Source organism: Meriones unguiculatus, chromosome 15 (assembly GCF_030254825.1).
Source record: "Meriones unguiculatus strain TT.TT164.6M chromosome 15, Bangor_MerUng_6.1, whole genome shotgun sequence".
NCBI lineage: Eukaryota > Metazoa > Chordata > Mammalia > Rodentia > Muridae > Meriones > Meriones unguiculatus.
Genome location: NC_083362.1, coordinates 5841798 through 5963693, shown reverse-complemented (window position 1 = coordinate 5963693; position 121896 = coordinate 5841798). Strand labels below are relative to the sequence as shown.

The 121896-nt window shown below is 53.3% G+C and overlaps 1 protein-coding gene and 1 long non-coding RNA gene across 4 annotated transcripts; one reads left to right on the top strand and one right to left on the bottom strand.

Annotated features, from left to right (window-relative positions):
- Nucleotides 1–272: 272 nt before the first annotated feature.
- On the bottom strand, nt 273–65689 carry Foxk1 (forkhead box K1). The gene is made up of 9 exons (XM_021662248.2): nt 65136–65689; nt 27129–27314; nt 13879–14035; nt 12375–12521; nt 11017–11210; nt 9269–9435; nt 8902–9186; nt 7237–7461; nt 273–6492 (listed from the first exon to the last, which is right to left on the bottom strand). The coding sequence occupies exons 1-9, from the start codon at nt 65666–65668 to the stop codon at nt 6212–6214; spliced, it is 2175 nt and encodes a 724-aa protein (XP_021517923.1). The 5' UTR covers nt 65669–65689; the 3' UTR covers nt 273–6211.
- Nucleotides 65690–103990: 38301 nt separating this feature from the next.
- LOC132648026 (uncharacterized) lies at nt 103991–110383 on the top strand. 3 transcript variants are annotated; one of them, XR_009586383.1, is made up of 4 exons: nt 103991–105631; nt 105805–105956; nt 106050–106116; nt 107232–110383. It is a non-coding gene; the product is annotated as an uncharacterized LOC132648026 (long non-coding RNA). The 3 variants fall into 3 exon arrangements; XR_009586384.1 differs by having other exon boundaries at nt 105805–106116; nt 107232–107411; nt 110166–110383; XR_009586382.1 differs by having other exon boundaries at nt 105805–106116.
- The last annotated feature ends 11513 nt before the right edge of the window (nt 110384–121896 follow it).

The window sequence follows — 121896 nt, the reverse complement described above, 5'->3', positions numbered from 1 at the left end:
ATTTCCTCAGAACTCGGATGACACACAGGGGACCCTGGAGTCCTCAGATCACGGGCACCCGCAGGACTCTTTCTGACGCCATGTCTTCCTGGACTGGACAACCAGGAAGTGTGGGAGGAGGCAGAGTGTCCAGCCATTTCCCTTCCACATCGGAAGCACCTGGGGTCAGGTCTCCCCCTCCCAGGAGCAGGGGTGTGTGTCCAGGCCATCTGTAGGTCTGTCTGTCCTCCACAGTCGCTCACTCTCAGGGACCACTCTCACCCGTGGGTGTATCTCTTTAATATATAATTTTTATTTCTTTGTTATAGAAACAAACGCTAAGAGGAGAAAACAGAGCTTCCCCACCCACATACAACAATCGAATAGATAAAAGAACAGTTCAAATGAATGAAAAAGAAAGTAGAATTTTTCCACTTTGTTATAGCTTTAAAACATGAACATCTAATAATAGTTAGAAATCACATTCAGGTGTCAAAACATTTTTTAAAAAAAGGATGGTTCTGTTATAAAAAAATACTGTATCCCATCTGAAATGAGCGCCCGGGGGTGCTGCTTGGGACGAGGTCCGCAGGCCTTTCTCACCCCGCCTCCTGGGTGGGACCTTTTCACATCCCATCTCTGGAAGTAGGATTCCCAGCATAGGATACCACTGCTTTTAAAGCACTACGTGTTAAACATGTCATGAAAATACTTTAGACAGCCACTGTAAAAAACAAAAACAAAACCACACATGCGCGCACACACATACTCCCTGAACACCCTCCCCCCATTACTTTTACAGAATTACCATTCAGTTAAGAAAAGGAACCACCTCACTATTGGCTTTAGCCCCTCCCTCACACGTGCACAGCTGCTGTCCCCCAGGACACAGCAGAATCCAAGGAGAGACCTGGAAGACAGCCTGCCCTCTCCTTCCCGCCCTCACCCAGGGATCACGCTAAGGAATATCAGGGATCTCGGATGCCCGTCCGCCCAGGAAGGGCGTTAAGAAGGGAAGATGGGAGGGAAGGGCCCAATTAAAAATATTAGGTTTTTGAATTCCCAATTGTACCAATTATAAAAAAAATTCTTGGACCAGCTAATTCAGACTGAGAAGCCAAGGCGCCATTTGGATACATACAGGACAGAGAAGATGAACCTGGTGGATCGTGGGGCTGGCTCTAGCGGGCATGCCAGCCCCAGGAACTCAGGAGATGGGGCCGCAGTTGCTCCAATGGCAGCAAGAGCTTCAGATGCAGGGGCTATGGACCATGCCTGGTCGCTGTTCACACTCCCGACTCTTCAGATGCAGGGGCTGTTCACACTCCTGACTCTTCCTGGCTCCTGGGGCCCAGGTTCCTCCACACCAGTCACCCTGTGAGCAGTCCAAGGAGCAAGGGCTCCGGAGGTAGACGAGGGCCGGGGAAAAGGGTCCTGGGGGCTCTAGGTAGCCTTAGCCCCAGTACAGAAACACACATGCTGCTTTTCATGCTGCCTGAAGCCCTCTGAATGACCGCTAAGGGATCTGCTTTCCTTACCACTGCCTGCACCAGCTCCGGCGGCCCTCGGCCTTCAGTCCCGCCAGCTCACCTCCCCCTCATGCTGCCCTCTGGTTGGGCACTTCCTCCCATCAGGGACTTCAGGGACCCTCTGTCCTGCCTCGAGCCCAGGTGGTGCCTCTGGTAGGACACGTGGCTGGCCTCATCTGTGGGACACGCCTAGGCAGGCTGCTGTGCCTGACCCCCTGAAGGGTGGCTCTGAAACATTCCTTGCAGCAGCAGTGCCGGGGCCTGCTGGGGGTAAGCCTGGGGCGGGGGGGTGGGAAAGAGGAACAGAGGAGCAGGTAGGACCAGCAGCCAGAAACACTCCAACAGCTTTTGTGTTTTAAACCATACGTAGAAAACTATTTCCCCTAAACAAAGTCAGTGAAACGGGTCTGTGCTTTACTTCAAAGGAAACGCCTGTGGTGGGTCAGAAAAGTCCACCAGCAAAGCGGCGGTCACTGAGGGGGTTAGCGACAGGGGGCGACCAGAGAAAGGGAAGCAGCAACTCCAAGCACGACAGTTTCTTGGACAGTCCCAAATTGTTCAAACCACAAGCCGTAGGACGCGGGTGCCACATGCCAGTCTGTGGGGGCAGCCAGGTCACACCCTGCTCTGTGTCACCGATGTAGCAGCTTTTGGTACAAAAAACAAACTATGAGCAGCACCAGGCCGTGGTGGTACACAGGCCTGTCACCCCAGCAATTCATGCAATTCAAGCACGAGTTCGAGGCCAGCCGGGGCAGCTTTGTACGGCTCCATCTCAAGCTTAAAAAAAAAAAAAAATCAAAAGGGCTGGGAGTGCAGCTCAGCAAGCATGTGAGAGGCCCTGAGTTTAACCTCTGGCACAGGAAGAAACAAGACCAAAAAACAAAAAACAAAAACAAACAAAAAACAAAAAAAAAAAAAACCAAAGCAAACAAAACAAAATAACAACAAGAAAACAGAGCCCAACAAGTAGGTGGGACAAGAGCCACCCTGAACCAAGGCCTGGAGCAGGGAAGCCACAAGATGAAAGGTGGAAGAGGACTGTGGCAGGTGGAGAGCCTTGGCTACTGTCTGTTCTGTGTGGGGGTTCTTCACCCCACCCTCATTCCCAAGCCACAGTGCAGTGAGAGGCCCCTCTGGGGGGAAGCTGGTATCTGAGGTGGCGGTCTTTGGAACTCACCCTTAAGGTATTGCTTCTAAACATAGGTATTCTGAGACTGGAGGCCAGGACACAGGTGACTGCTCTGTCACCCTGAGCCAAAGCAAGGGGCTACCCTGTGGCCATCTGTGACTTCCCCGATAGCGATCTGGGCATGGTGCTCCCCACACATGAGGGATCTTTCACTAGAACAAAGACTCATGTTCCTTTCTGAATTATTCTAAGCAGGCACTGAGCTGTTCATGTGGGGAGAGACGGGCTGGGTGAGCAGGGTGGGGCGAGCAATGCAGACCGTGAGGTTCTTGAGGAATAGTAACCCACAGTCCACCCCACCACCTGCTCGTCTCTACGGTTTCCTTCTCGAGTTGACCTAGCCCCACCTTGCTCTGTCTAATCCCTGTGCAGCGGGGTCCCCTCACCTCTACAAAGGAAGACACTGCCCCTGTCACCTGCGTACCACTTTCAGCTCTCCCACAGTGTTGCAGAAGGCCACTCCCCCTTTCAGAGGGAAGATGAGTGGTTGCCTGTTACCTCAATCCCTGGCAGCCTGGCGAGGGGCAGGGAGAGCCATGGGACAGGGGTGGGGGCCTACAGTGCAGGGGAAGGATCTGCAGAACTTCCTCATGGACAGTGAGCAGGACACCCCATCTTACACAGAGGCAAGGCACCAAGAGCTAAGGACAGACATGCTTATGAGCCCTGGATGCTGGACTGAAAGCTGAGGGAGTGTGTGTGGGAGATAGAAGAGGTGGGGGAGGGGGCAGGAATAGAAAAAGGAAGGGAGAAATAGAGGAAGGAAGGGAGAGAGAGGAAGGAGATGGGTAGGGAGAAGGAGCAGCATGAGAAGGCAGGCAGGGGTCTCTCCACCTCCAGTTGCCATGGTGACTTCTTACACGCTTGCAGTCTCTGAGTCTAGGAAGTGCCAGATAAGAAAAGTCAGAGAGAGTAGATGTGTGGACAGCAGACACCTGGTCTACCAGGGAACACTTAACAAAGCAAGACAAGCTCCGATGAAGCCCTGCCAGAGACGGGGGCCCTTGAGGGCTCTGAGCCACAGGCTCCCAGCTTCTCATCTGTGCCTGAACCCAGGGCTCCCAGCCACAGTCCTCACAATGATGACTCTCCTGGCTCCTGATCCAAGCTCTGGCTTCCACAGACAGCTTAGCTGATCTCCACTTGGTGGCTCGGAGCTCACGGGGGCACGTTCCGGCTAGCTGTGCATTCCTGCTCTGAGCACGGGCTACTTTGGGTCTGAGCCGGGGCTGCTGTCCACTAGATGGCCAACCTACTTCCTGGGGCAGCGGCACCAGGCTAACCTCCCCTGTTCTAGCTCAGGCTGTCCAACCAGGGGCTCAGGATCCTCTGCCTTAAGGCCACGCTGGACACTGGGACAGTGTGTGTCCCACTCTTCCTTCCACATCCTTCCGCACACATGCTGAGGTAAGAGGGTCTGCAACAGAGGGTGGATGTTTCGGGACCCAGGAGAGCAAACTGTTCCGGGCCGGACTGAGGGGACCTGATGACAGATGTGACGGCACGGTGACCCACAGTTTTATGCAGGGGCCACACATGGCGCCTCCCATGACAATCCCCAAACAATCCTAATCTGCCTTGGAGGGTGAGCATGCACAGCCCTGGGGTAAATGATGGGGAACGCGATGGAGCGGAAGATCAGCAGGTGGCACCAACATCCCTTGTCACTTCAGACCCCAAAGCAACTCAGAGACCCACCTCATTTGTACTCTTCTAAACCCATGCTCACACCAGGCACACAGAGAGAACACGCTCATGCCAGGTACAAAGAGGAGATGTGGGAGACAGCCCTTTGCCCACTCCAAGGGGCAGCTCCACCCACAAACCCTCCCCCACCCACTATCACCCACTATCCCCAGCCCCACTTCTCTGTCCCAGGCAACCGGCAGGAGGCCTTCAGAGCACAGCTTCCTTCCAGCTTGAGGTTTGGGACTACGGAAATGACTGACTGGCTGGGGAGCTTGGAAGCGAGCTCCAGAGAGGCGGGCTCCGCGCTTATCCCTGGTGTGTGGGGACTGGCGGCCTCCCAGGACCACAGCCTCCAGGTCGCAGCCTGCCATCCCTCCCAGCAGGCTGTACAGCTGAGGCCCCACTGGGAATGTGGCCGCTGGGATCCGCTGCTCTTCGTTCACAGGCTCTGTCGGCTGTTGGAGTCGGAGGCCCGCCCTCCAGGAGGACCAGCGCTGAGTTCCCGGAGTCTCCTGTTGCACGGCTGCCTCCACTGCTTCTGCGAAACCAACTCTCATGCCCAGGCCAAGGGAAACGCTCACTGTCTCCGGCTCAAGTGGCCTGGCACCTGTTAAAGTGCTGCTGGCGGCTTGTCTGGGCATACGAAGGGGCCGTCCCTGGGAGTCCGAGTCCTCGCATGACCCTCATACTTTGGTTCTTGCCGCACTGTGATCAAACCTGGCACCAACAGCTGTCCGGAGAGGTAGTTTCCCCTCCGTGGGTAACGGTCATGGACCCCGGCTTCGGCAGAAGAGGGGTCTCCATGTTCACACTGGGCAGGTCTTCCGGCGCTCAGGAAACTGGAATGTGTGTGTGTGTGTGTGGGGGTGAGCAGCACACCTCACAGTCCCTCGCTGCCTGCCAGGGACACAGGGCGCGCCTGCTGCTGTCGTCCGAGGGCACACGCCCACATCCTCCCTGCTGAGCAAGGGGCTGGCCAACGCCCCCTGGAGCTGCCCGGTTTCCGGAACATCCATTGCAGCTTGCGGCTTTGGGCTCGGCCAGGGCTTCGGGAGGGGACGCCACAGGCACTGACCCTGGGCTGGTTCTCCACCGGAAGCACTTTGCAACATCAGCGTGGGAGCCGTGCCAGTCCTCGGAGTTATCCGGGAGTGTGCCCGGGCCTGTCGTCGCTCAGCTGGCTTCCACCGGGGATCCAAAGACACGCGGCCCCTTCCGCGGGTCTCGGGGCTGAGATGAGGCCAAATTCCACGTTTAACTGAAAGAAATATTTAGGGTCCAAAACCAAAGCAGACCTCCGGGAGCCCAATCAATGCCGCAGCTCTGTCACTTTTGGGGAGTGGGCTCTGTGGCCCAGCCTGTGGCTGGGACGGTCTCGTCGTCCTCTGGTCTCTTCCCCACAGAGAGAAACAGGAAGTCTGCGGACCGGCTCCCGGGACAGCAGCCTCGGTCTGCGCTGCGCTTCTGCCCAGTCCTGGGGGCGGGCTCTTCTTGTGGGTGCTGGCTGGGATGGGTTCCTGAGGAGCTGGGCTAGGCCTTCTCCCACAACTGGGGAGAGGCGATGGCATGAGGGAGGGGCAAAAAACACACACAGAACCCCCAGATTCGTACAATCAAGTTGTCTGAACGTGTTTATGTGTTTGTTTCAAACCTTGGGAGGACAGGAGATAAAAAGGAAATTGTCCGAGTATGGCGGCCACCCTCGTCGCATACACACGTGCGTGTGGCAGGTCGCTGTGAGCCTCTCTCCCGGTCGGTCCGTGGGTGCAGCCGCCGGTGCGCTCCTGTGGCGTGAGTCCTGCTCCACCTTCCCTCGGTCAGTTCACTCGCCGGTCCCCGGGCCCTGAGGGCCGGCGGCTGCCAGGGCCGTGGGCTGCGGGGCGGCTGTCCCACTGGGCTCCTCTACCCGGGACCTCTTGACCTCGGGCTCCCCGCTGGAAGAGGCAGATGTGGTCGTGGAGGCGGCTGGGGTCGGCGTGGCAGCGGCTGCCACCGAGACGGCTGCTGCTGGCTCCTCGGGCCCTACCTCGCATACCCGGGTGATGACCACTGGCGTGGACGAACTCGCCTGGGCCGCCAGGAGCTGCAGGGGGCTGGTGAGGGCTGGGGGTAGGAAGAAGAGGTTACCTGAGGGTCCCCACCAACTCACCCGAGCAGTCAGGGCAGAGCCACACTGCCATCTGTCAACGCCTCACACACAGGCTTCCTCCCCCGCCTGCGCTGAGTCTGTGTCAGACACTCAGGGACCCTCTCAGCTGCTGCTTCTGTCCCTCTGAGGTCACCCCCTCACCTCTCCGTGGTGCCTAATCTTTACTGTCCCCTCAGTGGAAACAACCCCTCCCCCCAGGCATGTCTGTGAGGGGCTTTCGAGATCGGGGTCTTGAAGAGGGAAGACCTTTCCCAGCTGCGGTGACGCCATCCTGGGATCCATGACTGCTGGCTGAGGACCAACTTCCTCTCCCTGCTTCCTGGCCACTACCATGCCTTCCCGGGCATGGTGGACTGTACCTTCAAAGCGAGCCAAAAGCTACCTTCCCTTCCTTCCTTCCTCCCCTTTTTCCTTCTTCCCTCCTTCCTTCCTTAAACTGCATTTGGAACTGAGTATTTTATTAGAGCAACAAGAAAAAGCACCACCATCCTAAGGTCCACTGGCCTCTAGCACCCCACCCTGAAGGCTGCCTAACCCCCACTGTCACGCTGGTCCACATCTGGTGTCCCTGCCCGGCACACAGCAGGCTTGGGACACTGAGCTGATGATGAGGAAAGCGAGAGATCCCCTGAGCTGCGCTGTCGGTGGGCAGATCCCTGGCACCAGGTTCAGGCTGAGGGCAGGCCGGGGGGCCTCACCGTAAGCGTTGCCAGTCAAGTTATTCGTGGGCACGGTATGCTTTCCGTTCTGAGTGACAGCCCGGACCGGAAGGTGGTGCTGCCCGATGGTCACTGGGGTAGCTGGCTGTAGGATGGTGACTGTGTGTCCAGGGACCCCGGGGGCCATCTGGCTGGCGACCGTCTGGATAACTCGGCTGGCTGCGGGGATTGTGGCAAACGCTATGGTGGGCTTCTCTTCCAAACCTGTGGGGCAGGCAGCCAGTGAGAACCACACACGGCCCCGGACACCGAGACCCTCCAAAGCCTAGGGTCGGCTGAGGGGCTAGGGAGTGGGGTGGCACTGGGAGAGAGGGCTCCCCAAGGAAAACCCTGGAATTTATGTTTAAATTAACAGGACTTCAGAACATGCTGGGAGTGGAGGTAGAAGAAGCCGAGGTTCGAAAGTCACCTTTGGTTACATAGTGAGTTCAAGCTCAAGGTCAGTATGGGCTTCACAAGACCCATCACACACACCAAAAACAAAATGGAAAAAGTATACACGCGAATGTGTGTGCATACACAGACACACACACGCACACACACACACGACTATAACAACCCAAATTTAATCTGTATAACCTGTATAAAATATAATCTGAATATAATATAATATAATATAATCTGTATAACTATAAGCAACCCAAATTTAATGTACTGTTTAGAATGAGACAGTTTGCTTCTACGACTATCTGTGACTATCTCCTTCACCAAGATGTCCGGTCTGTGATTATAATTACTGTTACTTTGTTGCTGTTGCCAGCGGCACTATGGGTTGGACCTAACTAAGGCTACGGGCAGGCTGGATCTCTGTCTGAGCTTCATCCCCACAGAGCCACTGCTGCCCCTTTCACGTTTTAAGACAAAGTACTGCTGCCCCTTTCACGTTTTAAGACAAAGTCTAGTTAAGTAACGCAGGCTGGCCTTGAGCTTGCTGAGCGGCCCAGGCTGGCCCCACCTTCCCAGGAGTGGGGAAGACAGGCCTGTTCCGTCAGGTCAAGCCTGTCTCCAGTATGATGACATGAAAATACAAAGGTAATAGTGAGCCCGAGTCCCCGGCAGGAGTAATGCCCAAGGGACACCGCTGTCCAGGAAGTTCTGGGGCTGCCTTTCACAAAACCAAGTGCGCCACCAGGTAAGCTCCCCAGACCGGCTCTCTTTTGGAAGCGGGCATGGGGTACATGCCCGTGATCTAAGCGCTGCTGAGACAAGAGGGCAGTGGGTCTAGGACAGCTCGACGGGGACACACAGTGCAACACCATCTAAAAAAATAGGGGCTGGAGAGCTGGCCCGGCTGGTCACATGGTGGCTCAACTGTCAGTCCAGTCTGCTGGCATCTGATGCCCTCTTCTGGCCTCCCCAGGAACTGCACACAAAGTACCCATACACACAAAATAATAGTGAAACCAATCTAGGAAAGACGGACAGACGGACAGAAAGAAAGACAGACAGAAAGAAAGACATAAAGACTGCAGCCTGAATGTCACCTTGAGGGGAAACAGAATTCAAGTGAACAAGGAGGATTCAACCCAGGGAGAATCCACGCTGTCTTAAAGGAAGGCAGTAGTGGAAGCCCCACCTTCCCGCCCACTTTGTGGGCTCTGAGCCTACGGCCCAGGCTCACACTGCCCAGCGTGGCCACGTTACCTCTGGCCTCACTGCCCAGGTCCAACACGGCTGTGCCTGCTGTGTCGTGGGAGGCCCCGGCTGAGCCCTGGCTAGCCAGGATGTACCCGTTGGCTGAGCTGGCAGAGGTGGTAACCACCCTCACCATGGTGACGGTGGGGGCCTGCTGCACCACATGGATGGCGTGGCCTGAGGGCTGCTGGGAGGTCACTATGGAAGCTGGCATGTAGGCGACAGGCTTGGCCACTAAGTTGGAAGGTCGGGGAGGGACAGCCATGATCACCGGCTGGGCGCTGACCGGGGAGCCTGCAGGGTGACAGAGGACAGTGACGTGGGTGGGTGCCAGCCCGTCGGCCACACCCGGGGAGAGGGCGAGCCTGCGCCTTACCTGGGGCGCTCTGGGAATAGCGGTACTCGGGAACAGAGGCTAGCTTCGACCCCAGGTCGGGGTCATGTGGAATGGGGGAGCCCTCCCGAGACAGGCACTCTGGGGTCTGCAGGCCACTGGAACGAGGGGACATCAGTCCAGGGTGGGTGGGGGAGGCTGGGGCACTCCTGGTGAGGACAAAGGGGCACAGCAGGGCGGTGTCACAACAGCGGAGTGCAGAAGACACACCCACAGCCAACCCCACCTCTGCTCAGCCACTCCTGCGGACACCCATGTCAATCCCCTACCCTGAACCCGATGATCCTGAGCACAGCCCACCCCAACGGTAACCAACGTGTAGGCCCCACACCTCCGGGGCTCTCTCTTTTATCTCCCTAAAGTTTCCCCAGCTCTCAGGCTTCCTGGTGGCGAATTCCCAGCACTGCCACTTGCCCTCAGTGGGCGGCTGGGTAGGCAGGTACAGGCTGAAGGGGAGGAGGAAGGACTGCTCCCCAGCGAGGGCAAATCCTGCAGCGCACACTGCCTAAAAGGTCCTTCCACCCTCCAGGAGCGGCTCAGCCTATGCCAAAAGAAAAGGCTTGCTACTTAGAAGGCAGAGGCAGGAGGATTCCCTTGCTCTCTGAGACATGGTTTCTCTGTGTAAACTTGGCTGTCCTGGACTCACTCTGTAGACCAGGCTGGCCTTGAACCCACAGAGATCTACCTGCCTCTGCCTCCCGAGTGCTGGGATCACACCGAGCCTGGCTGTCAGAAGAATCTTAAGCTTAGGGCCTGCCTGGGCTAGACTGAATTCACGGCCAGTCTGGACAACTTAGCACGATCCTGACTCAAAATGAAAAGCAGAGCAAACAGGTTTGTGGGTGCAGCTCAGTGGCAGAGTACCTGCCTGGGATCCAGCAAGGGGCTGGCTGTGTGGCTCTGTGGAAGAGCCCTGACTAGCAGGATGAGGCTCTTGGCTGAATCCCCAGCACTACAAAAGCCCAGAGCGCTCCTGGGCAAGTGTGAGGACTGTGATATCTAAGAAGCACAAGAGGCCAGCACAGACACACACACTGGTACCCGAGGAGCCACTCCCAGGCTCAGCGACCCTGGGTTCCTGCGTGTGGGGGCATTCCTCAGGGTCCCTGCCACCTGCTGGCCACCTGCACATCGGCAGGTGACCACAGGCACATTCACAGCCGTCTGGAGAAGTACCGGCTCCTACGGCACTTCTGCTACTATGTGGGCAGAGAACTGTGCAAACGGCCAGGCAGGCACAGCACCCAGGTGAGCCGTTGATGGTCAAGTCCATCCAGCCAAAGCCGCCCGCCAGTGGGGGAGCTGTGCTCCCAATAGGGCTCCATTAATGGCAGAGGGAGCACAAGGTCTGGACGCAGCCTGGCCGGCCAGCGACAGCTCAGGACCCCCACCCTTTGAACTGGTTATGGCTGGCTTGGCCTCCTGCACAAGGAGCCAGCGACCACCTCCCTGATTGCACCAACCAGCATGAAGGTCTGACGGCTGGCATCATACTGGGCATCACAGTGCATGCTTGCAAGCCCAGCAGGGATTATCACGAGGTCAAGGCCCACCTGCCCACAAAGTGAGGCCTTGTCTTGAAGCCAGAGAGCAGCAAAGACAGAAGTGTAATGGTCTAAGAGAGGACGCCAGAAAGCAAGCACAGTCCTCAAGCGCTGAGTCCCTCCCGCTGCCATGACCCAGGGACTCTAGCTTCTTAGAAGAGCATGAGGACCATGGAGGGGGCTTACCGTGAGGACAGAGGCCCGAAGGGGGTGCGGAAGCAGGAGACACCTCTCTGTCTCCGCTTTCGGAATGCTTGTTCCACAAGCTTGGCTTCAGAGGCGGGGTCTATTCGCCAAAAAGAGCCCTTCCCAGGCTCCTCCTGGGACCGAGGGACTTTGATAAAGTAGCGGTTAAGAGAGAGGTTGTGTCGGATGGAGTTCTGTAGGAGACAGAGAGAGACATCTGTGGGTCACAGCCACTGGGGGACAGATCTCACAGCAGACACAGCAGAAGCGGGTGACAGGCACGTGGCTGCAGGTGACCATCCTCCTGGGGAATGCGTGGGGCACAGGGGAGCGTCTGCTATGCGAACTCCACACAGTAAAATCCACCACTGTTCTTTGTGGAAGGAGGCAGGCAGGTGTGCAGGATCGGGTCAGGGACACAGATGAGGCTGGCTAGGCTCAAAGCACATCCTGGAGGCGGGGTGTGAGAGCTCACGCCTGTCAGCTCGGTGATTGGGAGGCTGAGGACCATGAGTTCAAGGTCAGCCTGGGCTACCCAGTGAGCGAGCTCGAGGCTCAGAAAGCTCCTCGTGGAGCTGGGGGCCGTGGCTTAGCTGGTGGCCTGCTGGCCTAGCCCGAAGGAAGCTCTGGGCTCTGTCCCCAGCACCACAGACACCAGGTTAGTGAATGCCTGGAACCTCAGCACTCAGGAGGCGTGAGCAGGAGGGTCAGGCGTGCAAGGTCATTGTTTGCTGCATAGACAGTTCAAAACCAGCCTGGGCTACACAAGACCCTGCCTCAAGAGAAAAAGCAAACAAACAAACAAACAAACAAAAAAACCCCAAAACAAAAAGGATTCTGCTGGCTAAGCTAGCAGATGGAAAATGCTAATTACAAAGAAAAGGATAAAGTGGTACAATCTGTGCCAATTAGGTGGAAGACAGGGCCCTCCTGGCCTCCGGGGAAGGGACAATGCACAGAACTCCCGCATGCGCACTGCAGGATTAAACGCTGCGTTTAATCCTGTGCGGGGTCACAGTGTGCAAGAAGCACAGACACAGTCAGCGGGCAGGGGTGTGGGGGCTCACGGCTGAGGGAGCGGTGCTGCCATGATGTCAGGGCTGGCCTGGGCTACAGAATGAGCTGCCATCTCAAAACGATTTTAAAAAGAAAGCTGCAACCAGGCATGGAGGGAAAGTGGTAAAACAGACCATTTTAGGGTTGGGATGTGGCTCAGTGGGTAGCGTGCTTGGCCCACGTGAAGGCCTGGGGTCCACACCCGGCACAGCACAAACATGGTGGTGCGTGCCTGCAGTCCCGGCCTTTCGGGAGCAGGAGGATGACCCCGCGCAGCCCCGGCACCCCGGGCCCCGGCTCACCTGCCAGCCCTTGTCGGCGGTCCTGTAGTACGGGTAATGTTTGGTGATGTGGGCGTAGATGCCGCTTAGGGTCAGCTGCCTGTCCTGGGCCGAGGAGATAGCCTGCACGATCAGCTGCGCGTAGGAGTACGGCGGCTTCGACTCGTCCTGGAGGTGGGGTTCACGGGAGACAGTCACGGGGAGAGAGTCCCCCCGCCCAGACCACCCAGGCCCGACACAGATGGCAGCGCTGCAGTAGGTCAGACTCAGAGCCATGGAGTACCTGCCCCGGCAACCTGAAGGCTGAGGTGGAGGCCCTTGATCTTGACGTCAGCCTGGGGTAGCCTGAGACGGTGTCTAAAAACCCCAAACGACAGCGGAAAGCCAAAAGAGCGCCCTTCAGCCAGGTGTGCTGCGAACCTGGAGTCCAGGCCGGCTGAGTTTTAGCCTCAGCTGCAGGAGTCTCTCAAAAAACCAGAGAACGAAAGAACAGAACAGAGGGCCCGGGGAAACGGCGGAGCGCAGGAAGTGCTTGCCGCGAAGGAAGGAAGACCCAAGTTTGGGTCCACAGCCCCCTTGGGAAATGCAAGACGGTGTCCCAGGGCAATCCCACTGATGCCCTGGCGCCCAGCCAGATGGGGAGCGCCAGGTTCAGCGAGAGACCCTGCCTCAAAACACAAGGTGGAAAAGAGCTGAGAAAGACACGGCATGGGCTAGCACAGCTGCACATACCTACGTGTGTGCCCAGACACACAGACAGGGGAAGAGAGAACAACAACAACAGAAAATACCAAGTCCCACCTCACAGGAGGGAAAACAGGCCTTGATTCACTGGATTCTGAAGGTTCTTATTGCCCAGCACACTGTCAGCTACCAGATGAAAGGGAACTGAGATACACAGGTACAACAAAAATGTGGCGGGGCTGGTCACTGTAGCAGCTGACAGGTGAAGGCAGGAAGGTCACAAGTTCAAAGCCAGCCTGGCTACTTACTGAGACTCTGTTCCCTGACTAATAATAATAATAATAATAATAATAATAATAATAATAATAATAAAAAGAAGGCTGGTAGAACAGCCTGGTGACAAATCTCGCCTGGGTTAAATTCCCAGCACTGTCCAAAGAGGGTGGTGGTTGGGCTGGGTGGTGGCGCCTGCCTGCAGTCCCAGGACGTGGGGAGGCAGAGGCAGAGGCAGGTGGATCTCTGAGTTTGAGGCCAGCCTGGTCTACAGAGTGAGTTCCAGGACAGCCAGGGCTATACAGAGAAACCCTGTCAAAAAAAAAAAAAAAAAAAAGGGGGGGGGTGGGTAGAAAAGAAAAAAGTGTCACTTGTCATAAAGACTATTACTAAACCCTAAAACCGTCTCACCAGGAGTGGACGGAATAAGAAGGAAGTGGCTGGGTGACAGGTCCCCGGCTCCCCACCAACGGGAGGTGGCCCACCCTGGAGCGCCCGCCTGAGCCACCCTGGGGACCCTGCTTCGCTCTTGGCCACCATGACGTGACGGCGCGTTTGAGGCTCAGACCTTGGGGCTGTCCCCGCCAGATGTGTCCGCCTGCTGCTCAGAGGCGGCCTTCGCTGCGAACTCCGCGGCCAGCTGCAGGTCTGAGGTCACGTTCTGCACGAAGCGGTACCCGGAAGACCCAGCTCCTCGAGGACTGGCTGGGCAGGAGTTGGGGACGCTGAAGAGAAGAGAAAAACCACACGGTCAGTCTGAGCGCCCGGGGAGGTGAGGCTGGGTACAGACACATTCATGGAGGATGGCTGGAGCGGATTATTTCTGCTTCTCTGGGAGACCAGCGACAGAAAACTCCAGAAATGCAACGACGGAACCCAAGAGAGGACAACATGCATTCCTCTCTCCTCTGAGGCCAGGAGCACAGCTGCAGGAAGCGAGTCTCCGTGCCAAGAGTCCCTAAGCAGGAAAGCAGCTCCAGGCGGTAAAGGTACGGCTAGTGCGACGGTGACCACAAGATGGCGCCCTGAGAACAGGCTTGGACGGCCAGTAACTCCACAGGAGGGAAGTTAAAACAGATGCTGCGGGAGGTGGCCTGCTGACAGGGAGAGGAGGTGGCGCAGGGCTCTGCCCTGGGCTCCAGCGCCACCTGGACCCACCACAGGCCACGGCAGCATAGCTGTGAGCTGTGCGGGACAGGACCCAGCCGGCCCCCACCCAGACCCACGCTGCCGCTGGGTGGCTGAGGGGTGAGCTGAGGGATTAAGACAGCTCCAGCTGGACGCTCGCTGCTGAGGCAGGGCACCTGAGTTCAATCCCCAGTACCCTCACAGACTCCCGCAGGGTGCCCTCTGACCCTCACGTGTGTACCGTGGTGCAGACACACACACACACACACACACACACACACACACACGCAGGTACGCATATGAATGAAGGAGGGAATGAATGACTAAATGGACGAATGAACCATGAGTGAATGAATGAGTTAGGTGTTGGAGGGATGGCTCAGCAGTTAAGAGCAGAGGACTGGAGTGTGCACCCACCACCACGTCAGGTGGCTCAGGACGACTTATAACCCCAGCTTCAGGGGCTCTGACGGCCCCTCCTGGCTTTTGTGGACGCCTGCGCTCACTTATGTGCATGGCCCCACCCCCACAGTATTAGAAACAAAATCTTTTACAAAGCAATGATATTATTGTTAATAATAATAATACAGACTGCTTCTCCACCCAAAGTCCTGGTTCTAAGAAGGTTTCTCTTAGCCGGGCAGTGGTGACACACACCTTTAATCCCCGCACTCAGAGACAGAGGCAGGTGATTCTCTGAGTTGGAGGCCAGCCTGGTCTGCAGCCCAAGTTTCAGGACAGCCAGGGCTACACAGGGAAAAGAGAGAAAAACAAAACAAAACAAAAACACCTTGTCTCTTAAAAAGAAAAGAAAAAAGTTTTCCTGTTAAAACAGAGGCCCACGAGATAGCTCGGTGGGAAAGGCGCATCCTTCTAGGATTGGCCTTAGTTTGATGCTCAGAGCCCAGGTGGCAGAAGGGGAGTCCAGACTCCCATAAGCTGTCCTGATTCAACCCCTGTACCGTGGCATGTGTGCTACCGGGCGCGAGCAGCAAGCACGCACATACACACCCCAAAGAAATACAATGTAATGCAGAAGTTGAAAAAAAAAACAAAAACAAAAACAAAAACAAAACCCAAACCCTTCAAACAGGGAAAAGCAGTCAAATGCTGAAGAGGGTGGGGTCTCGCCAGTGTGGTCTGCCTCTGCCCTCACTGCAGAAAACCTGTGTCTGCATGGGGACAAGTGTCAGGACGCTGCCCCCTCCCGCTGCCTGCTGCTCCTGCTGTGGGAACACCCAGCTCAGGGCTCTCCAGAGCCTATCCTCTGCCTCATCCTGAAGCTACCTCTGCTTCGGGGACGGCTCCTGGCTCCCCAAACTCACCCAGGATGCTGCCTCCACGAGCAGTGTCCCTCAGGCCTGGGGTGTGAGCCTGTGGGTGGCCGAGGGTCTATCTCCCTTTCCTGGGAGCTGCTCAGGACTGAGCAAGGGACCAGTGAAAGCTCACTGAGGCATAGTGGGTGAATTCCTTCCGGGGTTACAATCCCTCTGTAGGCAGGAGGGGTACACATCACACATAATCCTAAGGCCTCTGGTTTGAGGGTTCATGCTCGCTTCTGACCACCTCAAAATCTGGTCATTCCTGTGCTTATAGAGCTCTCTTCCAGCTAGCGCCATGGCCTCCTCCCCACTCATGTCCCTGGGACCAGCTGAGGCCTTGCCACATACATAAAGGTCAATCAGCAAACCAGAGGAAACTTTCCCTGAGGTTCTTTTTCTTCTTAAAGGGGGTCTTGTTATGTAGCTCAGGCTGGTCCCAAACTCACCATCCTCCTGCCTCACTCTTCTGAGTGCTAGAAATATAGGCATGAGCCACCATGTCTGGCTTGAATTTAATTCTCTCTCTCCTTTTCTTTTCCTCGAGACAGACTTGCATTACGAAGCCCAGGACGGACTGTAACTTTCTCTGTGGCCGTGCGTGGGGATTCCAGCATGCCTGCCACACCAACCAGAAGTTAATTCTGAATCTAAACTATAACCCCAAGTACCAGGTGGGCAGGCTGCGAGAGCATGTCCCTTCGGCATCCACACACTCAAACGCCAGGTTTCACCGGGCATGGTGTAGCATTCCTTCCATCCCAGCGCTCGGGAGGCAGAGGCAGGCAGGTCTCGGGGAGGTCAAGGCGAGAATGGTCTACATAGTAAATTTGAGGCCAGCCCATGGTAAGACAGACAAACAAGCAAACAAACAAAGATTTTAGGAGCCAGGTTTCAAAACCAGACTTGGAGCAAAGGCATGGTCAAGGGAGACGTGGCATGGGGTGGCAGTGCGCCACTGAAGACCAGCCTCACCCGGACCTGCCCCACACTGCGCACGGTACCCTGGTCCAGGCCTGGGCCCCTCACTGCCCTCAGAGTCTGCCTGAATGACCGGAGGCATTAGGTCGCTGGTGACCATGGGCCTGAGAAGTCACCGCAGAACACAGCACACCTCCTAGTTAGTGACAGGTCATGCACACGCAGTGTGGGTGGAGGCGGGTGGGGGAGAGTTCTCAGGACCCTGGAAAGCTGTGTGAAGCGGTGGAGGTGGCAGAGCGGCCATCCTGGGCGTCCTCCCTGCTCATTCTGAGGGCACGGGTGATGGTGGGGCATGCAGAGCAAGGCCAGTGTCTTGTATGCTATACCCTCGCTCCTGGGTGTAAAATCCAGGGTCCAGGTCTTTGGAGCCCACAGGAAGGTTTACACGGAAGTAACACACAGAGCTTGGCAAAGCCCATCTTAGAGCCAGGAAGAGAGTCAGGAGGCAGGCCTGACAGCTGCAGGGAAGCTGAGGCAGGAGGATCACAGGCCTAGGTTGGTCTGGGATACAGAATGAGTTCAAGTCCAGCCTGGGAGACTGAGTGAGTCCCAGTCCCACCCCAATCCATCTCCCCCTCCCAATCAAAACAGGCTGAAAATGTAGCTCGGTGGTAGAGCACTTGTCTCAAAGTGAGGGGCTGGAACATGGCTCAGGGCTAGAGTGCTTGCCTAGCATGTGTGGGGCTCTGGGCTCAGTATGTGTATGTGTGTGTGTGTGTGTAGGTGTGTGTGTGCACTCGTGCGTGTGTCCTGAGAAAGCAACCGCCTGTCTGTGAGTGATGCCTGCGTGGCCTCAGCCTCTCGGACTGGGACGGCAGTTTCCCAGCGGACTCTCCAGGACAGCCATGCTTCTAATCACTCTTTTCCCAACCTCATGGCAGCCTGTTTTTTTCCCCTCTGACCCATCCCTGCAAGCAGGCTGCAAGGAGAGAGTCGCGCCTGTGGCAGGGCAACCCGCTGCTGGAGCTGTCTCAGAGCGCTGAAATGACCCACCGCGAGTCAGGTGATTCCCAGACCCGGAGTGAGCAGGGCTTCTGCAGGGCTTCCTAGCCTGGAGAACACTTCAAGGGCCTTGGAAAAGGCACCTGGGAAAGAGAAACTCACAGCAGCCGTGCCAGAAGCAAGAGTGGTGGAGAGCCGCAGACCAGCCAATCGCAGCAAGACTCTGCCTTTAGATCCAGAGCAACCAAAGCCAAAAGCAACCCTCTCTGCGCCCGGGCAGGAGCAGAGCCCTCCCCGCAGAGCCCGAGCCCCATTCCCCAAACAGGCTGGCTGCCCACCTTCTAGGGAGAAAGCCAGGACTTGGCAAAGGGTGAGCATGATGGGGTGACAGAGTCTGAATTTGGGGTCTGGGTAGGGGAGCAGAGCTGAAGAAATGCCTGTGTACACACACGCACGCACGCACGCGACATCACATAAGTAAGACACACTGTGGGCCTGGTGGCGGGCGCACTTTGGAGTCAGTGAGAAAGCCTGAAGACTCTGGGCGTCAGTCAGCTCCTGGGGACCGGCCTGGCCCTGGCCTGTTCCAGCAGCAACCTGGATAATCTCAAGCTGGCCCCGAGACAGCCTGGGCCACACCCGGCAGCCAGTGCTTCTCTGGACTCCTCAGGAAACAGCCCTGCCTGGCGCAGGAGTCCGGCGCTCGCTCCCGACAGGCATGGGCGGCCTGCAGGGGCACGCTCGGTCAGCTTTCTTTCTCTTTTCTTCCTTTCTTTCATTTTTAATATTGTCTGTGTTGCTCCAGCTTTAGCAAAGGAGCTGCTGAAGCTAGGGCCCTGGTTTAGTTCTTTAGCTGGTCTTGAACTCCCTGTGCAGCTGAAGGAGACCTTGAACCCCGGGCTCTCCCACCTCCACCCCACTGTACTGCGAGCAGATTTCAAGCTGAGACAACAGATCTGACGGAGGAGCAACTGCACCCCACCCCACCCCAACCCCCGCTCAAGATAAACAGGGCTGCCCCTGCAGACTCCCTCGGTCAACGCCCTGGCGATGTCGGGCTGCGGGGGCGGTCTGCTCACTTTCCTCCCCTGTCAGAGCAGAGACCCTAGAATTGCTGGGGTCAGGGGAACAGCAGTGTTAGAATCAGGGGTGGGTACGGTCTGGAAGCATGGCCAGGGTCAGGGCTGGGGTACTGACACTGTGGGTAGAGCCCGTAAGTATGGGGATCTGGATTTGATGTCCAGAAGGCTGGGCGTGGTGGAGAACCCTGGGGCTCCCTGGGGTACCGGAGGGATGGTGCCTGAGGCTGAACCTGATTCCCACACACATGTAAGAGCGCGCACCCCCCCCCCAGCTCTGGGAACAGGGGTGTCACCCCAGCCTCAGGAAGGTAAGAGAATATGAAGCGAAAGGCCTCTTAGGCTACACAGTGAATTCGAGACCAGCCCGCAAGTGCGTGCCTAGCGTGCTGAGTCCTGGCTTCAACTGCCTGTAGCTCAACACGTTTTTAAAACGGGCCTGAGTCTCTTTCTAACTGTCTCCTCTCCTGAACCCTTTTTCAGGAAGAAAATGAAGAACGTTCCTTTAACAAAACAAAGCAGGAAATCAGCAAAGAGAAAGGCACCCTGTCTCCTGAGGGGTCTGGGATGAGGCTTCCAGGGTCAGAAGGGTCTGGAGCCAGATCCAGGCTGCGGGAGGCAGCAGCCAGCCAAGAAGGGGGCAGGACACGGGCAGGGCTGAACTAAAGAGAAAAGAGGAATCACACACTCTAAGAAGGGAAAGCGAGGCAGCGTATAAGGAAGGAAGTGGCTGGGCCCCAGAATTATGACACAGATACAATATGAAAATGCTGACAGGAGCCAAGCCATGGATGATGTAAGTTTACCGGGGAGAGGGAGGAGTGAAATCTGAATGTCCCTGCAAGAAGTCCAAACATGAGAGCTACAACCAAAGAAAGGGTAGTCACCCACAGCCGTGACTCAGGAAGTTGCCGGCAAATGGCAGACGATGTGGTGAGAGGCTGGGGGCCTGGTGGAGTCCCTCCTCTGTGGGAATGACACCACCCCACCCTTTACTGCTGAGTCTGAACAAAACAAAAGGACAGGGAAGGCGCATTTCCAGAGCCAAATGCCTTAGACTTCTCTTCAAGCACGTCTGTGCTCTGTGCAGGGGATATGGCTCAGGGGATAACGGGGCTCGCAGGCAAGCCTGACATCCCAAGTTCCAGGTTCAACACCTCGGACCCTTGTGGCAGAACGGCAGAACCAACCCCTGAAAGTTGTTTTCTGACCTCCACAGGCACCAATAAATACATGTTAAAAAAGGAATGTGTTCTCCCAGGAGCTACTTCAAAACACTGTGCTCCTGAAACCGCACAGTGCCCAAGGGGAGAAACACACCAACGTCAGGTGCTCTTTTTAAAAGATGTGTATATATGACGTGTGTGTATATGTAATTACCTATGTATATGTGTGCATGCATGTTCGTGTGTGTGATTGTAGTAAGTATGTGTGGAGGATGACCTTGGAGGCTGGCCCATGTGACAGCTGTGTTCTGGGTTCTGGAGGATCAGAACTCAGGTCCTCAGCTCACCCACCTGTCCAGACTTGAGACAGGAGAGGGGAGCAATCACCCCACAGTTCTGTGGGGTCGGGTGCTGGACCCGGCCTCTCTGGCCTCTACCGGGTCAGTTCTGTGTTGTGGCTTCTCACTGGTGGGAGGCCTGGGGAGGGGCCGTCAGTGCATGCACTGTGCCCACAAGTGACCACTCGACACGCCTGGTGATGCCACACACGTGCGTACGCCCTGTGATCCCAGAACTGGGGAGGTCCCCAGCACACTCGACCCAAAACTCAATGCTGCAGCACCCCAGATTGCCCCAGGGGATGTGCAGACAGCAGGGAGAAGCCAAGGAGCACGGAGGGCCCCAAGCCCTCTAGTGGGCAGGAGCCCTCAGGTTTTCAGACGGAAGGGAAACAAGGTGAGGCCTTTGGGTGCAGACGGGAACAGGAGACAGCAGACCTCAGTGTCTATAAACGCCCAGACCCAAACATTCAAAGCATTCAGAGTCTTCAGGTTCTAAGGAAAGCACAGAAAAGTTACGTACCATGAAGGAGGAACCAAAGTGTGCCAGGAGGACAAGCACACAGGGGGCTCCTTTTCTGGGGGCGCACGCGCAGAAACCGCCATTAGCACCTGAGGCCTGGGACAGCACCCAGCACTATAGCCACTGTTGCTCCCACACTCGCACACCCTTGCAGGGCCACCTCCTCATTTACCAGCACAGCCAGCCGCGCACCTGGGCTTGGGCATACCTGAATTTTTGGCATTATTTTCGTTAAGTAAGACAGACTTTCTGATTTCTTTCCCCACCTAGCACCGATGAACCCCAGAGCCTTGTGCATGCCAGCTTAAGCACTCTACCAGGGAGCTGCATGCCCAGCCCCCAGTGCCGATCTGGGAATCAAGCTGCCACCGGGCACCCTGGGCAGAGGGTCATAGGCAGGACAGAGCTGCTCAGAGCTTCTTTGATCGAAATGTGTAAGCTGTTCATTTTCTGCAACTTTCCACTTGGTATTTTTGGACTGTAAGTGAAACCACAAGCAAGTGAAACTAAGTCTAGGGGGTGGGCGGGGACGGGGGGGGGCATGGGGCAGGGCAGTGACTTCTGAGGCAGACTGGATGCCCTCCAAAGGCAAAAGATCACACAAGGGACTAGAGAGCACAAGGGACTGAAGTTAGCCCGAAGTGAAGTACAACTGTGCTAAAGACACACGATTAAAGGGCCAGCGCTCTGCGGTTCTGATGCCTCCATTTCCGTCTTTCACGTCACCACTGCTGGCCTCTGCTGTCTATACCCAGGGGAGGGCATGGCGCTGCGCAGCAGGTGTGGAAGCCGGGACTCAGCTCTCGCCTTCGGCCATGTGGCTTCTAGGAACCAAACTCCGGTCTTCAGGCTCGGCAGCAAGCACTCACTGAGCCACATCGGAGCCTTTCCACTTCAATGTTCGAGACAGGATCCATGAACCCTGAGCTCCCAGGGGGGCCCACAGCAGTCACCCATGGAGCAACTTTCCCAACCCGAGAGCTCACTATGCAGCCCAGGCTGGCCTAGTTCACAGTCTTCCTGCCTCGGCCCCCAGCGTGCAGGGATTACTGGCAGCCGCCCTGTGCGGGGCTCCACATGCTACTTTCATGGCTGCTGTGGCGCTTGGCTTAAGTGTAGCCCCAAGGAGCCTGCTTTGGCCTGAGTAACCTCGGCAAATCATTAACCAGCTCCCTGCTTTCCTAAATCGCCTGCTCTTCGCAGAAAGCAAGGTCACAAAACACTGCCGAAGCTGCCGGTTCTTTCAAAGAGCTCATTCATCTGCTGGGCGGAGCTCTGCAGGCAGGGACAGGGCGCCCCCACTCCCCACCCCCCACAAAACCCCAATGTACACACAACAAAACCACAGTGGAACAAGCCGCCCTAGGAAACATGGAGCCGCCCAGGCCCGTCAGCGAAGCGGAGACAGGGCCTGGTAGGGGTGGAGTGGAGGAGAGGGGACAAGGGGCAGGTACCGAGCCTCGATCCTGCTCCAGGGAGGGAGGAGCCCCAGCTGGGAGGCCCCCTGGCCTCGGCACCCAGGTCGGCCAAGTCGGCCAATCGGGATCCGCTAGCAAAGCTCACCAAATTAGGCAAGCTGACTGCTCAGGGCGGGGCCCACGGTGGCTGGGAAGCCAAGCCCTGGTTCCCGGGGCCTGGGAGAGGAAGGGCAGGGCGTGTTTGTAAACACTCGGGCTCCACCCCTACACTGAAACTCAAACTGAGAAAGTCTTGGCAGGCGAACCTCAGGCCTTCCCAAGCTTTACAAAAGCTCAATGGAATTCCACAGTGAGGAGATAAACGGATGTCAACAGAGATCTTTTGTTGTGACGCTCACAGGCCCACGGAGGCTACGGCGGGTCCCAAGCCACCATCTCACACACAGGTGACCAAGGACCCCTTGGGAACTGAGGAGCTGAGGGCCCAGCCCCTCCCGGCGGTGCCAGGACCATGTAGACACACAGTCTGGACTCACTCACTCGGCAGAGGGGGCTTTATAGCTACCGTCCCACCTGGCCAAAAACTGCCCACACCCCAACCTTCACCCAGTGTCTTAACCGGCTGGCTGCTGTTTTCTGGCTGCTGAACAGTTTCTGAGACAGGGTCTCATGCTGAATTGTGTCCTCTGTGTAGCTGGGGATGGCACACAGCTTCTGATCCTCCTGTTTCCACTTCCCCAGTGCTGGGTGGGACTGGGATGCACCACGGGGCCTGCCTGGTGTTACACAGTGCTGGAGATTACACCCAGGGCTTCCTGGCTAGACAAGCACTCCACCGAGCCAGCCACGGCCCCAGCCCCTCACTACTGTCCTTATCTGGACTGTTAATGGAAGTGTTCTAGGAGGCCAGGCATGGTAGCACATGGTGGCACAGCCTTGAGCCCCAGCACTGGGGAGACAGATGCAGGAGGATGGAGGCCAGTGCCACACAGTACGAGCCTGCTCAAAAGCAAACAGCACTAAAAAGAAGCCTATTCAATGCCGCAGTCATACACCCTAGCACTGGATATTGAACCCAGAGCCTCTGAGATAGGGCCTCGCTATGTGGGCCTGGTGTGTCTACAAAGGGCCCAAGTATGTGGACCAGCCTGGCCTTGATGTGATCTCTGGGCTTCTGCTCCCGAGAGCTGGGATTTCGGGGGAGTGCTGTCTGGCCAAACCCTGGGTCCTTCCAGGCTAAGGAAGTGTGGTGCCAGTGACCTCATCCCAGGCCTCTTTTTATTACAGGCGAAGTTGCCCAGCCCAGCAGCCCAGGCTGGTCTTGAACATAAGCTCTTTCTAGCATCAAGCTTTCCAGGTTGTACCACCTGCCCCTCCCCTGAGCACCTTGGGCCTTTTCATAGCTGAGTGATTTCTGTCCAAATAACAGGCTGCAGCTTTCTTAACCGTTTGTGGGCCATGAGTCCTGGGGGTAAGTGGTAGGACATGACCGCTGGGCTGGAGGGACTTTATCAGGGCCCATCGGTCTCTCACAAACATTTGTGCCTGCAACCCAACACTTGGGAGGCTGAGGCAGAAGGAATACTGCAAGTTTCAGGCCAGACTGGGTTACACAGTGAGTTCTGGACCAGCCTTGCTACAGTGTGAAACCCTGTCTCAAAAGCCAAATCAGGGGCTCTGGGGGCTCAGGATTCTCAATGCTGCAGAGAAGAGCAATGAGCCCCACCTTTTGTCCTCTGACCTTCACATGCCCCTCTCAACAATCACCAAACAAACACATGAATCAGTATAATTAAGAAATGAAACAATATCAGAGCAAGTTACACAGGTAAACCCTCCCCAGTGCTCTGACCACCTGTGACCTCTAAGGAGACCGGCCTTGGGGCCACATCCAAGTTCAAGACCTGGAAGAGGATGCGTCATGCACACGGAATCTGGGCTTTAGAGCAGGGCCATTCCCAGCCTGAACGAGGACACAGGCGAGAGCTGAGCACAGGGGCTGTCCACTCTCACCCGCCTTCCCAGGGCTCCGCTGCTGCAGGCTTCACACTCGGGGAGACACGATGCTCTGGGAAGCTGCGGCCCACCCAACAAGAGACACAACGCACTGTCCACGCGGCCAGGACCGCGCTGGGGCTCTACGCTTGAGCTCTGTGCTTGTGAGCTCACCGAGAGGCACAGCCTGGGAAGATGGACAGCTACTCCGGACAAGGGTGCCCGTGCGCACACATCACCGTGAGAAACAAGGCAAGTTCCCAAAGGGAAACCAGGCAGGGGTTAACTGGACCCTTACACACACACACACACACACACACACACACACTCCTGCTAATACTTTTCACCACCTCAGGGTTCCCCTAGAAGGAAGGGCACCCTCAGATGTGAGCCCCTGACCTGGAACCTCCAGAACCCAGAATTAAAAAAAAAAAACCTCCCCTATATATAAACTCAAAAGAGCAGTGACCTCCAGCCAGGCGCGGGGCCTGTGATCCCAGCTGGGGATGGAGGGCGGAGGAGCAGGAGTTCCGGGCCAGCCCGAGTGTCCGAGCATCCGGAAGCTTCCGTGTCTAATAGGGGTAAGGACGTGGCTAGTGGCCCTTGCCTGGTGTAGTGGTTTAATGAGGCAAGTTCATGTATTTGAACGCTTGGTCCGCGCTTGGTGGGAAGATTGGGAGCTGTGTCCTGCGGATGGGCGTCAAGGTCCCAGAGCCGACAGGGCCCAGCTGTGGTCCCCACCTCTGCCTCTCGCCTGCGGATCTGGCTTCTGCCCCAGTGCCAGGCCTGCCTGCCTGTCACCATGCCCAAAACCATGACGGTCCTGGACTCACCCTCTGAGACTGTGAGCAAGTCCCCCATTAAATACTTTCTTTATACGTTGGTGGCTTTGGTCACGTGTCTCGTCACAGCCAAGTGTCTTAGTGTCTTAAGAGTTACTACTGATGCTACAAAGCACCATCACCAAAAAGCAAGTTGGGGCAAAAAGGGTGAATTTGGCTGAAACTTCCTCCATATTGCTGTCCGTTATCTAAGAACTCAGGACAGAACTCAAACAGGCATGGACCCCAGAGGCAGGAGCTGATGCAGAGGCCGGGCTGCTTACTGGCTTGCTCTGCCTGCCTTCTTAGAGGGCCCAGGGCCACCAGCCCCAGGGATGGCCCAGCCCACAGAGGACTAGGACTCCCCATCCCCCACTGATCACTAATTGAGAAAAAGCCTTACAGCGGGATCTCATGGAGACACTTCCTCAACTGAGGCTCCTTCCTCTCTGATGGGGCTCTAGCTTGTGTCCAGTTGACACAATAGCAGCCAGTACAACCGACCCCTTGTCAACACACACCAACACATCACTATTAAGCCAACATCCTTCCTTTCTCATTCATCCTCAAGACCACATTAAGAACATAAATCACTTTAAGAGTCCCACAGCCTTTACAAACTCAGGCACATTAAAATATTAGTCTCTTTAAAATATCCAATCTCTCTAAAACTCCAAAGTCTCTTTTAAAAGTTCAAGGTCTTTCAAAGAGCTGTGGGCTCCTGTAAAAATCAAAATGAAATTAAATACCTTCTTCAAGAGGGAAGAACCAGGCCACAGTCACAATCAAATCAAAGCAAACAAAACTCCAACAGTGTAAATAACTCAATGTCCAATGTCTGGGATCCACTCATGATCTTTTGGGCTCCTCCCATGAGCCCGCTCACTTCTCCAGCTCTGCCCTCTGAAGCACGCACAGCTTGCCTTCTAGGCTCTGGCTGACTCCACCCCACCGCTGCTGTTCTTGGTGGTCATCCCACGGTACCGGCATCTCCAAAACTAAAGGGCTCCCTTGCTGTAACCGGGCTGCCCTGTCACCAGTAGCCTTTTCATCGTAGGCTCTCTTCCTGGTGCCAAGCCTCAACTTCTCTACATGACCCTTTCAGTGCTGGGCCTTCAGCTGCCGTTAAGGCTGCACCTTCACCAACGGCCTCTCCTGGGTTCACACGGCGCCAAGCCTCAGCTGCTCCCCATGACCCCTTCTTACACTATCAAGTTCGCCAACCTCCGGAACACAGACTCACTCTATAGACACAAAACCAGCCAGGACACCGAGTATGCGGAGAAGTCTGGGTTTGCTTCCTAGCACTGGGGGGAAGTTTTTAAATAAGGAGCGAGCATCAAGCATCACCCTGTAGAAGTAGAAGGTGTAACTTTGAGGACCAAGTGAGGTGCCCATAGGAGGGACCCATGACCAGGGCTCCAGGACGGACAGCACAATCCTGGCTCCGCTGGAGACAATGGTCCCCAGAGTCCTGCCCCCAAGGAGCGTGTCACGCCTATGCCACTGTCATAAGAGTACCGGCCACTGTCATAAGAGTACCGGCCACTGTCTGGCATCTCTGCAGGGCTGGCCTGTGCCACACGGCTCAGGGGCACCAAGGCCCCAGCACCTAATGGTTGGCACAGCGCCTCCAAAAGCATCAGAAATACAAGAGGCAGAGAGAGGGAAGTCTGCCTCATTGAGAAACTCCTGTCAGAATCTGAACCCCGCTCCCTTCTCTATTTTGAGACAGGGTCTCATGCAGCCCAGGCTGGCTTCAAACTCATGCCTTCAGGATCACAGGCATACGCCATCACGCCCAGTTTGTGAGGTACTGGGAACTGAACCCAGGACCCACACGGCACTCTTCCGACGGGAGCTACAGCCCAGCTTGTTTGTTCTTGAGACAAGGTCTCTCTCACCAAGGGGCCAGGATGTCCCTGGATGCCCATGTCAGCCCTGGCTGGCCGTGCACTGAAGATCCTCCTGCCTCAGCCTTTGCAGTGCTGGGGTCACAGGATTAGGCCACACAGCAGGTGGTGACCTGGGGGTGACTCTCCCTTGCAGGCTAATCTCCCAGAGTCGAGCTCCTGAGGCCCCGAGCCGGGGCTGGCGCGGACGCTCACCTGATGGTGCCGGTCGGGGAAGGGATGGGGCTGACCAGGCTCCGGAGGTCCGGCTCCGGAATGTGGATCTTCAGTGGGGAGATCTGTGGGTACAGTGGCCGCAGCGGGGAGGTGGGGGCCTCCTCCTTGTGGTACAGGGACGTGAACTGGATCTTGATGGCCGTGCTCGGGAACCGGAAGGTGCATCTGTAAAGGGAGGACAGAGGCTGGTCAGGCACAGGTCACCGGGTACACAAACCCACGTGGCAGGAGCAGCGTGAGCCTGAGGCTTGCGGGGTGTCCCCGTCAGAATGGTGACCCTGGAAACAGACTCAGGCTTACTCTGGCGTCAGCAGTACTCTGCCTGTGAGCAAAGATAGAAACACCCCTGGCAGGTACCACCAGAACCAGGACGGAGGTGGGGTCTATGACTGTGGTTCCTGGGCCCCAGGGGTGGGGGGTGGGAACAGCTAAGCCGAGCCTGACCATTTACGCACAGATCTCACTCACTCACCGCTCCCTTGTTCATTTACCCATCCGGCAAGAAACAGCTGAGGACCCTGGCTCACCAGTGCACAGACTTCATCACTTACTCGTCACTCATTAGAGGTTGGGGCTCACCACCAGACCAGCCTGAACTTAAGGTCCTCCTGCCCCCTCCTCCTGAGTGCCAGGAGGACAGGCGCACACCACGACGGCCAGCTTATGCCGAGACCCTAAAGGCATAAACTAACGCCACCACACAGATGTAGGGGATGCTCCACGGACATTTAGTCGGTGTGTGTGTGTGTGTGTGTGTGTTCTCTAACTGGCTTCTCACTGAACGTGAGGCTTACAAGCCTCGAGCTGGGGGTGTCTACTGGGTGACACACAGATAGACGAATCCGACCCTGGAAGGCCCTGCCCTCCCCCAAAACCACGCCGCATGCTCAAACAAGCTGGGCAGCTCACCCCATCTCTAAGAAATGGGCATCACTTGCCGAGCACACCTTCTAACATCTAACTGTGTGTGCACGCGGGTGGGCGCGCGGAGGCCGGAGGCTCGTGCTGAGTGTCTCCCCTGTCACTTTCCACCTGAATGTTAACGGATCTCTTGCTGAACCTGGAGCTTGCCATTCCAGCTACACTGGCTGGCTGGCAAGCTGGGGACCTGTCTCTGTGCTCTCGCACATACGAAATGAAATACACAGCTTGAAAAAAATACAGATTTGAGGCTAGCGTTAGGTACAGAATGAGTTCAGGACGGCCTGAGACACACATCCGATCCACTTCTACCTGGGTTACCGTCTCTCGGCCCAGTGACGAGTTCTGCTATTGTCAGAAATTTGGTTTGTGTGAGTTCAGGCATGGGGCAGCTGTGTGCACGTGGGGCGGGCAGACGCCAACGTTGGGTGGCATTTCCCACCTTACGTCAGGGGATCTAGGCTTGCTTCGAGGCTAAGCTGGCCGCCAGTGAGCTCCCCAGTGCTGGGGGTTACCTGGTTTTTTTGTTGTGCTGTTTTTTGGGTATTTTGTGGTTTTGTTTGTTTTGCTGTGAGGATCAAGCTCAGCACCCCAGGCTTCTGTGGCAAATTCCTCCCCCAGAAAGCTGTCTGCCCCAGTTCCTCCATCAGTGCCTGGACTCGGAGAGTGTATCAGTCATTTCTCTAAGACCTCAAATCTGTGCACCCGCAGCTGTGCGTGCCTGTAAGCCTTTTGTAAGCCAGCTAGCGCAGGACTGATGATGTCTGGGTGCGACCACACTGGGCACCTGAGGAGGGGCCGGCTGGTGGGCAAGCTGTGCTGGCCGAGAGTGACTTCAGACTGCCTGCACTGAGTGAACAGGGAGCGCATGTGCACGCGTGTCCCCGTGTGCGTGCATGTGCGTACATGATCAACCCTTGTTGTGCAGGAAGGTTGTCATGGGAACAAATGTCCTCTAGGTCTTCCACAAGTGCCTCTCCTCCCTCTCCACCCACAGGGAACAGGGAGCCAACACGGGACATCTCACTCTGCTTGGGGGGTGCAAGGATGCTCAGGGATGGGGCTGGGAGCCTCACTGTGCTCCTCTCGAAGAGCAGCAGCACTGTCTGTTAACCTGAGTCACCTCTCCAGCCCCAGCCAAGAGTCAGAGCCAGAGGCACAGCTGAGTGGCCGAGGCTACAGTCCCCCAAGCCCGAGTGGCCAGAGCGCTACCTCAGAGGCAGGAGAGCTGTGTACATGTATGTAGGCCCCGGATTCTACCTCCAGTACCACCAGGCAAAACCAAACCCAAGGTGAACTCGTGATGTCGCTGGAGACTTTCAGCAGACCAACCTCCCCTCCTCTCTCCTCCCTTCGTGCTGCTGCGGGTCACGGGTGCCCACATTAGAAACTCCTGATTTGACCCCCACGAAGGGGAGGGATGGCTCTTTCCATAAAAGTCCCGCCCATCCGTGACGGAGGCCCTCTGCTGTACCACACCCTCCTGCACTGGCAACAGGTTTGGTGATGACCATCTCTAGGCTACCTGCTGGGACAGCTCCTGCCTCACTCTTCCAAAACTCAACCCCAGGCGGCCGCCCTGTCAGCAGGAGTTGGTGAGAAAGGCGCCAGGCCAAGCTGTCTCCCCAGGGGACCCCCACTGTCTCCCATCACAGTGCTCCCCCTAAGACCTGCTCTCAGGTTCTGGGGCCTTGGCTACCATAGTCTTGGTCTTTTTTTCTGATGTTTATTTGTAGCCCAGGCTGACTTCCAACTCCTCATCCTCCCGCGTGCCAAGATTACAGGTGTGTGCTGTTGTGCCCATCTTACCCTCCCCCACCTCTATTTATTGATTTTGAGACAAGGCCTTGCTATGAAGGACTGGCCTGGGGCTCATGGCAATCCTCCTGTTGCAGTCTCCCAAGTTGCCGTGATTTACAGATGTGAACCACCATAGCTGTTTGCAGTTAACTTCAAGAAGGTGTCACGCATTGCTCTGACCTTCCACTCACGATTCTGACCCCACCCTGCCAAGGTCACGATGTGGACCAGGCAGGGATCGTGGTCCCTCATGGAATCTACCACAGAGGCAGACTGTCACGCCAGCACCCACCTAGTGGGAAATCTTGCCGTTTCGTTTTTTTTTTTTTCCATTTGTTTCTTATTCATTTATTTAATTTATTTTTAAAAACAGGGTCTCTGCTGTTTTGGGTTTTATTTGTTCTCTTATTTATTTATTTATTTATTTACTTACTTACTTACTTATTTATAAAAACAGGGTCTCTTGTGGCTGAGGCTGGTTTTGGACTCAGAACAATCCTTCTGCCTCAGCCTCTTCTCTGCTGGCTTACAGGGTTATACCCCCATTCCCAGCTGAGGAGTCTCTCTAAAACATTCTTGCCTGGTGCAACGTAGCTCACAGGGTAAAAAAATACACCTGCTACCAAGTCTAACCCATGACAGAGGAGAACCAACTCCTTTAAGTGGTCCTCCGACTTCTATCCATCCCTTATGGCGCAAAGGGACGGACACACACGCACACACACTCACTGTGAAAGCTGACTGGGGTTGGCTGCGCTGGTCGCTGGGGTGTGGCTTCTTGGGAGTGAATACGAACTCTATTCTAGCACTAGTCACTCAACGGGGGAGATTTAAATGACTAGCTGTGTGGCTGGCAAATTATACCAAAGTTCCTGCCTAAAGGCTCGTGAGCTGCACACAGAGGCCCGTCTGGAGGCCAGTGGCTGGGCTGCCGAGACTCTGGGATGATTTCTCCAGGAGATGCGAACACTGTCCAGCATCAGGCCTCAGCTCGGTACACAGTTGGAGTGGCCATCACAGCCTCAGCTGGAGCTGGGGAGGTGACTCAGAGGGAAAGGCTCTGGCATGGCAAGTGCAAGAACCCGAGTTCGAATCCTTAGAACTCTGTCCTCCACACACTCAGTGTGGTACACACATGCCTGCTCTATATGCACACACAGAGAAAACAGAACAAAAGAGAGTCAGCCCCGTTTTCTGGGCAGAGTTCTCCTCTGCAGCCCAGGCACAGCTTGAACTCTATTCAGTCTTCTTGCTTCAGCCTCCGCCCAAAGCCTGGCTACTGCGTCCTTTCAACTCCATCTCTGGAAAAGGAATCTGCCATCAAGGGCGCTACCAAGTGTGGGAAGGTCAGACGGAGAACTGCCTTGAGAAAGGTAGCTTTCGGGGACGAGGAGGTTCACTGACAGGCTCCAGCACAGTTTTTAAAGAATCAACCATCTGTCCTACACAGCCGCCCGCATGCCCTCCGTCACCAAAGAGCCAGGCCTTCACTTGGCTTAGCAGAGCCAACCCAAGGGACGGTGTGGGGGAGGGTCTGGGTAGGGAGACAGTCCTGAGCCTCTGCAGAGGGTGAGGCGATCCCACGACCGCCCTCGTGTGAGGAACATCTCGGGCTTGGAGGGGTGGCCCGTTCACTCCCCACCGGTGAGAGCAGGGCCTTGAACACCCCACTCCGCCTGTGAACACCCCAGAGGAGCAGACTGTGGAGTGGCGCATTCCTGTCAGTGTCCCAGTACTCAGGAGGCTGAGGCAGGAGGATTCAGGCTGCAGAGCAAGTTCAAGGCAGACCTGGACTGCAGAGAGAAGCCAAGGTCAGCCTGGGCTAATACAGGAAGACTCTGCCTCAAAAGACAATCGAGCACTTAGATTTCCCTTTGTATTTTATTGCTTTTTAAAATCCTATGTGCACAAACACTTTGCTTGAGCACATTTCTGAGCACTACTATTTGGCTGCTGCCTCAGGCATCAGATCCTCTGGAACCAGAGCTGCGGCTGGTTGTGAGCTGCCATGTAGGTGCTGGGAATTGAACCCAGGTCCTCTGGAAGAGCAGCAAGTGCTGTTAATCTCTGTGCCATCTCTCCCACATCTAAACTGTGTTCTTCTTCTTCTTCTTTTTTTTTTTTTTGTTTTGTTCTGAGACAGAGATCTGCTGTGTAGCCTTGGCTATCCTGCTCAGAGGTCCGTCCGCCTGCCTCTCAAGTGCTGGGATTAAAGGTGTGTGCCACCATGCCTGGCCTCAAATTTTCTTTTTCAATAAGGAAAAAGGTGTTAATTGACGCATGAGTTTTCTAGAGCAACTACCTGAGGAGGCCTCACAGCATAAGCTGCCCAGCTAACAACAGTTCAGTGACTGGCAGATGAGGCTCCAGGAACTTACCCGAGACTCTCCTTGCTTGGGTGTTCTCAGAAAACCATATTTTCCTTCAAATACAAACTGGACCTGGAATAGTGGCATGCGACTGTGATCCCAGCATTTGGGAGGTGGAGGGTCGAAAGTTCGAGGTCAGGCCTCAGCTATGTGAGACCCTGTCTCAGGAAAATGAAAAAACAAACCAACAAAGCGGATGCCAGGACGGCTCAGCCAGCAGAGGCACCTGATGACCTGAGTCTGATCCCGGAACCCATGTAGTGTAAGAAGAGAACCCACTCTCAAAGGCTATTCTCTGACCTCTTCATCCCCTCTGTGACATGGGCATGCACGCATGCGTGCGTGCACACACACATGACAGAGAAATACACATACAGACACAAACAAGATTTTAAAATCAATATAATACAAAGTGGCTTAAAGAAGTCCGTGTGTTTCGAGGAGCCCCTGGTGGGGGGCTGAGACTCTGTTTTCTAGAGTGACGTCACGTGCCATTTTAAAGGATGCTGATACTGTCCAGCAGTTGGGTTAACCTCAATGAGTACCTTACAAGTCCGTGTGGATGCGACAGATCTCACACCATGGAATGGAGCACTCTCCAGTTTTTGACCCACTGAGGAATAGGACAGCTATCTGCCGTGCTGATGAAATAAACTGAGGGGTCAATGCGCAATGGACTGCAGCTGAGAGCTGACATCAGGCAAAGCTTGTTTGGAAAAAAGCCGGAGCCCTAGGTTCCCTCGCCAGCACCGCATAAATGGGGTGTGCGGGCCACGCTGGGAACTGAAGGACTGAGGTGAAGGCAGAGGATCACACACATACATACATACATACATACATACACACCAGCCTGAAAACTCTGGGAAAGCCACGGACCCTCTCGGTCACTGGACCTCCGGGTAGCTATAGCTACAGGTCCCCTGCCACAGACGTGAGCTGAGGCCTCCACCAGCAAAGGCTCCCTTCAGTCATTCTCACGCTATGACAATCCCAGGGAGGGACATGGCAATGCCTTGCAGTGCAGGCTTCCCGTGGTCTTTGCTGCTGCAGCCAGTCCTCTGACAGCCATTTCCTGTAAGGAGCAAATGACTCCGGAAGGCTCTGCCTGTGGCCGAGTGCCTTTGAGCCAGCAAAGCACTGGCCTGGCCCAGCTCTGTGTGGGGATAGGAGGGGAGAGTCCCCAGGCCTCGGCGCTGCTAAGAGGGAACTCTGCCGGGCACCAGGCACGGTGACCAAGACTGTCCCTCCGGTTCCTGTGTTCCACCTTCCCTGTGTGCTGCGGGGCTTCTCCCAGGAGGCCAAGAGGCACAGAGGCCTCACCTGTGCGTGCGCCGAGGAAAACCACAGCTGGATCGGGGAACAGCTTTTCTATTTTGAAACCCAGGCTGGTCTTGAACTCTAAGTAGCCGAGGACGACCTCGGGATGCCTGAGCCTCCTGCCCCCCCTTCTTGAGTGCTGAGGGTAGAGGTGTGCACCTCGCATATGGCTATGGAACGCTAGGCTGGAACCCAGGGCCTCAGGCATGCCAGGCGAGCCCTCCAGAGGAGTTCTCACAATCTCTAGTGTATTTCACTTAAAACATCTTTCGGCGGAGGCTGGTGAGGTGGCTCGGCAGGTAGCGATTGGTGTGCAAGCACACAAGGACTTGAGTTCAGGTCCTCCAGGACCCACCCGGAAAAGCCAGGCACTGGGAAGTAGAGATGAGAGGACACACCGGCCAGCCCGGGGCCCAGTAGAAGGCCCTGTCTCACAACATAATGTGGAGGGTGCAGGAGGGCACCTGACGCCCCCCTCTACCCATGAGCACACGGAAGGAAACCCACTTTGCCGGAGCATCTGAAAGCTGAGCCCGGGTCACTGTGGCCAGGCTCTGCTGTGAGGTGTCTTGGGCTCCGTTCCTGGGGGATTTGCGATCACATCAGTAGCGTCACTCCTGACACCCGGGCAACCGGCTGGCCCTGGGGATCTGCATTTTTAGCAGGCACCCAACCGCCAGCCCCGCAAGGGATGTCCTCAGGAGAGCATGCTCTCGGGGACATCTGCGACACTGCCAGAGGTCGTGGCACACTGAAGGTGAAAGGCTGGCATGGTGGCCTATGCCTACCGCAATCTAGCACTCAGAAGGCCGAGGCAGGGGGATTGCTGCGAGCTTGAGGCCAGCTTAGGCTTGAGAACACAGCTCAGAACAACCACGGACAGTCAAAGCAAGGGCTTAGGATGTCGCTCGGCTGGTAGCGTGCTGCCTGGCACGTAGGAGACGGCAGGAAGCGAGCAGGGGGAGGGGCACAGCCATGACAGCGTGGAAAAGAGGGCTGTCTGCACTCAGGCCTTCCGGAACTTTAAAGAAACTGGGCAGACGGGGGCTGGGTGGAGAGCGCACACTTGCTGCTTTTGCAGAGGACCTGGGTGGATTGCCAGCGTTGCCACGGCAGCTCACGGGCTCTGTAACCGCCACACAGAGGGCATCTGGCACCCTACTCTGACCACCAAGGGCACCAGGCACAGATGTGATACATACGTGCAGGCAAGACACGCATATGCACATACATGTAATTAGAGACGGAGGACATCTCTCTAGATAGCCTCAGCTGGCCAGGACCTCAGTAGACCAGGCTGGCCTCAAATTCCCAGAGACCTGCCCGCCTCTGCCCCCAGAGTGCTGAGCTGAAAGGTGTGTGCAACCGTGCCGGGCTTCATACTCAGAAACGTCTGACCCAGGCCCCGTCACACATAAGGCGAGGCTACCCCGAGTGAATACGGGTATGGTGAGTGGACTCCCTTGGCAGACAGGAAGAACCTGACCCCCAGCCTCACTGTGGGCGGCTTCTCTCCTGCCCTGCCAACCTGAGACTCAGATCCAGTACTCGGGAGGGCTCAAAGAACCCTGGGCCAGAGCTGGGTCTCCAGCTAATGTTACCTTGCTGAAGACGGCTTTGCTTCCTCCTGGATGTGAGCTGCTCTGGGGGAGCCTGATCTTTGCCTCAGTGCTCAGCGCTCCTTAAGAATAAAGCCAAGCGCACTGCATTTTAGAACAATTAGTGAAGTCAAGGATTGTGTGTCCAGATCTTGAATTTCATGTAATAATAATAATAATAATAATAATAATAATAATAATAATAATAATAGTTAAATCTGGTTGGGCCTCATGGGGCAGGCCTTTGGGGCACTGGAAAGGGAGAACGGCCAGTGTGAGCTGCCGGTGCTCACCGCTGTTGAGTTTCAGGGCAGGCTGTGCAACTAGTGAGATTCCCATCTCAAAAGCAAAGCTGAGGGCGGGGGCGGGGGGAGGGAAGGGGAGGCAGTCGGTCAGGGAGGACAGCCTGTTTAGCTTGTGTCAAGCCTCAGGCTGAGTCTCCAGTGCTATAAAAACAGAACTAGTACCTGCTGTTATTTGAACGCGCAATCTGCTGTGAACACAAGCTGTAGGAATCCCTTGGCTGTACTTCTAGGTAAACATGGATTTCAGAACACTGCAGAAAAGCCACAAGTCCTGTAAGGCCAGGCCACCAAACAGGGGACCAGGACAAAGTATCAATGAAACCTGGGGTGGAGGAGCCAGGGCAGAAACAGGCTCTCTACTCAATCTCTCCATTCTGGCAACTTCCGAAGGCTCAGGACCGAGCTGTCCAATCTGGCTCAGGAAACCCTTTAGGGAGCTGACAGCAGAGCCAGGAAGAGTCTCCCGGAAAGGGCCAGGCATCTTCCACACACAGGCAGCCCGGAGGGCAGCCAGTGGCAGAGCCTGTCCGTCGGGAATGAGAGCAGTTTCCTGGAACAGTAATGATCAAGCCAGCCACGTGACGGCTTCAGCCCTGCCTCAGCACCACGGCTGTCACGGCTCTGTGCTGGGGATGCCTGCTATCTCCCCGTGTTCCATCTAAAGAGCAGGAAGGCTTTGCTAGTTCAAAAACAGCAGCTCCACTGGTCCAAACGCGGCAGAGGCCAACTCAGCGCTCCCAGTACTTCCTCTCTGCAGCCCGGGGGCAGCGAGGCTTACCTTCCTAATATGGAAAGGCCGGCGGCCCAACTGCCCAGAGCCCAGACTTGGCCCGGCCCAGCCCAGGAGCTGGGACCCAGGTGGGTGGGACAGGACTGGCTGCAGCAGGCAGCTCCCAGTCCCTACCTACAGCCCCACCCAGGCCATCGGTAGGTGCAGCTGGCCTAGTCCATCAACATGGAAGAAGTTGGGGCCCGGAAGCGAAGAGAAAGCAGACATATTCCTGGGAGGCAGCACCGCCATGCTGGCAGAGGTCCGCTGACAATAAGGAAATGACTTTCATTTTGTGGAAACAAATCTCATTCCTTCGTTGCACACCAGCAGAGGCAGGACCTGCTGTTCTTGGGGAACTGAAGCTTCTAAGGCCCACGTGTGTATGTGCACATATATGTATGTGGTGTGTGCGCATGCGTGTGTGCAAGAGACAAGAAGGGGATGGTAGGTGCCCTGCTTCCGTCACTCACCATCTTATTCCCTGGAGACAGGGTCTCGATGAACCTGGAGCTATGCCAGCAGCCGGCAAGGCTGTTTCCACTCCCTACTGGAAATGTGGCTGGGGCACAGGCACGAGCCACCAGGCCTAGCTTTTACACTGACTAGACACAGGGGATTCGAACACAGGTCCTCATGCATGTACAGCAAGCCCTCTTCCCCACTGAGCCCCCTCCCCAGCCCCAGGATCCTTTTTACTGTCTGCTCCAGTGAAAAGGGGGGACTGAGTGGGTGTTCGGGTGCTCCTTTAGGCAAGGGGGAAGCAGCAACCAACCCATCACATTCCATCCAGCTTTCAACAGAGGGAAACTGAGTCACAGAACAGATGTTCACATCATAGCCAGAGAAAAGCTGTCTGTGTGCCTGCCATCACAGCCTTTGGTAGGCAGAGGCTGGACCACAAGTCTGAGGGCATCTTTGGCAAAACAGCCAGTTGAAAGCCAGCTCTGCCCACACGAGACCCTATCTGAAAAAGGAAAACATGGCCTCTGGAGACGGCATGCTGCTAGTCCGCAGGACCTCTGCGCTCTGCCCTCTCCAGGCTTCCACTGTGTCTCCCTGCGCTTAAAAGGCTGTGTCACACGCTTTTGACCCTGTCCATGGCAAGTCCCCTGGTCCATCTCTCCTGGCACCTGGCCCTTTTCCTCGGGGCTGGCATCATTCAGCCTTGGGACTGAACTCATTCGGGGGTATCCTTTTGCCTCCGTCTTGCCCTCTGGCCTTGGTCTAGCACAGAGACCTGCTCCTGCCCCCCATCACTACTGTCCCTTCGCCAGCTTCAGGCCCACACACTCCTCAGTGGTCTCTCCCACTGTCATCCTGGAGTTCCTGGGATGCGGGATGGACTTCCCACGCCCGCAGTATCTACGGGGTTGGAGGTCAACACACTTGGTCCCTGAGCCCGAAGAACCGAGTCTGATCTTTAGAACCACATGAGGGTGGAAGGAGAGGACAAGCCCACCCAGCTGTCCTCTGACCTCACGCCCACGGCACCCATGACACTAGCAGATCTTAAAATTAAACTTTTAAGGATTGATTTTTTTTTTAATTTTATGAACTTTGTTAGAAAAACCTTATGAATAGAAACATCTCACATAAAAATTAACTAGACCCAAAAAGTCTGTGCAGCTCAATCAACTTCCTTATGGCTAGAAAGGGGTTCGGAGCGAAAGCTGTGGCGCCTCAACACTAAATTCTGCACTTCTGGGAAGGAATACAGCTTATGCACTTGCCTACCCCAGACAACCCACGTCAGTATCAGAATGAGAAAACCAGTCGGCTGGACATCCGTGTCCACTACCACCCAGTCTTCCTCGTCCAGTACTTGGCCTGCCTTGTCCTCTTCTCTCCCTGTCATACAGCCCAGCCCCATATTATATGATTTACATATAGGAATATGTTGATGAGACAGAGCATGTGGTGGAGAGCACACAGTGAATTCCACGACCTTGCTCATGTACACGTTCTAAGCCCATCATTTTCCGTTTTCAGCTTCTCTTTCCAGTGGAACAGTATTCCAGCAAGGGTGTGTCCACCAAACTTCATTTTCCATTCGTCTGTTGATAGGCAAGCATGTTGGTTCCAGCTCTTTGCTGTCGTGAACAGAGCAGCAATATCTCCATTGTGGAGTGTGACGTTCTCTGGGTATATGCCCAGCAGTGCAATAGCTGGGCACTAAGTTTTTAAGGAAATCTCCAAAATGATTTTCACAGAGGTTGCACTAATTTCATGACCTCCTCCAACAGAGAATGGATGTTTAAGAAAATGTTATTGTGTTGCTTAGGGGTTAACGGCGGCTGAGATTTTGAGGCTGGGACGACTGAGGCCATTTAATCCAGCCACTGTGTGCATCAGCAAACAGGCCAGGTATGGCTGGGTGCCCGGAGCCTCCTCGCTGGCCAAGTGGGGAGTCTGGCAGATTCTGGTGGGGCTGTCCAGCATCGGCACTTGCCATGGCAGCACGACATTCAAGACGACTCATGCTACAACAAATCACACACAGATACAGACATGCTTCACAGCGGCGGCCAGAAGTTCCAGCATGCACTGGGTTGAAATAACAGCCAGCAATGTAACCACTGCTGCAGAAAGGTGGGGGTGTCCACCTCTCCTATCCCAACACAGAGCAGCCCAATCTGGGCCTGGGGGCACATGCCCATCATCCCAGTGACTCAGGGAGTTGATACAGGAGGATAGAAAGTTGTACTGGGCTACAGTACAAGTTCAAGGCCAGCCTCAGCAGTCTTAGTGACACCCTGTTTCAAAATGAAAGGTGAGAAGAGCGCTAGGGGTATGACTTACAGCATCAGAGTGCTTGCTAAAATTCCCCAGTGAGGAGGGGCTTGGGTGTGGCCCAGTGGTAGAGTTCCTGCCTAGAATCCCCCAGTGAAGGGCTGGGTTGTGGCTCAGTGGTAGAGCCGCTGCCTAGGATCCCCCAGTGAGGGGCTGGGGTGTGGCTCAGTGGTAGAGCCCCTGCCTAGAATCCCCCAGTGAGGGGCTGGAGTGTGGCTCAGTGGTAGAGCACCTGCCTAGAATCCCCTACTGGGGGGCTGGGGTGTGGCTCAGCAGTCGAACAGCTTGCCTAGCATTTAGGAGGACCCGGGTACAATGCTCAGGACAGTAAACAAACACCAGCAGGCTGGGAAGGTGTGTCCAGTTAGGAAGCTTTTGAGTACTTTCTTTCTTGGAGTCTCTGGCTTGGAGGGAGGAACGACCCTGTGGGATCCCGACATCACAGGTGGAGCTGCTCCCTTGGATCAGGAACACAGTGAGGGGAGCAGAGAATAGCCATGGAGCAGTGAAGCCCCACGTGAACAGGATGAAGCAGGTGAGCCAGGACGGCTGCTAGAGCGCAACATTCAATAAGGTCCAAAGTCCTGGGTATCAGTTAATATCCCTTCATCCTTCAGAGGAGGAAGAGAACTCAATGAACAGGACAGGCTGGCAGTACACACTGCCCCAGGAACACAGCATGACCACCCGGGCTCCATCCTACATCACACAGTGGGAGGAGAGCGCCGATGACCTTAAGTTGACCTCTGTCTCCACATATGGGCTGTGGCATTTGTACAGAGGAGGAGGAGGGAAGGGAGGAGGAAGAACAAGGACAGTAACAACAACAGAAGGATGGAGGAAGGGAAGGATGGAAAGAAAGAAAGAAAGAAAGAAAGAAAGAAGGAAGGAAGGAAGGAAGGAAGGAAGGAGAAAGAAAGAGAGAGAGAGAGAGAGAGAGAGAAAGAAAGAAAGAAAGAAAGAAAGAAAGAAAGAAAGAAAGAAAAGGAAGGTGTTCAAAGCTGGTAGGATAAAATTCACCCATCCCTGATGACAGAGTAAAGAAACTGGGAGTGAGTGCTGAGCGCCCTTGGACAACGGGACTTACTTAACCCGGAGGACCTGCTGCCCACAGTCAGATCCCAGCAGAACAGAACGTAAGGAGTGAAGGGTAGTCAAAGACATGGTGGCCAAAAGGTTTCCAAGGCTGCCTACAGTGACAGTGAAGACTGGCCTACAGACGGAAGCTCTTGAGTGTATGAACCCCAAGTGACCCAGGCAGCGGAGTCAGAGGAACTCCAAGCCCTCCCCAGCACCCGTGGCTCAGGAGGTGCCTTGAGGCTGACACCAGCAGAGAGCTGAAAGCTGCTGGTCAGTTCGGTCTCATTCAGCCTGGAGCCAACGGAATGCCGCCACTTAGTCAAGGTGGGTCTCAGCCAACACTGTAGGAGCTGACTTCGGGACAAGCCTGCTCTGTTCCCATGGCGATTCTACTGTTTGGTTTTATTTGCCCAGACAGGGTCTTATGTAGCCCAGGCTGGCCTTGAACTCTATAGATTGCCAAGGATGACGGTGAAATCCTGATGCTCCTGCTTCCACCTTCCAAGTGCCGGGATGACAGACATGGACCACTACCCTGGGTTCAAAAGGTAAGCGACTCTGAGTTATGGGCAAACCCTCTACCAGCTGTGCCCAGTCCAGCCTGCCAGGGCTTCTGAACCCCACTAACTGGACCCCCAAGGTTAACCATCATACAGTCCAGGTCACCTTCAGACATGGAGCTGGAGGCTGGCCCCATCCACCCTAACCCCAACCACTGACACCTCCGGCGAGTGTGGGGAGAAGGGAAGCAGAAATCAGGTTTTCTGAGGAAGGCAAGTAGGATGAAGTGAGAGAAAAACCTGTACTGTCCATACGACTTAGAACTGTGGAATAAACGACGAAGCTGGAAAGCGCCCTGGCTGTGAGGTCTGCCTGCTGAAAACTCCACGGCCAGCTGGGCATGAAGCTGGACGGCCTGAAATCTCGACATTAGAAGGCTGGAGAGCGCTGGCCAGCATGGGTCTGCAGTATGGCCTCCCCTCCAACGGAAGCCGCAGATCACTTGGGGGACAAAAACACTTGCTGTGCAAGCCTGTGGGCTCCACCCTGGACCTCAACGGGAGCTCCCACCACAAATAACAACAACAGTAATAACAATGATAATAATAATGATAATGATGAAAAGGCCTCTCAAAACAAAAGCACACAGCTAGGAGATGGTTTCATGAGTTATATGAGCATGAGTTCCCAAGACCCTCGGAACTCTTGGGTGAGGCTGGCTCACGCCTGTGATCCCAGCCCTGGGCAGACACAGGAGGGTCCCTGGGACTTGCTGGCTAGCCAGCCTAGCTGAACATGTGAGCCCTGGGTTTAGTAGAAGACTTAGTGACCCGCTCCTGCCCCCCAAAAGGTGGAGGGCTGGAGAGACGCCTCAAGAGTGGAGAGCGCTCAGTGATCTCAAGCCCCGAGGACAGCCCCTAGCACCCAGCCCCTCAGTGATCTTTGAGCCCCTAGGATGGCCCCTAGCACCCAGCCCCTCAGTGATCTTTGAGCCCCTAGGATGGCCCCTAGCACCCAGCCCCTCAGTGATCTTGAGCCCTGGGGACGGCCCCTAGTACCCAGGTCAGCTAGCTCACCACCACCTGCAACTAGAGCTGGGTGGGGGTGTGTATGAGCCTCTTCTGGCCTCTGCAATACCAGGCATACATGTAATACACAGACATACACGTAATACACAGACATACATGCAGGCAAGGCAACCATACGCATCAAAGAGAAGGAGACAGCAAGCGTCAGAAGGAAGGGCAGTGCCAGGGTATCCACTTCTCCAGGTAGCTGACTGACCCTGGTGTGTGTGTGTGTGTGTGTGTGTGTGTGTGCGCGCACACGCACTGGAGTGCTGGAGGTGGGGGTGAGGATGAGGAAGACTGACTAGCCCAGGCTGCCTTCAAACACTGGAAGGACAGGTGTGTGTCGCTGTGCCTGGCTCTAAGTTCTCGCGCTTTTCTGTCTTGGTTTTCCACAGAGCTCCCAGGGGCCAGTGCACAACAGAACAGAAATGACCACACATTTCTCACAGGCTGTGCTGACACATGCTTATAATCCCAGCACTGGGAGGCTGGGGCAGGAGGGCTGCAGTGCATCTCAGGCCAGCCTGGGCTACAGAATGAGACTTCTGTCTCATAAACAGCAGGATGGCTCAGTGGGTGAGCTGCTGCCAAAGCTAATCCCAGGTCCCACACTGTGGAAGGAGAAAGCTAACCTCCACCCACACCGTGGTATGCACTTGGTACATGCAACCCCCCCCCCACACACACCACAGAAACACACAACAGCTGGGCCGTGGTGGTACACACCTTCAATCCCAACACTCAGGAGGCAGGCGAAGGCAGAGCTCTGAGTTGGAGGCCAGCCTGATCTGGGATAGCCAGAGCTACACAAAGAAACCCTCTCTTAGAAAAGCAAACAAACAAAACCCCAAAACAACAACCAAACCATAAACAAAAAACAAAAGAAATAAATAAGTATATTAAAAAAAGAAAAGAAAGAAAAGAAAACACAGGGGACCAGGCACGGTAGTGCGCCTATAATCCTAGCACTTGCGAGGCAGAGGCAGGCAGATCTCTGAAGTTGAGGCCAGCCTGGTCTACAAAGTGAGTTCAGGACAGCCAAGGCTACACTGAGAAACCCTGTGTCAAAAACCAAAAACAAAATGAAACACCACCACCCCACAGGGACAGAGAGACGGCCAGGGGCAGGACTCAACACTACTCAGCAACCAGAAACAAGAGTTTGGACTCAAGGACCACATGTCTTGGGGGTTGGTCTGACCCTTGTATTTTGATGCTAATGACTGGCCCTCAGATCTGGTTACTGCCCTGTTACTGCCCTGTCCTTGCTGTGTAAACTTGCCTAAGGCATTATTCCTGCCTGGTTGGTTAAGAGGCCTGACCTGGGCAGGGCAGAATGGGGTAGGTGTGGCTAAGGTTTCCCAGCTTCGGGAACAGGAGGATCATGGGAAGAGAGGAGGAAGCCATGGTGCGTTAGCATGGAAAAGGAACCACGTGGGCTGGGAGGAAGGACTCCAAAAATGGTGTGGAAAGGAGCGATCCAGATGAAGGATGAGCAAGTATTTATAAGATTATGGATGGAAGGCGGCCCAGGTAATGGTTCGGGCAAATGGCCAGGATGGGGGCTGGGAAGTGGATGGGAGGTTATTGAGACAGTGTAGGTAAAAATGCCCAGCCAAGGTGTCATAAAGCAGTTATAAAATCTAACAGATGTCTGTGTCTTACTGATTATGATAATGGGTTAAATAATACTGCTGTAATAATTACAAGGCAAATAATAAACGTCATTTACCCAAATACCATTTAACTTCCAACAACAGTGGGGCATGGTTGGAAACCCAGCACTGTGAGAGGCAGGAGGATGGCTAGACTTCCTGACCACCAGCTTAGTGAGCGAGCCTGTCTCAAGGACATAGGACGAAAGATGACAGAGAGAACAGGGTCCCCCAGGTCCTTCTGTGGCCTCTGTGAACACAGACAGTACACTCAGCCTCACATATATGCTCATGTACATGCACACACACACCCACAGAGACATAAAATAGAAAGGAAACTGTTTTCAGTACTTTAAAATTACGAACGAAGCGTGTAACGGTTACTTTCCTGTCCTGGGGGAGGGAAAGGTTGATGGGAAAATGCAGAGCAGGTCAAGCGCCTACCACACGGGCATCCAAGCCAAACGCCAGGCGAGGCGGGCAGCACATGCCTTCGATCCCGGTGCTGCAGGCAGAGACAGGAGGATCCTTGAGGTTTTCTGGCCGGCTATTCCGGCCTACCCAGCAGGTTCCAGGCCCAGTGAGAGGCTCCGTAGCAAAAAAACATGGCGGAAGCAACTGGGAAGACACCTGCGTGCTGGGATTAACACAGAGCTGGGGACGAGCCCAATGCTCCGCGAACGCTGGGCAGGCACGACACCAAGTCCATCCCCAAAGGCTGCATTTGTTTTCTGAGATCGGGTCTCACTCTGCGGGCAGGCTGGAGTTGTACCTGGGACAGTCCTGCCTTAGCCTCCCGAGTGCTGGCATGAAAGGCCTGCCAGCCTGTCTCTAAACAGCCGTTCTCACCCACTCGAAATAAACAAAACAGAGGGGAAGGAGCCATCGGCCGCACTCCTAAACCCGCAGCGGCCTCGACCGTGTGGCTGCCGGCAATCCTACCCTAGCTGTTTGTACAGGGTTTAATCATCAATGATCTGGAGGTGCTTGGGAGCATAAACAGAGCGAAGTCCCCAACCTGACAGATCAGCAAAGAGAAAGGGCAGCAGGCCCTGAGGCTGGAAAGGGCATGGGTGGCCCATCTAATCCACAGACTAGAACATTCTCCAGGCCGCCGCAGTAAAGCCAGGGGCTCTGAGAGCAGTCTACTGTTTTTCCAAGTTGGGCCTGGTGGCAGAGGCCTAACTACACAAGAGCCCAAGGCAGGAGGATCACAAGTTCAAGGCCCAGACTGTAGAAGGGCTGGTGCAGCGCTGGCCAGGCCAGCACCAAGCCCTGGGCCCCACACGGCCCCACATCACGCCGCCCCACCCCCACCTCCCTGGACCCTGCTGCACACAAATCGAGGCGGTGTCTCAGGCCTGTAACCCCAGCACCTGGGAGGTGGAGGCAGGAGGATCAGTTCAAAGTCATCCTTGGCTACTCAGTGAGTTTGAGGCTAGATTCCAAAATAAGATGGGGCTGATGAGATGGCTCAGAGGAGGACGGGGGTGCGGGAGGGGGACTCGGGGGAGGGGGGTGTGCTTGCCACCAAGCCTAACAACCCGAGTTTGATCCCCTCGTCCGCGTGGTGGAAGGAGAAAGGTGAATCCTGAAAGTTTTCTTGACATGGGTGCCATGTTATATACTAGAACACCCACCCAACCGCACCCCCCCCACACAATGATGAATGAATGGATGAATAAACGAATGACCGAACAATAAAAACAAGCCAGGAGCTACACCGTACCAGAAGAATACGAGCAACAGCCACACAAGTACAACCGACACAGAGAAAAGAAACTCATGCTGTGGACCTGCTGTGGACCCGTGCGTGGGCGCTGGAGCTCCTGCAGGGTCTGGTGCCTGTTAAAGCGGCCTCGACCTGCGCACAGTGACCTGGAACCCGCCCCTCCCCCACAGCAGGCCAAGCAGCTCTGTGCTTCTCTCCTGGATTATTTCCTCCTTCTAGGAGCAAGGCAGCGCATCCGACATAGCACGAAGCCACCCGGGGGGCCCCGGCATACTGATGGCTCTCAGGTCTGAGGAGATGGAGCGAGACGGTCTGGAGGGTCCCCGGCCCACGTGCTGGAGGGCCAGCACTGACTCCCACGAGCTGCTGTGATATTATGGGTCCAGGCATGTGCACATGCACACACACTACACAAATGGAATTTCCTGAAAGCAGATACTCCATCCCCAAGGCAGGACCCGCTGAAAGAGAACCTGAGGTCAGCCAGGGCCTCTGCGGACAGGCTCGGCAGCAGATCCCAGGCTCCAGTAGCAGCAGCTGCTGCTGGCTTCTCAGAGGACCAAGCGTAAGGGTGACAAAGCTGTGGTCCAGGTCAGCAGTCAACCGCAGCCCCTGACACATTTCAGAACTGTAACCTTCTAACTCCTCCCACCACGAAACAGACTTCTAAACATTTGTTGCTTTCTCGTTTTTTGTGTTATGAGACAGTGTTACTAGGTAGCTACAGGCTGGCCTCAAAGTTACTATGTAGCCCACGCCTGGTCTCCCATCTGTGCCGCTCCTCTGCCTTCCCAGTGTGGGGATTACAGACCTGGCCGCCAGGCCAGCCCGGTGTAACCTAGTTAGCCTCTCCCCGGAGGGAGCTCCTCTCTTCCAGGTCTACCCTGCCTTCCGGCTGCCCACAGCCGCGGCCATTGATAAGATCTGATCAAAGCCTCCAGTTCTCCAGAGGGAGGAGACAGCAGCTGGCAGCCAGAGATGTTTACAAAGCAGCGGGGGACTACAGCTTAGAGACCTCCACACCAGCCCAGATTAAAAACCCAAACAAAACAAAGGAACCTCTTATCAGCCCGGGGAATTTGAAAGAGCCTTTATTTGGTTTAAACCTCTGCTCTCCTAACAGCACCAACTGTGGCACTCCTGGGAATGGCAGCCCATCCCACAGGGGACCTGGGTGCTGGCTACCTGTGCCCAAATTTCCAAGAGGCTTTGAGAACCAGTACCAAACCACAGTTCTGCAACCTTAGCAAGACAGGATACCGCCCAGGCCCAGGAGGCCTAGAAGATGAGGGTGGGAAGATGGCTCAGCAGGTAGAGACCTGAGTTAGATTCCAGGAACCCATACAACTGCCCAATGTCCTCCGATCTCCATACCCTAACCATGGTGCCCATCCCCTCACCCAGACAATACACAAGTAAAATGTAAAATAAAATAAAATAAAATAAAATAAAATAAAGACAACATTTTTATTTTGAAAGGAGAGAAGAATCAGGAATGACAGAGCAGCAAGGAGAGGCACATGGCATAAATAGACACACAGCTGGGTATGATGACTTAGGCTCAGAATCCCAGGGTGTGGGAGGCTGAGGCGGTACTGCAATGACTGTGGGACTAGCCTGAGCTAAATGAGACCCTGAATCTGGGGCAAAGAATTGTTTTCTTCAAGAGCTATCAGGCCATTTCCTTCTCCTGCAGGTACCTAGGTTTCTAGATAGGTTTTAATACTATGAAGGACCAATTACCCATTTGGGGAAACTGGGCCATAAAGCAGATTAATAACACTGAATAATCGCCTGGGGAGGAGCTGGCTCGCTTCTCCGGTTAACCGTTATGTAAATCGCATCCTTGGCCCCGTGATTTATCCCTGATGGCCCATTAGTCAGCATGGTTTGCTGTGCAGTAAAAACAGCTCCAGAAGCCTGCAGGCCTGTAATACCAGCTACTTAGGGGGGCCTGAGGGATGAGGATCAAGAGTTCAAGGACAGCCTGAGCAACTTAATAAAGTTCTATCTCAAAATGGTAAAACTAAGGGCTGGAAGAATGGGTCACTGGTAGAACCTTTGCCTAGAATCCTCCAGTGAGGAGCTAGGGTATGGCTCAGTGGAAGAGCACCTGCCTAGAATCCCCCAGTGAGGGGCTGAGGTGTGGCTCAGTGGTAGAGCCCCTGCCTAGAATCCCCCCATTAAGAGACTCTGAATTCCACCCATCCTACTGGTGTGAAAACCCCTAGCCAGAGACTGTCCACCAGTAGCCACCCCTAGCTCCCTAAAATGTTCAATATCTGCTGAGGACCTCCCAACCCTTGGTGTTTGTTTCCACCTCACTAGGTGGTCCTGCACAACCCAGAAGATCATGATTTTCCCAGTGTGTTTCAGGTCCTCCAACTTGCTTCCTCCTTCTCGGATCACATCTGCTGGAGACCCCAGGTCTCCACGTGGCATCTCCATGGACAGGGCAGAACGCCTGCAGGTTTGTGTTTCCAGGGTCAGGCAGCAAGGACCACAGAGGCCGACAACTTTTCCCCATGAGCACTGACTGAGAGGCAGTGACACCAGAGGCTGGGGCATGGGCCTTCCTTCCAAGGAGCAGCAGGGGGGACTGGGGCCAGGTGTGCTGCCACTTCTCATAATCCCGCATTGTGTGGGGCTGAGGCAGGAGGATTGGGAGATCAATCAAGGCCAGCCAGGGCTACACAAGGAGACCCTATTGGAAAAAAGAACAGCGTGGAGAGATTAGCACAACAGCATCTCTGCGGTGACCAGAAGCCAGTCTATCTAGCCCAACAGGTAAGTTCCAGGTGCAGGGAGAGGCTGACTCAAAAAGTAAGATGGAGACACACGAAGGAAGATACCTGATGACAACCTCTGGTCTCCCATGTGTGGTGAGCACACACACACACACACACACACACACACACACACATATACAAACACAGTCACACACACACCAGCCTGTCTGCTGTGAGACAGGAGGTTGAGAGAGGAGAGTTTGGCTGAAGCTTACTTGCCTGGCAGCCAGCCAAGAATATGCAGCATCTTCACCTCTGTCAACAGTTCCCTTTTCTGTGCCCCTCCCAGCACCCTTGGGGGCAGCGGCCCCAGCCTGTGTGGCTCTGCTGGCCCCTGCACACACTCCTGCTTGGCGGAGCACCACAGGGACCCCAGCTCCCTGAGTTTCAGATGTCTCCTTGCTGTCTTGGTGGGGAAGAGGAGAGCTCTCAGCTAGTCTTAGTCTTCAGTCTCTCTTCCCCTCTTCTGAGAGGAAACTTGACCCCCGCCAGCCTCAGTTTCCCCAGTGCTGGGATTGCAGACCTGTACCACTGCACCTGGCTGCACGGCATATTCTCTGACTCTGTCAGCAACCACACTGGTGCTGGCCGGGCGGGGCTGGCTGGACTCCAGCCACAGGACCACATACCCCCCTCCCCATGAACAGTCTCAGAAACCCTAGGTTCTTCTCTGTACATCCTACAGGCCCCAAGCGTGCCAGAAGGAGGAGAGTGGGTGGGAGCCCATGCAGACGCAGGCCAGCCTGCCTCAGAGCTCTGGAATAGAGGCACTAACTCACAGTGAGGGTGAGCACCATGGCCCTGCCAGGGAGACTGCACCAGGGGCGGAGCAGCAGGGCCCAGCTACCTTAGACGCCCGCACAGGGGCCTGCCGGCACACGGGCCTTCCCGCAGCACACCCAGGCTATGGCCTCACGGGGCCTGGGCGTATTTTCCTTACGTGCTTACTGCTCTGTGACCATCCCCTGCCACTTTTCCCTCCTTGAGTAAACTCTAGGTCATTAAATCCCATTAAACTCCTATCAGTCGACTGGGCTGTCTAGGAAGAGACTCCCCATGTGGCCCGGGCTGGCCTGAGACCCGAGATCTTCCTGACCATGGCACAGACCTGAACCATCATGCCTTCTTATGGCAGTTGGATACAGGGATAGCTTATAACACTGCCTCATTGTTTTCTGAGGACAGTCTCGGGTAGTCACGATGCCCTGGAATTTTTGATCCTCCTGCCCCCAGCACCAGAGTGCTGGGATTAGGAGCGTGTACCTCCACACCCAGTTCATGCAGTGCTGGGGATGGAACCCAAGGCTTTGTGCACACCAGGCAAGCTTCAGCCCCAGCCTGGGCACTGTCCTCTGATGCCCTTACCAAGGGCTCTGGCTAAAGTCTCAGTTGAAGTATCACTTCCTCAAAGATGCCTACGTCACCCACCCTGAAAGCCCCACTGCGAGCACACAGTGCCCGTGTTTCCTGTCCCAGGAACACGTGCCTGATGGACACAGCTGCCCATGTGCCATGCATACATGGCAGCGGAGGATGGAGAAGAACAGGATGGTCTCAGAGTCAGCCCTTTCCTTACAAAGAGGTCTCTGGGAGCCACCACATCAGAGGATGGAGGCAGAGCCCTGGCATGAGGCAAAGGACTTGGGGCCTGACTCAGAAGAGGACACGAGGACTGTAGCCTGGGCCATGGAGACGGCTCAGCGCGTGAGGGCGCCTGTTGTGCAGAGTGAGCTAGGTCCCTGAAACCCACAGAAAGGTGGAAGGAAACACCTCAAGGCCATCGGCTGGTCTCCATAGATACACCACAGCATAGCAGGCCCGCATGCACATCACACAGACACACACACTGACAGACACATACAGACTGACACACAGACAGACAGACAAACACACACATACACAGACACACACACACATAGACATACACACACAAAGGGCTTGACAAATACGCACACACACAAGCCAGCAGGAGCCCTAGTGAAGAACCCAAAGTCCTTAAACTGTTCGTGTGTTCTGCTGCGTTTTAAATGCCTTCAAATACACAGGGGTGCTTCAGTCTAGTCTTTCTCGTCTCTGACCCACACGATTCCCTTCAGAGAGCGCCCATCAGACCCTCCGGATGGCCCACTGACCTCTGCCGCGCCAGCCTTCTATCTCCTCGCCATCCCAGCCGGGAAGCCTTGAAAAGCTCAAGAGGATTCACCGCACTCTCAAGTCCCCGTGCTCCACATGAGCTGCTCCACAAAGGCCAGGAAGCGGAAAGCCTCTCTGGCTTTGACAGGCTTCCAGGCCAGCAGGGAGCTTGGACGAGGCTGCCCGACCCGTCCTCCAGGTAGTCCAAGAATTCCCCCTGACCCAGGGCAGACACCCTGCCAGCCAGCTGATTCACGGTCTCCCATGGCGACACGTGAGTGTCCCTTACTCCAGACCAGACCTCGGCGTGCACACCCACAGCACGGCTTCTGCTGTGTCAGGACAAGGTTGGCAGGAGCACAGTGCATGCAGGGGACCAGAGTGTGCCTAACACACTCCTGGCAGGTCCTGCAGTCCCCTTCACAGTCGGCAGTGTGCCCATTCCGCAGACGGGGAAATAGAGGGTCTGACGTTGGGATATTTGCCCAAGGACACCCCAGAGTGTACCCAACTTAAGCCAAATCTTTTATCCTTCCTTCTTTCCTTTTCTTTTGTGACAGGGTCTCACAGAGGCCAGGCTGGCCTTGAACTGTTAGCTGAAGATGGCCCGACCCTCCTGTTTTCACTGCCCAAGAGCTTGGATTGCAACAGTGTGCTCTCTGCCCAGACAAGGAGGTGCCGGGGACTGACCCCAGAGTCTAACACAGGCCAGACAGGCTGTTTCTATTATATACAGGACAGGCTATATATAGTTCTGCCAACTGATCTGTATCTTCAGCCCAAGATTTTTTTTTAATTTTTCAGTTTTTACTTTTAGTTTTATTCTATTGGGACAAGGTCCTCACACGTAGCCTGGGCTCTGCCTCTGGAATGCTGGGATTAAGAGCATGTGCCACTACCACACCTGGCTTTACCTGGATCATTTGTGTTTTGTTTTTTGAGACAGGGTCTGGCTATGCACGGCTCTAGCTAGTCTGGTACACACTGGGCCATTCTGGTTGGCCTCCAACACCTGATCCCTTCCTCTCTGATCAACTAGCTGGACTTTGCAAGCAATAAGGGAAGCCAGGCATGGTTATGAATACCTGTAACCTCAGAACCTGGGAAAGGGAGACAGGGGGGCAGCCTAGGCTACCAGACCATCCATGTCTGGCAGGAAGGGAGGAAGGAGGGAGGGAGAAAGAGGAAGCAAGCACGGAAGCAAGCTGAGTGAGTTAACCAGATTGCTTCCCTGTTCAGCCTCCTCTTCTTGTTTACTACCCTGTCGATGAGGACTTGTCGAGTTCAGACCAGCTGTGGCCAGCACAGCAGGCTATACTCAGGCTGCCCGAGTGGACAAGAGAACCGTGGTCCTTAACGGTGGCCCAGCTTCACTGTGCATCAGACACGCAGAACTACAAGGTGCTACAGGCTTGGTGGGTGCCATGGGACCTCACCAAGGGCTTCCTGAAGGGTCTCACAGCCCAGGCTGGCCTTGAACTCCTGAGCTCAAGCAATAGCCTCCTGTCTTGGCTCTGTGAATAGCTGGGACATGAGACTGTTACACTCTGACTAGGAAGCAAGCGGTTTGTTGGTTTGGCTTGCTTTCCTTCTTTCTTTCCTTCCTTTCTTCCTTGAGACATGGCCTCATGTAGCCCAGGCTAGCCTCAGCTCACTCTGTAGCTCAGGGTAACCCCCTGAATTCCTGATTCTCTTGCTTTCACATTCCAAGTGCTGGGATTGTATTACCTGCATTTGCCACTGAGCTGGGTTTAGGAAGTCCTTTTTAAACAATTAATTGATAATTGTATATGCGGGGGGGGGGAGGAGTTAGTTATGGGCATGTGTGTTTAATGTGGAGGTCTGGGGGCAACCCTTCCGTGCTGGCCTTTTCCTTTCTACCCAGTTCGAGATGGGGTCTCTTCGGCACTGTGCAAGCCATGCTGGTCCATGAGCTTCTGGAGACTGTCCTGTCCCTGCCTCCCATGTCTCCGCGTGTGCCAGGGTTACACACCCACAATGGTATCCAGCTTTCTCATGTGGGTTCTGGGGACCTGCAGCCAGGTGCCAGCGGGCGCAATAAGTGCCTTTACCCACCCAGCCCAGGAAGCAGATTCCAAGCCGTGAAATCTGCACTGGCTATGGAATGCCTCCTCCATGCATTCCTTTTCTAGCTGCAGTCAAGAGAGGAGCCCCTTATCCCAGGGTGTTTAACCAAAAGTCCAGGCCATTCAACCAGAACAACCAAAAGAAACAGTGGAGGAAAGAGACAAACTATCATTGTTTGCAGATAAAGCCAAGGAAACACACGCTGTAAAACTGTTACTAGAAGTGAGTGAATGTGACCAGACAGATACAAAATATCCTGCGCTGGGCCATCGTGCAAACATTACTTATTAACCACAAAAGATGACATAGTAACCAGCCGCAGAAGAGAGAGCATTCCTGCAGCCAGGGGTGGACCCCAGGGTCGCCAGCCACATCCCAAGACGGTGTGTGGCCCCAGCCTGACTCTAATCAGCACTTTTATCAACTCAGAAAAAACTAAAATAGATGGCAGTCCTACAAACTATCTGGCCTGTTGTGTTTGTTTGTTTTGTTTTAATTCATGGTCAATAAAGATGAAACATTTGAGGATCCGTTGTGGGTCACAGGGACTGACGGATGTGACAGTAAATACAACACATAGCCAAACCCAGTGGTACATGCCTGACATTCCGGAAGCACAGAGAGGCCATTGAGTCATGTCTCCTGGCTAGGGTTCAGGAGGTTCTGGGGTTCAATCCTTAGCACTACAAATAAGTGAATGAATAAATTCATACACACACACACACTCACTCACACACTCATTCAGTTCTGGGCTAGGTCCAAGGCCAGGGTCAGAACACTCGAAAAGATGATGTTTGGGACAGCTGACAAAATTGGGACACTGTGGGGGAGGGGCTCACCAGGCCTGGCACCTCCCGAAGTTCTGTACAGTTATTGGTTGCTCGTGGGGCTACACTTTCTTCTGTGGTGCAGCCACTGGCAAGGTGCCCCAGCTTTTGTAGCCAACCCCTCATCCATGCTCATCCAGAAAACCGTAATGAGACACAACGGGTCACTACAAATACAAAAATAAAGGCACAAAAGCAGAAGGCAGATCATGTGGGAAGAGAAGGGGGATTCAGAGAAGGGGAATGGGGAGAGCGGGAAATGGAGGGTCAACATGAAGACACACTATATGAAGGTCTGAGGGTGACAGCCATTACTGTGTAGAGTTGATACCTGCTGACCAAAGAGCTCAAGAGATTGTCGTACAGACTACGGTTTCCTAGCAACATTCAACTTCTTGAAGTTCTATAAAAATTCTAACAGAAAATCTGTTGCAATATCAAGTGGGGGAGAAAAGAGGCATCAGCTCCAGAAGGCCTGACTGTGCACACACACAGGAAATGCCTGAGGACACGAGGCAGGGGCCCACACGGAGAAACCCTGGCAGATGACGCAAGGAAGTGTCAGGCACTCATCCTATACCTTTCTCCGTAAACTCTGATGTCTCAAACGCACATTTTTGAGAATAAACTAGTATTACAACATACCAAAAGAACACACAAATGCCTACCTTCTCTACACACATGAATCATATATGAAGCAATGAGAACTGTGTCAGCGAGACGGCTCAGAGAAGTGGTCCAGGCGCCCGCCACCACGCCTGAAAACGGAGACTGATCCCTGAGAGCACAAGATGGAAGACCCGACTCCTGAAAGCTGTCCTCTACACCCACACCCACCCACACACTAACCCAAGTGTAGTCGTCAGGAAAGTATGTTTTTAATAAAACAACAGAAAAGAAAACGATGAGGGGAGGAAAGATGCTTTCGTATCTCCAAGCCAATATGCAGGACATCTGGGTCTAAGTGTGACAGAGAATTGGGAGCTTTGTGTCAAAGAATGCTGGTGCTTCCGTGCTTTCGAGTCTCTGTAAAACGTCCTGGCCCAAAGGAAATGACGGTTGACAGGGGTGGAGTCAGGAGCAGAGCCGAAACGGCTGTCTCCTAGGCCACAAGGCCCTCTCGGCTAAGCATCCTTGGCCAGTCCAAGAAAACCCAAACGCAGTGTGTGCTAAAAAAAATTGTGTGTTTTCACCAAGGGCTCAACCCGTAGCCCAGGCTAGCCTCAAATTCACATCCTCCTACCTCAGCTTTCCAAGTACTGGGATTGCAGACAGGTGCTCCTGTGCCGGTCTTGGGAACTTTATTTACAAACATAGGCAGCTGGGTAGGCTTTGGCCTGCAGGCTGCAGCTGGCCACCCTGATCTCACAGAGACTGGCCAGTTGCTCCGTCAGTGAGCCGCTGTCTCCTTCGGTCTGGGCATGCTGCCCTTCCCTGGAGAGGCCAGGGTCTGGGTTCTGCCCACAGTCGTGAATGGAAGTGAGAGCTGACCACTCTCTTCCCTCTGTCAGACATGCAGAGTCCGCGGGGCTGCACGGGGCGAGTGGAGGCTGGTGCAATCTCCAGATGCAGCAAGCCTCCGACCTCGAGGGACTCTTAGGCAACAGCCCACACTCAGCGGCCACAGAAGGGTACCATGCAAGCTGGGCACAGTCATACACACTGTAAAACAGCACTGGGATGACTGACGAAGGAGGACCATGAGTTCAAGGCCAGCCTGGTCTACTCAGAGAGAATCTACCTAAAAAAGCAAGCAGGCAAGCAACAACGGCTAGTTCAGTAAATGCTGGTACGGAGGGTTGACAGGGACAGGCAGACACACAACAGCCTCCTAACTGTCAAAGAATCTTACCATCTACAAGATGGGCACGAGTGCTGAGGAGCTGGGCTCAAATACAACTAAGATGCCCAGAGTGGGCAGTGACACCACTGTAAAAAGCAACCAAGCAATTCCTGGCTACAGAGATGACTCAGTGGGTGAAGTGACTGCCATGCAAATATGAGGACCTGAGTTCGAATTCTCAGAACCCACAGAAAGACAGGCACGGCTAGATGGCATCTCTAATTCCAGAGCTCCTTTGGGGAGATGGGAGATTGAGAGAGAAGAATCCTCACACCGCTGTGGTGTGGAAAAACTGAGGCAGCAGCTGTGCTCAGTAGCTGGGGAGTAGCCTGCACCTGCAGCGGCTCAAGGGTAAATGAAAAGCTGGACAGAAAAAAACAAACAAACAAAACAGAGCAAACAAAAAGACAAACAAGAAAGCCTTCCTGTAGCTCAGTGAGGCTGAAGTAGGTCTCAGCTCCCCACGGTGTCCCTGGCTGGCCCATCAAAGGGCAGGCGAGCTGGGGGAACGTGCCTCCTCTGTGATTTAGAGAGAGAAATGCCTGGGAAAGGGAAGCCGAGCACCGAGCGATGGACCAAACCAGGGCGCCGGCACTTCTTGGCTGATGTGGCTGAAACCAGAGGCGGCTGGATATTCCTGGGTATTCCTGGGGGAGGATGCTTGCTTCCAGATTCTCTGAGTCACTCCTCACTCTCAGAGCAGGGCCCTACCTGTGAGGCAGACGGGATCTGCGCTTCCCAGGCAGAGAGCGGGAGCCCCTCACCTGGGCAGGGTGCCCTGTTCTTCGACTGTGGGCTAAGGTGGCTGGCAGGTGGCTTCCCACCTCGCTCCTGCTCCTCCTCCACCGGCTCCCGAGCGCTGCTGGCTTCACAAGCTCTCAATCACTGCCATCCAGCCAAGGCCTCTTGTAACACAGGAGGCTCCCTGTGTGTCACACGGCCACTGCGAGTCACATGGCGGAGGTGGCACTTCTGCGCGGTCCCCGCTCTCTGTGCTGCCTGGGTCTGGTCTCCCTGCTGCTCAGGACCTGGACGCACCTGCAGTGCCCACTACAACCACCATGCCAGCCCGCACAGGCCCCCGGACTGGCTTCTGTGTCAACCGGACACAAGCCAGAGTCACCAAAGAGGAAGGAGCCTCGGTTGAGGAAATGCCTCCGTGAGATCCAGCCCAGCCCATTGTGTGTGGCGCCATCCCTGGGCTGGTAGTCCTGGTTCTGTAAGAGAGCAGCTGAGCCAGCCAGGGGAAGCAAGCCAGTCAGCAGCGCCCTCCATGGCCTCTGCATCAGCTCCTGCCTCCAGGTTCCTGCCCTGCTGAGTTCCTGTCCTGACTTCCTCCAATGATGAACTATGATCTGGAAGTGTAAGCCAAAGTGTAAGCCTTCTGGTGTTTTGTTGTAGAAACAGGAACCCTAACTAAGACACAATTCAGAGGAGGCTACACACAGCTCCAGCTATGCACGAAGAAGCCAGTGCTGAAGGCTAAATCCAGTATCTTCAGCGTGGTACTCCAGCACTGAGCCACCCTCAGCCCCGAGGCCAGGCTCGGCAACAGGAGACCCTGTCTCAGAGAGAACAAAAACCGTGCTGCATCAAAGCGCCTGTAAACACGACTTAGTGGCCCCGTGGAGACTAAGCTTGTGCAAGGAACCTAATGGCAGAACAGCATTTCTTTACTCAGTTAGACATAAAGATCTCACCAGGTCGTATGACTCAGTCCATGTTTCCCCGAGGCCAGTGTATGGTGTCAAGAATCACGAGGTGGGGTGAAGAACTGATTCCCAGTATGAGACGCTGCGAGGGTGAAGCGAGCACTGGCCCTCGGATGCGGCTCAGGGTCCGCGTGGCCATGAACCCTGGTGAGAGAAAACGCCGGGGGCGGGCACCACTGTCTGGCATGTCACTGGAACACTCTCTGTTTTCCAGCTGCAGTGCTGTGTGGCCAAATCTTTCTCAGGTCCTTCAGCCAAAATAACAGAACGCAGCAGACTAAGGGCAGAGGCAGCTGTCGGTCTAGCTGGCGGGCTGCATCAGCCACTCAGCAGGCTTAGGATAAAGTAACTGGGTTGACGAGCTGGGCAGCTAAAAAACGACCAAGTAACTAACTACCTGACACGCTGGCCTCGGCCTCTGGGCCGGAGTTCTGTCACCAGGAGCCGGGGTTGGGGGAGAAAAGCGATGGCTGGAAAGTAGAAAGTATTCTCTGACCTCCACACACGTGCTGTGGCGTCCACCCCTGGACACGTGCGCACTTGCACAGGCGCCCGCACAAACACTCACACTCACACATGCACAACAGTAATGAAAAAATTTAAATAGCCCCAAAAGGAAAAAAAAATGGCAACACAAGCAAACAATATAGCACATCTTATTCTGAGTTGGGGGTTTCATTAAGAGAGGCTCCTCTACAAAGCCCAGGCTGATCTACGACTCAAGATCCTCCTCCTTCAACTACCCAGGGATGAGGCAGCTGCCATGTTCCACCTATCTGGCCGAATATAGGTTTTGGATTTGGCCCGAGAAGGGCAGGGGGGGTCACAGAAAAGGTCTTTTGGTTGGTTGGTTCGTTTGGTCTGTTTGAGACACGGTCTCAGGTAGCTTGTGTCGGCATCAATCTTGCGATGTGGCCAGGGGCGCCCTCCCACCTCTACCTCTCCTCTCCAGCGCTGGGATTACAGGCCCCTGTCCCTCTGTCCCCAGCTCCATCCTCCCTAAAGTGTTCCACTCCCTCCCTCCCCAATTACCCAGCAACATTTAACCAGGAAGCTAGAAACTTGGGAGAAATGACGCTTTGAAAACCGACTACAGAAATCTCCAAACCAGTTATAACACGGCCCATTTCCAGGAAACCAAAGTAAATGCACTATTTTCTATAATCCTCTCATTTTAATATGAAATGCTTTAAATGTAGGGTAATTATGGAAATGAGGCATGGCTGCAATTTGAGTTGTCATTAATTTAGCAAGTTTATCCCCTGACATTCACAAGATGCAACAACAGCAAACAGAAATCGCTCGTCTCCAAGCCCCTGCTAGCTTGCTTTCATGTCTGCTTTCTAAAGCAGAGCCAGGTCTTTTTCCAAAAACATCAAATAAAACACACACACAACCATTACGTCTCTACATGGTCTCCAGCAGCTCAAAACGGCGTCCACACGCTTGGTACACACTCACTCAAGGTGCACTGCAGGCCAACAAGATCTTTTGTATGGACTGATGGCCAAACTATATACTGTGTAATTCCTACATGTGACAGATACAGACAGGCTGACATGGACTGTGGGCTGGGGTGCTGCGAATCTGGGATCCCAGCAGTCGGGAGGTGGAGGATGAGTTCAAAGCCCTCCTCAATACAGGAAAGACTGGCGGCCACCGCCCGCTCCATGAGACCCCATCTGACCAAGGGGATTTATAAAGATCTTGTTCCTTCGGCGGTAGCCTGAGCCGTCAGCACAAACTGAATGGATCCCATTTTTAGCCCACATTCCTTGTGCCACCTGCCAATTCACCGCATCACTACAAACTGTCTTGTTTGCTCTGGGTTTCTGAAGATGAGGTCTCCCGGAGCCTGACCTGAGCATGAGCTAACTACTTAGCCAGGCTGGCTGGGAGCTCCACCCTCTAGATGCTGGGGTGACAGGTGCAGGCCATCATGCCCGCCATCACACCCGGTCATGCAGCCGGTCCTGGGAGGGAACACTTTTGCACTCTGACTGAGCTGCAGTCTCAGGCCACCCCCCCCCCCGCACCCCACCCCTACAGACCTTCTGAAGAGAACTCTGTAATCAGACCACGATCTGGCAGAACTGACAAGCCTGACGCCCCACAACAGGTGCCTCCCAACAAACTGAAGGAGGCCTTTCCCTGGAAGGGGCTGTACTCAGTCCTGACCCCAGAACTGCCAGGCAACAGCTCTCCCCCCACCTCCCAGCAGGCCGCACTCCAGCCCTTCTCCACTGAACCCAAAAACACCCACCCCACCCCACACCTGTCCTTGGCTCTCCCTTGGATCTTCCCCACTCCGAGGCCCCAGCACCAGTGTGACTGTCCCCTCTCCCAGGAAGCTGGCTTCTGCTGCCCTCCCAGCTATAGAGACGGACCCCCATCTCCTTCCTTCCGTGTTCTGCCAGCTTGCCTCCACGCAGACTCTGAACAAACAAAACCCCAGTTCCCACAGCTTCCAGCTTTGACCCCTGGAGCGTCTGACCTGGCACCTCTCCTAGAGCAACGAGCAAAAGCTGGGCACTGCCGCCCACTCCTGACCAGCCTGCCCCTACCGAGCAGCTCCCTGGGGAGTGTGTGTGTGCGCGCGCTGACGGGTAAGGGACCAGGGTGGGAAACTCCAGAAGAGGAATGCTGTGACAGCCCTGCAGACGCTAAGCAGTGGGAAGAAGACAGAGGAACTGTCTGTCTTCGTGAAGTTGGGCGTTTTCAAGTGGATTTCAACAGAGGCCCAGCTGCTAACTAGTTGCTCAGTGACTAACAACGAAATGGTCACTGTCAACTGCCCAGCTGGAAACAGCGAAGAACTGTATCTTTTCATTAGTCTGAAGCAGCTCCTTGGGTAGCAAAGTGGCCATGAGAATTGGTATGTTTGATCAGGATTCGGAGTCTAGTCCGTGTGATCTGTAACATCCGTCCCCGGGGTCAGCCCCTCAGTCCCTCCGGCTACCTGATGCTGGGAGCCAAAAGAACCGCGAAAGCCCTGATGAGGGCCCAGGGGGCCCAGGGATAAGAGCTGGCATCCCCGGCAAGGGAGCCATGGAGGCCTCGGGCTAAGAGACAGAAGACACACATCCTTCTGGGTTTGGGAGGGGGCTTGGTGGGGACACTGCTTACTCTGCAAGCATGAGGACCTCAATCCAACCCGAAAACCTCAGGAAGAAGTCAGGGCAGCCTGGTAATCTCAGCGCTTGTGAGAGGACCTCTGGGACCCATCGGCTAGCCGGCCTTGCCTAATCGATGAGCCCCAGGTTCTGTGAGAAAATACGACTCCCGAGCTGATCTCTGTCCAGTACACTATTCCATCGCACGGGCACATATATACCCCCCCAACACACATTAGCACGCAGACACATGCACGCAAGAGATAAAGACAGACAGACAGACAGCCTCATTTAGCCTGATTCTAGTAAATCCAGGGCAAGAATGCAGACCGCCGTGAGGCAGGGGGGTTCTGAGTGGGTGCTGCCGACAGGACTTGCTACTCCTTTCTTAGCTGAGGTAAGCCACCGTGGCGAACTTTCTGTTTTAAAGGATCCTTATCTTTCACAGGCAACAGGCCTCCTGTGATCTGCTTCTAGAGTACGCCTAACTGGGCAGGAAGGTGTGCCGAGCGCATGCAAGCTCAGTGCCCTAGTGTTCTGATTTTGACTTTGTCTCTTCAGTTCTGGGGCTCAAACCTGATCCCTTACTGAGCCTAAGCAGGGGACTCTAGGCAGGTGCTCTGCTGTGGCAGCAAATGCATCGTTCAAGTTCTGCAACAATTCCAAAGGAAATGGTGAAAAGAAACACATAGACACCATCACCAACACAGACACACTCACACTGAGGCCCATCCAAGGAAGAGGCTTAATCAAACCCGACACATAAATATGACCTCGAGATGCAGGCCCATCATCCCAGCTACTCTGCAAACAGAGGCAGGAAACTGAAAGTCCAATGCAAGGTGGCTAAGTTAGTAAGAACTTGTCTCAAAATAAAAAAATGAAAGAGGGCTGGGGTGTGGCTCAGGGGTAGAGCCCCTGCCTAGAATCCCCCAGTGAGGGGCTGGGGTGTGGCTTAGCATGTGCAAAGCCCTAGGTTTGATCCACAGTACCACAGAGGCACACTCCTGCCTGCATGCCTGGGAGCTCTGCATGGTTCTCCACCCAAGGATCAAACATATCGAGACCAGCTGTGCCGAGATGCTTCTTCCTGATACCAGTAACTGAGAGCACTGAAGGTCTGAACAGACACGCTTCCAGCAACAATCGGGGCTGAGTTCTGATTCCCCTCCTGTGTGGGAGACACCCAGAGGAGTGTGTGGTGTGTGCAAATGTCACCCATATGGCTGTCGCTGTCACCTATCCTGAGGGTGGGGCAGACGGCAGCTGAGGATTGGAGCTGCTTTGGGAATCAGTGTGGGCGTCCACCAGGGACAAAACTGCCAAGCCTGGAGCTACTGGAGCACTGGTGACATCAACAAAACTGTAGTGCAATGGGTGAATCTGCCGCTATGGACGCAACCCCACACCTGGCCTTGGCAGCTCAAATATCAGTATTAAAACGGGTCAGCAAAACAAGAGAGACAGGCACAGAAAACACTGCCATTACTGAATTTACAAACCACTAATGACATTTTCATTTCAAGATAAAAACAAAACAAAACAAAAAAAAAACCCAAAACAACAAGTGTGCCTCCCGGTCTCAGGGCTGGAGACAGGGCTCTGACGGTGAACTGCCAGCAAGCCTGAGGACCTGAGTTCAGACCCCCGGCACCCGGGCGCTCCAGCAACCCCAGCGCTGCAGAGATTGGAAGTGTCTCAGGGCCTGCCTGCCGCCAGCCAGTCTAGCCAAACACGCAGCTTCCCCAAGCAGCAAAGACCCTGTCTCAAAAAACAGGATGGAGTGATAAAATGATACTGGGAGTCACCCTCTGACCCCAACATGTGCGTGCGCAAGCGTGCACACACACACGTGCGCACACACACACACACACACACACACACAAATGGCCACAACTGCCTTGCTTTCTGAACTCACTCTGCAGCACCACTCTACCCCAAAACTTACAGCATCTTGCCCTGTCCGTGAGACTGTTTCTTTACCAATTAATTAGCTTTGCATTCTGGTGGGAAATTCCCTTCCCTCCTCTCCCCCCAGTCCCTCGATCTCCCTCTCCCCTCCCCTTGTACCCCCTCCCTTTCTTCCCAGAGAAGGGCAGACCTCCCATGGGCATTGACCGACGTTGGCATACCAAAGAGGACTAGGAGCGTCTTCTTCTATGGAGGCCAGACAAGACGTTCCAGGTAGGGGAAAGGGACCCGAGGGCAGGCATCAGAGTCAGAGGCAGCCCTGCTCCCGCTGTGAGAGGTGGCTCAGGAGGACCATGCTCAAGAGGACCATGCTCAGGAGGACCCCGCTGCACCTTTGTTACTATGGATGCTCTCCGGTTGGTGGTGCAGACAGTTTCTTTTGGGGGCCCCCTCCGTCAAAAACAACAGGACACCAGGCCCCCAACCCCAACTGCTCAGCTGGCCCACTGGCAGGCTTTGCTGAAGTAGGACAGACGTGGCGTCCACTTGTGGGTTTACCGGATGCACACTGGTTCTGAGCCCATGCTCAGAAACACACCTAAAGTCAAATACACACTGTCAAATACATACAGCAGGCCCAGGTAGATGGCTCAGCCAGTGCTCACCACACAAGCATAAGACCTGAGTTCAATTCTTAGAGTCACATTAAACAGACAAACAAACCTAGATGTGAGCGATTATAATGGCTGCACGGAGGAGGCAAGGGCAGGATATGCCTGAGCCTTTGCAGCCGGTCAACCTAGACATGAAGATTCAGTGAAACGCCCTGGCCTCACACACACACACAGCACACCGCACCCGTCTAAAGGGCTGTGGGCCTCAGTGATAAATCACTCCCCTGCCGGCGAAGGCACCATGCTCAGACACGCACCCACTACACTTGGCAGCTCCCGAGAGACAGATTTCCAGGCACCGCACACACCAACATCATTTCAAAAATACCAGCCTTGGCCCCTGTTCAGGAGATGAGCAGGAACCCTGTGGGCTGGATCTGCCCACGGTGGGGAGACAGAAAGCCTTTTTTATTCAAGAGGCCTGAGCAGGGCTGCGGGGAGATGGGTGAGTCGGAGCCCTTCCTACACAAGCGTGGGGATGTGAGTTTGAAACCTCGGTGACAGCCGGACACAGTGGCGCATGTTGTAACCTCAGCACTCGGGGACGCAGAGGCAGGCAGATCTCTGTGAGTTTGAGGTCAGCCTGGTCTATAAGGCCAGTCCAGTACAGCCAGGGCTACACAAAGAAACCCTGTCTCCAAAACCCAAAAAGCAAGCAAGCAAGCAAGCAAGCAAGCCCGGCACCCACACGAAGAGCCAGGCGTGGTTTCCCGTGGCTGCAACCCCAGGGTCACGGGGGTGGAGACAGGCGGATAGATCACCGAGGCTCGCTGGCTGCCAACCTGAGACTCTTCCTCAGGGAACTAGGTGGAGGCCGACAAGGCAGGACAGCCAGCGGGCCCTTCCTGTGGCTGTGCACGCGCACCCCCACCCCCAACAACACATCGAGGGAGCGGGCGGGCGAGAATTTGGCAGGGGTGGCTGGAACCCAGACCCTGGGAAGAGGACTGTGGGTTGAGGTGTTTCCAGAACCTGAGTTTCAGAAAGGAGCCCCAGGGAGGCGGAGAGAGTGGTCATCTGTCAATCTCCTGGACCCAGGAATGCTTTTAATGACTGAACAACTGTCCCTCCAGGCAATCTGGCTTTTTCTTCTCTCTTTCTTTATTTCAGTGATGGGGCCGGGACCCAGAGTGCGGCATCAACTAAGACAGCGATCTTCACGCCCAGCTACATTCACACCTTTTACACTTCAAAAGGACACAGCTTTCAGGTTTGCGAAAGGAAGGTCGAATTCCCTCTCACACCCCAATAGAATGAGTCACTGCTGGTGCTCACAGTTACCCAGGACGGAATCTACAACGTGTCTAGACCCCGGGATGGCAGACGCACAGAGCAAGAACTCCAGACCTGGGAATGACCCCAGCAAAAGCTACACACTCAGAGTGCTTGTAAAGGCAGACAGACACACCTGACCGTGAACCCTGTCAAAGGGACGCTGGTGAGAGATAGAAGCAATTACTGAAGAGAAAAAGAAACTGCTGGGAAGGAAGTAATTAGCATGACTTTCTTCTGCTACAGAAGATGTTAAGGTCCTGGATCGCTCGGCTGACAGAGGACTGGAATAATAGGGGTTTGGAGGAGGGTAAGGTAGGCCTGGCGCTAAAATGCCATGGGGCAGTGTGCTAGGAGCTGGGCCAAGCTAGGGACAGACCTGTGTTTCCCACCAGGTACTGGGCTGAACTGAGGCACACAGCACTCCCTGCCCTGCTACCACTTATAAAGCCTCAGCCTGCCTCCAGACACGTCCTTAAAGCATGGACTGCCTCTCCACCCCAAGGCAGCTCCTGGCCCACACACCTCCAGGTAACAGCCTCCCAGGCAGGGGGACAGCCCATCAGCCGTTCCAGACCCAGGTCAAGGGAGGGAATACTGGAGTCCTGTCCTGCGGAGCCAAGGCAGGAGTGTGCCTGGGATTGTCCAGACCAGCGAGGATCAGAAGTAACCTTGGGTGTTCTGACTAACTGGAATCAGGGTTGAGGGCGATGGGTGAGGAGGGACGGTGGTAGTTCAGGCTGTGTGGGGTCTCATGATGGTTTAGGCCAGGAAAAGGAAGGGTCAGAGGTCAGAGAGTCTCTCTGGGCCATAGAGCCCAGACCAGTAAAGATGGAGACCACTCCAGCCATCAGGGGTCAGAGGTAATCTCTGGAGGCTTAGGCAGGGTGAGATAAGGGTTAGGGGTGGCCCTGGGGCTTTCAAGTTACGTAAAGTCGGGGTAACCACTTCTTGCCGGTGTAAGACAGGGGTCAAGAGTGACCCCACGTAGTGAGGCCAGGTGGGATCAGGGGTTCACAAAGTAAGGGCTGGGGAGCATAGACAACCAGCTCCAACCTGGGAGAAGTGGGAGGCCAGATGGGGTAGGGGACTGTGTGTGTGTGGGGGGGGGGGGGGGCTAGAGTAGACCCCAGCGTTCAGGCCTGTTCCTGATGGTGGATTTGGGCTGAGTGGGGTCTCGGTTTGGCCCTACCAATCACAGGGCCCAACGAGGTTACAGGGTGTCAGGATTAGCTGGGTCGGGATTAAGATCAGGGTAACCACCGGGGTCAGGGGTCAGAGCCAGGTGAAGGTCGAGATCACCGGTAATTCAGGGATCAGGCTCAGCTGGGTGGGGTAGCCTGGGAGTCAAGAGCCGGGTGGGAGAGAGATCAGCGTAACCAAGGGTCAGAGCTAGGTGGAGTCAAGACTAGGAATCAGAGCCGGGTAGAGTCGAGATTGGAGAGGTTAGGGCCTCGGTCAGAGCCCGGCACGGTCGAGATAGGGGAGGGAGTGACCAGGGGCTTAGGACCCGGCAGGAATGTGGTGGGGATTTGGGGGACGACCCAGGGACCAGGCCAGGCGGAGTCGAGTTAAGGGAGTGCCTAGGGGACTCAGTCGAGATCAGAGGGTGACAGGGGCTAGGCCGGGCGGGGGTCAAGATCAGAGGGTGGCCGGGGGCTCAGGCCAGGTCCGGAGAGAGACGACCCGGGGGTGGTGGTGGCGCCGTACTCACTGTTGGGGCAGCTGCAGGGCGGGCGCCCCACGCCTCTGGAAGGCCCCGTCCACGAAGACACCGTTCTTGCCGAGGCAGCGAAGATAGAAGTGGGGCTCCTGGAAGCTGAGCTGCAGGTGGCGCCGGGAAATGAAGCTGGACAGGCCCATGCTCAGGTCCACGGAGCCCTGAGACGAGTTGCGGCCGATGGTGACGCTGGGCTGTCGCATCAGGAACTCGAACTCCCGGCCCTCCAGGCGCGCCAGGGCCGGCCCGGGGCTCTGGCGCACGGAGGCAGCGGCCGCGGCCACCAGGGCGGGCGCGGCGGCGGTGGCAGTGGTGGCGGCGGCGGCGGTGGAGGTGGAGGGCACCGGCCCGGGGCCGGGAACGGCGGGCAGGGCGGGCGGCCCGGGCGGCGGCTGCGCCGGCGGCGGCGGGGACGCGGTGGCCGGGAAGGCGGCGGCGGCCGCCGCGGCGCACAGCACGGGGCTGCAGGGAGCCGAGCGCAGCGCCAGCAGGGCGCGGGCGCCGCTGTCCTCGCCGACTTCGGCCATGTTCGCGCAGCTCCGAGCGGCTCCGGCGGCGGCCGAGGCGGCGCGGGGCGGGGCGGGGCGGGGCGGCGCGCGTGGAAACCCGGGCCGGATCGCGGAGCGGAGTCGGAGCGCCGCAGGACCCCTCGCGCTGCGCGCGCAGCCTCCACCTCGGGGCGGGAGGGTGCGGAAAGGCGCGGAGCCCCTTCCTCCAGCCCCGACGGGCGTGCGGTGGTGCCGGACGCATGGCGTCCTCAGGGGTGCTGCTCTAGGGCCGCGGGTCAGAGTTGCCCAGGGATGCTTGCGTCGCCCTCTGCTCTCCCTGATCGCGACTGCACCGCTGTTTTCTGTTTTGCTTTTTTTTTTCCTAATATAATGTTCCAAGTTACATTTTATTCATTCGTGTATTTCCTTGCGGTTCTCCGCCGTACACGGAGTGTGAGTGTGTGCGCGCGCGCGCTTAGGTCAGAGGACAGCTCTCAGGGGTCTCTTCTCTCCCACCCTGCGGGTTCTGAAGATGGAATTCAGGTCGGCACGCTGGGTGACGAGCACCTTCCCTTACTAAGCCATCCTGCTGGCTCCTGTCTCTTTGTTTGAGACCCTGTCTCACACCCAGGCTGCCCTGATACTGGATACCTAGACCTCAAGTTCATGATCTTCCTCTGGCCGCTTTGGGCATCTGGATACATGTGCGCCATGAGAAGTTTGATAACGACTATGAAGGAGCTGGCTCGGCTGGCCAAGTGCCTGATGCGTTCGTCCTCCAGGACTTGCGTTCGCTCTCCAGCATGGGCTTCAAAACCCATTGAGAGTGTCTATAGTCCCAGCCCTGTTGGGTAGAGGCAGGCGGGTCCCTGCTGCTCATTGGCCAGCCTGCCTAGCCAATCAGTGAGCTACACGTTCATTGCAAGCCACTGTTTCAAAACAAAAACAAAAACAAAAAACCGAACTAATAAAACAGAAAGGGGGACGCAATTGTGCACTCGTGTGCATGCACACACGTGTGTGCAAACATTCATGCACACATGAAAGATACTTTTAAAATAATGACTGAGAATAGACACATGCGTGGGTCCTGCCCTCAGTGAGCTGCACTCACAACTCTCCGCACTTGGGTTACAGACCCAGAGCGGTCAGCTGGGCGCGATGGCGCACACCTTTAAGCCCAGCCCTCAGGAAGCAGAGGCAGGAGGGTCGCTGTGAGTTCGTAGGCCAGCCTGGTCTACCAAGCGAGTCCAGGACAGCCAAGGCTGCGCAGAGAAACCTTGTCTCACAAACCGAACCAAACAAACAAGAGACCCATAGTGATCAATGTAGTGCTCCCAGCCATGCTGTGCGTGTTGACATGGCGCATGTGTCGGGTGCTGGCTCAGGGTTTGGCGCGTGAGTGGAAGAGAGGTCCGGCCTGCGTGCGATTCCCCGCCCACCCATTCCGGACTCTCACCAGAAAGCCAGTCACCACGATAATGCAGCGGTTCTCAGCCTTCCTAGTGCGGAGGCCCTTGAATACGGCTCCTCCTGTTGTGGTGACCCCCAACCATCTGATATGCAAGTCCCCCAAGGGGCTTGAGACCCACAGGTCGAGAACCGCTCTTATCAAGTCTGCACAGAGATAAGCATGTTCGAGAGGCAGGGACAGAAGTTTTTGGGTTGGCTTTAGGTTTGGTCTTGTGCGGGCTGTGGGCTGTCAGGTTTGTTTAAGGTCTCTTGCAGCCCAGCCTGGCCTCAAACTCCCATGTAGCTGAGGGTGACCCTCCCGTCTCCTCCTCCCAATGCTAGAAGTAACGGTGTGGGCCACCATGCCCTGTCAGGTTTTCAGCTCTATTTTTTCAGTGCTAGAGTTGAGCCTCGGGTCTCATGCAGGCAAGCACTTTGCCACCGAGCTGTTTAAAATACCCCTTTCACAATGCATTTGGGGCCTGAGGAATGAGCCTTCCGTCCTCTTTAGGTGGCAAGCACCTCTACCCACTGAGCCATCTTGCCAGCCTGCCTCCACAGTTTGTATTTCCTATCTTCAGACAGGTTTCACCTAGTTCTCCAGACTGGCATTGTGCTTATGCTGCAAGCCAGACAAATCTTGAACCTGAGATCCTCCTGCCTCTGCCTTCACAGGTGGGATGGCGTGCCTGAGCCCAACAGACAGGGGCACACTCTTTGAGAAACTTCGGCAAAGGAACCTGATTGAGCCAGGCAGGGTGGTGCACACCTGTGATCCCAGCACTCTGGAAGGCAGAGGCAGGTGGGTCTCTGTGAGTTCGAGGCCAGCCTGGTCTACAAAGTGAGTCCAGGACAACAAAGGCTACACAGAGAAACCCTGTCTTGAAAAAAGAAAAAAGAAAAACCCACCACAAAAAACAAACAAACAAAGAACCTGATATTGGGGGATGGGAGGGATGGTGGGAGCAGGCTGAACATCCTTTTCCCCAAGTGAGGGTACCTGAGGGTGGGCTGGCCGGGGCTGGCGGCTGAGCATGGGAGAGCAGCTTCCAGCCAAGGGATGTGCACCCTTAACGCTGGAAGGAAGTACCGTGCCCAGGAGGGATGGACAGAGGGTCACAGAGGCGGGAAAGAGCAACCAGGTCATCTGAACCAGATGAGTGAAGGACCGTATTGGACCCTGGAGGATCCGGATAAGACCCAAGAGCTCTGAGAAGTACAGCCATGTGCACTCAGGAGGCCATGGAGCTTGGCTGAAATAGGGGTCAAAGTGTCCCTATTTGGGCTGATTTGGAAGCCATCAGACCAGATAAAGCAGACTTAAGAAGAAAAATGGGGGAAAGCAAAGGAGGGCCCAGAAATATCACACACACACACACACACTTTTTTTTAAGTCAATGTGAGACAGGTGGTGGCACACGCCTGCAATCTCATTGTTCAGTGCCTGAGGAAAGAGGCTCTCCCAAGAGTACAAGGTCAGCCCAAGTTAAACAGTGAGACCCTGCCACTAAGGACAACAAAGGGGTGGGGAGAAGGCTCAGTCAGTGAACCATGAAAGTGTGAAGACCCGAGCTTAGTCCAGAACCCAGCAGAGAGCCAAAGGCGCGCATGGTGGCAGGCGGCTGTAATCCCAGCCCTGGGATGGTGGAGACAGGAGGATTCCCAGGACTTGTTGGCCAGTCTAGGGCAGTAGAGAGACTGTCTCAAAGGAGGTAGCCGTTATGCAGAAGGATGGCACCTGGGGTTGTCTTCCTGTCTGCACACGCATGTGCACACACATAGACCGTACATGCATTCAGGTGGGTACATACACACTCACGTGGAAATGCCAGCATAGTATTCCCGTGGGACACAGAACCCCATCTCTGGGTGTAGCAAAGTGTAAGGGAGATATTTCCATACGCACGTTCACGGCAGCTTCACTCACAACAGCTCAAATGAGGGTTCGAATCAAGAACCCACGTGCGCTGTATGTACACCTAGGGGAATACTAGTCGGCCTGAAAAGGGAGGGGAAACCCGGCACCTGCAACAAGGGGGACAAATCTTGGTGACACAGTGTTGAGTGGAATAAGCCAGGCCTGAAAGAACACAGGGTCTCGTGTAGCCCAGGCTGGCCCGGACCTCACCATGTAGCCGAGGATAACTTTAAACTTGTGGTTGAGCTCTACCTTCTCTACCTATGAGAGCTAAGATTGCATCACCGCCCCCAGTACATGCAGGGCTGGGGATCGAACCCAGGGCTTCATGAATGCTCGGCAGGCACTCTCCCTCCTGAGCCACACCCCTAGCTCCTACAGCTCCACCCAGAGAACGGTCACCCTCGGGGGCTTGGAACAGGGGTATAAACAGTGTTTCAGAGGGGACAGAACTTCAGTGTAGAAGGCTGGACAGTTCTAGAGATGGGTGGTGACGGTGGCTGCACAGTATTTTTTTGTTGATGTTTGCTTGCTTGTTATCTGACTTTCCTTAAGAGAAGGTCTTACACTGTAGCCCAGGCTAGTCTGGAATTCCTCTTGTAGCTCAGGCTGGCCTTGAACTCATGGTAATCCTTCTGCCTCAGCCTCTCTGGTGCTGGCGTTACAGGCACAAAAATGTAAGCTTAAACTTTTTTACTTGTGTGTGTGGAGAGGATTGGGGCTGGTGTAGGTACACCTGTGCGTGTGTGTGTGTGTGTGTGTGTGTGTGTGTGTGCAGGTGTGCACCGCCCCCCATTCATGGGTGCCTTGCACTGTTGGCCTCAGCCTGAGTCCCTTGAGACTTGGAAATGGCTTGGTGCCTAGCAAGCCTCAGCAATCCCCTGCCCCAGTCCCCACAATACTGGGTGACAAGTGTGTGTCCAGCCATGCCTAGGTTTGGTGCAAGGGATTTGAACTCAGGTCCTCATACTTGTACACAGCAAATGCTCTTACCCACTAAGCCACCTCCCTAAGCCATTCCCAGGGTGAATGCTTACAGTGTCACTGAGCTGCACACTTAAACATGGCTCATATGACATATTTCTGTGTGTTTTACATCAATTTTACTGAACTAGAGGGGGCTGAAGAGGACAGAGGGGGGTGTTGGGTTCAACAAGGATTTGGGAACTGAAAATGGTGGTGTGTGCCTGCCACCCTAGTATTTGGGGGGCAGAGGCAGGAGAGTGGCCAGAAGTCAAAGCTACACAAGACAAGTTAGGAATAGTATCTGACTCTGAACAACATTGGGGGCTGAAACAGGAAAAAAAAAAGCTTTCTTTCTTGCTTTTTTTTTTTTCTCTCTCTCCCCCTTTCTTTCCTTCCTCTGCCAAGGAAGAAGAAGCAGTATAGTAATGATATCAAGAGCCTGCAGAGCCAGCTCACCCTGACCTTGGCAAGTCTAGACATCTATTTAATTGTCTGCAGTTCCTTTTTCCTTAAACAGTAATTCATTGGCTATATTGACAGCTACCATAGAGAGGGCAAGAAAAGAGCCAGTTTTTAAAAGGGCCCTTGAACAATGAAAATGTGGGAAGCTGAATTCTTCTCTCCATCCCTTCAGGTCCAGAGGACCTGCTTAAGCTGTCTCACAAAGCCCACACTCTACAAAAGAAAAAAGGCCTGCCGCCAATGAAAGAGCCCGCACAATGCCCAGCACCTTACTTCTTCACAGAAGCCTTCCGAGCTCACAGCAGGGTCTGAAAGGAGCTAAGGGGACTCCAGCCGCAGAGCCACCCACAAGAAGACTGCACCAGCTGGCAGATGATATTGATTTATCTGTGCCTTTATTTATTATCTGTTCGTTTATTTTCATGCCTTTGAGAAAGGATATCATGTAGCACAAACTCATTAGGTAGCCAAGAAGGACCCTGTACCCTCGATCTTCCTGTGTCTCCCTCCTCAGTGCTGGGATTACAGGCATGCAGCCGTTTCTGAGGTGCTAGGGCTGGACCTAGGTCTTCATGTATGCTGAACAAGGACTCTATCAACTGAGCCACATCCCAGCCCAGGGAGATGTTTGAGGCTGGGTCAAAGAGGTAGTATAAACACTAGAGAAATCATCCACTTAGAAAACAAACAAACAAACAAAACAACAACAACAACAGGATATGAACAGGTCTGTCTGAGGAAGATATTTGGGTAGCATTGAAGGTAGCAAGCAAGGAGGGTAAAAGCATTTGTCACGCAGGTCTGGCCGCCTGAGGTTGATCCCTAGGGGCCACATTAAAAAGCCTGCACTGTGGGTCTCTAACCGCAGGATTCCTAGGAAAATGGGAGGCAGAGACAGGAAAATGTGGCAGCAGCTTGCAGACCGGCTAGGAAGCGACAGAAACAAGAGAACAACTTCCTTCCCAGGGCAGAAGGGGAGAACTGACTCCTCAGAAATTGTCCTCTGAGCGCCACATATGTGCTATGTGTGGCACGTGTGCTTCTATGTCAGGAACACACACTAAATAGAAGAAATAGTTACAACAACATCATATGAAAGGAGAGATGGCTCAGTGGTTAGAGCACTGGCTGCTCTTCCAGAGGATCTGGGTTTGCTTCCTCGGCACCCACACGGCGCTCAGAACCATCTGTCTCTCCAGTCCCAGGGGATCCGAAGCCCTCTTCTGGGCTCCTGAGGCACTGCACACACATGGCACACAGCTCTACCTAGAGACAAAGCACTCACATACATAACATAAAAAATAAAATCTAAACAGAAATTATCAAAGATGCTTAAGGTCATTAGGAAGCAAATTAAAATCACCATGGCCATTACTACACATCTTTTCACATTGCTTTCCAAAGCCCACAAAACTGACATCACTCACGGGCGAGGAGAATGTGGAGCATCTGGAACTCTCCCACAGTGCTGATGCGATGTACAGAGGCAGAAGAACCACTCTGAAAACAGCTTTGCAGGACTGGACAGACAGCTCAGAGGTTAAGAGCACTGGCTGCTCTTCCAGAGGTCCTGAATCCAATTCCCAGCACCCACATGGTGGCTGCCAGCCATCTATACTGGGATCTGATGCCTCTTCTGGTGTGCATGCACAGATGCAGATAGAGCACTCACACATAAAATACATAAATAAATAAATATTTGCCAGGCGTGGTGGTGCATGATTGTAATCTCAGCACTTGGGGAGGCAGAGACAGGTGGATCTGTGTGAGTTCGAGGCCAACCTGATCTACAAATCCAATACAGGACAGCCAAGGCTATACAGAGAAACCCTGTTTCTAAAAACAAAACAAAACAAAAACAACAACAACAACAACAAAAAAACAGCTTTGCAGTTTCTTATAAACTACAGTCAAAGATTGAGGAGATAGTGAATAAGAGTGTTTTCTGTGCAAGCCTGAGGACCTGAGTTTGAATCCCCAGTACTCATTTAAAACATTGGATGTGATTATATTTACCCTTAACCCCCAGTGCTGCCAGGGCAGAGGTAGGAGATAGTCCCTGGGGAGTGATGACTGCCAGCCTAGTTCCAGATTCAGTGAGAGAACTTATCTCAAGGGAATAGGTAGACAGTGATAGAGCATCTTCTTTGGCCTCCATGTAGTCACAGGCACACACACCTTCACACATCTGACCATATATCTAATACACACGTAAAATATACACACACACACAAAAACAATATTCTTATTTCACTTGTATTTTAGCTGGGCCTGGTGGCACAGGCCTGTAATTTTAATTACTTAGGACCCTAAAGCAGGGTAACAAACTCAAGGACAGACTGAGTAACTTAGCAAAAATTTGTCTCAAAAAAATTTTAAAGGTAAAAAGTATGGCTCAGTAGTAGTACACCTGCCTAGATTCCCCCAGTGAGGGGCTGGGGTGTGGCTCAGTGGTAGAGCACCTGCCTAGATTCCCCCAGTGAGGGGCTGGGGTGTGGCTCAGTGGTAGAGCACCTGCTAGAATTCCCCAGTGACTCAGTAGTAGATTTCTTGCTCTACCTGGGCTCTTTCACAAACACTACAAAAAAGGAAGGAAGGAAGGAAGGGAGGGAGGGAGGGAGAGAGGGAGAGAGGGAGGGTGGGAAGAAAACTTACATTGACACAAAAACCTGCAGATGATTCTTGCAACTACTATTAATTCATAATCACCCGGAACAGGAAGGAACCCAACCACATCTGCACAGGGATGGACTAACAAGGTGTAGCACGGTATTTTGCAGGGAATACACTGTAGCAAACATGGATTCACGGAACTACAGAGCTACAGGATAAATCAGCCGCACCCTGTGTGGTTCTGTGACCTTCTGGTAGAGGCAAGACAACGAGGACAAAAGGAATGGAAGGCAGCAGCTGGAGGTCTAGGGGCAAACTGATCACAACGAGGCATTTAGGAACTGCAGGGTGGGGGTAGAGAGGGTATCATGATGCCAGTTACCTGCCTCTGTCTAGTCATCAAAAGGAGAGCCGAGATGGAGATTTAGGTCAGCGGAAGAATGTTTGTCAGGCGTGCATAAGGTCCTAAGTTCAGTTCCCAGCACTGCAAACAAACAGCCCCCCCCTCTCTCTCTCTCACACACACACACACACACACACACACACAAAGAGAAAGTACCTCTCTCTTTCTCTTTCTCTCTCTCTCTCTCACACACACACAAACACACACACTCACAAAGAGAAAGTACCTGTACAGAGAGAGCTTTGCACTGAGAAGGATTTTATTGGGCTGGGGTGTGGTTCAGGGGGTAGGGTGCTTGCCTGGCATGCGTGAAGTCTGGGCTCCATCTGCAGCATGGCAGAAACCAGATGTGGTGTTGCCACACCTGTAACCCAGTACTGGAGAGGTGGAGGCTGGAGGACTCCTTCCTTCCATCTCTCTTCTTTCTCTCTTTCTCTCTCTCTCTCTTTCTCTCATTCTTTCTCTCTCTCTTTCTCTTTCTTTCTCTCTCTTTTTCCTTTCTTTCCTCTTTCTTTCCTTCTTTCCTTCTTTCCTTCCTTCCTTCCTTCCTTCCTTCCTTCCTTCTTTCTTTCTTTCTTCCTTTCTTCCTTCCTTCCTTCCTTTCTTTCTTTCTTTCTTTCTTTCTTTCTTTCTTTCTTTCTTTCTTTCTTTCTTTCTTTCTGCCTTTCTACCTTTCTTCCTCTCTGCCTTGCATAGCCCAGGCTAATGGCCAAGGCTATGTAGCCTTGCACCTCTGATCCTCTTGCCCTCACCTCCTAAGGCGTGCCCACTGTACCATTTCACTCAAACCCAGTAATCTGTGTGCAAGCATTCTACAAACTGCACCACACCCTGCCCGCTACCCCCTCTTTTTGAGACAGGGTCTCACTGTGTGGCCCTGGCTTGTCCGGAACTCACTCTGTAGACCCGGCTGGCTTCGAGCTCACCAAACTCTGCCTGCTTCTGCCTCCCAAGTGCTGGGATTAAAGGCACACATCACACCTGGGGAACTGTGACCACTACGAAGATGCTCTCCAGTGGCCCTTCCGTGACACAACTGTCTGGGTCACCCAGACTTGGCTGAAACGGTTCTTTTGATTCTGCCGTCAGCACGTGGGCACACCTATCTGGTGTGATCAGTGATCTGTTCAAGATCTTCCCTCACTCAGTGTGGTATGCCGCCCCCCACCGAGTGCTGGATTCCAGATGTGGCTTCCGGGGATTCGAACTCTGGTCCTCACACTTGTGAGGCAGAGTTTAATCTGCTGGCCCATCTCCCGAGCCTCTGTTTTTGGCTCTTGGAGGCTGAGACTCATTGGGTAGCCCTGGATGGCTTGGAATTCACAGTCTTTGTGCCTCAGCCTCTGACTGCTAGGACTGCATGTATGCATGTGTGTGCGTGAGAGAGAGAATGTGTGTGTTTTAGTGTGTGAGTGTGCATGTATGTTTTGCTAGGGATGGAACCCACAGTCTACTGCATGCTAGACAAACACCCTGCCAATGACCTGCACCCCCAGCTCGAACCCTTCATGTTTAGAAGCTGCCCCCCTTTTGCACTCTCACCCTACAAGGCATGGGGAGCTGAGGCCCAGCTTCAGCCTCCTTTTCCTGTCTGCTGGACACAGAGCAGCCCCCTGCAGGAACAGCCTCTTACCGGTTAGAGGACGGCTTGAAAACACAAGAGAGAGAGAGAGAGAGAGAGAGAGAGAGAGAGAGAGAGATCCTCCCTTACCTCCGCGTTGGCACTCACTTGTTTTTCTTTATGGTCACCCTGTCATTTAGAACTTAACATATTTTTGAAACACTGGCTCAAGACAAGAGATGTCTGACTCCAGCCCCACAGGAAATGTGTGCAAACCAAGGCATGAGGGGAAAACACTCTTGCCAGAACACGTTGGAACTCAGAGAAAGAGGGAACTGTGTCTCAGTGTTTTCGCATGACGATTTCCCCCTCTTCTCTGCTTTTTCAGCTTCAAACTCTCAACCCTCCTGCTTCAGCCCCTCCTTACTGTGCAAGGCCCCAAAGTCCTCCTTCTCTTTCTTCCTCCTCCTCCTGCTCCTCTTCTAACCTCCCTCTTCCCCCGCCCCCCCCCCAAGGGCTCTGGTCATTGGAGCCCCTGAGCTGGCAGCTGTGAGCTACCTGGTGTTGGTGCTGGGAACTGAACTCGGGTCCTCTGCAAGAGCAGTCCCTGCGGTTAATCACTGAGACATTTCTCTGAAACCCCCCCCCCCCCGGCACCTCTGCCTTTTCTTTTGAGACTGAGTCTTGCTCTGTAGCACAGTCTAGCCTGAAACTCTCAATGCACCCGCCTGTGCATCCTGAGTGTTGGGAAAGCAGCTACATGCACCACACCAACCTTGCCGGGCATGGTGGCACATTCCTGTAACCCCAGCACTCAGGAGGCAGAGGCAGGCAGATCTCCGTGAGTCCAAGGCCAGCCTCTTCTACGCAGATAGAAGCCAGGGCTTCATCGTGAGGCTCCGTGTAAAAACAAAGAAGCAAACAAACAATGATGCTTTTCTTCCCTGCCTTTGAGAGGGGGTCTCCTAGCGCCACAGCTGACCTTAAGTCTGTTCCTCCTGCCTCCACCTCCCAAGCGCTGGATTATACGAGCAGGAGCTACCACATTCTGCTCTGCCATTCCTAAGGAGTAAATACTTCTCATCTCACAGTCCCTCTGGGTCAGAGACTCAGAGATGACTGTGGTAGGTGGGTCTGCCAGTGAACTGAGTCAGATGCTGACCATCTGCCCGAACCTGAGGCTCAGCGTTGGTTGGTTTCGCAGGAGGCCGTGACCGCTGGGGCAGAGCATTACCCTAGCTGACTCCTGAGTGAGAAACACAAGCAAGAGTGAAGAGGGAGACTGTAGACACGGCCCAGCCGGTAAAGCACTTGCCACACAACTGTGAGGACCTGAGTTCAAATTCCCACAATACCCATAAAGCCGGCTCTGGGAGGGTGCGTTTGCTTGCAACCCCAGCACTTGTGCAGCAAAAGAGGAGGTGAGGCAGGAGCCTCCGGAGGAGCTTGACGGCCAGCCGTCCTGGCCTGCGCACCACTGAGCAAGAGAGGCTTGCTCTCATACAAGGTGAAGGGTTGCCCTAACTTCCACAGCTGTGCCGTGGCAATGGTGCCCATCCTTGTAAACAAATGTGGATACCTGTAGACAACACACACGCACACACACACGCACGCACGCACGCACGCACGCACGCATGTACACATACACAGAGACAAAGAGGGGTTTTAAAATAGTGAAGAGGAGCCACAGGTCTTTTGTGGCAGCGTCAGAGGTCAGGGTCTGCCCTCAGCACAGCAGCCCGTGCCTGTCATTTTAGCCCTTGGGGATGTGGAAGGTCTTCCACAAGTTTGAGCTACACAGTAAGTTCCAGGAGGGGGCAGTGGATCCCAGGAATTGTAGCTACAGACTGCTGTCAGCCAGCAGGTGGGTTCTGGGAGTCAAACCCCAGTCCTCCAGAGAGCAGCCAGTGCTCTTGACCACTGAGCATCTCTCCAGGCCAATCTGTCTCTAATGGGCAGGGCAAGTGTCAGTCAATGAAAGTTCTTTGTGCTGATCCAAGCTCCTGCCTCTTAGTTTGTATTTTAACGGGGGAGGGGGGATGTTAGGGTGTGTGTGGAGGGATGTCCAAGAGGTGTCTGCTTGCTTCCTCTGTTGTATATGTTCCTCCTTTGGGTGGAATCAGATTGATCCATTTAATTTTTCCTTTTGGGTTTTATTTGTTTGTTTCAAGACAGGGTTTCTCTGTATAGCCCTGGCTGTCCTGGACTCTCTTTGTAGACCAGGCTGGCCTTGAACTTACAGAGATCATCCTGCCTCTGCCTCCCTAAGTGCTGGGATTACAGGCTTGTGCCACCTCACCCTGCTTCCTGTTTTTGTTTGTTTGTTTGTTTGTTTTGTTTTTCGAGGCAGGGTTTTGTGTAGCCCAGTGTGGCTTTGAACTTGTGACATAACTTGATGATGAGCTTTGGTGGGATTATGAGCTTGTCAGCGTGCCTGATTTGTAGGGATCAAACTTGGGGATTTAAGCAAGCACCCTACCAACTACATCCCCAGCCTCCTCACCCCCGGGAGGTGGGGGGTGTTGAAGACAGGGGAGGCAAACATGGCTGAATGGTGCCTTGGTTTTGAGCCATGGAAACCAAGCCTGGCCAACTTAAACAAAAAGGGAATTCATTGGCCCGATCCTGGGTAGTCACGGAACAGAAGAACCAGCGTCCAGGTTCTGGAAGAGGCAGGAGCCAGGGTCACTGAGATTTCTAGCAGTGATTCCCACAGCCGAGGACATCCTGGGATTAATCAGCTCCATGGTTTCCCTTCCTTAGTCAGCCCCTGGGGGAGACTGGCTGCTTGTCTCAGCCCAGACCCCTCCAGAGGTGGAAGGCAGACAGGCGCCTTGGCACGCAGCCCCTCGGGCTACACGCAGAGGTCTGGCCCGGCCTCAAAACAAAGTCTGGTTGCTGTTAGCCGAAGGGGGAGGGAGTGCTGAGCCGGCAAAAGCAAGGCTGGCCCCAGCCTTGTTCTAGCTGGATTCCCTTGGTGACCTGTGGAGACTGGGCAGCTGTCTTTTGTCTTCGTTTCTAAGACTTTCGGCTTCATCCCTTAAAACCTTTAGAGGTGGGGGACATTTAAACCACACAAAAAAGCCGGGTGTGGTGGCTCAGGCCTGCAGCCCCAGCCCTGGAGATGCGGAGGCCAGGACCGCTGTATTCGCAGCCTGGATTTCCTGCCAGCCTGTGCTACCGGAGACCCAAACAAACAAACAAAAACACTCCCGAGGACCTGATCTCAGACTGCCAGCTCTCACATGAAAGCCAGGGGTGTGTGTTTGTTCCCAGCACTGGGTGTGTGTGTTGGGGAGTGGGTGCCGGCTAGATCCCTGGAGGTCACAGGCCCTCGTCCTTGTCTGATGGATAAGCTCCAGGTTCAAAAGGCAACTGTGTATCAAATCTAAGGCACTGGAGCCGGATCTGCAGCCCATACACCATGAGCACACACCAACACACAGATGTGACAGGCATGTCTGCCAGAGGTCCAGCAAGGTGGCTCAGTGGGTACAGGCGCTTGCTGTGCAAGCCTAGCGACCTGAATGCCGTCCCCACCACCCGCATAAAAAGCAGAAGGACGGATGTGTCCTTTGCAAGTTCGGGCTTTGAAACAATGTTTCCCACTGACACTGGAGCTCACTAGTCAACGGACCCGCTGGCTGGAGATCCGGGTCCACCTGCCCCGGTTCCCAGCCCAGCGCTGGGGTTACACACACGAGCCCCCTCGCCTGTTTTCTTACGTGGGAGCTGGGGACGGAACTCCGTTCCTTAGGCTGGTGTGTCAGCCCTCCGCCCACGGAGCCGCTTCCCCAGCCCCCATTTGCTGCTTTCTAAGAACAAGGTTGTTGAGTGTTCATTCCTGTTGCATGTGTTAGCAATTAATCCATCCTGCTGCTGAGAACCGTTTACTGAGCGAATATTCCACAGATTTAAAAAGTTGCACTTTTCGGGGTTCCATATGCAGGGCTCTTTAATCTCACCTCCCATGACCCTCTGTTCCCGCTCCCTCTTCCACTGAACACTTCCACCTTCCCAGACCTCTCCCTGACTTGTTTTCCCTCTCTGATTTTCATCCTGGCTCAGCCTGTTTCATTAGGGTTGCTCACATAAACGTGGGCTGTGGTGGTCGCTTCAGCCAAGGCAACTTACCATGGCTGCACCACAGAGGAGACCCTCCTGGCCCTTGCCCGACCCAGCCCCAGCAGCCAGTAACTGCCTGTCACTCCTGAGGGAAGAGAGGCTTCGGAGCCCTTCTCCCGTCGTGTTTAGGTCTTGTGCAAGAAGCCACAGCCACTGTGAGCTTGTGTGTGCATTCGTCTAGTCCAGAAGACAGTGTTCTCACGGGCTACAACGCGTGTTCCGGGGACTCTGGCTGGGGGGACGATTTCCGGTGATCCTCCTGTCTCCCATCTGGCCTCAGGAGCTCTGGGGTCAGGGATGCAGCTCGTTAGGGGGGCTCTCACACTCAGCGCACCCTGGCTTGCACACCAGTGCTCCTAGCTGCTGAACCACCTCCCAGGCCTGTTCCCCGGATCTCTGACCCGTCTGCCGGCTGCTGATGGCTGGACACGCGGATCGCTTTCCAGCGCTGGCTTTGTGAGTCACGCTGCGCTCGGAGCCTCCACATGTGTTTTTGTTTCTCTCTAGCGGGCTCCTCAGGGTGGAGTGACTCGGTTCTGCACAAAGTATGTGTGCCTAACATTAAAGAAACAACCACCCTGTTTTCCCTAGCGGCTGCATTCTCAGCCATGGAGGACCAACATTCCCTTAATCCTTTGAGTCGATTTCTCTTCCATTTTCCACTCTCCGCCCCCTTTCAATTTATTTAAGAAACTGGGTCATTTGCTTGTTAGAGTTTCCCATAGTCTGACTCACAGTGATTGTCTCTCGGCATCTGCTGTGTAAAGAAGGTTTCTGGAAACTTACTCAGACCTGTGTACACATCAGAATAGAACAAAATAAAAGCAGGCTTAGTAAAAGGAAATTGGATAACTTGTAAATAGTCCCTGAAAACACTAGAATTAATCTGTGGATAAAATCGGCACAAAACCCAAATCCCAAAGTCTCCAGACACGTCCAGCTGTTATAGCTCTGGGCCCAACAAAGAATGGAAAACCTCCGGGACCAGATTCGTCATTCCTAACAGAAAAACAAGACGAGCTCTGCCTGCCAGCACCGGCCGGGAATCCTCACTGCTGGGGAGGTAGATGCAGGACAGTCAGGAGTTCAAAGTCATCCTCTGTTGCATGGACTTCCAGACCAGCCTCGGCTACATAGCTAGGCGTCATCTCAAAGACAACAGCCAAGCAGGACTGGCTGAGGTGAAGCTGCATCTCTTGTGCCAAGGATTTGTCCCACAGGTTATTAACACATGGGTTTCCAGTTCAACATCTCCCTTTTCTTATATCCCTGCGTCTCTTATTTCAGAGCCGAGGAAGGACACTGAATGAGAGCTGATGTCTGGGCCAACGAGATGGTGCAAAGGTGCTTGCCTCAAAGTCTGAAGACATGAGTTTGGTCCCCTGAACCCACCCACACGCCAGAGAAAGACAACCCGCTAGCAAAAGTTGTCCACCGCCCTTCTCCACGTGTGAAGCCGGGCACATGCCTCCACATAAGTAAAATGGAATAAAATAAAACAGTTTAGAAAGAGCAAATGTTTCTCCCATCCCAGGCACACCTGTAATCCCAGCCCTTGGAAGGCCATAGCAGGAGGATCTAGACATCCAGGCCAGCCTGGGCTACAGAGTAAGTTCCAGGCCAGCCCTGGCTTTATAGGGAACCCCTCCCCTTTCTTTCTCTCTCTCTTTTCCTCTCTTCTTTCAGATTTATTTTCTTGTTGTGTGTCTGCGTGCATCTGTGCACACGGTCCCAGTGCTCACAGAGGCCAGAGGAGGATGGTGGGAGGATGGCGGAGCCGCTGGAGTTACAGGTGGTTGTGAGTGCCCGACATGGGTGCCGGGAACAAAACTCAGGTCCTCTGTAAGGGCAGCGAGTGCTCCCAGCCGCTGAGTTATCATCTTTCTACCCCAAAGCTCCGGAGCTCCTTGCTCACGTAAACTTTCTGTTGATCCCAAGTCTACCTTTCCCTCCAGGAGCTCGGTGACGAGCTGCTCTCTATGAGCATGGCGGTCTGTGGGAGCTGAGGTGCTCTTGGCCAAGGGGCCCAGGAGCACAGGCACCCTCCTGCTGTCTGTTCCAGCGCCCCTGGAATATGAGCTTGGCTCACAGTGGGTTCCCAGAAAGGATTTGCTAAAGGGGTCCCTGAGGATGAATTCACTGTCTGTTTTTCTTGTTGTTGGTTTCTGTTTTTCGAGACAGGGTTTCTCTGTGTAGCCGTGGCTGTCCTGGACTCGCTTTGTAGACCAGGCTGGCCTCGAACTCACAGTGATCCACCTGCCTCTGCCTCCCTGAGTGCTGGGATTACAGGCATACGCCACCGCGCCTGGCTTAGATTTACAGACTTTATGCAAAACATATGATTTCCCCCTTTTTTTTCTTTCCCTTTTTGTACATTTACTCGTGTCTGGGGGGGGGATATTTGTGTAGTGTGTAGTGTGTGTGATGTGGTATATGTGTGTGTGGTGTGTTTGCATGTGGTGTGTGATGTGTGTTTATGTGTGTTGTGTGTGTGTATACCTGTTTCAGTGTAAATGTAGAGGTCAGAGGACAGCTTGCTGGAGATGATTCTCTTCCTCTACCCTGTGGACTCCGGGAACTGAACTCAGGTCTGGCTGTAAGCACCTTCACCTGCTGAGCCATCTGCTGATCCTTCCCCTCCACCTCACTGCCTCTCTCTCTTCTCTCCTCTCTCGTGTCTCTCTCTCTCTTTCTCTCTGGACAAGGGCCCAAGTATCACAGGCTACTCTTGAATTCACTGTGTAGCCAGAGATGACCTTGAATCCTGATCCTTCTGCCTCCCCCTCTTGACTACTGGGATTACACGTGTGTACCACCGTGACCTACAGATTTCTTTCTTTATCCGGATCACGCGGAGCACAGAACCCAGCGCCTCTCGTACACTAGGCCAGCACTCCTGCTCCCTAAGCCCCCAAGTGGGGTTTGAAATCCAGGTCCAGGCACTGTTGCTTCCGTCCATCTTGGATGCAGGTTTCCCGGACGCACATCGCTCTGTGTCGAATGTGCTGGAGGAGTCTGAGCCTTTAGCTCACACTCAATGTTGCTGACTTGTCTCCCGTCAGAGGCCAAAAGGTCCCCTAAGGGAGGGGAGCATTCTGAGGTTCATGGAAAAGCCCAAATGCAAGGATCTCAGGCAAGGGGCAGAGTCCTGCTCGAGAGGGCCACCAAATGTGTCCCTGCCCCATATTTAAAAAACAAACAAACAAACATCTGTCTGTCTATCCATCCATCCATTTTTGTGTACCACGCCCACATACAGAGATCAGAGTAAAGCTGGTAGGAATTGGCTCTAATGTTCCATCATCTGGGTCCTGAGGATTGAATTTCACCCATCTGAGCCATCTCATCAGTCCTGTCTGTCCTCTTTTGAGAGGCTCTTTTGTGTGTATTCGTGAGTGTGTGTGCGTGTGTGCGTGTGTGTGTGTGTGTGTGTGTGTGTGCGCGTGTGTGCGCGTGCCCACTCTCGAACATGGAGACGAGAGGAGGGCAGCCACTGTTTCATCACTTTCTGCCGTGATCCTTCCAGGCGGGGCCTCTTCTTAACCGGGAGCGCATGTTGCTCTTCAGCCGGGCTGGAAGCTAATGAGGCCTAGTGTTGTGGATGTAAACGCGGTTTCGTTTTGGTCCCAGGTGTAGGATGCGGGACTGATTCAGGCAGTCTACAGCAGCCAACTATTTGCCTGGTGGCGGCTCTGAGAGGGGCCGTTTGCCAGCTGCAGATAGTTTAAATCTGAGGCGTCTGAGCGGGAATAAAGCCCAGAGAGTGTTGAGGGGCTTCAAGAAAGAAGAAGGCTGCGGGAGCTCCTCGCTGCTGCTTCTGGTCCCTGATGATGCAGCTACATGAGAGGAAACTGGAGATATCCTGACGACCTGAACCAGCAGGAAGTAGAGCCTATGATAACTACGCCCTCTCCCCGCTAATCTTTCTCTCCTGCCTGGTATTGGGGTGTTGGAAGGGATCGGGGTGGAGAAGGGAGAAAGGCAGTAAGGATGTAAATGAAACAGTTTTTAAAGGAGCACAACAGCCTAGCGCTCCTCTAGCCTCTGCCCCTGCCCCCCGTGGTGGGTTCTAGGCCTGGGCAGGGTGCCTGGCTTGTTACTTGGGTGCTGGGATTCAAGCTCTTGTGCTCGTGCTCGCTCTAGCAAGCACTCTTAATGGCTGAGCCATCTATCCTAGTCCCTTGGAGAGGCCTTCCTAAGGTCCTGGGAAGATGACCGAGGGGTTGAGAACTCTTACTGCTTTGGCAGGAGGGAGACTCAGGTTTTGGTTTCTAGCATCCACATGGGGTGACTCACAGGGGCCTAGAGCTCCAGTCCCGGGGGGTCCAGCACCACCTGCTGGCCTCCAGGGTACCTGCACACGTGTAACTGCACATACACCCTATGCATAATTAAAGTGTTCCCAGTTTTCAAATGGGCATTTTAATCTGCATTTAAGTGTGTGCACTGTGTGTACGAAGCACCTGCAGAGGCCAGCAGAGGGCGTGAAACACCTTGAGACTGGAGTCACCATGTAGGTGCTGGAAATCCAACTTGTGTCCTCTGCCGTGTCCAGTGCTCTTAACCACTGAGCCCTCTCTGCTGTCTCCTAAAACAAACCTTAAAAAGAAAGCGAGCAGAACACGGGTTCCTGCTGCTTCCAGTGCCTCACAGTCCCATTTGGTCTCTGAGATTGTCTTTGACTTTTCCTCTGGGGCTGGAAGCCAATGTTCCTGAGAACTTTTCTCATCTGAATGACTCTCACAGTTAACATTTGTTCTTCCAGGCTTCGTCCTAGGCTTCCCCAACATAAAACACATAGCAAAAGGGCTCATGCTACTTCCAGAAATAGACACAAAGAGAAAAGAAGAGAGAGACAGACAGACAGAGACAGACAGAGAGAGACCCACAGAGACCCATTTATATGTGAACAAGTCCTGTAACATACTAATTTATTTCATTACTGGAACCTACAACACAAGTGCTTTACCACTGAGTCATACCCCAGCCCCTCACTGGAAGATTCTAGGCAGAGGCTCTACCACTGAGCCACACCCCACCCCTCACTGGGGGATTCTAGGCAGTTGCTCTACCACTGGGCAGTATCCCTAGCACTTTTGTTACTTTATGTTTCAATACAGGGTATCACTAAATAACTATCTAACCTGGTCTTGAAACTGCTTGGTAGCCCAGGCAAGTCTTGAAGTTGTGATCAGTCTTCCTGCCTCAGTGTCCTGGGATCACAGTTCTATGATCATAGACCTTGCTGGCTTGATGGTTTGTGATTCACACAGAGAATCACAGTGGTCTATCTTTGGGGTAAAGCTGGCTGCTCAGGTGCTGGTAGAGGTGCAAGGGGAACCAGACCCCTAAGGTTCCCCTGGCTCCCCTATACATGACAATTCGTAACTTAGTCTTTCTGCATGACCCCCAGGTTCTCAGTTTCATGTAGTCTCCCAGAGTAATGATGTCATGTGACTAGGAAGCCGAAGAATTCCCAGTGTTTGTAAGCACGTTCACAATATGGGTAGTATTTATTCGTTCAAAACTGAAACAACTGATGTTCAACTATGCATGACTCTCCAGGAATGACAGCATATGCCAGCATTTGGGAGACTGAGGCCGGAGAATTGTAAATTCAAGACCACTGCTGAGTAATAGTGAATTTGAGTCTGGGCTACAAAGAAAGATCCTGTGTCAAAACAGCAACAGGTGGCCATCATATTAGCCAGACATGGTTATCCAGCATTCATTTCAAACTAATTACCTAAAAGAAGAATCAAAACTGATTTAGAAAATAGGGAGGGTCGGCTGAGTGGGTTAAAGGAGCTTGCCACCCAACCCAACAACTTGAGTTTGATTCCTGGGTAGAAGGAGAGAGAACCGATTCCCACAAGTTGTCCTCAGATCTCTGGGTCCCATGGTGTGTGTACTCCCACCGCCACATAAAGGGAAATAAATAAAACAATAAAAATTGTAAATGAATTAAACACAAAGAACAGGACCCAAGGGAGGGGAATTCAATGAGACACCTTCGGAATGGGAACAGGAAAGAGCTTCAAGCTGGTGGGGAGACAGAGTCAGAAGCTGATGGATTCCACGCCGAGGGCAGCAACATCTTTCACCTTTCGTGCTTTTGAGGCAGGGTCTCACCATGTAGCCCAGGCTGGCCTCGACCTTGAATTGTCAGCTCTGTCCCCTGCCTGGAGTGTCGGGGTTATGGATGCACACCACCACATGGATAGAAACATCACCCGCTCTGGAGTGAGCAGAAAGCCCACGGAGTTGCCCGCTTCGGGGAAGAAACATGCCGCCTGGGAAGGATACGGAACTTGAGATGGCCCAGCCGCCAGCCTGGCTCTTGGCCATCGAGGGACAGCATAGCTCTGCTAAACACAGAGTGCTGGGGTAATTGGAAGCAGATGAGGCGCAGCCTCCAGCTTTGACTGTTCCCTGCGAAACGTAGCCGTAACAAGCGTGTGGTGTGGGAAGCTGCACTCGGCAGGCAGCTTCGCCAAGGATGTCTTGTACCTATGGGTCATATTTTTTTTTTCTGCTGTGTATGTAGCTTATTATGCTTTGAGGGAGGGGAAGAACAAGCTGGCTAAGAGGCTCATAAGCTTTCATTTAAAAGATTAAATCTCTATGACATCATTTAACATCTCTTTTTGGGTGGTGTGAGGTAAAAGCAGAGATCTCATCTGGGAACAGGAAATCTCAATTGAGGAAATGCCTCCATTAATTGGCCTGTGTTCGTCTTTCTTTCTTTCTTTCTTTCTTTCTTTCTTTCTTTCTTTCTTTCTTTCTCCTTTTTCTTTTTGCGACAAGGGACAAGGTCACCCTTTTGCACTCCAACTGTTATGGAGCTGGCTTATAAACCAGGCTGGCCTCAAACTCAGAGTCCTGTTCTGTTTCCAGGCTCTGGGATCAAAGACATCCGCCATCACACCCTGCCAGCGTAATCTTGACTAATGATTGATGTGGGAGGTGATGCTACCCCTGGGGCAGATGGTCCTGCCATGAGGAACAAGCCATTTAGCAGTGCTCTGCCATGGTCTCTGCTTCAGTTCCTGCCTCTAGGCTCCTGCCTAGAGTCCTTGCCCTGACTTCTTGCCATGATGGACTGTAAGCCAACTAAACATTTTCTTCCCCAAGTTGTTTTTGGGTCATGCAGTTTTATCATGGCAACAGAAAGCCAACTAGGACAGTTGGTAGCCAGCTAGCCACAGTGATCCTCCTGCTCCATCCTTGATAGCTCAGGAGTTACAGGTACATGTGGCTTTTCTATGTGGGTGCTGGAGATTCAAAATCCTTTCCTTATGCTTGTTCAGTAAGCACTCTTACCCACTGAGCCACCTCCCAAAGCTCCTGACCTCCTTTTAAAATGTATGTCAATGCCAGGAAGCTTAAACAACTGTTGATTGGGGGATGGGCATTAGTAGGGCTTGAACGAAGAATCCTGTGCATGCTGGGTAACCACTACCAAGGGTATTCCCCAGCTATAGTTCGGCAAAACAAGAGGAGGTTGACACGCAGTCATTGCATCTGAAACTTCCATGCGCAACTTTCTATCACAACATTGCGTAGCTGTTCCCTCTGATTGAAATCTCTCAGATGGGCTCACACCTTTAATCCCAACACTCAGGAGGCAGAGGCAGGCTAGTCTATAAAGCAAGTCCAGGATGGCCAAGGCTACACAGAGAAATCCTGTCTTGAAAAAAACAAAACAAAACAAAACAAAAATCTTTTCTCATAGAGAGAAGCAGGTTGAGAAGGCTTGGAAAACTCAAAGGAAACTTGCATGGCTTAGGAAGCTCAAGAAACTTATAGTACTTACAAGGCTTCTCCCTGAGGTTGGAAAAGTAGTAAAGTTAATTGGGAGGGAGAAAAGTCTCTTCAGTGGAGCTGCCTGCAAGTTGCACAGGGTACTCTGGGCATGCAGCTTTTGAGTCACTCATGCTGGGGTGGACATTTCAGCAATACAGCTGCCTTTCCTTTGAATCTCCCATGCTCCTGTGTGGAACCCCATGGACTCATCGGTTCTCCCAAGAGACTTTGGTGAAACTGTTTCTTTGGTCTGTCATCTTGCCTCCCCAGAAAAAGTCAAACAAGACCAAGCAGTAGCCCTACTTAGTTGAGCACGTCAGAAACTACGACCCACAGGTACATAAGTCAATTCGTTTAACTACAGAGTTTATTCGATGCTCCTCCCCAGTTGGCCAGAAGCAAATCACTGTTTAAATTACCAATATTGGAAGCCTGTCCCAAGGAAAGATGACCATCTGAGAAACCCTGCCCTCTGGTCAAAACTCTGATGATGGTTGAATAATCTTAGATGTGTTGTGGAACAGTCAGTGGTGACTGCAGCAGCAAGGGCAGACCCCACTTCACCCTTCTCCCTAGTTAATAGAACTCTGATTTCCCCCTGAGCTGTAAAGGGCTCGGCTGGAAGACCATTCTAAGGAATGGAGACATGGCTCATCCAGTGAGGGCATTTCCTGCTTTCACAGAGGGCCAGTCCTACCCACCGAGCCACACCCTCAACTCCAGCAAGAGAAAATTTCTGGCTGTTGTCTGCTTCAGCATACAGTGTTCTCTAGGTGTGGCTGACAGGATCAGACAAAATAAAGAAGGTTGGGAAATTGGAATTAAGAAACCTGGAATGTTGGTATAATGTTCTTTTGGAATGTATACACCTTACCTTTGTTCATTCAAATGCTGATTTCTTTCCCCAGCTCTCTGGTTTCAATCCAGACATTGCATTGTGATACTTATTCTAAGCATCACCTGTCTCAACTTTGTGTAAACATGCCAAAATAAAACAACCAGCCACAATGTTAAGCAATGGAGAGGAAGAAGTAGGTGGGAGAGGGGAGGAGCCAGAGGACAGGAAGGAGTGGGAGGCAGAGGAGGAGAGAAGAGAGAAGCTGGGAGAAGAAAGCCTGGAGGACAGGTCTTGAAAAGACGTGCAAAGATGGACTGGACCTAATATATCACTTAAAGCAAGTGTAATGTGGGAAATCTGAATGGTAGAAAGTACATGGGCTTGGAGATTTAGGATGGAAAAACTATTGCCCAGCATTTTGCTCTAGGTTAATTAAATAAATCCCAGTCTCTGTGTGGTGATTTGGGTGTACAGCTGTTTAGGAATAACTGCAGCTTAACTAAAAGATAGATCAATAGTAAATATTAACACCTAACAAAACACTGGAATTCTTGGGGAAAGGGTTTTGGCTCGTGCTGACAACTGCAAGGGGCCACAGCAGTACTGGTTTCTCTAAAGTGTAGAAAAATGGCAGGTAAAGTTTAGCTGCTGCTACAGACAGGAATTGATGAGGCAAAGGTAAATTTTTGTGAGAAGCACAAATTTTGAGGGAAAGGAAGGCTTTCCTCCTCATCCAGCCTTGTTACCTTTCCCTAGCACAGCCCACTGGAAAGAGCAAAGAATCAGTTGGCTGAACAAATGGGTGTGAGCTCAGCCCCAGGGCACAAAAGCCACCACAGAATAGTGAGTTTGAAGCTGGGAGGCGATAGTTCTAACTGGCATGATTCCAACTCTCTGTACTGACAAATCAACTCGCCAGTGTTTGTGGTTCTTTCCTCGCCTTTCTTACCAGGGAATGATGTTTGATTTTGTCTGTTTTGTACTTGTGTGTGTTCGTGCAAGCGCGTGCACACACACACACACATGTGTGCGTGTGGATGTCAGAAGACAAGTTGTAAGAACTGTGTTTCTCCTTCCATTAGGCGGGTCCAGAGGTCAGGCTTGGCTGCGGGCAGGCTTGCAGCTGTGAGCCGTGTGTCTAGAAGCGGGTCTGCTGTGTCATACAGTATGTGGAGTTTAGTTTTTAGACAAGCTAATCCTCAAGGTCACTGGGCCGGCCTGCACCTGCCTGTGGTCTGTCAAAGTTCCCCTTGCTCTCCATCTCTGCCTCAATTTTTTTTTTTTGCGTTTCTGAAGGCTATAAATACATCTATTTATTCTGGTCCTCATGGATACTTAATCATTCCCTTTGTTTTTGAACAGCCTTTGGACATCTGTTTTATAAAGGGTTTATTCCAGAATTTGGCCTGATTTGTTTTTGTTTCTCCTTTTCTTTTCTTTTGTAGCCTTGACTGTTCTTGCTTTGTAGAGCAGGCTGGCCTCAAACTCTCAAAGATCCGCCTGCCTCCCTGAGTGCTGGTATCAAAGGTGTGCACCCCCATGCCTGCTTTGCTTTGCTTTTTGAGACGGTTTCTCTGTGTAGTCCTGGCTCTCCTGAAACTTGCTCTGTAGGCCAGGCTGGCTTCGAACTCTGAGATCTGCCTGCCTCTGCCTCCCGGGACGAAAGGTGTGCACCACCATATCCTGACTGTTACTGCTGTTATTTCACAGTGCTGAGGATAGACCGTGGGTTCCTAGGCGTGCCAGGCAAGTCCCCTGCCTGAGCTGTTGCCTTGGTAAAGTTACTTCAAGGATTGGAGGAGGACTCCTTGTTGGTAATGGTGTGCTGTGAGTATTTACATTCTGCCACTCTGTGGGTTTAGTTTTCAGTTTTCGTTGTACTTTCATGAAAAGTTTTAAAAATAATTTATTTTGTTGGGTGTATGTGTGTCCGCGTGTTCGCGTGTTCGTGGGGCACATCATCTGTAATCTGCACACGCGGAGGCTGGAGGTCACTCTCAGCTCTCCTTCCTCAGGAGCTGTCCACCCTGTTTTGAGGCAGGCTTTCCCAGTGAGCCCGGCACTTGCTTGGCTAGGCTGGCCGGCCAGTGAGCCCCGGGGATCCGCCTGTGCTAGGATTGCAAGCCCGGGCCACTGTGCCTAGCTTCCTTTCTTTTTAAGGCGGGCCCTGGGGACCAGAGGCAGATCCTCATGCTTGTTCAGCTGGTGCTTTAGTGGATCTGCTGTGATGGAGCGACAGACAGAATGCTGGGACAGTAGGTGTGGGGGGCCAGAGGAAGGAAAGGTTTCCTCAGACAGGCATGTAAGGGGACGCGGAGCCTGAGGCCACCGCTCTGCCTGGTCCATTGGTTACTTGTGCTGTCTGAGGAAGTGGGCAGTCACACCCATATCTTGTGCAGTCAGTCAGAAGGCCTTACGGTTTCGACTGAAGTCATGTGACGACAGCTCGCTCTGAGGTGTACCAGTGAGGGAGAGGCCTTATTAAAGATGGTTGTTACCAAGCAACAGCTGGGGTTTCAAGGATGGGATAAAAGGGGCTTAAAGGGGAGGAACGATGTTCGAGAGCCGGGCCAGCGTCTGTGGAATTTCACTTTAAAACACTCACTTCTCTCAGTGAGGAGCGGCGTGTGTTCACTGGGGAAAACAGGAGAGCAGACACAAAAGAGAGAGGAGCCTCCAGCTGCCTACTGTGGCGGCAGAGCCACTTTCGGGCGGTGTGGCAGGGCGCTCACCTGCTGTTTGACCCAGCACAGGCTAACGCAGACCACACTGGGTTAGTGAATTTGTGTGCCGACTCCACAGCCCGTGACCTGGTAAGACGGAATTTCTGCGTGTCGTTGGAGGGGCTTTGTGAAATGGATTAGTATTTAAAGAGAACTTTCATTTGTATTTTGAGCATTTTTTTTTTTTAATACACGTGCCAGGGATGGTGGCACACACCTTTGATCTCAGTGCTTGGGAGACAGAGGCAGCAGATCTCCGTGTGTTTGAGGCTAGCCTGGGCTACTGTCATTTTTCAGAAGAGATCTTTCTCCATCATCCAGACCGGATTGACACAATCCTCCTGACTCGACACCCTGTGTGCTGGAGTTACAGGCGTGTGCCCTCATGTCCTGGCCAGGCATCTTTGCTGGTTTACTCTGGGAGTCTGCGCCGCTGGTTCTTAGGCCTCAGATTCAGTTTGGATCTACACCATGGACTTCCCCAGGCCTCGCAACTAGAAGCCATGGGACTTTCCAGTCTCCACCGACATTCAGGCCAACATTTGTAATAAAATCTCTTCCTCTCTCTCTTTTTCAGTCATCATCATCATCATCACTGAACATGCCACAGCTTGTGTGTGGAAGTCACAGGACGACTTTGGAGATTCTTTCTCTCCTTCTACTTTTAGGTGGGTTCCAGGATAGAACTCAGGTCATTAGCTTTGCTAGACAAACCCCTTTACCGGCTAATCACCCCCCTCATTGTCCCATGTAGCCCATGGCTGGACTAGAACACACTAGGTGGCTGAAGATGACTTTGATCCTTGTGACCCAATCTCCTTGAGATCCCTAAGTGGTTGAGAACAGCCCTGAACTTCTGGTCTTCCGGCCTCCACCTCCCGGGTGCTGGGATTTTACGTGTGCACCACCCTACCTGGCACTCGATAGAGCCGCTGCAGCTAATAGATACAACAAAGCAGATTCCAGCTCCAACAGCGGGTGGCGTGGTCTCCCGTCAGGCCAGCACTGGAATCAGTGGAGGCTAACGGCTGTGTGTGAGGTGACTGTGTCTGCACTTCGCTTACCTGTTCACAGACTCTCCGTGAGGGCTGAGAGGGGAAGGCCGGGCTGCAAAACTATGGCAGACAAAGAGAGCTCCCAGGAAAGCTGTGGGCTGGCAAGCCTGTGGGAGGCGGAGCAGGTGCTACTGTTACCTCATCGACTCATGGGACTGTCATAAAAGTACTCTCCCAGGCACTGGAGACATTCTTCTCCAGTCTCTGCCTCCTGCAGCAAAAAACGAAAGGGATCAGCCAAGGTTGGCCCCATCGCTAAAGGGGAAATGATGGCTGGGCATTGAGATGGCTCAGCAGTTAAGAGCACTTAACTGCTCTTGCAGGGGACCTAAGGCCTAACACACTACCTCCCAGATCTAGTGAATCCAACACCTCCTTTTGCTCTCCACAGGCTCTGCCCCTGGCTGCACAAACTCACACGTAGACAGAAACATACACATAAATAAAAAATAAAACAAATCTAAAAGACAAAGACGACGCTGGATGTTGGCCTCTGGTCTCCACAAGCATATGACGGTGCTCTCCTCCTCATGGACCCACAGCCCCCAAGGAGCCAAACATAAAGTTTATTGATGACCGAACAATACAATAATATTATATATAATATCAGTTATTAGTTAATACCGAACCCTGGGGGAGCCGAAGAGAAGCTGTGATTTAAGTTTGTATCTGAAGAAGAAAGGAATGATTTTTTTTTGTTCTGTTTATTTTTTTTTTATTTTACCTTTCTCTAAGATTTTTTTCTCTGTCTTCTTCGTTTCTTTAGGAAGAGGGATTTTTTGTTTGTTTCTTTTTGCCTATGCTCTCATTTTGTACCTAAAAAAAAAAATCTCTCATCCAGATCTTTCTGATTTCTGAAAAGACAAGGGAGGGGCTGTGTTCAGCAGCGGGCCCTCCCTCGCCCATATTGCTTTCCTGGGGCTCCCAGGGTTGCTGGTGACAACCCCCCTTAGCCCGCACTCCCTCACCTCCCCACCTCTTCCTTCCAGCCAGGCTTCTCCGGTTTGTTTGTGTGAGTCTGGGAGGCCCAAGCCCGTATACCCGTTGGCAAGAGAGGGGAGTTTGTGGGGCTGAGAGCTTTCTCTGCTTGGGTCTTCGCAAAGCCCTTCTTGCTTAAAAAAAGAGGTTTTTGTGTGTCTCCCTTTTTTGGCCTCTGACGCACAGGGGGAGTGATTAATAGAAAAGGCTACCTCGAGATTTCAATAGGGCCACAGCATGCGCTCCCACGGCCGGCTGGGCCTTTGTTCCGCGGAAATCTGCGATAAAGCCTCGGTGGCTGCCTGCTTGCAATCCGAGGTCCTCATTCTGTCTGCGCCAGGCCAGTCTCACGACCTGAGCAGCTTGGGAAGGTCGGGGCTGGAGCCGGAGCACGGGGGCTCGGGGGTTTCTTTTGTGAGACCCCGCAGAGCCATGTGTGAGGGCGGGGCTGATTGCCGGGAGAGTCCTGGGTACAGGGGCAGGAGGCTCCTTCCCTGGGTTTCTGGGACAGAAGTGTGTCAGAAAAAGATAACAGCTATGAATGGGACAAGACACAGGGCTCCCTGCTAACCTTCTGACCTGCTAACCTTCTGACGGGGTATGAGGTCCGAGTGATGCCTCAGCAGAAGCTGTGGGGACTTCGGGGCTAGTGGGAGGTGACGAGATTGGATGGCACTGGGCAGGAGACATTCGCTAGCAGGTGGGACACGGCCCAGGTGGGTGTAAAATGTGCTTCCGTCCAGGAGAAGGTTATTACGGACCCATGAAAGCATGGTCAGGTGGGACGTCTTAAAATTCTGGGTTTTTATTGTTTTTTCTTCTCAGTTCTTTTTATAGTACTGAGGATTGAACACAGGCCTTCTGACATGCCTGGTGGATGCTCTCCACTGAGCCACACCCCAGCCCCTCACTGGAGAATTCTAGGCAGGTGCTCCACCACTGACCCAGACCCAGCCCCTCACTGGGGGATTCTAGGCAGGGGCTCTACCACTGAGCCAGACCCAGCCCCTCACTGGAGGATTCTAGACAGGAGCTCTACCACTAAGCCACACCCCAGCCCCTCACTGAGGTATTCTAGGCAGGTGCTGCACCTACCACTGAGCCACACTCCAGCCCCTCACTGGGGGATTCTAGGCAGGAGCTCTACCACTGAGCCACACCCCAGCCCCTCACTGGGGGATTCTAGGCAGGAGCTCTACCACTGAGCCACACCCCAGCCCATCACTAGGGGATTCTAGGCAGGGGCTCTACCACTGAGCCACACCCCAGCCCCTCACTGGGGGATTCTAGGCAGGAGCTCTACCACTGAGCCACACCCCAGCCCCTCATTGCTTGTGGGAGGTCACCATATTGATGCTGGACATTGCATGGATAACAGGTCGGTACAGCTCAGAACTCCTGCATCCAAGTGATCCTCCTGCCTTGGCCTCCAGGGTTGATGGTGTGTGCCACCAACCTGGCTCAGCTCTTGTCCTAACTCCCAGTTTAGTATAAGTACATTTGGAGATATGGTCTTTATCACAGAAGTGATTCTGGGAAGGTGACATCACTAGAGTGACGTAATCTGCCTGGTATAAGGAGACTGGGAGACAGTGGGGACAAAAGGAAAAAAAAAAAAAAACCAGCAACAGCCCAAGAGACAGGCTTCGGTGGGACCAACTCTCCTGACCCCAGACATCCTGCCTGCAAACCGGGGAAGAGCAGTGTCTGTGTTGCTGATCACAGTGTTCTGTTGGACCACAGCGCCTGCTGTGAGAGGATTAAGTGGCAAGCAAGTGGGGCCAGTGTGGGAGAGAGCCCAAGGGATTCAGCCGGGACAAAATGGCAGCCATGGTGCCTGGCCCATGGGGGACCCAAATTGGAATCATGTGATTCCCAGGGGGATTCCCAATGGCTGGCTCCACAGAGGTGCTTTCTAGTATAGGTGACAGACTGTTTCTGGGGAGATGGGACACACACACACACACACACACACACACACACACACACACACACACGCACACACCTCTATTCACCTCAGAAAGCAAACCCATGGTGGGCCAACAAAAACCACACCAAAGTGCAACGTGGTGAACCAATGAGTTTTTACTGGGGTCACCCAGCAGCCTGGGTGAGGGGCCACTTGCAGGATTGGAGAGGGCCCCAAAGCAGCTGCCCCACTGAAAATTCACGCCAACTAGCTGACTGGCAAGCAGCTCTGCCTCGGAGAAACCGTGCAGTCTGGCTGACTGGTCTCTTCTACCAGGAGCCGTTTTCTGCCATGGAGTTGAGGAAGGGCTTTGCACAATCTTCTGATTCCCAGACATGTGACATTGTTTTACCTCTGCAATCTCAAGAGCCTCTACCACCCTCCTGGAGGAAACTGTTCTAGATCATGGCACGCCAATCTCGATGCCAGCAAGACAAGAGGTGACAACATTAGATGGAGCTAAGTAAGAAGGGACGCTGGGCAGGGCAGCACATACCTCTAATTCCAGCACCTGGAGGCAGAGGCAAGAGGACCAAGAGTCTGAGGCCAGCCTAGGCTATACAGCAAGATCCTGTGCTTAAACACCAAGGTCTGGGGACAGTCAGCCAAGACGGAGTCTCGTGACTACTCTGGGAAGGAGAGGTGTGGGAGGGAGGGCATCCACCCATTCCGTTACTCAATCCAGGTCACACCATCAGGCCCTTCTCTGGTTACAAGGTCACAGGCCTAGCCCACACCTCAGGGTAGGTCATACAAAGTTGCAACTGGGTGTGTTTTATTTTGAGACAGTTTCATATACCCCAGGTTGGCCTCTCTTGCTAGGTAGCTGAGCAGTGTCCTGTACTGTGGACCACCCTGCCTCAGCCTCCCAAGGGCTGGGATTACAGGTGGATTACCAAGTGTGGTACACTTATTTCTCTATAACGGCAAATCTTTTTAGAACAGGGTACAAAGGCGGCTCACATGACAGACGGAGAACAGACTCTAGCAAGTTGTCTTCCGACCTCCATATCCACAGTAACTGATAAATGTTGAAAATATCGGAATAGTGCATAAAGTTTCAAAAGGCGGCAACCTAAGAATAAGCTTTTTAACAATCTGCACTGAGCTCCTGGACAGCGGCCGAGTCTTCAGTAGGATTTCATAAACACCATCTCCAAGACTAAGCGCTATAATTCAGCGCCTGTAATGTTTTAATAACTTCCTCTTCGAACCGCTCATTTATGATTGGATAGGTACTGAGTGTGGAATACGGCTGCTGCCTTAGGCCTTTCAGGAACGGGCAGCGGGTGGCACGGGCAGCGTCCTGCGTGGACCCCACGCAGAGTCCTTGCTATATCCACCCACCCATCCATCCACTCATCCATCTATCCACCCATCCACCCACCCATCCATCCACGCATTCATCCATCCATCCATCCACCCATCCATCTACGCATTCATCCATCCATCCACCCACCCACCCATCCATTCATCCATCCATCATCCACCCATCACCCACTCATCCATCTGTCCGTCCACCCACCCATCCATCCATCCATCCACCCACCCATCCATCCCTGGCAGGGCAGGGCTTTCTCCGAGGACCCGCCCATCCCACAGCCGCACACGTGACCACGGACCACTGTTCCCTCTACCCGCGTGGGTCAGGTAACGACGGGCGTGCTCAGCCGGGACACCGGAAGACGCTTGCCGCGGCGCTGTGCGCATGCGCGCGGACGGCGGCGGGCGCCACCAGGGGGCACTGCGGCGGCCGTGGGGGAGGGGTGCGCCGCCGCGCGGGACCACGTGCGTACCACGTGGCGCCCGGCAGCCCGGCGGCCGTGGCAGGGTCGCCCTGTCGGCCGGCCCGCAGCCCGCGTGGGTGGCGGAAGCCGTTCTCCTTGGTCCGCGCGCCTGCGCCCGCCGACCTCTGACCTCCGACCTCACTGCCTTAGGGTTACCCCTCGCCGCCCGGTCGCGCGGTGTGTTTATAAACAGAACTCCCGGTGGGAGCGAAACCCCGGATCGCTGGATCCCAGCCCCGGGGAACGGAGCTTCCGCGCGTGCGCACCCGCGGCTGCGCCCGCGCACGCGCAGAGGCCGGATAGCGGCGGGGAGCGTCCCCGCCCGGTGCGTCTTGGCGCAGTGTCCGTGGCTTCTCCGGGAAGTGGGGCCCCGGAGGGTAAATGCTGGCCGGGCGCGAGTCAGAATCCGCTCTCCTTCCTTAAACGTAGTGTCTCCGGGAGACACTGCCAGCCTGGCAGCTGAGACCCCGGAGCGCGAGGAAAGACTCGTCTGTGACACTTGTTGTATTTCAAAAGCGGGAGGAAGTTAACACTCCGCGATGAGCCCTGAGGAGGTTGTGCGATAGGGGGCACGCACCCGTAATCTCGGCAGCTCGGGATGCTGAGGCGGGATGATGAGTTCGAGCCCAGCCGTGCTCTGCACGAGCCTGCTTGTGTGAGGTCCCTGGAGTATTAACTCCTAGGAAGTGGAAGGGTGGCTTCAGGGGTTAGGGAGGGGGAAATGACATTGTTTAATACCGGCAGGGTAGGAAGCGGGGAGTTCTGCTGGTGGGGTTGAACAGTGTACCTAGAGCCGCAAGGCTGTGCTTAGAAACTGGTAAGGTGTCTGGGCTGTGCCTTAGTGGGTAGAGTCCTTGCTCGGCGTGCACCCCAAGACCGCCTGAACCAGGTGTGGTGGTGCATGCCTGCGATCCCAGCCTTTGGGGGACGGAAGCAGAAGGATTCTAAGTTTACGGCTAGATTGGACTACAGTGAAAGAGAGCCATTGTGAAGTTTCTTACGTGTGTTTCATAGGTCAGGAGGTCAGGTGCTTGTGCGCTGGGAAAAGGACAGGATGCACCCTTCCTGTGAGCGAAGAGGCTGCCACCGGCCTGTCACCTGTGTCACTCTGACTCCCTCCTGCCCTAACCAGCACCCAGTTTCACGCCCTGTTAGATTAGTCCCCTACCTCTGGAACAGCAGCGAGGGTGGCAGCCGCCCCCTCACTTTCTCCGGTGTGTGTCCGTTTTATAAACACGTCCCTGCTTATTAAACACTAGGTATTGTGTAAGGAGCTAGGTGACCTACACAGGTAGGGACTGTCTCCTGCACAGACTTTCTACCCTGAGAGAGGCCATCGCTGACGAAGACAAAGGAAAATGTCAGGCGAAGCCTGCGGGAAGAAAGTCCTTGGTTGAGCCTCTACTTCCTAGGAGTGTGTGTGTGACACATGACATATGTGTCATAGTGCATGTACAGAGGTCAGAGGACAACTTGGAAGAGTCACTTCTCCTCCCACCATGCCGGCTCCAAAGCTTGAACCCAGGTTGTCAGTGTCTACCCAGTCTCACTGGCCTGGGACCAGGAGATGGTGAAGAGTTTGCTGAGCCTGAGTCTTCATGATGGCTTTAGTGTTGTGTGTCACAAGGAGACATGGGGGTGGGGGAGGGCTGGAGTTTTCCCTTTTAGTTTCCACGGAGAAGACAGCCAATATACAAACTCATGTGGAAGGGCACGTGAGGGAGAGGGTGGTGAGATGTGAGGGCAGCGGAGGCAAGCCTCGCCACAAACCAGCCCAGTCCAGTAGGTTAAAACGACAGCCACCCTGTTTGAATCACAAGTCTTATGTGATGGCTGTTAGATGTGGATGTTTGAAAGCTAGATACTGCTTGGCATCCAAGATGGCGCCCTCCCACTGTTGGCTGGTGGTGCCCTGTGTCCACGGGAACTAGATGGGATGTCGGGAAGGTCTCCCCGTGACTTTTCCAGTGTGTTGATCTCAGTGGTTAGAATGTTCTCTTTTTCTCTCTCTCCCCTTCCCCACCCTGTGTGTGTGTGTGTGTGTGTGTGTGTGCGCGCGTGTGTGTACATGCACACGTGTGTGGAGGCTAGAGGTCAAAGGCAGATGTTTCCTTCATTCTCTCTCCACCTTAGGTTTTGAGACAGGTTCTCTCCCTGGACCAGGAGCTCACTGGGTAGGCTGGTCAGCCAATGAGCTCCAGGGTCTCCCCTACCCCAGCCCATTCAGCCTCCCTAGTGTCAAGCTGTAGTTTACATGGGTGCTGGGAACTGAACTCAGGTCCTCATGCTTGAGAGGTATGCATCTTACTAAAGGAGCCACCTCCCCAGCCCCTTTCTCTGCTTTTTCTTCTGGGACGGGGTCTCACTGATTGCCCAGCCCGGGACTTGGGCCTGCTCTGTAGAACAGGCAAGCCTTAGCTCTCGATTTTCCTGCCGCAGCCCCTCCAGTAGCCGGGATGGTTGACCTGCACCCCTGGGTCTGGCTTTCTCTATCTTATTGATGGCTGCGTTTGCAGCATCCAGTGAAGGCCCTGGCTGGCCAGCGCTCAGTAGGCGCTCAGCGGGCCAGTGGATAGACTGCGTGAGGAACCCACTCTCCAGGCTCAGGATCTTAACTGCAGCTTGCCAGCGCCTGCAAGGAGCTTTGCAGGAGTTCCCAGGGCTCTCTGCAGCATCCCATGTTACAGAGGGGGACTCGGGGCTCAGGGAGAGAGAGCTGATTCCAAGCCATGGTTGGGTTGTGCGTCACTGATGATGACCCTCTTCTCAGTTGTGATGAATGATGGAAACAGACCTCATATCCACAGGTGGCTAAGAAGCCTGACGACAAATGACAAAAAGCATCAGGATAAGAACTGGGGCCATGGCCGTAGCTCAGTGGGTAGAAAGCATGCTGAGCACACACAAAGCCCTGGGTTCCACCCCCAGCCCCACGCGAGCTGCTGCCTGCCTGCCATTCTAACACTTGGGAGGCTGGGGCACGGGCATCGGGAGTTCAAAGTCATCCTTGACGGCAGAGTGAGGAAACTGAAATGAGCAGGGCGTGGTAGTGGTTCACTGTCAGGGTAGGTGTTGGGGTGAGAGGGCCCGCTTAGTAAGGTGTTTGCCGAGTGAACACTGAGAACCCAAGCGTAATCCCTGGAACCTACAGGAAAATGCCAGGCATGACGGTGCACGCTTGTGATCCCAGCCCTAGGAAGAAGGGGACAGCAGATGTCTGACTCGGTGGCCAGCTGCCTAGTCTAGCCTCGTGGAGGAGCTCCGGGCCAGTGCTGAGGACAGTGCCTCAGAAACAACAGGTAATGCCGACCTCTGCCTTCCAGAGGACATCTCTTTAGCCCCCCAAAATAAGCTTTAGAGATTCTGGATTAATAGGGGGAAAGACTAAATCTTCACAAATAAGGTGTTGTGATTAAGATGCCTCCTCTTCGGAGCCACCGATGTCACATGACAGGACTCACATAATCATTTTTTCTACGGCAAGGGACGTTCTTGCAAGCTGGTGGTGCCGTGATTACGTCTGGCTGAATGTGTCTCCCAAGGTCTTTGTGGCACACTCGTGGTGAGGGGGGCTGGGACTGGGCCAGGTGCACAGCTCTGTTGTTGAGGGGACAGGTCACGAGACACAGGGTGACTCCTGTGGATCCCAGGACTCACAGCCTGGCTGTCGGTGTAACAGCGCATGCCTGTCATAGCAGCTACTCTGGAGGCTGAGGAGGGAAGACCCCGAGTTGAAGGCCAGCCTGGGCTACATAGCGACAGTCTGCCTCAAACAGATGACACAATAAGTGTCTGGGGACTGGCAGGTCCCTGGAGCAAGCTGGCAAGCAAGTGTAAGCAGCGTAAGGGCTGGGTTCATGTGATGCCTTGTCTCAGTAAACAACGTAGACGGTGATGAGGAAGACACTTCAGTTCGTGTTCAGTGGCTATGATAGAGTGCCATGAACATTGTATGTGCGTATGTAAGATACGTGCGCACATGTTAAAACAATATTTACCTTGTCTGTCCTCTCAGTCACGTGACACTGATTGAGAGAGTGTCAGCGGTGTTTGTGCTAAGCCTTCCTCTAAGGACATTGCCACCAATTACAAAACTTGGAACATGTTGTATTCGTATGTGAGATATCACATTAGGCAGAACTATGACGTGGCTGTGTTTCCATCTGGGAATTAATCGCAACGTGAGGAGACATGGCTGTGTCAGGTTGACAAGGGGTGGGCTCATGCATATGCATCTCAGTTGTCAACTTGTCATCTGGCGTCAACCACAGCCCGAGGGGCTGGGCACTCCCGTGAGGGATTTTCTTCAACTGAAGCAGAGAGCCCCACCCTAAGCCTGGGCCGGGTCTTCTGATGGCATCCCACAGAGAAAGGACGTCACTTTCTGCCCCACTCTCTGTGACAAGGTAAAGTGGAAGTTAAAAGTATCTAGAACGATCTTGGGTGTGTTAACATCACTCAGGAGTGGATTGCGTAGACTTGTTACCTGTCTTACAGAACAGGTTGGGGAGGACTGAGGACATGGCGCTGTTGGTACCCCAGTGTGAGGGCTCGCGTTCAGATCCCTAGAACCTACAGTGAAAAGCTAGGCTCAGTGTCACATGCCTGTAATCCCCAGGGTGTGTGTGAGATGGGAAGTGGGGACAGGCGGATCCCTCCCTCAAAGCTGGTGGGCCATTTAGCCTGGCTCACTTGGCAAAGTTCCAGACCAATGAGAGACACCAATTCAAACGAAAAGGAAGGGATTATTTGAGGACCAATAATCAAAGTTGTCCTGTGTCCTCTGGTTGTCTCCAGCTAGATCCAAAGCCAGATCAGGACCACAGTGCTCTGTCTCTGTAAGCTGAGTCTGTGGCAGCTTTGCTTGCCCTGAAGAGGCTCTGCCGTCCTGGAGGGAGCAAATCAGGGTCCCTCAGCGGCTTCTGAGTCCCGGCTGACTGCAGCCCCAGGCAGCTGACCTGCATCCGCTAGGCACCTGCCCTGACCTCTAGCTTCCGGGAGAGACAGAAGGAGGATCTGGAGCAGGGCCCGTCCTGAGGGATTCTCCACACACAGCTTGGATGGATGTGGTGGGGAGGCTGGTGTTTGTGGGCTGGAGAGGGAGAACACTCACTTCATCATGTGATCAACAGGGATCAAGACGTATCGATCACCTCCTGCTGTGTGACAGGCAGCTTGCTAAGTGCTGGGGACACAGAATCAATGCAGAAAACAAATGGTGACTAAGCATTGCTGATACGTGAGGTGAGGTCACCATTAAGACTACCTGCAAAGGGAGGAACAGATCTAAGGAAGGTTTCTTTTTCTTTAAAGACAAGGCCTTGCTCTGTAGTCCAGGCTAGCCTCAAACTAACACCAGTTTTTCTTCCTCAGCCCCTTTAGCAATGGGATTTCAGGCATGGGTCATCACATTTGGCTAAAGGGTAGATTTTTTTTTTTTGAGACAGGGTTTCTCTGTGTAGCTCTGGCTGTCCTGGAACTCATTTTTGTAGACCAGGCTGGCCTTGAACTCACAGAGATCCACCTGCCTCTGACTCCAAGAGCTGGGATTAAAGGTGTGTACCACCACTGCCTGGCTTTTTAATTATTTTTAATTGTGTGTATGCACATAGAGTGTGTGCTTCTGAGTACAGGTGCCCATGGAAGCCAGAAGGGGTCGTCAGAGTCTCTGGAATAGAGTTACAGATACTGTGAACTGCCCACAGTACGCCTGGGAACCGAACTCAGGTCCTCTACAGGAGTGGCACTCTTCCCCTCTCTCTCTCTCTCTTTCTCTCTCTCTCTCTCGTGTGTGTGACAGGATTTGGCTTATTCTTCTTGACAGGGTGGTCCACTCTCTCCAGGGCAGAGAGGGAGAGGAGAGAGAGAGAGAGAGAGAGAGAGAGAGAGAGAGAACACGTGCTGTGGTGTGCATGTAGCAGTCTGAGAACTTGAGGGACTCAGCTCTCTCTTTCCCCACGTGCAGGTTCTTAGGCCTGGTGGCAAGCATCTTTATGAGCTGAGACATCTCAGCAGCCCTATTTTTAATTTTTGAGATAAGGTACTGATATGTAGCCCAGACTGGCCTTGAACTCCCAATCATCCTGCCCCCTTCTTCCCAGCACTGGGATGACAGGCATGTGAAGAACCACCACACTTGGTTCTTCCTCAGTTTTGAGGTCGGAGTCGCAGGTAGCTGTGAACTGTGTCCACTATAGGTTCTCAGAAATCCCTGAAGCTCCCCCAACCCGTCAGGCCCGAGCCCTCTGCTTGATTAATAGCATCAATCTTGTGTTACCTTTCTTTCTCTTTCTTATCTTACTCATGTGTATGTTGTAAGTTCTTGTCTTAATCACTGCTCTGTTTTTGTGAGGAGATACCGTGACCTGTTGTGGTCGGGTGGGGTGTTTTCCCTACCATCCCCATAGCTTCCTGGAAATGACTCATGAGATTCAAAATATTATTTTTGTTTAGCTGGGCTCTTCTCTGACTAGCTCATATAAATATAAAATAACCCGTTAAACTAATTTACATTCTGTCATGTGCCTACTTACCCAGGCTCAGGTACCATGTGTCTGTCCTCGTCACATCTTGCTGGCTGTACCTCCTGCACCTGTCTCTCTCCCAGAAGTCTCTCTGCCTACCGGATGTCCCACCTCCTATCTCCTGCCTAAGCAATAGGCAATCAGACTTATTATTGACAGGTGCTACATCCATACAATTCACAAGACATTCCTTCGCATGACCACGGCCACTCATAACAAAAAGCAGTTAATTACGGCTGGCTCACGGTTTCAGGGGCCTAGCCCATTGTCATGGTGGGAGGCATGGCGGCATGCAGGCAGACACGGTGGGGAGGCAGCTGAGAGTTCTGCAAATGGATGGGCAGACGGGAAGAAGAGAGTGAGACACTGGGCAGAGCTTGCGCATCTGCGACTTAAAACCCCACCTCCAGTGACACTCTTCCTCCAACAAGGCCACACCCCCTAGCAGTGCCACTCCCTGTGGGCCTACGGAGACCATTTTCATTCCTACCGCAACAGTGCTTATGGTATATGTGAGCATGTGTTTGACCAAGCACGCGTGGGAAGGCCAGAGAAGCAAGCTGGATGCCCTACTCTTATCGCTCGCCTCCTCCTCTGCTGGAGACACGGTGTCTCAGTGTAATATTGATCCTGGTACCAGGAGGCCCGTCTCTGTCCCTCCGAAGTATTGGGGTTCCAGTGCTTTTCCCATGGATGCGGGGATTCAAACTCAGGTCTTCAGGTTTGCTCAGCAAGAGCTCTCAGCCACTGAGTGTCTCCCTAGCCCTTCAACTTCCTCCAACCCCCCAGGTTCCTTTTAATTCGTCAAGACCTGTCTGGTGGTGTCCCCTGGAATGTGGTTTGCCATAATGCCCCTGACTTCTTGAACTTGAAAGCAACCCATATCCTACTGAGCGATTACAAAAATGTTGTAGCCGGTCTCCTGGTCTCTAATCTCTCCCGCTGGGGCAATCAACTCACTGCCCTGCGGCGGAGATAAAGAACATGATATTGCTCTGCTGAAAAGCCTCAGAAATCGCACAGATAAAAATTTGTTAGGGCATTTACACGCCCTGCCATCTGGCCTAAATCTTTGTCTTCACTGTCACCCACGACAGTGTGGCTTTCTGCAGGACATCAGCTCTGATCCTTTCCTTCTCCACTGTGTGTGTGTGTGTGTGTGTGTGTGTGTGTGTGTACATGCATGGCACACGTGTGGAGGGCAGAGGACAACCTTAAGATTCTGTCCTCAGGCCCCTTCCTCCTTTTGTCTGGGGCAGGGGCTCTCACTGGCCTGGAACTTGCTAACTGGCCCCTGGGATCTGCCTGTCCCCACCTCCCAGGCACCATCACTGGAATTATAGGCCCATGCCATGGCACATGGCTCTTAAGTGGTCCCAACACTTTTGGGACAAGTGCTTTACTGACTGAGCCATCTTTGCAGCTGTCAACTGTCACCTTGAGAGTCATTCTCGGTTCTCCCATAATCCTTTGATTGGTAACCTTAACAACTTTGACCAGTCTTTGTAGGAATGGCTTCTCTGTCTCCAGGACACACAAATCTTCCACGCCAGCGATCATTCCATTCATCACTATGTGACCCAGGAAGATTATTGTTTAGGTAGACTGTAGTGCAGGATTCTTCTGGACGCAGACACTTGAATTCTTTGAAAGGAGAAACATGCTGGTTTCACATCATTGTACCTGTCTGAAATTCAGGTACCACCATCCTTCTTCCCCTCCCTCCCTCCCTCCTTCCCTCTCTCCTTTCTTTCTTTGTGGCATTAGGGATGGAACCCAGGGTCTCACACGTTCAAGGTAAGTACTCTACCCCTGAGCCTCACCCCAGCTCCTCACTGGGGGATTCTAGGCAGGTACTCTACCACTGAGCCACACCCCAGCCCCTCACTGGGGGATTCTAGGCAGGAGCTCTACCACTGAGCCACACCCCAGCCCCTCACTGGGGGATTCTAGGCAGGTGCTCTACCACTGAGCCATACCCCAGTCCCTCACTGGGGGAATCTAGGCAGGTGCTCTACCACTGAGCCTCACCCCAGCCCCTCACTGGGGGATTCTAGGCAGGGGCTGTACCACTGAGCCTCACCCCAGCCCCTCACTGGGGGATTCTAGGCAGGGGCTCTACCACTGAGCCACACTCCAGCCCCTCACTGGGGGATTCTAAGTAAGTTCCTTATCCAGGCTGGCCTTGAACTCACTCTGCAGCCCAAGCAGCCCTTTAACTTGGAATCTTTCTACTCAGCCTCCTGAAAATCTAGTGTGATAGATTTGTGCCACTAGAACCTGCTCTGTTTTTTTTTTATATATATTTTATTTTTTAAAGTTTTATCCCATGGGCTGGAGAGATGGCTCAGCAGTTAAGTACATTCGCTGCTCTTGCAGAGGATCCAGGTTTGATTCCCAGCACCCACATGGTGGCTCACAACAATCCCAACTTGGGTTTCAGGAACCCAACTCTCTCCTCTGACCTGTATGCATGTGATGCATGCATTTATTTATATATATACATATGTATATTATATACATATATATACATATATATTATACACACACACACACATATATATATGCAGGCTAAACATTCATACACATCAAATCAAATCAATAAACATAAAAGGCTGTTTTAGCTTAGCATAGTGATACTCACTGAAGGAGGCTGAAACAGGAAGATCCTGAGTCAGAGGCCAGAGGCTACTTTGTCTTCAGAAAGTTTTTTCTTTCTTTTCTCTGCAGGGTCCTATATATCTCAGACTGCTCTCAAATATGCTAAGTGGCTGAGGACTGTCTTGAACCTCTGACCCTCCTGTCTCCACACCTTCAGGGCTGTGAGTGCTGGAATACGTCACCTTTTTTTCTTTAAGTTTTAATGAATCGCAATGGACTTCCTCTCTACATTTTATTTTAAACATTATTTTCTGTGTGCATTCACACATGTCGCTTGGAGTGCAAATGGGGTGTCAGAGGAGAACTTGGGGGAGTAACTTCTTTTCTTCCACAGTGTGGTTCCCGGGAAATCAAACACACGCTGTCAGGCTGGGAGACGTTGCAAGCTTCGGGACTTCTCCCGCCTCTGCCTCGTCTCCTTGAAGGCGGAGCACAAGGATTACAGACGTGTGCACTGCCGTGTCCAGCTTTTCGTGTGCTCACTGGGTACTGAACTCACGTCCTCGCGCTTGCGTCGTGAATGCCTTACCCACCCAGCTGTCCTCACAGTTCCATACCGTGATTTTTTTAAAATGACAGCGCAACAGAAATGCCAGTGTTCCAGACGGAGCTACCGTTTGTTGCCTACCAGACACTACAGCGTGAGGTGAGCGGGTCTGAAGCACTTCCTTCTCTGGGCTGAGGTGGACGTCATTGTCAGTGTTGGGACCTACATGAGTTGGTGGGGGTAGGGAGTGGAGGGAAAGGTGGACACCAGGGATCCCCACAGTCTGCATTCCAAGGGGACCGTCTGCGCTGGAGAATGCATAGCCACTGCTCCTGGCTATGAGCCAGAAAGGGCAGCTTCATTTTGGAGTCAGGACAGAGCGGGCACACCCTCCCAGCGGAGACTTCTAAAAGGAATGTTCCAGGCTTGTAGGTTCTTCCTCTTTGTTCAAACCTGTAGCTCAGCTTCCAGCCAAGGGTGCGGCTTGCCTTCAGCCCCAGTGACTGATTATCACCATGACACCAGGGACAAGTGCCTTGTGATCAACATGACTCCTTGAGTATAGTTTTGGCTTCTCCTCTTCTTCTTCCTCCTCCTTCTCCTTTTCTGCTTTCTCTTCCTCCTCTTCCTTCCTCCCCCTCTTCCTTCTTCTTCTGCTCCCCCCCATGTGTGTGTGTGTGTGTGTGTGTGTGTGTGTATAGGTGTACACACCCATAAATGTATAAGCCATAGGAGAGCATCAAGTGTCTCTCTATCATTCTCCGCCTTAATGCCTTGAGACAGGGTCTCTTTCTCCAAGCCAGGAGCTCACCATTTTGGATAGGCTGGGTAGCCAGGGAGCTCCTGAGAGCCACTGTCTCCACCCCCAATTCAGGGGTGACTGAGCATGCCCGGCCATGCCTTGCTTTTATTTCACGTCCCGCTGGGTGCTTGGGATGTGAACTTGGGTCCTTGCCCAGCAAGGACTCTGACCTACAGAGTCATCTCTCTAGCCCCATCTTTAATATTACATTTGAAAATCTGTGTCTATGTGTGTATGAGCACAGATGTGGGGGTGTCCACAGAAGCGGGAAGAGGGTGTTGGGCCTCTGGACCTGGGGCTTCAGGCAGTTGTAATCTGCCTAACATGGGTGCTGGGAACCAAACTTGGGTCTTCTACAAGAGCAGCGCGTGCTCTTAATTGCTGAGCCGTTTCTCCACCTCCTTCTTAGCTCTTGAGATAGGATACCTTTGTCCATTTTCCCCTCTCCGTCTCTGCCTATCTCTCTCTCCAGGGTCTCAGAAATGTTCAGCGAGCACTTCCAGCCTGAGTACTTCCTGTGTGACTTCCATCCTTAGAATGGTTATGAAGGCTGCTGCAGTGACAACCATGGGATGAGTATCCAAGGGGGTCCAGGGAGGCTTATGCAGCACCGTGCCTTTCCTGGCAGTGACTCCTCTGCAGGGAGTGGATGGTGAGGCTCCTCCGTAGCATTCAGCACCTACCAGAAGGTCAAGGGTTCCCAGGTACAAGCGCTTGGGGAGCTAGAAAGTGAGTGGTGAGAAGTGAGTTTGGGAAGCTGGAGGGGTGGGGCCTCTTCCTACTAGTTGGTGCTGGCTGAGAACTGTTAGCTTATGCCTTTAGCAAGCAGTGACAGCCGCCACAGAGCAATTAGGAGGCGGCAAGTCAGACAGCCTAGCAAAGAATCCAGTACAACCAGATCAAGAGGGTCATAACTGCCCATCTCCTACAAGCCACACCTCCTCACCAAGGGATGCCAGGTAGGCCACGCCTCCTCTCACAGAAGGATGCTAGGCAGGTACTCTTCCAGGCAGGGCAGCCATGCCATACCCACTCACTGAGGGATTCTAGATGACAGGTCTGGTGAGGACTCAGGAGTCGTGGTGGCGAAGATCAGGATGGATAGATACAGTAGGTGGTAGTCAGTCTTTCTTTACCTCCTAAGGACAAGAATCACCTCATACCATGTGGAAGAACCAGTGGCTTGTGTCCATAGTCTCCTCAGAGGCTCGAGATACGGCCTTCAGGACCTGTATGTCTCTACCACAGACGGGGAAGGGAAGGACGGGGAGGTGAGGCTGCTCAGAGGTTGGGTGTCCTTCAACTACCGTCACAGGGAGTGGGGCCCTGCCAACCTCAAAGTGCCGCTGTGGGCAGCCCTGGTGGGCAGAGGTACAGGCAGCGCATGGGTATAAGATTTCTCTAATAAAAGCAACAGTTTTCTTTATCCCCACTGCCAAAATAATTGACACAGAGAGACTATGATTTATTTTACAAGCTCAAAGCATTGGAGTCGGGCAGATTTCAACCCTCTAAACTATTTAGCTATCTCTCTGCTACACAACTTCTGTTACTTGCCAATAAATTGTCCTTTACTGGGTCCATCTGCTCCATCTGGCCACAACCTCCTAGTCCGTGTTCTGTCCTCCTCCCACCCACTCTTTGCTCCGTGGTCCCCAGGCTTCGAACCCCAAACTCTGCCCCCTTTTCTTCTGCCAAATCCCAAGCTTCAGCATTTTTTTTTTTTTTTTTACTATTAAGCAATCCACTTTAAATTAGATGAAACAAGGTTTGTACAAGGACAGGTGCATGTGGGAATGTGGCCAGGAAGCAACCAGGTCTTGGCATCCAGCGTTAGGCTACGTAGACCAGACAAAGCCCCAGCAGATGGGGGAGGGATGACGCTAGCCCCAACAGAATGTGTGACTTCAGAGATGCCCCATGTGTTTCTCCAGGGCGAAGCTTGCTCAGGGGCGTGTGTAAGGCAGCTGGCCTCCGTAGCCAGGAAGCACAGAGAGGGATGAATGCTGGTGCCACTCCCAGCCCACGCGCCACTGCGCTGCCTGCTTTCAGGGTGGACCTTCCCACACCAGTTAAGCCTCCCTGAAACACCCTGACAGGCCCGCCCATCCAGGTGTCTTCCGTGGGATTCCGAGTCTCATCCAGTTAGCAGAGAGGATTAACTACCAGAGTCCTGCTCTGGAAACACCCCACAGGGTCTTTGCCCATGAATGTGTGCCCTTTGGAATTGGCCATGTGTGAGGTCTCAATGACACCTTGGCTGCAAACATGGAAATGATGTGGTCAAGGGTGACCTCTGAGGGCCCTGTCTCTACGTGGCTGTTTTGCTGTCTGGCTTTGTGCCACAGAGAATGCCCTTGGGTGGCTTTACTGTCTGTTACAGTATGCTGATTTACAGGGCTTCTGCCAGCTCAGTGGTGGGTGTATTGAATGACCACGAGCTCTGGGCCTTCCCAGAGCTGCAAGGAGCTCTGCCTTTCCCTGTGCCAGGCTATGAACTATGTGTGGTACTTAAGAAAAGAGTCCTGGGTGCTAGCAAGGACTTCCTTTCTTAGCTGGTATTGTCCTGGTCTTGGAACACATGGAGGACAAAAGATCAGAGTTTACCGAATATCGCATGGCTCAGTGATACATTGCTTGTCTGGAATCCCCCAGTGAGGGGCTGGGGTGTGGCTTAGTGGTAGAGCCCCTGCCTAGAACCCCCAGTGAGGGGTTAGGGTGTGGCTCAGTGGTAGAGCACCTGCCTAGAATCCCCCAGTGAGGGGTTAGGGTGTGGCTCAGTGGTAGAGCACTTGCCTAGCATGTATGAGACCCTAAATTCCAGAAGTTTATAAAACAAAACAAAACAACAAAACAAAATGAAAACACACACCAAAAAAGTTGCAGATTTTACCCAGTGCTCCAAGATTCACCTCTCTACTGTTCCATTACGACTCCACAGGCTTCCACCCTCAGTCTGTCACCCTGTAGACCTCTAATCTATTTTCCATTCTCACAGTTTTGTCATTTACAGGATGTCACATAAATGGCACAATATGGAGTGGAGCCCTTTGAGACCGGTGTTCTCTGTGCTCTGTATAATCCCCTCTAAACTACCACGGTTACTAAGTGTATCATGGTCTGTTCTTTTCAGGGTAGAATTCGTGGTGCAAAGCTACAGTTTTAATGGAGGCCATCGGGTCATTTCTAGGTTTTTTACTATTATGAACAAAGTCCCTCTGAATATCATATCTGTGTCTCTGTGTGTCTCTGTGTCTGTGTGTGGGTATGTATCTCTATGTGTATGTGTGTGTACCTCTGTGTGTGCAGTTTCAATGAGTTTCATTAGGGTTACTGCTTTCAGGAGCATGTGTGAAGCGGACTCATGGTTTGAAACAGACTCATGTGTTTCAACATTGTTCCCCAGCAGGTGGTGCTGTTTGGGAAGGTTGTGCCACCCGTGAAAGGTGGGAAGCAGCAGGGGCTTGTGGATTGCAGCGCTGGGCTCCACTTCCAATCCTGTCTCTGCTCCCTGTTCTGCTAAGAAGTGAGGCGTCGAGGAGCCCAGGAACTTGCTCCCACTTCCACGGAGCTTTCCTGCTTTAGTCAGGTCATCTGTCCCCAAATAATAAAGGGCTCTGTGGTCCCTGCCATGTCCTGTTGCTTTCCAACTCTGCGACTGTTGCCAATGGCGGTGGAAGATTCAATGTGTGATGCTGAGATAGCAGCCAGTTCTCTATTTATGCCTCCTGAGAGCTATGATGGATAATAGATTGTCAACTTGACGGGATCTAGAATCACCTTGGAGACCAACCTCTGGGATGTCTGTGAGGGGTTTCTAGACCAGGTTAACTGAGGTGGGCAGACTCACCCTGAATGGCATCTCATGGGCTGGAGTCCTGGACCGAATACAGAGCAGAAAGCGTGCTGAGCAGCAGCTTGCATCTCTCTCCACTGCATGACTGTGGATGCAATGAGAGCCAGGGCCTCACTCTGCAGCTACCTGCCTTCCCACCGTTGGGCTGTGTGCCCTCAGACTGTGAGCCAGGACAAGCCCTTGTCTCCTTAAATTGCTTTGTCAGGGATCTTGTTACCAAAAATGACAGAGGCAGCTGATACAGTGTTGCAGAGTGCACAGCCTTGATCACAGCCTTGACACTAACAAGGCATATGGAACTCAAGCTGATCATGGTGTCCTACTTTCACTTCTGTTACTTTGAAGAAATACTCTGATTAAAAAAAATAAGCAATTTAGAGGAGAACTTAGGGGTTTATTTTAGCTCATGATTCCAGGTTATAGCCGATCACAGCAGGTAAATCAAGGCGAGAAACTTATCTAGTCACATCATACGCATTCAGAGCAGAGTGATCTGACTTTGTCCTTGCTTGTTTGCACTCAGCACAATCACTTTACTCTCATAGAGCTCAGGACCCCTGTCTAGGGAATGGTGCCACCCATGTGATTAAGACAACTGGGGCTGGAGAGATGGCTCAGCGGCTAAGCACATATACTGCTCTCCTGCAGGACCTGGATTTTGTTCCCAGGACCCGTGTGTCAGATGGCTGACAACTGCCTGTACCTGCAGCTTGAGGAAATCTGATGCCCCCTTCTAGCCTCCTCTGGTGCTGCACTCATGTGCACAAACCTGCACACGTATACACATATCTAAAAATATGTGTATACAACAAAAAAAAAGACAAACAACAACAACAAAAGACAAATCCCCACAAATGCGTCCACGAGCCAACCTGATGTAGGTAATTCCTCAATGAGGCTCTCTTTCCAGGTGGTTCTGCGTCAGTGGTTCTCAACCTACAAGTTGTGACCTTGACCACTTTCACAGGGGTCGCCTAAGACCATCAGAAAACACAGATGTTTACATCACAACTCATAACAGTAGTAAAATTACAGTCATGAGGTAGCAACAAAAATAATTTTGTGGGGGCTGGAGAGATGGCTCAGTGGTTAAGAGTACTGTCTGCTCTTCCAAAGGACCCAGGTTCAATTCCCAGCACCCATATGGCGGCTCACAACTGTCTGTAACACAAATTCCAAGGGATCTGACACCTTCACACTAATGCACATAAAAATAAAAATTAAATAAATTATAGAAAAAATAATTTCGTGGTTGGGGATCTCTACAACATGAGGAACTGTGTTAAAGGGTCGAAGCGTTTGGAAGGTTGAGAACCACTGCTCCGTGGTGCGTCACGTTAACAGACAAAACCAACCATTCACCAGAGGTGATGAAATAAATGATTCTTCTATCCTTTGTGCTGGAGCAGAAAACCATGTGACCAGACTCTCTGGGATCTCATGGTCATAGGGCATGTGGTCATTCTTTCCCCTCCCAGGGGGTGGAGCCCGTATGGGCTGATAGACAACACAGGACAAAGCCCTAGAGAAGTGGTGGCTGCGGCTGGATGAGCAGGTGTGAGTGAGTAAAGCTTCCAGGAACTGCTCAGAAAGAGCTTTGTGTCCCCAGAGACCCCGTTAAGGCAGGGGTGGCAGTGTGAGGCTGTGAGGCCTAAGTCAAACATTCCACAGCTGCCCGTCGCTGGATTCCAAATGGGGTTAAATCAACTGATCGTGAAGAATGGCTTTTGTCATCATTGAGTGAGGAAACCAAAGGTCAGGGGATGTGGCTTAGTGGTAGAGCCCCGAATTGCAGGCCCCAGCGGATCGGAGAATGACAGGAACAAAATGGACAGTGGCCCTCAGAACGTTAGGTTGAGTCATACAATCCCTACATGAACTGTTCCCCAGGGGTTGACACGGTCGTTAGCTCCATCGTTTAGACATGTTTTAGAGAGGAACGGACTGAAGCCTCAAGGTAAACAGTTTGCCCGGGTGCAGAATGATCGCAGACCTCAAGCTTTGCTCAGGTGCTTCAGGTCCCCAAATATTATCGGCTTTAGAAGCGGAACCCCTTGGGCTGGGGAGCTTGCTCAGTGGTTAAAGCACTTCTGTAAAAGTGTGAGGGCTGGAGCTCGGACCCCCAGAACCCACAGGAAAGCCTGGTGGGTCCCTCTGTCATCCAGCCTAACTGGTTAAAGACAGGGGATTCCCAGAGCAAGCTGTTAGGAAACCAGCTGTATGAGCGAGCACTGGGTTTGAGTGCTCTCAAACCTCCCGTCCAGGCCTCACAGGACAAGGTGGAAGAGAGATGGATGGAGGACTATCCCTGCTGTCAACCCCTGGCCTCCACACTCACACACATACGCTCAGGCGCTGGCTGGTTTTATGTCAGCTTCATACGAGCTAAAGTCGCCTGAGAGGAGGGAGCCTCAACTGACAAAACACCTCAGTAAGGTCTGGCTTTGGGCAAGCCTGGAGGGCATTTTCTTAATTAGTGATGTCGAGGGGAGGGCCCAGCCCATTTTGGGTGGTTCCATCCCTGGGCTGGTGGTCCTGGGTTCTATAGGAAAACAGGCTGAGCCAGCCACAAGAGTGCAAGCCAGCAAGCAGCACCCCTCCGTGGCCCCTGCATCAGCTCCTGCCTCCAGGTTTCTGACTAGTTTGACTTCCTGCCTTGGCCTCCTCTTTGGATTGTAACTCTGGACGTGTAAGCCAAATAAACCCTTCCCTTTCCATACTTTAGGTCATGGCATTTCACCACAGCAATAGTGACCCTAAGACAACCTGTGCACATGAGCATGAACCCCTGTGCACCCCACATGCAAAACAATGCATACGAACTTACAAACATGCATAACACACACACACACACACACACACACACACACACACCCTTGAAAAACAGAAAAGAGAAAAAAAAAGCTGAACCCTGCAAGTGAAGACGTTTGGGTTCATAGTGACAAAGGTCTTGGTACCTTTCCTGGAACACTCCACACCTTTCTGGGAGATGGGGTCCTTTTTGATGAGTTTTGAGACCCCACAGGAGAAGCGTTCATTCGTAAAGCTCTCCCCTCACAGCTTGGCACCTTTCACAAGATTCTGGGACTCAAGGCAGCACACCGGGAGGTGGGAATCCCCGCTCTGACTGGGTTTTTGCCACACAGCATTGGGTCTGAATTCTAGATTTGGAGGTGGCAAGATGCACAGGATCCAGTCTGGCTGGGCCAGTCTGTGGTTCATCATTTAGCTTGGAGTTGTCTCCTGTCTGGAGCCACCGCTCTGAGAGCAGCAGATGCCAGCAGCTTCAACGTTACCTGCTCCCCCCTCCCTCCCTCCGACCCCCGCTGGGGTGTCCCAGCTCCTCCAGCTGTGGTGGAGAGGAGTCCTGGCCTGTACTCCTCTCAGAATAGGTTCAGTCTTGCCCTGATTCGGAGGGCTTAACCAGGATTTTCTGGGACCTTAGGGCCTGCTGACGCCCTTGCAGGGGAGTGGTGAGGGTCGAATTAGCTATGCGTGAGAAAGTGCTTAGGAGGGATTAGATGCTGCGCAAACTCAGTACGGTTCTTTCTCTCTCTCTTTGCGCCAACACCCTTTCTCTCCCTCTGTGCTGTGTGTGTGTGTATACCAGCCTGAATATGTTGTGGGTGTGGAGACCAGAGGATAGCCTTGAGGGCCAGTTTTCGCGCACCACCCACCATATTTTGAGGCAGGGGCTCTCACCAGATGGCTGCTACAAGTACCTCAGGCCAGCAAGCAGCAGCGTCCTCCTGTCTCCTCCCCAGCTCCACCACTTGGACTCTGGTGAAGATCAGGCCCTCATGCTTAGGAACTGAGCTCTGTACTGCCTGAGACATCTTCCCAGCTCCATAAACACAAGAGTATTGTGATTACAGGGGTTGAAAAGCAAAGCGGGGGGTGGGGGCTGCTGTCGGGAAGGTACGTCATTTTTATATCTGGAGAGGAGGCCAAAGCCAGATGGTTGTCTCTTTCTGCCTTGGCAGGGACCGGCTGGCTGAGGGTGTGGTTTAACCGTGACATTTTGGCTCTGGGCTGCTGTTTGCATGCGAGCCCTGAACTGGAGACATCTGCCAGCTAGCTCAAGTAAGAGCTTTAGGCAACAGGAAGGTGACCATTTGTATTATGTGGGAGTATCTGTTTGTGAGAATGAGAACGTTTCCTCTTAAGAAAATAAAGATGGGCAGATGAGGTGGCTCAGCCAGTAAAGACACCGGCTGCCAAGCCTGAGAACTTGAGTTCGATTCCTAACACCCACATGGCGGAAAGAGAATCGACTCTCCTGGTTGCCCTCTGACCTCCCAACTAAAACCATTGCGCACATTTGTTCATTAACACACACACAGAGTAAATTTTGGAAATATATAATAAGGGGCTGGAGGGATGGCTCAGTGGTTAAGGGTACTGACTGACCTAAGCTAGACTCCTAGCACCTACATGGCGGCTCACAGCAGTCCATAGGATCCAACACACACACATGTATGTGTACACACACACACACACACACACACACACACACACGCACGCACGGTACACACATGGAGCTCAGAGGACAGCTTGTGGGAGGCAGTTCTTTCCTTCCAGCATGTGGGTCTCTGGGATAGAACCCAGGCTACCCAGCTTGGTGGCAGGCTCTTCTACCTGCTGAGGCATCGCACTGGTCCTTCACGTGTTTTCTTGGTGATAGCCATTCTGACAGGGGTGCCACACCTTCTGTGGCTTCAGCATCCGTGGGCGCAAAGTGTAGAGGGAACGGATGTTTATGTGAGGGACAAAGTCCAATGGGACAACAGATGAAGGGAAAAGTTAGAGTTGCTGGACTGATGAGTGTCAGGGTTATTCCAGAGATCAGGCAACACTCAAGCCAACTCCCAAAGGGTCAGACTTACAGTTAGATGGAGGGCAAGTGTGTGTGTGTGTGTGTGTGTGTGTGTGTGTGTGTGATTTACAGAAAAGGAACAGCATATGCAAAGGCCCAGAGGCTGCAGGTGGATTTTGGAACACAAGCAAGGGATTGCTGGCACTTGGTAGAATGCCAGGGTCAGGCTGAGAGAGTATCGCTGGAGATCATGGGAACTCCAGCTTCACCCTTCTTAGGCCCAGATCATCATCTCAATATTTCTAATATATATATTTAAATTTGCTTATTTTAGTTTTACATACAGTTATTTTTTTCCTGCATGAAGGGGTAGGATTCCCCTGAACAGGAGTTATAGACAGTCATGAATGCCTTTGTGGGTGCTGGGAATTGAACCCAGGTTTTCTGCAAGAGCAGCCAGTGCTCTTAATGGCTGAGCCATCTCTCCAGCCCCCTTCTATTATATATTTTTTTAAAGTCCTGGGTCTGGAGCAGTAGCTCAGTGCTTTATAGCACTTGTTACTCTTACAGGGGACCAAGGTTCTATTCTCAGCACCCAAATGATGGCTCACAACCATCTCTATCTCTGGCCCAGGGGATCTAACACCCTCTTCAGACCTTCACAGGCATCAGACTTACATGATGGTACACAGACATGTGCAGGGAAAGCACACAAACACACACACACACACACACACACACACACACACAATCAAAAAGCCCTTTCTTTTTAAAATTTTTTTCATCAGTGTGCAAATTTGTTCATGTGATAAAATTGCATGTACAACAACCAATTGTTTAAAATAAATGTCTTTACAATCTATTGTCAGAAAACGTTGGCAAAGTGGATGACAGGCAGAAAAACCGCTTAAAAGCCCCCACATACATCACACTATCCTTGTGCTGTTTGTGGCCAAGACGTGGCGCTTTCTCTTCTGAGTTCCCCTTCAGTGGAGGGTTTCGTTGAGTTGTCTGGCCAGTGAGAACAGGGCAGCGATGGCCTGGATCGGCATGTGAGCGGCAGACAGAAAGAGGGGCGGGACTTGCCCCGTGACACTGTGCCAACTGTCCAGAAATTGCTGTCACGGTTCCGAGGAACATGTCTGCCAGCGCTCGGTAGCCATTGCTACATGGTGGGGGTGACATCCTGTAGTCCCGCTGGCCCGGGAGGGGCCGCCTTCACCCTCCCCCATTGGCTGTAAGCACTACAGCATGGTGCAATCAGGCTTCGAAAGCGCTTTCCTTAAAGACTGGGCCGCAGCTGAGTTGGTAGAGCTCCTACCTCGCTCCTGCAAGAGGCTCCGGGCTTGAGGCCCAGCATTGCATAGCCAGGCATCGTGGTGCGTGTGAAGGTACAGCAGGAGGGGCCGTCCGCTGGGGCTGTGCAATGTCTGTACACATCTTGGACTCCAAAGGGAGGTTTTGTCGTTGTTCGTTTATTTTTGTTTTTTCTGTTGTAGCTGAGAAGTGATGCCCTCATCAGCCCATGTTTTCAGGAGGATCGTTCTGGTAGCTTCGTGAAGATCGGCCTGGAGTCAGGGAGGCCAGGGAGGGGGCTGCTAGAGGGACGCCATGAATGGATGCCGTCAGTCTCCAGAGGGGCTTTCTAGGGTCAGCCTGCAGCGTGGCCTGCCGTGGAACACAAGCACACCCACGCAGAAGCTGCTGAAGGAGGCCAAGGCTGTCCCTGGAACTGGAGAGCTGCCTGATGGGGGTGCTGGGAACTGAGCCCAGATCCTCTTCGAGAGCAGTAAGCCCCCCTAACCACTGAGCCATCTTTCCAGGCCCCTTTGTTGATGACCCAATGACTTTCCTCCGGTTGCATCTAGGGGATGTAACCCCTCAGGCATGAGGGATTGTCTACAAGAGCATGATGGGTAATTTCCAAGTATTCCCTGCTGAAGAAAATGTCTCTCCCTTCTCCAGAAACCATTAACTAGCTATAAATACCCCAGGGAAGATCCTCATGAGCTGTCCTGCTCTTAGCTGTGGCCCCTCTTCCCTCCCTGGAATGCTGATGGTCTCAGGCTAGTGGTGGGTCATATGCGTTGAACACTAAATGAATTTTGTGGAACAGGAATTGAGAGAGGGAGGGAGGAAGGGAGAAAGGGGGAGAGAGACAGATAGACAGAGAAAGAGACAGAGAGACAGAGACAGATAGTGATAGAGAGACAGAACCGAGTCAGAGACAGAGACAGAGACAGAGACAGAACACTCATGGGAAAAGGACATGTGTTCCACAGTGCCAGGGGCCTCAGCCAGGAAGACTTAGAGCCTCCGTCATGTCTGCCAGGCCTGCTGGCTCCCAAGTCTGAGGAGACGCTCGTACTTCTGTGCAGACTGCTCTGGGACCAGCGCACAGTGGTGTGGGCACAGCGTATTCTGTGGCAATATCTGCCAGGGAGGAGGAACGTCGGGCGGTCCAACCATGCAGGAGGCCTGTGCTTCTAGAAAGAGGTACCGTGCTGCCATCTTTCCTGGCTTGTGCTGTTATCCAGGGTAGCGGTGGGGGTAGGCAGCAGCCTGGAACCGTCACTGGGGTGGGGTTACCCCCTGTGATTGCATTTGATACTCAGAGAGAGGCCATAATGCCATCCAGGTAAACACACGCACCACATCCTCAATTCTGGTTATTTTCCAGCACACCGCACTACGCTCATGTCTAGGTATTTTTCCATCCTGAAAACAAACAAACAAAAAAACAAACAAAACTCTTTTCCTTCTCTAACTACCTCGCAGGGATGTAGAAATGCCTGCGAAAATACCTTTTTATACAGCAGACAGAGAATAAAAAGAGGCATTACCAAAATAGAAGATTCTCTCCACGCTGGAGGGTTGTAAAATCCGTGACCCGGGAACTGGGAATCAAAGTGCCATGCAGTAGGCTGCATCTGCGAATATCTCAGAAATAAAACATACAGGCAGAAGGAGCGGGGTAATTGGAGGGCTGGGGCTGTTAGGAAGAGCTCCACTGAGGGAGGCAAGAGGAAGCTGGTGAACAGAGACAGCGGAAGGGGAGCAGGAGAGGAACATTTGTGCCCGACCTCTGTTACACCAGTGGGTATAGAGTATGAATGGGTATAGAGAGGAGGGGATTGTGAAAAGGAAAGGGCTGTAACAGTCTTCTTTCTTTCTTTCTTTGAGACAGAGTTTCTCTGTGTAGCCTTGGCTGCCCTGGACTCACTTTGAAGACCAGGCTGGCCTTGAACTCACAGAGATCCGCCTGCCTCTGCCTCACAGAGTGCTGGGATCACAGGTGTGTGCACCACTATGCCCGGCTATAAAAGTTAGTTTTAATTGTCAACTTGGCACAGTCTAGAACCATTTGAGAAGAGCGTCTCAAGAGGAATTCTGTAGATCAGGCTGGCCTACGGGTGTGACTGAGGGGGACTGTCTTGATTGTTAGCTGATGTGGGAAGACCCAGCCCACTGTGGGCGACACTATTCCCCAGACAGGGCATCTCGGACTGTCTGAGTGGAGAAAGTGAGCCGAGAGCAAGCAGCTAACAAGAGACCGTGAGTTAATTCTCTCTGCTCGACTGCAGATGGAATGGTTTAATTACCACGGGGGATGCTAACTTCCCTATGGTAGTGGACCTGGAATTGTAAGCTGAACGAACACCCTTCTTTTTTCTGCTGCTTTTGGTTGGGTGACCGTAAATTTTTTTTTTTTTTGTTTGTTTGTTTGGAGACAGGGTTTCTCTATGTAGCCCTGGCTGTCCTGGACTCGCTTTGGAGACCAGGCTGACCTCGAACCCAAGAGATCTACCTGCCTCTGCTTCCCCGAGTGCTGGCATTACAGGTGTTCACCACCATGTCTGGCTGTTTGTTTTATTTTAAAGTTTGTGTGTGTGTGTGTATGTGCATGTGTGTGTGTGTTCAGAAGAGGACATTGAATGTCCTGGAGTGACATGGTTGGGAATGGCCCAGTGCGGGTGCTGGAAACAGAGCTTGTCTTCTGCAGGAGCAGGATGCATTTTTCATCACTGAGCTATCTTTCCAGTTCCTGGTCAGGCTGTTTTATCAGAGCAACAGAAATGAAGCTCGTGTAGAGACTGTGTTTGAAAAAAAAAAAAAGAATTATTTATTTGTCTTAATGAGTTATAATTTACTTCTAATGAAATTAATTATTTTGGGGTATATGCCTATGATTTTTATTTCCTATTTATTTTCTGAGGGTTGCTAGAGTCTTGCTATGTGGGCCAGGTTGCTTCAAACTTGTAATCCTCCTACCTCCACATCCCACTGCTGGAATCACAGCGTTATCGCACCGGCCAGCTACTATGATTTTTGTTTGTGTATGTGTCACTACTTCCTTCAGCTAGGCTCCAGCTCCTTTGGGTTTCAATGGCCTCCTGAAACAGCACTGCCCCCTGGGGATCAAACAGTTGATATATTTTATATTCAAACCACAAGGATACCAAAGTGAGTCACAGTCTGAGATTGTCCCTGCTCTTTTCTCCTCTCTTCTCGACTCTCTTCCTTCCTCTCCCCTCCCTTCCCTTTCCCATTTCTCTCTCTTTTCTTACCTCTTCCTTTTTTTTTATTTCTTGACTCTTCTCCTCCTCCCTTCTTCTTTTCCTTTTCCTTTCCTTATTCCCTTCACTTCCTCCTTCTCTTCCTGTCTCCTTTCTCTCAGTAGAACCCAGGTCCTAACACATACTAGGAAAACTTTACCTCCCAAGATAAGCCACACTTACAGAAATTCTTTATTTTAATTTAACTTTTTAAGTTAGCACACAAGATAATGAGTTTCATGGTGGCATTTTCATACACAGATCATTCTAACTTCCTCATACCCATTTCCACTACTTTTTTTTTCTCTTACTCTCCTGCTAGTCCTCTTTCTACTCTGAAATAGTTTCCTTTTTGCTTCCATGTCATAGCTATATCATCTATATGTGCATGTCTATCATCCATAGGTGTGCGCGCATGCACGCGCACGCACACACACACACACACACACACACACACACACGCACACGCACATGCACACGCACATGCACACATGTAGCATCTACACCTGCAACATCTACATTGCAGTTGGAAGAAGACACAGGAGTCTTCACCTCTTTTCTGTTGCTGTGATAAAATATCGCACCAAAGCAACTTAAAGGAGAGAGAGTTTATCTGGCTCACAGTTGCAAGTTATAGTCCGTACCTGTGGGGAAGTCGGGAACCGGAAGTCAGGAGCTTGAGGTGGCTAGTGCCGACACACCCACAGTCAGGCTCGGAGGAGGTGAATGCGCGGGAGCTGGTGCTCAGCCCCCTTTCTCCTGCTCATCCACTCCAGGGCCTGAGAGATGATGCTCCCTCACTGAGGGTAGGCTTCCCATCCCAACAGCCCAATTAAGACCCCTCCTCCAGAGATGCCCACAGACTAACCCAATTTAGACAATGCCTCATTGAGATGCCCTTCAACAGAGATTCTGCGTTGAGTCAAGTTGACTATTAGCTGCTTTTCAATTGCTGTGATGTGGCGCCATGACCAAGGCGCTTTACAGGAGAAAGAGTATCGGGGCTTACGGTTCCAGAAGAGTACACGGCGGCAGAACTCAGCCGTGGCAACAGGAGCCCGAAGCTGAGGGCCCACATCTTGAACTACAAGCACCAAGCGAAGAGAGTGCACTAGACATGGTGAGTCCTCAAAGCCCACTTCCCCTGACATACCTCCCCTGAAAAGACCATGCCCCAAAAGGCCCCCAAACACCACCCCCAATGCCTGAGACAAATGGGGACATCACTCCAACCATCACACTGACAATCAGATCTGTCCTCCCTCCATTACTTCCCCCTTGTACTGTCTCCCCTTAGACTACTCACCCCTCCCCCCCTTTCAGGCCCTTCCTTCTGCTTGGATGCATATGGATATATTTAAATCTGGATTCTGCATATGAAAACCCTATTCCTTCCTAGTGTGCCCTTCCATTCCTTTCCAAGCAGAGTGGAAGGAAAGAGGGGCCGCCCGGTTGGCTCATGCATTGTGATGATCACATTACACTGTAGATACCAACACCCCCAAACTGTACACCTCGATTGTTTTGTACTAGATGTTATACAAATTTCAGCTAACCAAAAGGGGAAGGGGCGCCGAGGGGAAGGTTCTGCGGGTAAGGTGCTTGCTGTCCTAGCGTGAGGACCTGCGCTTGGAGCTCCAGCTTCCACATGAAAAGCTGGTTCCGGAGGTGCACACGTGTGACCAGCTCCGGCACACAGGATCCTGGGCTTCCCATTCCAGCCAGTCCAATCAAAACGGTGATCTCCAGCTTCAGTGAGAGACCCTGACTCAAAAAATAAGGGGGAGAGGGATTGAGGAGGAGACCAAACTTCGACCCCTGGTCTTCACATAGGTACATGGGTGAGCTCACCCCCTCACCCACACATGCACACACACACAGCACCACCCACCCCCTCACACAAAGAAAG

Bases quoted from the DNA above. Each gene is read 5' to 3' on its own strand.
- Foxk1 (XM_021662248.2), bottom strand. From the start codon at position 65,668: ATGGCCGAAGTCGGCGAGGACAGCGGCGCCCGCGCCCTGCTGGCGCTG. The intron at 14,036-27,128 runs GTGAGCGTCCGC...TCTTCTCTTCAG, and splicing joins TCCCCGACCGGCACCATCAG to CGTCCCCAACTCCTGCCCAG. The intron at 6,493-7,236 runs GTGAGGCCCCCC...TCCTACCCCCAG, and splicing joins CTTGACTGGCAACGCTTACG to CCCTCACCAGCCCCCTGCAG.